Consider the following 144,179-nt stretch of genomic DNA (forward strand, 5'->3'; position numbering starts at 1 on the left):
TGTTTTTCTATTTTTTATTTTTTATAATTGTTTTCTTCACAGGAATGGTACGAAACTTGGTAAAGGTTTTGGCACTTGCTGTAAACACACACACACACACAAAAAATAATGGACATGATTCGAAAAGGTTAAATGGTCCGACTCCTGTATAAAATAGTCACACTAATTTCCGCTTTGGAAATGAATGGGAGACGAATTCCATCTAGTGAAAACTTTTGGTACTGCGGCTAAACAAAATCTTACTGAAAGCTCATTTTTTTAGCTATAAGACTCAGATTTTGAACACAACTTGTTTAGATTTATGGCTTTGATTTTCTTACAGTTTTAGAGTAAAACATGTTTTTGAAAATATATATTTTGTATAAAAATGAAAATAGTATTTTTGCACATTTTTCATTAAATTAAACGTAAAATTCTGTAACTTTTTTTAAGTTCACATTTTAAAACGTTTTACACTTCAGCAATAATCTGTCAAGTGTCGTCTTTGAAAAGAGATCAAATTTAAGTCTGTGCTCTAAAGCATTCAAGATTTATGACAGTTTAAGTTGGAAATAACATTTTCAGGTCTATGCTCAAAAAGTGAATAAATGGATTATAAATACAACGTAAATATAATTTAGTACTATAAAATCCCTTAAAATACAAACTGTCTGAAATGTTTGTCTAAAATACAAACATCACTGAACTAGTACATTCATTTAATTAAAAAAACAAAATGCAGTCATTTTTGACCGACACGCAAAGAGAACCAGAGGGTTAAATTGTTTTATTCTGTGGCGGAAACAAGCGTCCACACATTAGCCTATTTATCTGACAATATAAAATAAAAAAAATCTGTAGCATATTTTTTTGCTTCATTAAAACAAATAGTTTAATAATTGAATGTCACATTTAAAACAGTTTTGTATGTGTCGATTTTATTGTCTTTTACCCTTGTGCCAGATCCAGACTTTTAATCAAATTTTATTTATATCAGTTGTTTTATTTCCACCAAACTGAACAATTTTGCCACTAATAAACTTGAATCAAAAGTCACATTTAAGAGACAACAGTGTCAGTGAGATGAAAAGACATTAAATGTGATGACTGCAGAAAACACAATAACAATAAGATAAATTTCACTTGTGTACATTACTCTAGGTGACAGTAAAATTCCAAAGCAGACTTCTCTTAATGTCAGAAGTAACAAAGGATTCAGAATCGAAATTAAGAAATGCTTTCTAGTAACTCTATTCATAACTCATTTTGAAATTCTGTGACCTGCAAGCAAATTAAACATGGCAATGATGTAAATACACAAAACCACTTGTTGTGAGTCTTGATGGACATTATGTTTCATGTGTCAGGAAAGCTCTCCCCTGTCCTGCTTAAACACAGATAAGAGAATTATGATTCTCAAAAAACAAAATGTTTTATTTATAAACTTCATGCAACACACATGTTCCTACAAAGTAAGTGCAAAATACTGCATCTCAGCACACGACACGACAATGCACTATCCATAAACCTGTGTCCATCATGATTGTGCATGATTTGTGGCAAATTTGTTTGTGTCTGTGGTTAAAACAAGATGCTCATGCACTGAGTAGTTGACTTGTAGTTAGTGCCCTCCTGTAATCAGAAGAGTGGACTCTCAGAGGTCTGGACTCTCTGGAGGTTTTGCCCGGGCATGAGCGTGGGTTTCACAGTACAGCTCATCATCTATGAAGTAGTATCCTTTCTGCTTTAGGTTTTCCTCACATTCTGTACACACAAAACAGCTCGGGTGACGAAGCTTATCCTGAACCTTCACAACCGTCCCACTGAGAAAATAGAGCCAATCAGAGAGAGAGACAAGGATGTTAACCTGGATGTTAAAAACAAGGATGTTAAAAACTAATATTGTGAAATAATGATAGAATTGAAAATAACTGGTTTCTATTTGAATATATTTTAAAATATCATTTATTCCTGTGATTGCAAAGCTGAATTTTCAGTAGTCATTACTCCAGTCTTCAGTGTCACATGATTTGATGCTCAAGAAACATTTCTTATCAACGTTGAAAACAGTTGTGCTGCTATATATTTTAAAGGGTTAGTTCACAGTTTTTTCACCTTCTGTGTTGCACGTCACACACATGACCAGCGTCGGCCAATAGTGAGCCTACGTGTGACGTGCAACACAGACGCGCTGCGCTAAAACACTACGTGAACTAACTCGAGGCCCAGAGAGAAGGAAATGAATAGTGGAATAAAGTTGTTATTTTTTATTTATTTTTTGCGCACAAAAAGTATTCTCGTCGCTTTATAAACTTAAGATTGAGCCACTGTAGTCACTTGGACTATATTAACGATGTCTTTAATGCATTTTCTGGGCCAGCAAGTTATAGTGTCTTAGAGGCCTATGGAGGAGTGAGACAGCTCTCAGATTTAGTGGTGCAACGGATCATCATTGATCCGTGATCCGTTCGGATCAATATCTTCGGTTCGGCACACACGTGATCCGCGGATTGATGTATAAAAATAAAATAAATAAAAAATTAAAAAATTGCGCATGTTCAGTCCACACACAGCTTGGTCATTGCAAGCGGAGGAACGGAGGAGCCCGCGTCATTTAAATCCCCTGTATGGGAGCATTTTAGCTTCCCTGTCAAATATAATGATGAAGGAAAGAGGTTAGTGGATAAAACTGTGACGGTGTGTAGGCACTCTGGCACAAGAAAGCCATATTACAGTGGAAACTAGGAATCTGTAGCCCTGCCTTAGCTCTGAACACACGTCTATTTCGCTTCAAATGCTCGCTTTATCATTATACGCGCGCGGCGCGTCCTATTCGCTTTGGACGCGCGAATGGATTCAAACTGTTCAAGCATCGAAGTAGACGCGATAGACGCGAATTTGACGCTCTATTTGCGTTTGGTGTGAACGCAGCAAAATGAACAGGCTGCGATGTCAAGATTGCAATGCTGGTGTGTGTGTGTGTGTTTGTGTGTCAGAGAGAGAGAGAGAGAGAGGTATTTGTTCTCCATTTGAGTGATATGTTTATATCTGGCTAATTGAGCAAAGTGCTTCCATTATATATTTTATTATTAGTAGTGTTAGTTCAAGAATAAAATAAAAATATCGGATTGATATCGGTATCGGCATTCAAATAGCCAAAGCTGCGGCATCGGAAGTGAAAAAGTGGTATCGGGACATCCCTAGTCCTTTAAATACATGCTGAAAGTGCTTGAGCCACGTATCCCGTAGCACACCCACTGTTGATTTTATATATTTTAATTTAATAATTTAAAAGTGTTAATAAAAAAAAGACAAAACTTATGTTTATTTGTCTTTTTTTTTTTTTTTTTTCTGATCCGAAAAATGATCCGATCCGTGACTCTGATCCGAGAAACGATCCGAACCGTGAGTTTTTTGATCCGTTGCACCCCTACTCAGATTTAATCAAAAAATATCTTAATTTGTGTTCCGAAGATGAACGAAGGTCTTACGGGGTTGGAACAACATGAGGCTGAGTAATTACTGACAGAATTTTCATTTTTGGGTGAACTAACCCTTTAATATTAATATTTTTTTCATTCTTTGATGAAATTCAAAAGAACAGTATTTATTTGAAAGGTACATATTTTGTAACAAATGGCTTTATTGTCAGTTTTAATGCATCATTAAATGCTGAATAAAAGTATCAACTTCTTTCAGAAAAAAATTCTTACTGATCCCAAACTTTTGAACGGTAGTGTACATTTATGATAGATATATCATTATCAGCCATAACATGAATTTTAATATCGTACTGAATTTTCTGTGCATCTATAGAAGAAACACTTGGTGGCTCGTCTTACCAAGAATGTTGTATTTAAATAAGTGTTTTGACAATGCAATGGCTCCAGTGAACTGACTTACACTATGCCGTTCCCACACTTATCACACATTGGTAACTTGTGCAAGTTCCCCGCAGGAGCAGATGGCCTGGTCGTGGGGGCACAGACTTTCCTTGTCACTAATGGACGTGTACCTGTCAAAAATCAAAAAGATCTGAATTCCAGTATCATGTTTGTTAAATAAATACAATCTCGATTTCGAAAGTACTGTTTATATGTACTATCTGATTCTATTATTTGTTTACAGAAGTTGCATGTGTTTCAGTATATTTGATCCGTGCATTCAGTCTTAAAGTGACAGCAGCCTAACATTCCTGCTGCTGTCTGTGTCATTAATGTACAAACAACAAAACAACGAAAGACAAAGAGAAAATTACCCACTGCTCTTTAGTATATTTACTAGGATTCATCTATTTCTAATTTATACAGTGACAACTATGCAGTTTTCTTCTGTTTACTTCTTGTTTTAACTTCTGTTTTTCTTGTTTAAAAAAAAAAAAAATTCACAGGTATGCTATATTTGTTCCTAGTCACCTCAAAGAGAGGGAATAGGAATGTTGTTTGCCAGTAAATAAAGTTGTCAACTCATGATACTTTCTCATCTCTTAATTTTAATACGTAATATATAGTACATTGTTGTTAAGAATAGCTGTGGGTCTGTTTGAAGACTTCTATTTATTTATTTCAGTGATCGGTATTGGCCGATACTGCTTCCAGTGATCGTTAATTGGTTTGCGCATTCTGTTTTTTTGTTTGTTTGCTTTTTGTGTGCGGGCACCTCATGCCGACCCCGCCACTGAAATGTATATTACATCTATTCAGAACAGCATAACTAAACGCAAACATTGGCATTTATGCCTTTATGATCTAAAATACAGTACAGGAAAACATTACTATTTTTAATGTTTTTGAAAGAAGTTTCTTCTGCTCATCAAGCCTGCATTTATTTGATCAAAAATACAGAAAAAAAATAATAAAATGTAATATTGTGATATATTATTACAATATGAAATAATTGGTTTTCAATTTATTATACTTTAAATTATAATTTATTTCTGTGATGCAAAGCTGAATTTTCAGGATCATTACTCCAGTCTATCACATGATCCTTTAGAAATCATTCTAATATGATGATTCATTATCAAAGCTGGAAACAGTTCTGCTGCTTAATATTTTTTCATAACCTGTGATACTTTTTTAGGATACTTTGATGAATAATAAAAAAAAAGAAAAAAAAAAGAAAGAAAGAAAAAAAAAAGAAGCAAACGTTTTAAAAATAGAAATCTTTTGTAACAACAATATACACTACTGGTCAGTAATTTGGGGTCAGTAATTTTTTTTCTTTCTTTTTTTTTTGAAATAAATCAATACTTTTATTCAGCAAGGATGTGTTAAATTGATAAAAAGTGATAGTAAAGAAGATTTATATTACTAGAAAATATATTTTTATTTTTAATAAATGCAGTTCTTTTGAACCTTTTATTCATCAAATATATTAGGCAGCAGAACTGTGTCCAACACTCATAATAAATCAGAATATTAGAATGATTTCTAAAGGATCATGTGATAGACTGGAGTAATGATCCTGAAAATTCAGCTTTGCTGACCAATTATTTTAAATTGTAATAATATATCACAATATAAAAAAAAAAAACTGTATTTTTGATCAAATAAATGCAGGCTTGATGAGCAGAAGAAACTTCTTTCAAAAACATTAAAAATAGTAATGTTTCCAAACTTTTGGCCTGTACTGTATGTCAGAAATCTTTTTAATTATTAAAATCTTGTTTTATATATTTTATATATATTTTATAATTTAAATTATATAATCTATATATTTAAAGAATGATTTAACTTTTTTGTGTCTCTTTATCCATTACTGTTGATACTGGTGAGGTTTTGTGTGTGTACATGTGTGTCATACCTTCACTGTTGATGAAGCTCTGTAAGGCTTTAAAGGATCCAGACTGTCGCGGTTCGTGGGGTTCGTCCTCATCTTGATTTCTCAGCATCCGATATACATCTGAATCCTCTATATTGCTAAGCTTCCTGGGACTAGACACACATAATTTCACTGTATTCCCCTCCATATAATCAAACTACCCCGCCAACAAAAAATATTTTCTAAAAACGTTTTACTAACGTTCCCATTAAGTAATGAAAATGTTATTTCTTAATGTTCCATGAACGTTTTTAAGGGAACATTACATTTTATAATTTTGCTAACATTATAGGAATGTTCTCTGAACATTGTAACAGAAAAAAAACAACAACAAAAAAACATTCCATGAACGATGTAAACGTTCTGTGCAAATATTTTGAGAACATTATTAAAGACCAGATAACTTTGAACAATAATTCTGTTAATGTTTACTGGAAGAATGTTTGTAATAACTTTGAGAAAACATTTCCAGAATGTTGGCCAAAGTTCCGAGAACATTCCCTGTTAGCTGGGTAAATGTTATATTTCAAATAATGATAAGAACAATAACCATGTTTCCTGGTGCGCTCAGTGCTACTATTATTCTTTCAAAAATACCCATGTTCTGATCATTTACTCTACTAGAAGGATTCAGATTAAGTAGTTAGACAGGTATGAAGGACTGTGACATTCACCTGTCTGGTTTGTTATGGATGAGGCCCTTGAGTTGTCCTTGTAAGGCGTCCTGGATATTGCCTGAAGAGTAAAGGCCGATAGGGGAGTTGTAGGTTGGGCTCACCACCTGATGCGATTCATCGATGTTGGCTGCAGCCACAAAGGGTGAAGCCCTTCGATTATGGCCTGTCCCAATTGGTCTGTACTCCTGTCACCCAAAATTATGAGCATCAAAGATAATATAAGACTGTGCAGATATACATCAAATGTAAGCTATGAAGACACATACTTGTCTCTCTGCCTCTAGACTCATTTTAAATGGATTGGTTTTGTTGTCTTCAGTGATATTTGGTGACCACAACTTAGTCTCTGGTCTGCAAAACAATAATGTGATCACATTTTTAATTATTTCTTGTTTTTGTTTGCTCTGAATACATTTGAATAATGATAACTCTTGAAGTAGTTTTGGCATGTTAATAAATAATGTTAATATATTTGGTTTTGGCGGACTACTGCATAGACACAGACACTCTGTTGTGAGCATGTAAAATATGGTGGAGCTGCATAAATAAACATACATAAATCCCATATGCAGATCTAGACAGGTGGAGCTGGGGGAGGTGGAGGGTGCAGAGGAACTCTGATAGCACTTTGCAGGACTAGCCTATAGCAAACACTGAACCAGACTATTTAAATTTTGAGCAAGCAATCTCATTGGCTGCAGGACCAGCTTGTGTCACGTGGTATTGGTGTTGTTGCATTAAAGGACAATGTTGATGCAGTGTGCAGCGGTTAGTCAAGTTGTACTCAAGCACATTCACATGGACCTGTAGTGTCCTCTGACCTCTCAACAGTAAGTGTGAGTTGAAAAGTGGCATCCTTGATTAGATTCTGAGCCTCAAAGTGCATCATTTTTTCTGTAGAAACTCCATCTATCGCTAGAATGATGTCTCCAGGAGAGAGGTTGACACTGGAAGCTTTACTTCCTGGTGATATCTGAAAACACAGAACAACAGTGTTAGTGTTAGCAAATGGCAAAGCTCCAACATTGGTTCATATGGTTAATATAATTTGTTTTGTCTTAATAATAATACTCATAATAAAATAATTATAATGACTTCATTGCTTATTAACCCTATGAAGCATACTGTATCATATTTGACAAAACATTTCTAAAGCCTCTAAATTATCAACATGATCAAAACTTTGCTGAAAACCCCGTTGTAAATTCTACTACAGTACATTCTGATCTCAGATTTATGATATATACTTTTTTAGTATAATTTAAAAAATGTCTTCTTGTTGTGAAATCTTTACTTATTATGACCGCTGCTAGCGTAGCTAGCAAAAGCGGTCATATAGGGATTGTCAAAGTTTTTTTTTTTAGTTTTTTTTGTCATCTACTGAATTTTTCGTCAACGATACCAGGGACACCGAAACACCGGGGAACATTAAATTTGGTGGGCATGTAGCCCCACTAGACTTTCCCCGGGGTCCCCGGGGGCCACTCCCCCCCCCGCGCTGGGCCCCCCCAAACCCAAAAAATTCAGTTTTTCCTAAATAACCTGAACCGTGGCGCCGAGGATGAAGACATTTTATGGTATGTTGGTCTTAAGGGCCCACATCAACCTAGCCCATAATCACTCATTTGTGATTTGCGCCCCTCCCATAAAAAATGAAAATGCAATATTATTCTGCTTTAATCGCCCCTATCTTCAGTGGAGATGTTCAGAACTGCACCATATTTCATGTGTATGATTAACTTGACATCCTCTGGGGGTATGCTAAGTTTCGTAGAATTTCATCCATGGGGGGGTATAAAATAAATTCATTTATGTGCACATTTAGTGACTGTACACTCATCGGCCTGTAGATGGTGGTGTTGAGCGAAGGGTTGCTGGTTTAGGATGATACTGTCACACACATACACACATGCAGGAATACAAACAAACGCAAGCATGCACACACACTGACATCCACACGCACAGACACACACCCATACACACACATACAAATCCACATGCAGATACACACACACAAACACACACGCGCACACACATGTACGCACGCATACATACACGCACACGCACACACACACACACACACACACACACACACACACACACACACACACACACACACACACACACACACACACACACACACACACACACACACACACACACACACACACACACACACACACACACACACACACACACATACACAAACACACACACACACAGACAGACATGCACATACTACTACTTTTTTTAGGTATATACATAAACACGCAATACCGCCAAATTGCTCCACGTCATTTATTTTTGTGGAAAGCCAGTGCAGGCCTGAGCGGCGGTCATATTTTGTACCGCCATGCGGTACATCAAGTTTTTATAAAGTAAACATAAGAATAACTGGTAACATTTTATTTTAAGGTGATGTAGTTACTGAAGTTATATGCACTTACTATACTAGTAAAAGTAAATTATGCATAATTACAAGCAACTAAACCTAAACCAAATCTTAACCCTAGTAAGTATATAGTTAATTAATATTACTCAGTACTTATTTTGTGTAATTACACTTTAACAACGTCACCTTAAAATAAAGTGTAACTATTTGTTAATAATATTACTCTTACTGGACCGAAGCCACTTAGGTTTACTTGATTATCCATACATACAATCAGGCCTTTGAGGTTTAATCATTTTATTGCATTGCATTCTATATTTTGCCCCCACAATAAAAACTACGGAGCTTTAAATCCTAAAACTAAGCATTTAAATATCATCTTACTAAAACAGATTATTGGGAGATACAGAGTGACAAATGATAGTTGTGCATTTTATGTTTTTATTTGTTTTTACCATTTATTTTAGTTCATACTAAATAAGGCATTAGAAGCCTGATGTATCAAATATGATACTCAACAAAAAAATACATATGTGTACTGTAGGTGTGTTTATATGTAAGTCCTTGTTATCATCGGTATGTACCCGTGTAAACTACTCTACAGTAAACATGCTGGAGGAAATAACAGTCTCCAGAGCAGTTCTGCAGTCCTGCTGAAGATCTAGAGATGAATTATATTAAACTACACATGCATTGCATTATTTGACTTGCATTACATGAGCAGAATGGCATGTATACTGGTATAAGAACCAAATGTAAAGTGGCATCCATCATATCAGTCATACATCAAGGCATTCTGGATGTAGAGCGCTTTTCTGTGGAACTGCACTGGTTTGGCTTTGGATCAGGTCCTGACTCCTAAATCAGCTCTTTATCAGCAAGCAGAAAGAATTAAGGATCAAGAACTCAATGTGTTTCTTATAGTCTCTTATCCACTTATCCCAGATTAATTTCAATAATTCAGACCAGCCATCCTATCTATATAAAAGCAACCAATATATATAATTTTCTCTATATGTATATATGTATATATATATATATATATATATATATATATATATACATATAGAGAAAATTATAATAAAAATAATAAATAAACTTTTGTCATTCATTAATATATAAATATATAAAAATGAATACAAAATCTAATACACAACATTTTAAATGAATGCAACTCTATGCTCAGACCCCAAATACTGTTAACTAGAAAGTATAATAGAACAGAATAGACTAAATCAAGTTGATTTTCAGTAAAACATTTGTGTATGTCATATTTCTCACATTGATTTTCAGGTTTTTTTTGTCCCTTTTCTACTAAAACATATACCTGCATCCTTAAAACAACATTTAGTGAGGTTTATACAAGCAAATGTATTTTTGCAGTGTTATTACAGTTCTATAAATCTATTGTATTAGAAATGTTTATCAATGAAAATGTAAAAGAAATAGTGCAAATAGACTCAATCAGTTTTAAAGTTAATATCCCTCTCCAGTTCCACACAGTCTGAAGGCCAACAAATCTCACTCTTACATTTTGAGCACATTCCAGCAACCTGCTGCTGGTAAAACATACTTTGATTAATAAAGTCCAGGTTACAGTCCAGCTGTAAGTAAAAAAATAAAATAAAAAATAAAACTATTCCCAAGGCCTAGAGAGAGAGGACAGGAAAGTGTTTGACCAAAAATGGCTGCGGGATGTTAAGATTAGGTAACAGTGTCATGCTGAACCCGCAGAGTGAGCAGAGAATGTTCCAAGTGTGAAATCTCATTAAAGCCAAGAAGAAATCCAAAACTAGAGCTGCACCGAGAACAAAAGCATAAAACCTCTGTGCAAACAGTTCAGCACAATAACTTCATTGTGTATTTCAATACTGGATCTTTGATCATGTAATAGGTTGTAACCTTTTAAACATGACAAAAGTTATTGAAACAATTCATTTTTTGGAGAGGAGGAAGAATAATTTGATCATTGTGTGAAGATTCAATTTGTAGTATCACATCATGTGAATTTTAAGCCGCTGTTTTGAAAGACTTATCCTTAAAGTGAGTTCAGACATATGTTAAACTATAATCAATATTGCTTATGTTGTTCCAAACCTGCATGACTTTCTTTCTTCTTTGGAACACAAAAGCCCCAGTTCCGTTTGGATAAGAGCAGCCAGGATATTCCACAAAAAGTCACCTTTTGAGTTCCATGAAGACACAGAAAATCACACAGGTTTGGGAATGACATGATGACTTAATTTTTGGGCGAACAATCCCTTTAAGGGCTGAAAAGACAGAGCTCTTTGAATAAGTATGTGCTCCTATCTCTCTTTCTTTTTCTTTTTGTCTCTCTCTGACATTTGTTTAGATGTAGAATCCACAAATCCACTGCCACAACAGGTGTGAGGATCCAAATGTTAGTTCCAGCATGAATGATTCATCAACAATTTTAGCTACACACATGCACACACAGTGCAACATAAATAGAGCAGGAGGACAGCCATTGTTCTTCCCCATAAAACATTCTCTTTATAAGGCATCTTATACTGAAATCCTCGAGTCATGCCAGATTTTGTTTTATACAATCAAGTCATATTTCTTTTCTTTTACTCAACCTTGTGTTTTATGTATTTTACTATTCCTTCTCTTTTCACAATTCACTTTATTGTCATGCATTGTGAAGGGTCCTTTTCTTATTGAGCTATATAAATACAAATATATTTTAAACATTTCAAATGTGATATTTATATAATAATAATAATAATATAATGTTCTAATTGAATTATATAGTTTTATATTATATTGCATATATATTTTTACATATATACTATAATAATAATTATAATTATAATTATTTATATTTTTGTTGTAATTAGTATTATAGAATATGTGGGAATGAGAAACATAATTTTTATAGGGCATATGAACACAGACTTCCTAAAACAGATCAGTGATTCAACAGTCAAGTCTGCCGTCAGATTAAGTGTATTTTCTAGGTCTATATGGGTGATGTAAGACTCTATTTCTATAAATCAGTCAGCTGCTCTTTTGAACATGAAAAGTTCTTTATAACAAACAATAACCTTTTGTTTTTCACTGAATTATGACAAAATCCTAAACAGGTAAATGTGCACACACACTCACTTTGGCGACGGTGAATGGTTGGCTGAAGTCTTGTCCTCCAATAAGTCGAAAGCCCCACGGTGCGGGTCCATCCAGCACAACAGTGAACGGCATATCCACAGCAGGTGTGTGTGTGTGTGTGTGTGTGTCGAGTGTGATGTGTGTTCAGCTCTAAATCCTTTTGAGCAGAGGGAAGACCACTCCTCCAGAGCGAGGGCTATCTCTCTCTTTCTATCTTTCTCCCTCACTTTTTTTAAATAATGCTCTTCCCTATTTATCTGTCTATTCATCACTGTTTCCATCTCATCTCCCTCTGCTCCCTTCTACTAAGTTCTCATTTTACTTTCTACATTTAAGTGCCACTCTCTCTATATCCATCTACATCTTAATCTGTCTTATCACAACTAATCTTAACCACATCAATTCTATATCAGAACAATACATGTTAGGTATGCCAAGCCATGTTTACACATTTGTTTTCATATGATAATTTTTTTCCAGTGGGATTGGGATAGTTCAGATAGTTCAAAACTCTGTCATCATTTACTCACCCTCAAATTGTTACAAACCTGTCTGAATTGCTACAAAAGAAGATATTTTGAAAAATGTCAGTAACCAAACAGTTGATAGGCCCCATTGACTTCCATAATTTGGAAAATAAAAATACCATGGAAGTCAATGGGGTCCCATCAACTGTTTGGTTACCGACATTTTTCAAAATATCTTCCTTTGAGTTTATTAGAATAAAGAAATTCATACACATTTGGAACAACTTGAAGGTGAGTAAATTGTGACAGAATTGAATTTAATAAGGAAAGAGTCTTCACAATGACAATATCAACAATAGTCTTCATTTGTTTGAGGAAATAAACGCATATATTTGTTTTTACCTTGAATTGATTGATTGATTGATTGATTGATTGATTGAATGAACATAATCCTAACCCTATCCCTATACCCCTAAACCTTCCTCCACCCATAACTTGTTCCTAAAATCAGAGGGAAATGACTGAGATGACTGGTGAATAAGAATGATGAAGCCCCTAAACCCTCTTGTAAGCCTAAACTTGACATCGACTTGACATTAACTTGTCACTCAAATCTGATTGGTTGAGTGGAATGTTGTTCCAGGATCAACAAGAATGTTGATCCAGGAACATGTTCTACTAGGTGAAATCAAGTTAATCCATAAATAAGTAATTCCTTGGCAATTTAAGATAAAAAAATTACCAAAAATATCCAAGGTGTTCCCATTTTTGTCCAGCCTATAGGAGGATTAAACATTAGTTCAAGGTTCCGTTCTCTGTTTATATAATAATCTTCCAACATATTTCTTGTAAGGGATACTGATCTTAGATCAGAGCTACACAGAAACATTGACCACTCTGTCATGCATCCAGCCGAGATAGAGGCAGGACTCTCTGGTCCTCATGGCGGGCCGTGTGCTTGTATATGGCCTGGAGACAGGGCTCACTGCTTCTGCCCTTATTTGGTGAGTGTACGAAGTGGAGGCTTGTGAGGTCTCACAGGCACATTCTTTTATTACCAATCTGGATTTCGCTGTATCTCACATGTTAAGAAGAGCCCTGTTCAGTTTCTCTCATTTTTACATCTTCTCCTCTCATGTGGCCTGATTTTATACTTCTACTTTGTTGATATAGTAATAATAAACATAGGCAGTGGACATGGATCCAAATGTAAACTCTTCTGTTTCCTTCCATTGCTTTTTTTTCTGGCACAAACAGTTGGGCTTCCTCCATCTTTCGTCTAATCAATTCCTCCATCTTTTAGTTCAGTCAGCTTTACATATAACTCTATTATAATACAAGTTTCTAGCTCTTTAACAACAGAGTAACAATGTAACCCCAAAGACATTGACTGAAATTGGACTTCAACAGGCCTGATTGATTTATTCCATAAAAGGTTTTTAGGGATATAGCCAAACAAAATAAAAGTCAATGATAATAAGTCAGATGCTCATATTTCTCTGGCTACAGCTACTTCATTTAAGCCTGGACCTGTGTGTTATGTTTTAGTAACGTTTGTGTGTGTGTGTGTGTGTGTGTTGTTGATCATTGCAACTATACAAAGTTATTTGGACACTTAGAAATGCTTGAATGTCATTACATTAGAAATATACACTATATTTCAAATGTTTTTTTTTTGTTTTTTTTTGTGTGTGTGTTAGCAAGGATGCTTTAAATTGGCCAAAAGTGACAGTAAAGACATTTATAATTTTATTTAAAACAGATTTCTATTTCAAATAATGCTATTCTTTAATTTTTTTAAAGAATCATGAAAAAGGAAAAAATCCTGCACATCAGCTTTCAACATTGATAATAATAATAAAAATGTTTCTTGAGCATCAAATCAGAACATTAGAATGATTTATGAAGGATGATGTGACACTGAAGACTGGAGTAATGGATGATGAAAATTCAGCTAAAGTAATAAATTAAATGTTTAAAAATATATATTAATAATAGGAAAACCTTATTTTATAATAATACTCGACAATATTGATGTTTTTACTGTATTTTGATCAAATAAATGAAGCCTTGGTGAGAAGGGACTTCTTTCCAAAAATATAAAAATCTTACTGTACCCAAACCTTTGAATGGTTAGTACATTTTATCATATATCACTTCTTCTATATAGTGAAATTCCTTTCTTGACAAGTTTGCCTGTGTTATCTTTACAGTAAATCACAATTGCTTTGTTGTTTGATTTGATATATGCACTTTTAGCTGTGAAAAGAGAAATATAAAAAGGTTGCAAAATACTTGAAATGATCAAAAAATGACAATCCCATTGTTATATCTGAACTGGGGGCAGTGGATAAACAGAATCTTAAATAACTGAGCAGAAGTTTATTGGATATGGAACAAAACAAAAGAGCAGAGACAGAGGGAGAGATATAGAGAAAGTAAATAATAAAGAAGGAGAGAGAAAGCTTTATTTGAAAGTGAGCAGGTTAAATATCCTCTTAAGCTCACCAGTTCATCAAGCACACACACACACACAAATCAAATAACACCATATTTTATATAGTGTTAACACTAACACTATATGCCTATAAAGAAAAAGGCAAAACAGTATCCTCCAAAAAATCCACTGTCTTTAGTAGAGGAGAGTAGTTTGTGGCTGTAGCAAAGGCAAACCGTGACTGCAGTTTGACTACAGTGTGCATCAGTATCCATCCTGTGCTGAAGAAAGTCCTCTATTAGTCCCAAAAATGTTCTTTGCTTATTTCTTTTTTGCATACATTTTCTTTCATTTTTTGCACGGGTGTGTAGAATAAATTTGGCACATGGGATGAAGTATAAATGACTAAAAAACATGAAACAAACTAAAAGTGAGAAAGGGAGGGCTTTATAATGGAAGTGAAACTCATGTACAGTACAATACAAAAGGACATATAAAAAGTATCAGCAAACACAGCCGTGAAGCTGGAAAATGCAAACAGTGGGATTCAAATATTTAAAGCTGAAGTGTGTAATTTCTGCATCAACAAATGTAATTGCAAATGTTTTCAAACAGCTTTCCAAAACCCTTCCCATCAGCCATTGGACAGCTAAACAGATAACTCTGCCCTAAACTCAAACTATTGGTTGTGCTCCAGTGCCACAATGTTTACACTTGGATGAATCAACCTATGGATGGTTTAATTATAGTTGTCCCTGCATATCATGCTACTTAAGGAGAAAATATTTCATTATTAACATTCTTACGCACTTCAACTTTAAAGAAAACAAAAATAATAGAACTAATTAATGTTTAAGGTGCTTTAAGATTGCTCTGCTGTCTGTGAAATTCATAGACACACTTTTCCATATACTGAATATACGTACTTGTAAAAGCCGATGCAACGCAAGCTATGTTTTCACATGAGAACACAAGTGATACACTTAGTGCAGAAAATACTGATATACAAATCATTCAAAAACGAAACGTGAACAACATTCATCAAAGACCAACAACTCTCTCTATTGCGTTATACGATGCAATCTCTATATGAGTGGATCTCATGAGAAATGTGGCAGATAAATTACATAATTTAAGTTTTATACCAGAGATCGAACTTTCAAAAAAAGTGAAAATTGAGAAATTACCTTTTAGATAAATTAGTTAATTTAGGTTAACAAACGAAAAAACAAAAACATTATTACAGGCTCTACTAACTTGTTATTGTAACATTGCTGCCATTCATTACTAAAACCAGCAATGATTTAATCTTGATTTACACGTTTGTTTTTACTGTATGAAAGTCAGGTGGTTCACTGACACCTGGTTTACAATTTTAAAACTCAGTCCATTCAAAAAATTCTCAAGTAAACATTAGAAAACATGTTCATTAATCAAATATTTGTTACCAAATTCCATAAAAGCATCTTTCCTTTCCAGAATGTCAATGCACTTTCATTTTAAAGACAACTTATACAAATACCCACAATGCACTGATAATTATACAAACATTATCCTATATGAATGATTGCCACTTAAACAATAGCAACATTTCTCCATGAGAGTTATTTTGTAATTCTGTATGGCAAAAGTAGGGGTGAATTCAGCATGATTGGGACATTTTTTGCCATTGAGAAGACTTGGAAAAAGTGAATTCACCCCATAGTTAACTATACAATTAATGGTTAAAAACACATCTGTCTCTATCACTTCCTTATTTTGGCCACACAAGGGGAATGAACAATTTTATAATTGTCCATGACATCACCTGTAGCTAATTTGAATGAAACTATACATCCTCATCTATAACCAGTGGTCTCTATATTGCTATAAACCGTGCACTGTTTATTACACTACACACAGATATACACACACACTCAGTTTAACACTTACGCCTGAGGTTTCTCCTCAGTACCATTTATACTGTTCTACTGACCTCACTCAATACCATGCTACCTGAATCCTCACCGTACTAACTTTACCACATCCTGGAAAAGAACAAAATAGCAAAATAGCAGATAAAGGAACAGTGAGGAGATTGTGTGATGGCACAAAAAAGTGCTCAAAGTGAAATTAATTTCAGTGGTTTGTCTGTGCAGAAATGGCAGAGCTAAAAATGTTGTGTTTGTGAACACACTCACACATAAAGACACACACGCACACACTTTCTCAAAGGTGAGGTGCCTCATTGGCCCTACACAGTAGGCACTGGAGTGGCTGTATTTGTGCCATTGTTTCCTCTTTGTTAAAGCGTTTTAACATAGTTTCCTGGGAACGTCCCGAATAACCTGGTTCTACGAGAGGTACCTGAAAACAAAGACACAGAAAAGACGATTATCAGCAATACAATACAATAACTTTCATGAACAGTTTTAACCAACATGATTACATATAGTCAAAACATGTCATTAAACTGTAAGTTTAATGTAAGTAATGTAAATGTAAGTTTTCATAATTACATTTACTCTGCAATTCTTGATTCTGATTGGTCAATCACATTATTTGGTCAAATATTTTTGTATAATGATTGTATAACTAACTGACAACTGGCCAAAGTAATTGATTTCTAAAATACCTAGCGGTGCAGTTAAAATAAAATAACTTCTCCTCAAATCATTCATTCGTTTATTTATTTAGTAATAACACTAGCTCTGAAATAAAAGGGTTCGTACAGATACTGTAAAATCTAATTCCAGGACTTTCAAGGACTTTTCAATCACTACTTTTTTTTTCCAAGGACTGATTTTTTTCTCCCATGAATATATGATTGACTTGAAGAATAAAATCTGTATTTGGATATTTAAATGAGCAATATCACGCTCATAGCCATGCGAGATGCCTCTATATCTATATAAGACTGGCTGCAGTGTTAATTTTGCGTGAAAAGATTGTTTTATCAATAAAAAATAAAATAAAAACAGAAATTCCCATATATTGTCTTTCAATAATTCAAGCACTTTTCAAGTACTTCTTAAAAATGGCTGTTTTCAAGGGTTTTCCAGGACTTAAATTTCAAAAAGTCAAATCCAAGTACTTTAAGCACCTTGTACGAACCCTGAAATAAGTGCAGCCTGCCACTCTTTAGCACATAAAACCCTTTAGTATATAAACTACAGATCAAAAGTTTGGGGTCAATACGATGTTTTTAAAAAGAACTCTTATATGCTCACCAAGGTTGCATTTATTTGATTTAAAAAAACAAACAAACAAACAAACAAACAAACAAACAAACAAACAAACAAACAAACAAACAGTAAAAACAGTAATATTGTGAAATATTATTATAATTTAAAATAACTGTCTATTTGAATATATTTTTAAAAGTATTCATTCCTGTGATAGCAAAGCTGAAAACAGTTGTGTGGCTTAATAGTTTTTGTGAAAACCTTGATACATTTTTTTTCGGGATTCTTTTATGAATACGAAGTTCAACAGAAAAGCATTCAAGAAAGTCTTATTAATGAAAATGATATACCATTTGCAGAGGTGCTGTAGTAGCTTTATAAAAGACATACCCACAAACCAGCCATCGTCACATTTCTCTATGACATCAACAATGTCCCCCTCCTTCAGCTCCAGCTCATCCTCATTACGAGGCACATAGTTGTAGACAGCTTGGAAGCTTGAGCAACATTAAAATAATGTTTTTAAAATGTGCTGTTTACGGTTGGACAGTGAATAAACAAAACAACACAGACAGTGCCAAAAACAGTAAAAAGGACTTACGGGTCACCGCCTGCATTCTGGGAATCCTGCGTCATTTTCTGAGAGACAGAGAAAAAGAGTGAAAAGGGTCACTATAGTGTGCATGTAACACTTTAACGCGTCAGAATATCATGCCAAATCCAGGCACATGATGTCATTCTATGAGTCTTCATCGTCATCACATAACCTGTTGTTACAATACACACATAGAGGAAATCCACCCATGATGCGACCAGAGGACTAAAAGAGATTAGAAAGGACTTCATTTCCCAGTCTGCACTGGTGCTAGTGTCACAGCACACTCCATCCTACCCTTCGTGCTCTACTGGGTGATAAACAGGGAGATAAACAGCGCCTCCTGGTGGAAATGGGGCTACGTGGTGGTTTACCCTCAACCACCACTTCCTGCCTATAAACTGTCTGCAAGAATCAAATGCAAGGCAACCAATCAGAGATCAGCATTCTCATACAAAATCCATTGCTGGTATTGAGATTAAGACCATGAATGAGGTTATAAATAATGCTGTGTTAATTCCATTTCAGTTTTAGTAGTGATTCCAAAATCTTGAATTATTAGGGATTTGATAAGTAGGCTACAGTCCAACTTTGGGCAAGTAAGAGACACAGACATGCATAAACACACCTGTCTCACTTGCACTATTGACCTTAGACACCGCATTTAAAATAACGGAATGAGGAATATTTAGTTTGTCGATCATTCAACCAACAAAACTATCGAAAACAAATTTCTAGTGAAAAAAAAAATAGAGAAAGAATGTATTGGACCCCATGTCAATAAAAACCCATTTGTTATTTTCTGATGTAGAACATTTTATTATATATATACATTCTTAAGAAGTTTTATGCAGCTCTTGCAATACAAACAGGTCTTGGTAACTGCTGGCTGTTAAGCTTAAAATAAGGACAGGTACAGTATATAAAAAATCTGGCTGACATTATTTTCACGTTATGGCTGATTATTGATAAAATGCTGATATTAAAATTATATAGGCTACTATTTTGTTTAAATTAAAAAGAAACACTAAGACAATAATTTTAAATGCTAAATTCAGGCATTACAATGGATGTTCATTTTGGTTTAATTTTATGAATTAATTTAATATAAGATTAATTTCATGTTTCATGTAATATAAGATTGAATTAATTTGTTTAATTTGTAATATAAATTTAAAAATAGGGACATGCACAATAAAATATCCAATATTGGTCAATAAAAAAAATACAAAAAAAAAGTCTCTAAAAACTGTTGATAACCGATATAGTGATATATTTTAAATAACTACAGAAAACACCATAAAGGCACAAAAGTGGTCCATATGTTCTTGCTTGGCCCTGGTCACAATGAACTGTGTGGCAAGAGCAGCTTGCGATATTTCTATTGCAGGTTTGGAACAATACATAATGACAAAATTTGTAATTTTGGGGTGAACTAGCCCTTTAAGATATTACTTATTCTAACCCTTAAAGTCAACATGAAATCAAAATTGACAATTCTTTTTTTTTTTATGGAATATTGCGGTATTTATTATAAATGATTTATCCGTGCACATCTTTATTTATTTTAATTCCCGTGCCCTCGTAATTTTAAATCAAAATAACTTCCCTCCCTCTCACAACAACATCTCTTCTCTGATGGGCTGGACAACCTGTCACTCACATGAGATCACAACAAGAGCGAACAACAACGATCCAATCAGTTTCTGATGGACAAAATCAAGTCCCGTCCTAAATTTGTATTTGTTTGAGAAGCCATTTTACTTAGATATACCACAATAGGGAAGAAAAGACTATCATAAAGTCTTGTCATTTGTATTAAATTAATATGTTTCTATTGCTCAGATATTTACATAGCCTTTATGTTTTTTTTCTGAAGGTTCGGGGGTTCAGGTCCACAAATTAAATGACTATTAATGTTTGCTTAATGTCAAAAAAATTATACATATTGCACATCAATACACACGTGCATGCACCACACGTCACCCCTGAAATCACTGTTTTGTACATTCTTTTTACCTTAATCTTAGGAGACCGAGGCTGTGAACGTGGGGAGAGAGGAGAAATAGATGTAGAGGATGGGGGGATGGATGGTGAGGGCTTAGTGGAGACTACAGGTACAGAGGAGGGAGGATGTGAGGAAAGGAGTGTGGGAGAACTGGGAGGAGAAGGTGGAATTTCAGGAGATGGGATGTGGTCTGAAGAAGATGGAGGAGGAGAAGGAGTGGAGGGTGGCGAGGCTGGAATAGTTGGCAGAAGAGGCTGGCAGGAGGAATAAAGAGGTGGATGGAAAGAAGGAACAGGAGATGAAGGAGGAGATGGCGGGATTGGCGAGAAATGAGGAGAGGAGGGAGGAGAAGGAGAGTGGGAGGAGGAGATATTTGAGAAAATGGAAGTGGAAGTAGGAGAGGATAGCTGAGGAACAACAGAAGAAAGAAGGGGTTGTGGAAATGAGGGAGGAAGAGAAGGAGGTGAAATGTATTGATAATTAGAAGGCAAAGAAGAGGCAAAAGAAGGAGAAATACTGAGAGTCGCTGAAGGGGGAGGAGGAAGAGGGATTGGGGAGTTTGGAGGAGACAGAGGAGGAGTGGAGAGAGAGGGAGGGAGAGGAGAGTCTGAAGGGGAAGAAACAACTGAGGTTTGGAGGATAGAGGAGGAATAGGGCACCAAAGGAAGAGGTGAAGAAATAGAACATTGATAAGGTTTGGAAGAAAAAGGTGGATAACAGTGAACAGCAGATACAGATGATTCAATGTGTGGAGGAGAAAAGCTAGTGGAGGACAGAGTAAGGGAGGAATTAGGGGTGGGGGAGGAAGATAAGGGGAGAGATGGAGTGATGGAGGAGTCAGCCTGGCAAAGAGAAGGACAAAGCTGAAACTACTGAAGTGAACTACTTTTTACAACTGTAAGCCTGACTGTCAAAATTTCACACAAAACTAGTGTGACAAAGACTATTTAAAGGGGCCATATCATGGAAAACAGGACTTTCCTTGATCTTTTGAAATATAATTAAAGTAGACTATACATTTCTATTCAGAAATCTTGCCATGTAACCTTCAATGTTTACTTATCTACACCTATTCAGTATCCAGAAGTTTAGCACGTCCAGTTATGGCAAAGTAATAAGGATAACGCAGAATGTTTTTTTTAACTGATGAACGATACATTTTTTTACTGTCAATCAGAATCCACTTATGTTTGAGCATTTAAAGTGGCAGACAACAATAACTACAGCGCACACTTATAATATAACAGAAAGTTATCGTCTGCGGGTGTGTGGATGCTAGTTAACGTTATAGTTATCTTTATAGTTGTGGTTCTTGGTGTGAAGAGGCTATTAAGGTTCAAATGCAACACTGAAAAACACTTTACATATGGTCTTCTGAGAATTTTTTTACAAACATGTTGGATATGGCCCCTTAAATTTAGTCAAAGAACATGCAAATAATAAGATTTGTTTTTCAGAATTGACAAAAAAATACCATTAAACTTAAAGTTTAAGAGTTTTTTACTCTCGACACACAACCAGACTATCATGCTTCTGTCACACTGCATGTTGCACCTCTTTTTTTGAAACAGCCTCCAAGGCTGATCTGCTGATTGTTTCATCATCCTCTTCCTGTATGTACAACTCCGGAAGCTCCTCCCATTTTAGTGCAGCTACTGGTCCGTAAAACTCTGTTTTCTCATTCAAAATGACTGACAGCAGCTCCTCAGCCTTTTTCTCACAGATATCATGATGTTGATCAAGTTTATTTTCTGATTTGTCGCTTGAACTGATGGACATTGGCCTATCAGGTAATACATCTTGAATAGCTATGTTTTTCGATCGATTGGCCAATCTGCATTTAAGTTCATTATGGAGTTGATTTTTTAGAAACGTCGACATAAGCTCACCATATGGATCAGGTTCGCTTATTGGCCTAGATGGGTCATAGTTTTGTTTCAAGCTGTGCTCCTTTACATACATATCTTCTAAGAGCTTTTTGCCATCATGCTCCTTTCGTTTAGTTTTTAACAGCTGTTGATTATAGTCTGTGATCCATTTCATGGGTAAACTGAAAGTTTCTTTTACATCTATGTCTGTTGGTTTATCTCTGTAGAGAAGTTCATGGGAAACATTTGAGGACTCTGAAGGGATTGGTCCATGGCTGAAAAAAGGGGAGGAAAGGTTTTGTGGTGGGGTATCCCTTTGCACAAGTGAAGCAGGGGATTGGAGGCCTATGTATTGTAGGTGGCTGGGTAAAGGAGGAGGGGTGGGTGGCACAGGACTGCCACAGGAAGTGGTGGACACACCCAATGTGAGGGACAGCCATTCGCTAGTGACCGTTTGAAGGTGTGTCCTAGTGGCAGAATCAAGCCACAGGAAATGGGAGTCTGTATCGTGCTTGAGCAAGGAAGAAAGAAATCATAAAGACTGGTTTATGAACTTATTGGCTTAAATAAGGTCAGACTTTGTGGGTGTGATGGTCCAAAACTGGTCCAGGACTTACCTTCTGTGCCCTATGTGTGTGTGTGTCTCCTTGGTGACTGGGGCTCTTGGAAGGAGAGCCCTTGATCACATCAACATAGGACATAGGGAAAATGCCCTGTTTGTTTGAGCCAGGAATCTTTCCCTCGTACCAATTCTGATCCACCTTCCTTAGGAGGATCACTCGCTCCCCCTACAACAGCAAAAATGCATGCTTAAAATGAAGGCTAGGGTGAGTTAGTAAGTGCATATTGTAGAGCTTGAGAGATGGTAGGGTGTGTTATAGGTGTTTACACTTGCCTTTCTAAGAGAAAGCTCTACGTTAGTGTCAGCATTGAAGTTGTATCGTGCTATGGCCTCTCCCATATCTCGAACCTGAGCTGGAGGAGGAGGCCTGACAGGCTGCCTCCGCTCTGGAGATGCCACCTTCTGAAGGAGAGAATAAAAGATAGAAAGCAAGAGAGAATATGATTAAGTGTGTGTCAGGGTTTAGTTTAACTCAATAGGTTATATAGACACTGACCTCAACATAAGAGATGGGGAAAATCCCAATCCGACCTCTGTTTTCCCCCTCATACCAGTTACTGTCGATCTGTCTGATGATGTTGACTGCATCACCTTTCTTAAAGGAAAGTTCCCTGTAAATGCACACACATGTGCAGGCAAAATATGCATTACTTACATAGTAAGGATAATATATTTATACCTATTTATTTATTCATATTTGACACTGAATCTACAGTACCTTCTGTATCAGTCAGTTAAATCTCTACTTACCGGTACTGATACAACAAATAACAAAAACCTTTCTGTGGTGCACAATGACAAATACCCCTGGGTAATCACAGGCAGGTGCATAGGACATACATATTTAGTAAAATTATATATATATATATATATAAAAACTCTGTTATTTGCAAGCTGTGTGGTACTTATCTTTTTTGTTAAACAATGTATTTTGGTGATATGCAAATGTCAGGCTGAAATTCATGGGCCTTGAAATTCTCTAATGGTTTTATTAGCATGGATTTTCATGCAAGCTGACACTTTCATGCAATGACTGACAGCTCAGAGCTCAACTGCAATGCAGAGACCAATTTTACTTTAGTATGCAGAAGCCAGAGGAAAAAAAAATTCCACATAACAAAATGCAAAACAAAAGAAAGAACAAGTTTTAAATGGTTGGAGTAAAATTAAATGAATTTTCACAAAAAAGCTGGCACAGCCAATTTTGCAGATTCAAATTCAATGAGATGCTTATAGTCTCAGAGTTTTATATATATACTCACTTGGCAGACTGAGCTTTAAAATCATAAATAGCCCTGGCAGACTGTTTCTGATGGAGGAGAGAAGACAATATAAGATAGGTCATCTGCTTAGAGGAGACCTACGAGGCAAGCAAAAAGACCATCAGCTATCCAACATATGCACGCCTAAACCATATTTTCTGAGACCTTAACCAAAATAAAGGTTACAAGATAATGGGATTTATGGCAAAGCACAATAAGGAATCAGGATTTGCTCTGATTGGTTCCCATCACCATACATTTACTCTTTAACCAATTATGTTTTCCCTGCAGGTTTCAAATCATGGTTCTAATTAAATTAAAACTAGTTCATGTAAAAATAGAAATGAGGGATGGCAACATTTCTACCTCTCTTTCTGGAGTGGGTCTTCTGCTTTGTGGTGTGAGACGTCCTGTATCAGAGCCCTGATCTGTGGAAGCACAGAGAAAAGGTCAACAGAAAGAAAACACACTTGTGTAGTGTCCATGGTGGCACCACATGCCTTCTAGTGCTGTCAAAAGGAAAATGAGACAATTAAGAAATGTACAAATATTTATTTCACATTTGGGGTCAAACAAAAAGTAAGGGATGATCTGGAACAGCACAATATGACATAAAAACTTAACTTAGAAAGTGCATAAAATAGGAAACAAAAAAGCGGCTTAACAACAGTATTCCATACATCAGCAAATAAAAACAAAACAATGACGGGCAAGGGCACAAAATCAAATCATAAAATTAAGCTCAGTAAACACACCATGCATAAACTAGCCAGACATGAATTGCACCATGAACTGCTAATACTTCTTTTCCACTTGTATCATTGCACATAAACAGTATGAACTGCGGGGATGAGACAGGCTTAAAGAGAAACAACACTGTTAAATTCTCCATGCATTCATAATTGGAGTTTTTGTGTTAGCATTAAAGCTAACTATTAACAAATGTACTAAACAAGTACAAAATGTTGACTATTGTCTAATCAAATATGTTTTAGAATGAGAATGTCCCTCCTCCTAAAAGTAAACCACTGGCAACCGAGTTACCTAATACATTCACGTCAGACACTAGGTGCCATGCTGAAGAAGCATGCTGATTATATAGAAAAGAAGTGAAAGCGTTTGCATGTTTTCGGTTGGTAACATCTGAGGTATAGTAATGACGTGAGGATTCTGCAATAATCATACGGAAGGATAAAAAAAGATAAAGATAAAGAACTAGCTGCACCTGAGTAGCAGTGCACATTAGCATTAACATTATGCTGGTTGTTGTTGGAGGCGTCTGCATGGTGTTGCTGCTGGTAGGAGGCACATTGGTGGGCTCCATGGTAAGGCTGGTGGACGTGGGGTGAGGAGGGGGAGCCGGACCCTCTTTGAGCCCGCAAGGAGGAGCTACGCTTGGGCACGTCTGGTAGCAACTCTTCCAGTAACCGCCGTAATATGCTATCATCTGGCATCCTTGCTGGTCCTTGCCCCTTTTCCGCTCTTATGTGGTCATAAATGTCTTGCAAAGCAGCATCTAAAGCCTCATAAATCGCAGTTTTGGATTTCGGCCGTCCGCTTCTGCAATGTCGTCGTTGGGTCGGCGGGGAGCCTCGTTTCCGGCGGAAAGGCACAGGGCTGACCAAGAAGGCCAGTTTGGAAAGGCCTGACTCACTGGGTGACTGTTGGGCTTGTGGAGATGTAACAGCAGGGTGGGATTCTTGCCGAGCCCTTTCTTGTTGTCGCTCATGTTTTAGCATGGTGGTGAAACGTGTATAGGATGCCGGACAACGACCCTTACAGGAGCTGATGAGGTGGCGGTGTTGGTAACCTTGACTCTGACCCACACTCTGGTGCATGTGATGGTGGCGGTGGTGATGGTGTCCATGGTGATGGTGTCCATGATGGTGATGTTGCCCAGAACTGTAGAAGCTCTCCGATGAGGTGAGCGAGCAATGATCCAGGTCGCTCTCGCTACACAGTGAAGACCCTTCTATGTGGATGTCGCTCATTTCGGAGGCACAGGCGTCCTGTTCACTGTCCGAATAGTCTTGATGCTGCCTCTGGTTCTTCCCATGAATTGGCACCAGGCTATTGCTTTCTGGTCCCAGTCTTGGCTGTCCCTCAGGGGGACTTCGAGACCTTACTGGAGGATCTTCCTCCTCCAAAAGTGATTCAACAGAAAAGCGTCGTTTTGGACAGCTGCTGGCCCTCGAGGACCCTGGTGTGGTGGTACCCGAAGGGGCATTTTCGTCACCAAGGTCTGGCATGGACTTTGATTTCTGGATCAGCTGTTCATATTCCGATATACGGTTTGGGACCATGTGTTGTGGCACCTCATGACCAAAAGGTGCCCAACCGTGGAGGTTGTGCCTCTGTTGTTGCTGTAGTCGTTCCAACTCGAGGATTCGTGCACGTACAGACCGAATCACCTCTGACGGCAACAGTTGCTCACGGTCTATGTGGTGCATCTTCTTGTAGAGCTGAAGGAAACCTGGAGCATCATGTGCCATCTTACGCCGGTGATGTCGGCGCCCCCTGGGAGATGAGGTAAGACTTTTTACTTGAGGCTTCTGTGGAGCGTCTTCATCGAGCAACGAACCAGCACTTTCCGAGCGAGTGGTAGTCACAGAAGTGGATGCGCTCCCGTCATTACTAGCACCATGTCCATCAGACAACAAGTCATCACAGCTGCGTGATTTGAGCCGTGGTGATGTAGGTGTCATGGCAGATTCATCATCAACGCTACTCCAAGTCTCTGCAGTTTCATGTCGGCCTGTCTGCCAACCGTTCTTGAAGCAGATGGAGCGCTTGGAGCCACGCCAGGTTGGTGTGGAGATAGTGAGGGAGTCTGAGGAGAGATGAGAGGAAGGATGCTCCATACCTGGAGAGCTCATACAGGAGGAGAGTGACTCACTAGCGTCTCCAGCTGTGAATTAAAATAACATCCAATGCAGCATGACAAAGAGGAGACAGGAAAGCTGGTTAGTTAGCTCAGCAGACAGAGATTGATAAAGCGAGAGAAAACAGGTGTAAGTGAGAAAGTGTCAGTATAGTTGTATGAGAAAGTGGACAACATGCAGTCTCACGTAATTATGATCTTCTACAAAGATTCAAAAATTTTACAGACTAGGTCTATCTAACCACAAAGGTGACCATCTAATGACAGAACAAGAGAAAGGAGTATTTTCGGTATTTTACATAAATCAAACAAAAAATACATTAGGAATTTGCTTATAAATTATTCAACCAAGAAATTTTTATAGTACAAATCCATCAAACAATTATTTTGCTGGATTTGTTTTTGCAATAATTTAATATCCCATGAAGGCCCGAGTATAATTCATTTCAGCGTTCCGCTCTCTCTCGTGCACAGTCGAGAGCACGAGCCTTTCAAAGTAGACTCCTTTGACCGTATGTGTGGAAAGACACAATGGCGCGTGCGCACTATCTAGTGGACTTTGTTTTCAAATGCTCAAGTCACTTGCATATGTGCTGTTGTACACGCACTGTTCGCACGGTCACACAAATTAGGACGATGTGCGCAGACATCCGCAGACCCTCCTGATGATGACAATTACGTCACACGGACAGCGGACTGTCGCAGAGACGGTTGAAGTATACTTTGGGCGTAAGGCATTGATGCATGATCAGCAAGATTCGATCAGTCTAACACCTTCTATTCGCATGTGTAGTTGTGTGAGTGTGTCGGAAATTACCTTTGGCTCTGGATGGTGAGGAGGGGGAGGAACGTATGGTGGGCTTCTTCAATGTCTGTGCTTTATGGGAATCCAGAGGGCGGGAAGATACTTGACTGGCATTCTGCTCACTTCCTGTGTTGGCTTGAGTGACAGATGGTTCTGACTTTCGCCTTTTCCTGTAGTCACTTGCAGAACTGAAATTCAAAGATCAAAACTTGTTACATATTATATATATATGTAACAAAATTACAGAGAAATAATTTATTCTTATGCCTAAAAAATTCATAATCAAGGGAATAACTGTGTAATTTTAATGATTCTGTAAAAACAGTGCATAAACCAAACGAATAAACTGTTTATGCTATTTTGAAAAATGTAAACACCACCCAGAATTAGTCAGCAAGTGGACAACATACTCTAGTACAAATATTGACGATGACAGTCTGACTACAGGGTTTTCTATGCATTAAACAGTTCTAAAAAAGGGTTCTCATATCATGTACAAGTACATAGATGCCATATGAACAACAGCATGTGTTATGATCTGAGAGCAGTAGGAGGTATAAAGAACGCTTAATACTCCAATGCACACACCATTATTGTATGTCGCATTCATATATACTGTACACACTAAGTGACTCAAATAAAGAGTGGCAGAGCTTTTAAAACATGATGAACAAATAGAATTAGCCAGAGGATGCTCAGTTTCTATCCTCCAATGGATATCCAATAAGCATCTCTCTGTGAAATGAAAGAACCTGAGTGAGAAAATAAGATATATGAAAGAAAGGAGAGCTTACCTTGAAGGCCCATCAGGCTGTTCGGAAGGCGAGAGATAGAGGGATGACTGAAAGAGAGCAGACAATAAAAGGGAAGAGTGAGATCCATGGGAACAAAGAAGTGTAACGCACCCGTCCTGTGCCTCGCTCACAACCTTCCCCCCGCATGCGCAAAGAAAACGAAGACTGACAAGGGTTCCACATCTCTCTATCCCACCTTGAAGGACTGTGAAAATGAACTGTGACCTCCTGTAAGAATAAAAAAGGGGACAGGGCCCCACAGAAACCAGAGCCCAACAAAAGCCAGCAAACAAAGCAGTACAGATCCAGAGAGGCTGCACGTGGCACAAGGTCACAAGAAGCCCAGTCTATTATGTTATCCAAGATCGCCACGCCTCCTTTCCTTTGACACAGCCTGGGGTGAATTACAACAAATCTGAGCACAATACAGCAGTCTCTGCTGTTCATTCTGGCGTATCCATGCGACTTGGATCAGAGAAAAGTAAGGAAAGCAATTAATAACAGCTTTTTTAATACACTAATGCTGATCCAAAGCCAGATAGGAAAATAAATAAAAAGCCAAACCAAAGGCACATTGTGCATTTCAGTATTACTTGTGAGCATGTGACTCTTCTCAAACAACATATTTTGAAAGAAAGAAAAAAAAAAAGAAAGAAAGAAAAACCTTACAACATAAACATTCTCTCATGCACATGAACACATTCATTCATCGGAGGAAATTCTAAGAAGACCCTGCACATTTCCAAAGAAATTATGGGGATAGGTCACCTAAAAAATTTACTCACCCTCATGTTGGTCTAAACCTGTGATTTACTTTATTCTGTGGAATATAAATTAAGATACTTTGAGAACTATTGTACAATGGCAGTCAATCATCAGCAAAACTGTTTGGTTACCAACATTTTTCAAAAAATCTTCTTTTTGGGTGAACTATCCCTTTAAGACTAAAATCTTAAAACTGGGGGAAGAGGAAGTCAACCTGACAGCAAGTAACTAAATAATACAAAAGGACATTCTAATAAAAAAAGTTATGAAAAAGCATTTTAAACCACAAAATGCATATGTGAGTGTTACATTTTCTGCATATTTTCTCACATTTTTCAGTAGTGTTTTCATCTGAGAATGCCTCAATTAAAGTGACCTTTATCATGTTAACTAATTATTTCACATTTAATTTTACATTTGTTTTATTTGTATAGTTTACATAAGAATTCACATATGTGGGTCAAACTGATTTTCATTTGCCATCTGGAAAATAAATGATGGGGCAGGAGGAAAAGTGAGAGGAAATGAGAAAGATGAAGATATAGATAATAGATTACAAAGCGAAAAGCAGAACAGCAAACTGTAGGACGAGCAAAGAAACAAGCAAAGGAAGGATGGATGGATGGATGGACAGGAGGGTAGATTTACCTGTGCCACAGCATGTGTGGAGTAGTCAGGATTATAATCCAACCTCTTTTTAGGAGGCTGAATACCCCGCCACCCGAACGAACGAACAGCACATAGGTGAAGAGGTGAAGATGAGGTGGAGAAGCAGGTGCATCATGGGAAAAAGACACATGTGGAGAGAGTGAGAACGTTAGGACATGGAGAAACAGAGATCACACAAAACACGTAAACAAACAAAGGGTGAATATTAGTGTTTTTCTTTCGAAAATCGACTACAGTGCCCAAGCATGCTTCACCTACAGTACCTTACACACACTGCCGATTGTGTGTACATATAATACACGCAACGATGAAACTACAAAAGGCTTCACACATATTTTGCTTGTTTACACATGGTGGCAGCAAACTCAACCAGTAAACAAGCCAGAAAGTGTGTTCTAGAAGCTGGAGGAACTGCGCATATCTCATTTATGAACATACAGTGGCCTCCGAAATATATGTACACTTGAGCCACACATTACAAATGTTTATGCATTTCATTGCATTAGATACAATATAATAATGATAATACCTAAAGACATTATTTTTGTAATGGCATTTGCAACTAGTGGATGTGCACTAACATTATACTTAAAAAAAAGTTACATCCTAGTAGTATAGTGCATGCTCAAGTATATTACAGAATGCCAGGTTTTGAGTGTTTGAATACTTTTTACAATTTTGTACAGTTTATCTATTTTTTTTAGCATTTAGAACTTCTTGATGTGATATTGTTCAGCTTGAAAAGTGCAAAGTTTATAAGTGGATTAAGTGTCCAAATCCTTTTTAGAGCCACTGTATTATCCACCATCTGTTCATCTTTCACATAAAAAGAGTTAGACATGTCAAGAGGGTTTTCTGCACAGGTTCTGCAGCTATAAGAGCTGTAAGCTGTATAATAAGAGCAGGTGTGTGATACAGCAAACAGAGCCAAAGCAAAAACACAGTGTTTCACACTAAAAGTTAAAAGTGATTAAAAACGAATCAAATTCCTCTTAAAACAACACTGTATCCCATAAATAGAGCTCAAGTACAACAATGTTGCTCTTTCGGTGAGTGTTTTGAGAACAGAGCGTGATAATTTACTTGTCTTGGGACACTGGCCTTGTGGTTTAACATCAGACATATGATGTCTGACAAGCTGCCTCTAGCATGTTATTGTGCTAATTGTTATTGTGGTGATGTTAAATGCCATTTTACTGTTTTCAGTGTGCAAACACAGAATCCTTGGTCAAATAAGTGTTTTTAAAGCCACAAGTAAGAACTTTAACTACAACACACACACATACACACAGACGCTTGTCATGATACAACAGCATTTGTGCCGGATTAAAGCCTACAGCATGCCAACCTGCCGTACCCTCATTCAACTTACCGGCCGTCCAAACTCCAACTCGGAAAAGAATTTAAACCAAGGCTCGTTCTCTAAATCTATGTCATCTGGGTTTAAATCAAACGTCTGGAGCAAGAAGCAACGTGGAAGAATAGAGGTAAACAGAGAGGAAAACAATGAGAGGAAAATAGAGATGCAATCAGCGTTAGGACCAAAATATGCTGCAAGGCATGGTGGGTAAAGAACAGAAGAGGATGATGTTCTGGGTCATCAACACATTTTCTTTCACACACAAAATATGCAACATCAAATCATAACAATACTTAGGATGTAAAGGTATAGTCCACCACAAAAAAAAGAAAATGCTGTCATCATTTACTCACCCTCATGTCATTCCAAACCTGTGTGACTTACTTTCCTCTGTGCAACACTAAATAAAATGAATGTTGATAACCAAACAGTTTTGGTTCCCATCGACTTCCACTGTATGGACAAAAAAACAACGGAAGTCAATGGGAACAGAAAGTGTTTTGTTGTCAACATTCCACAAAAGAAAGTAAGTCATTTGGAACGACATTAGGGTGAGTAAATGATGACAGACTTTTCATTATCGGTTGGAATTGTGCCTCTCAATTCTGTCCAGAAGGGGGAGACATCATGCTTTTTCCTCTCTTCTCTCTCTCTAAAGTCTTTTTCTCTCATCCCCGAGCTATGTCAGAACATGCTGAGAAAGCTGCCCACTCATTTTGCCACCTGGGACATCTCCCACTGCCACATCCACAGCATTTGTGCTGAGGGCAGTGCTGTGATTCAACCTCCTGACATTTATATCCCATTGTTCCCTGTGAACTGAGCCACTGGCTACAACTGCGCCGCTTTGTCTGACACCCTTCCAGCTCTTTACATCTGCAATGCAAAATAAAAGTTCAACTGCTCTCAAAGGAAGCATAGGGGAAAATCCTCAACTGAGCCATTTTGTCTGTGCCTTTTTTCTTTTCTTTTTTTACACAAATACAGTAGAAAGAAAGAGACATTATTAAGGGAAGAATGGGATTAGGACATGCTGTATTGCTGGCAAAATTCAAAGCTGCATCGTTCGCATGAATACCATGACTTAATGTTAACCACAGCATGCTCCAATTGATTGTTTTTATTGCAAACTACCAATATTTGACCTACTACATGAACTAATACACAAAGCAAAAGAAAGCTTGCTATAGCACCACATTGCTCTTGATAAGCAAACTCATTGCTGATGGTCCAATATCTGGTCAAATAATCCATGAAAACCCAGCCTTAACACATGTCCAATCATCTGGCTGGAAAACTGCAGTTCGACATTGTACTAAACAGTCAGGCCTGTGAGCGACAACTTTATAAAGGTGAATTCAAGCACAAACAATGAAAAAACCAATGAAATTGAGATTTTCAAAAATTTTTGCTTTGTGATTTATTTTTCATTATGTTTTTAAAAGAAGTCTTTCATGCTCACCAAGGCTGCATTTATAAAAAAAAAATTAAAGGAAAAGTGAACTGAAAACTAAATTGTCCCAAATGATTAGTTCACTAAGTTATACTAAAAATCTAAATATTAATTTAATTTATTTCAAACAACATGTTGTAGAAAAATGTTTAGGATGATAAATTTACACACTTAACAATTTTATTTTTTTTTACAAAAAAAGCACTATAAAAGTATCGTAAAAGTGGTCCATATGATGTGTGCACTATATTTCAGTCTGAGGTTATGATAACTTTGAGGAACAGACCACAAATGTTTCCGTTATTCCGTTATTGTGAAAATCCACATAAAAACCTGGTGGGACGCATCTTTAAATGTCATATTTGAATGTGCGTGTTTGTGTTCCACAGAAAAAAGAAAGTCATACAGGTCTAGAATGACATGGTGAGTAAATAATGACAAAATATTAATCTTCTTTAAAACTTTCTACAGTTTATGGGACACAAATTTGGCTTTACGCAGACTAAAAAAGATTTTCAAACGGCAAGTCTCTGCTGACAGAGCAATTTAATCCAGGACAAGGCCTAATCCGTGTAGGAGACTGACCCTGTATATTTGATTTTGTGATTAAATAGACTGGAACAGCACTGAATTACTCTAAAATGAAGGAGAATCCAAGAACAGAATTTCCTTTAGACCTTTGAAACCATGAGTCCATGTTATGGGGATTTTTAAGCCAGTTTAAATTAAATGAATGAACAACAATGACTCTATGATCACTCACAGGCCTTTCTTGCTCGAGGATGGAGGATTTTCCAGGCTCATACTCAAAGATGCTCCGTGGTTCCGCCCGGTATTTACGCGTGTCCACTTTACGATCTGGAGGACCCCACTCATTTCTGCAGATAACAATGACAATAGGAACCAATCAGAGTGGTCAGGCACCTTTGAAACGGAGCTCATTGCATGAGTTTGGGTGTCTTACGGGTCGTGTGAAAACTCTCTCTCTCTGTCCATGTCCCGCGAGCGGAGCTGAAGGAGTGAGGGCATGGGAGGGGGTGGCGGGGGCACAGGTGACTGTGAGAGCTCCCGCTGGGTGGCACCGTCCGGCGTGTCTGAGGCATTTCTAGAGAGAGGCCGGTACGTGTGTGTTCGAGGGGGTGGGTGTGCATGGACAGGAGGGTAGTTGTCTAAGAAAGAGGCACGAATATCACAGTAATATGACAGATCAACAAAACAAATGTATAGTGGCTACATTAGAGCAAAACATAAAACATATGAACGTACACTACTATTCAAAAGTTAGATTTTTTTATGTTTTTAAAAGAAGTCTCTTATGCCAACGCAAGTTACATGATCAAAAATACAGTAAAAACAGTAGTATTATGAAATATGACTACAATTCAAAATACCTGTTTTCTATTTTTATATATTTCAAAATGTCATTTATTCCTGTGATGGTAAAGCTGAATTTTCAGCAGCTATTACTCCAGTCTCCACTCACATGATCCTGAAGAAATCATTTTAATATTATGATTCGATGCTCAAGAAACATTACTTATTATCAATGTTGAAAAAAGGTTTTTTTTTTTGTGGAAACTACAATTAAAAAAAATTCAGGATTCTTTGATGAATTGAAAGTTCAAAAGAAATGTGTTTATTTAAAAAATATTTTGCAACATTTGAAACGTTGCAAATGTTGGACTTTTATCACACTATTACACATTGTTAGATTTTAAGACAAGATAGAAGATGGAAGTTTACATCAGCTCTTCAGATTTCAGATCTTACCATTGTTTATGACAGTATATGTTGCATTATATGTGTCTGCATAGTCATCGTCTGTTAAAACAGAATTACACAGTTAAGCAAAAAAAGCAAAAAAAAGTCTAAAAATACAGTATGTGTTTGTCAGTTTAAATGAATACTCCAGGATATGTTATATTACCCTCCCACTCACTCCCACATCATACACACCTGCTTTATGAACCATGTGAATCTGTTTGAACATGGTCTTGTACCAGTCCTTGGGTCTGTCCACAGTCTAAACAGAAGCACACACATACACACAGAAACGAGCAGCCTTGTCAGTTTGCTGGTTGAGCGCACAAAAAGCTAACAGCATTTGTCATTACCTGACAACCAACAAAATTACCAAAGCACAGAGAGAGAAACAGACAGGGAGTATCATAGTAACCTGCCAGCAAAGAGCCAGGAATGTTCTCTTCTGCTCACAAACACACACATTCACAGACAGTCTGAACTGCTGAGAGCTCAAAAGCATTCCTCTAACCACAATAAGAGGATCAAATGTCAAAACAACTCGGACACAAATCAAGAAAAATGCCCTCAAAACAGATCATTAACAGCTAATCGTTGTTTTAAAACTGATCAGTGACAGTCAACAGATGTCATACTGTTTAAACTGGACAATTCTGATTTCTTATGGAATATTGCAGTATTTGTTATAAATGATTTAACTGTGCACGTCTTTCTTTTTTTCTTTCTTTCTTTGAAATTCTTGTGCCTTCATAATCTTTAATCAAAATAACTTCTCTCTCTTGCAGCAAGATCTCTTCTCTTCTCTGATGATGTGTTTAATGGCATGGTAGGGGCAACCTACTCACATAAGAATACGTTTCACTCTCGGATAGATGTTATAGGGAAGAAAAACTATTGCAACTTCCGTTTCATGCGACTTGAAAAAGAGGATGAGTGTTTGTTTTTGTTCTGTTACTAACCAGATGCGCTGTGATATTGCAACACATAATAAAAGATAACGTAAATCTCAGTTTTTGTACTAACCAACCACAACCGTGACGAGAACATTCTGTTGATTATTGGTGGAAAACGCTGTGTACTCTAAACTGGTTCAAAAACCTGCTTCATAACACTAAATTGATATAAACAGTACAATAAACACTATTAATATGGAGTAACTTACATTTTAGAAAATATTGTCAGTCACTTTGTGTATTTTGGCAACAAAAATAGTACCAAACAAATTCAAAACAGATTCAACCACTCGCATCTCCGAGCAACAGTTACTTCTCTCTTGAACGAATCAGTGTTTTGAATGAATTGGTTCAATAAATGGTTCAATGACTCGCTCCTCAAGAGAGTCCTGATCATATCACATGCAGCAGTTCATTATGGACATTTTGGATCTACTTGCAGAAGTCACATTTATTAACAATATAATCAAAACAACAAACACGCAGGAGCACAAGCGAATCAGAGAGACTCAAGAGAACAGCAACCAACATAACATAGATGAGAACGGACAAATATTAACTAAAACTGAGGGCTATTTATACACAGATTAAGGCTATGTTCACCCTGTCAGTTCAAATCCGATTATTTGTGTATCTGATTGGAATCTGATATAAGTTATTGACTGTCCACACTGTGTATCACAACTGTTCAGATCTGATTTGTTTATCGTTTTCCAAAATATCTGCATTGGTTTCTATGGCAATGATGTTGCGTTGGTAGGCATAAGGCAAAAACAACAACAGCAAGGGTGAGGGCTTTGCAATCCAGATGTTGTCTTATTTACAACATGACATTATGTAGCCGCCGCACTGGACTACTACGTCTTCAGAGGCAGCGGCAGAAACGTAGGAGGCTGGTATGCACAGCTTTATTCTGTGCTGTCGTCTCTGCCGGTCTCAAAACATGTCTTTATTGTAATGTCATTTTCTGCTAGACCGGCTCAACAACACAACCTTGTTTTATAATGACTTTCAGCATGTTTCCTATACTGTAACAACGTCTAATATGTTTACATTTTACGTGACGTGAGAAAGTGACATAAACAACGCAAATTTTGATTAGAGTGGTCAGACTGAAATGGATTTACAGAAATGCAATTTGAATATGATTTTAAACCACACATGAATGTAGCTCAAAAAAGATTTGTAAAAATCACATTTCATGATTTTTTTGCCATTCACCCTAGTTAAATATGATCGGATTCCAATCGGATATGCACAAAAATCTGATTTGAACTGACAGTCTGAACGAGGCTTAAGTGAACAGAGGGAACAGGTGAGGAGAATCAATTAACCAATTATTACCATTGTCATTTTTGTCAGTTCCCTTAAAAATGCCTGCATATCACTCACCGTACGGATGGCGATGGGAATGCCTGACTCATCCACTGGTCCAATGCCTTCGTAATGGGGCGCTTTTATCACAGACACCTTCTTCTCTTCCTCCGAGAAACGAGCGATGGGCACAGAGCTACTGACCACTGTCTGACCAGAGACAATGGTCTCCCTCTTCACAGTCTCTGAACCCTCTGAGAGAGAGAGAGAGAGAGAGAGAGAGAGAGAGAGAGAGAGAGAGAGAGAGGTTTGGATACAGCTTAGAACTGCTGTGCAATTTTTTCTGTCATTGAAAATTGTTTCTTGTCCAATTGTATATGACCCCAGTGAGATCCTGGGTAACAGCAAATGCAGACAGTGCAACAACCTAGTATCAACCTTTTTAACGGAACGTCTCTCCCTCTCTGTCACTCTCTCGCACACACACATCATTGATTGCTGTGCTGCTATTGGCTCTTCATTACACTGCTTCCATAGATACGGTCACAGTGCAGGACTCAAAATTTGTTACTGTCAGGACTTTGTCGGAGGCAATTCATCGTAAAGGCAATTAATTGGTTGTCTATGAGTATGTCACACTAAGCGAACAAAGACTGCCTTCGGCAAAATAAATCTAGAATATTCCTCAAAAATGTGTCTCAGATGGCAAAATCATAGCAAATATCACACAGTGTTCACCCCCCAAAAAACACTACACTACAGTGACAGAAATTGGGAATAAACACTAAATGGCGTGTCTGAGCTTGACAGTCACAGTCAAATCTAATCTAATTGAGCAGAAACACTGACATGGCACAAGCTCTCACTCTGACTAAGCACCCTGAACTATGAAATTTGTATGATACAGCATAAATGAGACAGCTACATTTATTCCTTCACATATATAGGTTTGCAGTAACAAAAAGGCAATGATATGAGGAAATACTACAGCAAACTTTTTGTCAGCATCTTTCTTCTACAACAATAGTATGAATTTGCCATCCTAAGCAAATCCTCTCCAAAGAGTCAGAGCTTTTCCTGTCCTCAGTTTCCCTTTGTTCAGGTATTGATTGCTCTGGTCTGGTCTAATGGATGCAAATGCATCATATCCTGAGGACTGGATTGCACCGTTAACTGACAAAACCGGCATCCACTAACAAGAACTGTACATTACAAATCCATTATTTTAGAATGCCAAAACTAGGAATCAATCAATAAAAGCACAAAAAACACAATTGAGGAAAGCTTAAAAGTTTAGCTGTGTCTGAATATGCCTACTTTCATACTACATAGTATTCTGGAAAAAAATTCTAGAGTACACATTCAATGGTCACTTTACTATCATATGAAGCCAGGGGAGACGAGTTGTTTATAGAATGCAATAGTTGGATTCTAAAATTAAAAACTCTATTCATTTTCTCCATATGGAAAATGTGTTTTAATGATAATTTGATCATAAACATTTAAAGACAGACCTACTGTGAGTTCTGAGGTTGTTAATCGATGGTAAATGCTTTTTTTGATGGTTTAAGCTATCCATTCACATTACTTCAACTTATTTCTCAAATAACAGTTGAATTTGTAGCAAAAAACTATATTACCCATGATGCTGTACAGAAAATTCCACCAATCATAGAATCATAATGAGCAAATAGCAAAGGAGCTTGCAGGGAATGGCCTCTCTCATGAAGAACCACAAATTATGTAATCGAGTTAGTCTCGCTTTGCTGTCAAAATACTTATTTGTATATGAATATATTGTATATATATATGCAAACTTAAATGTTGTTTGTATAAATATTATCAACAACTTTAAATTAATAGTTTTATATGTATCTGTTGTTTTTAATTTGACTATGTCATTCGCATTGCTTCATGGGATAGTAGTTCTTTCCCACACTAAAGCCGTTTACTACACAGTCTTGTACTTGTACCTTATACTTTTTATCAAATAAAAGTATTTCATGTTGTGATTCACCTCATAGCTGGTTGGCTTGGTTTATATATATTCTATCACTTTAACACGCCTTTTTAAAAATTCTTATGGGAAAATTAATAAAAAAATACTTGGAAACAATGCTACTAAAAAAGTGAGCAGGCACTAATGTACTATATGGCAGTGAAGCGATGCAACTGTTGCCGGTTGGTCACATAACAGTGACAACATGTCAAACACAGTACATCCAAGCTTAATACCACCCATATTCATACTATAATATGCAACTATATGCTAATACCTGCTAGACTATGTAATTTCAGACACAGCTGTTTTTAAATTCAGATTTTGTTTGATGCAGATAGTCTCTCTTTTTATGTTTTTTTTTTTTTTTTTTTTTTTTTTTACATCACATACAAAAACTTGTTTTACATGTGCTTCAGACATCCTATGCAGTCTTCTGTTGGTGGACGGTTCTTGCCTAAATAAGCAACAATATGCTGATAGTCAAAACTCTACTCTGCGATACTAGCCGGAGGTACGCTCACCTGAACAACGACCCTGCTGAATCTTTACCAGGCCTGGACTGAGGGTTGGGGGTGGAGGGGGGTACACAGGTGGAGAGAAGGGCCTCTGAGACTGAGATCTTCCATTCACTGCCATCTGACCCTGGGGAACATAAGAGATGGAACTGTGGGTAATGTCATTTATAGAGTCAATTTAAGTCAAACAAAGTATGAGTGGGTGAAAGCTATGAGACAATAAGTCATTAGAAAAATGAGAAATGCAAGACATTAGAGTACACATCAAAAGACAAATGTATAACAAATGTATCTGAGAGATGTCATTAATGGGGAAAATGCTGTTATAAAAAAAGACAAAGGTTGTGATCAGATGTTGGTGCTTCTGTAGTAACATGAGAGAAATGATGGACGACAAATATAGAAGTAAAACTGAAAAACTGTTAGACCACATGACAACAAACATACATTAAAATAACCTTTAGTAGATAATAAGTGCAGAACAACTTATGTAAGAAAGAGTGTTAACAACACTGGAATATAGCTCCATTATACAATCATAATCCATTGATGTTCGAGTCTGTTTTGTTAATCAAACAAACGTCATGAAAGGTCACATGGAGAATCAGAGGTCATCATAGGAACCTTAAAGTTAACATGAAATTTAAATTTCTCCTCTTTTAATACACATTCCTGGACAATTAATCAGTGCACATTACTCCAACGAAAAAGGTTTGTAATCTTTAATACAAATGTAATATTTGATATTGTAATATTTCACATGAAATAAATGCAAATTAGAATATAAGAATCTTCTTTTAAAAAACAACAAAAATATTCTTGACTCCAAGCTTTTTATAGGTAGTGTGCATTTATATAAAATAATAAATAGTACAGCAGTAATAGGTTTTTGTTCATATTAATAACACATTTCTTTCTCAACCACAAACTCGCATTTATGTCTGGCTCCATTCTACCATGGACTCCCACTTTTAAATTCTCAATGGATAAAATCCATCCTACAGTTTTTACATTCTGTTTCAATTTAAAACATGTCACATGACGCATGCATGTTGACTTTAAATGGGAAACAACATACATAGCACACAATGAAAAACTGAATACATAGAACAGAGTGAAAACCAAGACAGCCACCTGCTGTAGGCTGACACATAAAGCATGTCAAAGTTAGACATACAATAGCGCTGAAAGACTAGTGAGGACATACAAACACGAGCAGATTCAAGCAAACGTGACAGCAGACTGAGGTGAGGTGCGCCAGTCGAGCGTGATAGTTACGTTAGTGCCTGTGGCAGCTGACGGGGCGGTAGGAAGCTCGTCAGGGGCATTGGAGGCGTGGCTGAGAGTGGGGGAAGGGGTGGCCGTGGCCGTGGGGGAGGAGTCCATGCCACAGATCTGCAGCTCCTCCAGCCCGACCGTGGATGATGAATAATGACTCAGCGCAGACACGGTTACCGGTGACGCAGCAGGTGAGGCCGACATTAGCCCAGAACGTTCCAGAGGGGTGTAGGGTGTTGGCGAGAGGGCTTTGGGCAATAGCCCCGACAGGAAGTCGGGGGAATCCTGACTCGCCCGGCTATACGGTGACCGACGAGCTGACGGGTCTGGGGAGGGGGGTCCAGAAGAGAGCATTCCAGTGCCCCCTCTTACAGGGGAAAACTCACGCTGATGGAGGTGGGTGGGAATAAAAGGGAAGGAAGACAAGAAATTAACGTGAACACAAAACAAAGCCAGTGAGCAAGAAGTGATTGAAGCAAATTAACCATGTTGAGTGAAGAAGAACTGGTAAATCTGTGGGAAGAAATAAAAGGTTGGCTGGAAATATAAAACAAAATGAGTAATTAGCAGAAACACACGCTCTTTCATCATGCCGTCTGTGTTTGTTCACTCTATCCTAACAGATGAGGGTCAATGGGTGCTGTTTACACAGTTAGTTTAAGAGTAAGAGATACACTACTGGTCAAAAGTTTGGAATAATGAAGCTATTTTTTAATGTTTCTTTTAAATTGTAATAATATTTCACAACATCACTGTTTTACTATATTTTTAATCAAATAAATGCAGCTTTGGATAGCGTAAAGGACTTCTTTCAAAAACATTAAAAAATATAAATTATTACAAACTTTTGACTGGCACAGTAGTTGTACATTTTCACTGTAAATGAATGACAGTAATACCACCAAATTGCTGGCTGGTCTTGGTGGTACGACAGGGGGTCGCATGGGGTCAGCGGGGTCCAATGCGTTAGTCCTGGATTCAGTCTCAGGCCCTGATTGGGTCTCTGCTTGGGGTTCTGGACTGCGGGGAGCTAACTGGATGGAGAGAGAGGCTACATGCATTTCAGAAGTGGCAGTGGGGTCTTGAGGTGGGGGAGCGGATGTACCTTTCCGCTTAGTTTTAGACTTAGGGTCAGTTTTAATCATATTCATCTTGTTAGGTGCTGCATTTAGATGGTCAGTGGTGAATTTCGAAGAGGACAATTTGCTCCCAAGAACCCGAGTGATAAAACTGTTAGCATTAGCCTGTTGGGACAAGGGGGGCTCCTCGAGGGGGGCTCCAGAGGTGCTCGTGTAGGTTCGGGTGGTCTTAGAGTTTGAAAATGAGGAGGTGGCGCTATATTGGTTAGTGTAGGAGCCTGTGGAAATTACATCATCATTCAGTGGGGGAGAGAGGAAGGTGTCTGACAGTATTGCGAGGGAACTGTAAGATGGGGGGTTAGGGGTCATGTGATAGCTCTCTCTCCTAGGGGGCGGCAAGGGGACCTGACAGAAAAAAGGTCAATTCAAATATATAAAATCAGTTCAAATAGAGTGAATTTTAAATAGAATAAATAGAGAAATTTCAGTTTGACTGCTTAAGGAGTCAAGAAAACACTTGACATGAACCCTTGTCTAAACACCTCAAAAAGGAAGTTGTCATTTTGGAAAACATGACCAATTTTAATCTAAACAGTCATGAAGTACAATAAAAAATATATAACAGCAGTATGATCAAGCAAGAATGCATTAACAGCCCAAATTGCATTATAATTAGATAAATATGTACCGGTGTAGGAGATTTCTTTTCCTGTAGGTTGGGTTTAACGCTGCGGAAGCCTTTAGCAGTCAAGGACGAGCTGCTGGCGTCTCCATTCCTCAACCCCTCAGTCACACTGCGTGAACGCCAGGCATCTACACACAAAGATATTATATATATATATATATTTATAAATACACGCGCACACAAACACAAACACACTAATGAACATAATCACGTACACATCCAGCAAACACTTGCCTGAATCTGATGATTGGGAATCACTACCTATGGGGAAAAAAAATTTAATATCAACATAAAATTTCAAACAAATAAAATTGTAACAACTAAGTGAGCTAACCATTTGGATGTGGATTTTGCAACAAAAATTATTTTATGTCCTATCTTGCTTATTGCAAAATGTGAGCCAGTCCTACTATTGGTGCCCCCTCCAAAATTAGGTCCATGATGCCTGAAAACATCTAACTGGAGGACGGACACAATATGAGAATGAAAATAGAGATGCAGAATTACAGAGGACAGAAGATTAAAGAGCAGAAGCTGCTACTGAACACAGAGAGAGCTAGTAAGACCACACAAAGTTTGAAACATACCTACTCCTCTTACTCATTATGATGATTAAAACTACAACACTATGTCAATTTAAAGAGTGGAAGCACAAAAATCTTCTATTGCAAAATATACATGAACATGCTATGAGGATGACAGAGGGTCCAGTAATGTATGGACTGTTATATGTGAAAGTGAAGGGTATGGTCTTCATCTGATAAACCAGTAGCCTATGTGCCTTAAACAATTCAACATTCAGCAGCTTTTCAAAATCATGTCACTTTTTCAGCAAACTCACTAAAGCAACAGAAAATAACAACAAAATTGCCTGGATCCTTGTAACTATTAGCACCAAAATGGCAGCAATTTTCTATTTTTAATAGAGAGTGTGTTTTTCAAAAAAAGGTAAATGGTTTTATTGATTTCATTAAAACCTGAACAGTGTCTACAATATTTACCACATAGTACAACTGACTACAAACTGAGCATTATTTATAAATTAAGAAGCCAGATTAGGTTTCGTTAAATTGGAAAACTGTTATAGCACCCCCTTTGTTCAGAGAAAATATGTCCTGTAGTCTCTTTTTCTTTTTTTCTTTCTCTGGTATATTATAATTGTCTCAAAACCTTTTAATTTAATGTAGGGCTGTCAATCAACTAGAAAGTTCTGTCAAATTAACTTTAATCATGAATTGCTCTGATGGTAAGAAAATGTAATATTACGGACATTTACATATGGGTTAAGGCACACAATTAATTGCATTAACCTTTTTATTGTGTTATAATGACCCTAAATTAACATGTTAAATTGAAAGGCTTAATTTAAAGATGTTAATTATCTCGCACATGCAGGCCATTGTTTTCTGGTCTTGTAAATCTGCTTTGAATATATTCAAGGAATATTGAGAGATAGAGTGAGTTAATAATGTTATGTTAATAATGAACTATTCCTTTAAAATTGTATCACATTGACAATATAGAAAAGCCTAAATATAATGCCTCTGTTAGCTTCAAACTTAGCAAGACAAATATGGAACAAAACAGATGTTGCAAACACACCCAAAACAAGCATGCTTGCAGACACACACACAAACAGAACACCGGGGAGAAAACTCATCTAAATTACTTATACAGATGGAACACTGATATGCAAAAAGACATTCTAAAAACTCTATTTTAAAGATCTGTGTCTGTTAGACAGTCCTGCTCCATTACTGATACCTGGAGCAGCGTACAGGTTGGGTGAGCTCTGGACCCTCTTCACAGGCCAGAGAGGGAGCAACAGGGATGCTCTTGTATGAGCACGTCCTCCGCTATCTGGAGTATGTTTGTTTGCACACACACACAGAAGCATACATGCAAAACAAACAGAAAGCAAAGCACATGCAATTTAAATGCAACATTATTGCACCAAAATATAATGCAAAAAAAGAGAGAAAAAGTTAATCAAATGAAACAATGTACACTACCGTTCAAAGGTTTGGGGTCAGTTTGAATTCAGAAATGAATACTTTTTTCAGCAAGATTGCATTAAATAGATCAAAAGTGAGAGTAAAGACATTAATAATTACAAAAAAAGTATTTTTACCTATCCTTTAAAGAATCAATTTTAGAATGTATCAGTTTGCACAAAATATTAAGCAGCACAACTGTTTTCAACATTGATAATAATAAGAAATGTTTCTTGAGCTATCAGGAATAAATAAATTAATTTTATTGAATTATGTTAAAATTGAAAACATAATTTTTTTTTATAATATTTTGTAAAATTTGTGTTTTACTGTATTTTTTATCTAATACATGCGAAGGATGAGCATAATATATACACATTTTTTAATAATAATCTTACAAACCCCAAACTTTTGAATGGTACTGTATTATACCAATTAAAAGTTAGTCCTTTACAGAACAGCATACGACTTGTGCAGTAACTGATTTGCAAAGCATTGCAGGAAAGCTGACAGATTATTTCAGGTGTGTTCGTTGCAGACGGATTGGTGTATGACATCAAAGTACCGCAAACGCGATTTGAAAGCATACTGAGCCATCTGCTCTCTAATAGCTCTCAAAGAATTTAGATGTCATACACCAATCGGTCGGCACAGCGCTGCTTCAAGCCGTACACACCTAATGACATTGTTTCCTAAGCAGGTGTGATGTGAACACATCTGGTATGTAATAAAGTAATGCAGTAATATTATTGGTCCGAAGCTGGTCCAAATGAACAGTATACAACAGAGTTTACTGTGTGATATATTATAGCATATCCCACAATGCAATGTGCTTGGCTTGACCTTTTATTTAAAGTCGGCATGAAACGGAAGTTGAGATTGTCATTTTTTTCCTTGTTGTGACGTATATCCGAGTGAAACGGCTTCTGAAATTAGAAAAAAAATGTAGGGCGGGGCTTGATTTCGTCCTTCGGGAATTGATTGGATCGTTGGAGGTGGGGCGTTGCAAACAAAATGGAGGCAGATTTGAATGCCAGTTTACATTCAGTTGTGGAGGATTTCTCTCCACCGGACTCCCCACCGTTACCCTCCCATGAAGGATTTTTTTATTGAGGAGCCCGGCGACGAGAACGAGGACGAGCAGCTACATTTTCAGGCAGGAATCAGCCCATATTTATATGAGCCTCCCGCGAACCAAGATGAGTCAAGTCAAGTTATCAGTCAAGTTCACCGTCGAGAGCATCTCGACGTGTCCGATAAGTAAATAACTAGATTTAGATAAGATAGATAGCCTACCATTCGGACTCTTCGAGATGCTCTCGAGGGTGAACTTGACTGATAACTTGACTTGACTCAAAACGCTCAAAACGAGACAGACACCGATAGCCGCACCCTCATCGGCTCTGGCCGCACCCTTTCGCCATGGCACGTGACCGAAAGAGAAGAGAGGTCGTTTCGAGGGGGGAGGGAAGGGTAATGTATTTGATTAAAGATTATAAGGGTAAATTAATTTTTTAAAAATAATGAAGTGCACAGATAAATCATTTATAATAAACACTACAATATTACATATAAAAAGAAGATTTGTCAAATTTGATTTCATGCCGACTTTAAAGTGTGATGTATGAACCAGAAGCACTTGCTGCACCTCTTTCTGATCTCTTTCTTGATACAATATCTTATTAGCCTACAACATATCATGACATTTTTCATGAAATCTGATTACAAATGCACACTAATGATGGGCTAATGGCAAAGAAATTACACAGTTATTTTAATAACGGTCTTACCTGTATTCATGATGATGATCTCCACTGATCTGTGTTCTGAAAAAGGACACTTTCACCTGTAAAACATCAAACTATTTATAATCTCAAAATCAATTCGTCTATATCTACATAAATAGATGCTAAAAGTATATATTGTTTTGAAGAATGAATTAGCATGCTTAATTATTAGCTAAATTATCTATGTTGTTTAATGCCCAATACCGCATGGTAAAGTGCCTAAACTGTTCTATGACTAGCACAAGTTATATTTACTCAGTGTGGCAGATATAGAATATATTCTGCTTTAAACATGTTTGTTGTGTATCAAATGGAGACACAGACCTTAATATGGATCCATGACAGACAACAGCTAGAAACGGTGGCGTCGGTGTGTGTGCACATGTAGTAATACTCTGACTGACACCAGACAGTCTGGACACCAGGAATGCACTTGGTGTGCCTGCTATGTGTTAATTTTACAGTGTGCTACACACATATTTCACTCTCTCTAATCACTATCAGAATTTGCAAATATGAGGAGTGGAGTGTGTGTGGTGGGATAATTATAGCATTTGCATCTGTCTCATATGAATACTAAATAATGTTGCCCAATAGACATGTTTTCCCAGCTAACAAAAAATGTGTTATAAGGGCCAGTTCACACAGAATGTATTTTTGCAGTTAAACATGCGTCAGTGGAATGGGGGGGGGGGGGGGGGGGGGGCGCAGATGTACAAAACACAAATGTACAAAACACTGCAAAAGACACGAGGTGCAATATCAAACATGTCCGTTTAGCATGTGTTTAAAAGAAGGAAAAGTAGCACAGTGGAATGGAAAAGCACATTCTGAACGGCCCTTAAGAATGTTATGATGAACAACGTTATGTTTCAAAGTTCTCTGAATATTTAAAGCTACAATATGTAAAAAAAATTCTCGCTGCTAGGGGTCGCTAACCTCTTACAATAACAAAGGCGTAGGTTGATGATGCAGTTATAAGCGGAATGATGGGACTTGCTGTCATGCTGATGGATCTAACAATGTTTATGGATGAGAGAAAACATTCATGTTTTTTAACATGACTGTGGTATGAAGCAGGGCGCGATTGCTAATGAGAGACAGATATCAGCGCCACACGCGAGTCCCGCGGATATAAAGGAATAAGGACATTTCATTCCACCGAACTACCCGCAAATGCTGAATTACTACTCACACAGGTCAGTTTATTTGACTAATTAAACTTGTGAGCTAACGCAGCGATGTTTCATTTGGTCTAACTTTATACTATCACACTAAACAGCATTTGAGAGTGTTGAAAGTTATAATGTGTTAGATTGTTTGCTATATGAGACTAGCAGTAAGCTAGTTCAACATTAGAATAACATACTGATCATATTGAGCTATATAACATTGATTTGTTTTATGTACATTTGCTCACCTGTCTAATAAAGTACATGCAAGAGTGGCGTCAAGTCCAAGTTAGTTGCGGACGTGGAGCTCTCGGCATCTCGAAAACGCCAAGCTGATATTGATCCTCGTTTTAGTTCTCCTTTTGTCCAAAAGTCTGCTTGCCATGATTCATAATGTTTTAACGAAACAACAACAGCGTGAGCGTGCCGCTAGACGTTACGCACTACGCAGTTGTCCACGTCTGTCACCATGGTTACTATGGCAGCATAAGCGGAAACCATGGATAACGCGGATATTATGTAATTGACAGGTGACAAGCGAACAGGGACAGGCACTTTTTAAAATTGTGAATTTCTCTGAATTTACAAATTCTTGGAAACATTTAGGATAATGGAAGTACACAAATGAAAGAAATATACACTGTGGAAGTGGTTTTTGGATATTTTGATACAAAATTCTTACATATTGTACCTTTAACACATGGTTTTTATTTTTTATGTTTTTTTCTTGGTTATGCGAACTTATCATTTTGCAAACGTTTTGGAAATATTTCAGAATGTTCAGAGAACATAGAAAAGAAACAAGTATAAAATAAAATAAAACATTAGATGAACATCCAACTAAAACATTTCAGGAAAAAAATGTTCCATGAATAATGTAACAATAATGTTTTTGTGCTAATGTTTATAAAAATAACAGTACATTATAAAATACAACATAACTTTGAAAGAACATACTGGAAAAATGTTTCTTCATAACTGAAAGAACCTTGCCAGAACGTTATCCAAAATTCTGGGAACGTTCCCTGTTAGCTGGGAACATGATAATGCAAACAGTAGCAACGAGAAATTATGTCGGGATAGTGTTATGATAATGTCACTCCACTTAAGAATAGCAACAGTCGAGGATTTCCAAACACACTCCTTACAATAACTGATAATATGTCTCTCGTTCACTGAAGCTAAACGGGAGCAGACATAATGGATTAAAGAGAGATAGAGAGAGCCTATGCGAGAGAGCATTTAAACATAAAAATAAGATGCAGTTGTCGGATATCCCTTTGCCACTGACAGATTTATAACTTACCAAGAAAGACGAGTAACACTCAGAGAGTAAAAACGCTGTCAACACTATTTGAGTCTCAGTAACTGAAACTATGGCATTCGCTTAGTGGCTATATGTCCGTTTTTATTACCCCCTATACCTTAATACTAATGCAGAAAGTAAAAGAACACTCTAGAAAGATTTTCATAACATGCTGCGGGAACCAGCTAATGGTGTGAAGTTTCTTCCCTACTTGTTGGGCCTAAAATAAAGACACTAAAAACACTTATAACAGTCTGTAACATCTTTAAAAAGAATGAGTCTCTGGGTCATCACGAAAAGGAAGCAAAACACAGGCTATTTAAAGATCATCTACACTATCCAAACCAGTTTACTATTTTACTACCAAGTGTTATTTCCAAAACACTCTCATGGAAATTCGTAACTATTTTATGTTTTGGTGAATTACATTTGTATGTTATCGTACGATCTGCTTACACTGAAGCTTTAGTTTTTGGGGTGGATATTCATGCTTAGTTTTTTCTATAAATTGTATGTTTTATACAACTCATATTGTACGAATTAAGCCACCAATTCACCACAATAGAAAATTCTCTCATGAGATTGGTTTTCATATTTCAGAAAACTCAGACTTTAGTGAGATTGATTCTGAACCATCACCAAATAAACTGACAAACATGTTGCACTCTGACCAATAACATACATTTTTCTTATTTTTCAACTCCTTCACAGCATCCACCTGGCTTATATATAATTCCAACCTTTACACAATCCTATTCCCGATGGGTAGAATTAAGTCCTGTCCATCCCACCTCAAAATGTTTTATTCTGATCCACAGCTGCAGCTTAGAGCGCCTGATTAGTTACTGGCAATATTAGTGCAAAGCCCTCTGGGTGTACTTGAGTGTGACAAACATTCAATGCCATCTGCAGCTTGTGTTAAAGGGCTATTAAGCTGGCATTTCCGTTATGTAATGGACAAGCTGCCACGGTTGTGCACTTACCCATGAATACTGTAATTCTCCATTGTTTGACAAGGCTCAGATGGTAGATATTTGTGTTTTCAGATAGATTTGTGGAACAAATAGCTAGAGTAAGCTCAGTAAAAATGTTGTCAGTAGCTTTGAGTGTTTGTTTGCAGTTTTCTTGACATGACTTAGATGCTAATAAAGTTAGGCTACCCTTTGCTATTTCCTAGCATACATGCAGGCTTTCACTGTTCACCATTGGTTATTGGTAACACACTCATATGAGGCCTCTTAAATTCTCCCATCCACACACTCACATTGCCTTTGGAATGTCAGCACTATAGATCAGCATACAGTGACAGGACAGTACATGGATAGTGTTTCAATGGGCAGACCGGAGGAGTCACAACAGCTGTCTACACACACAGGCATATGATGAAATATACAATACTGTTCAACAGTTTGGGGTCAGTAATATTTTTCAACGTTTCGCTTAACAAATCGCTTATATCCAATGGTGGTGGTTGAGGAGAGATCCCCTGATATGATTGTAAAGCGCTTTGGGTGTACAGTAGTACATATGAAAGCGCTATATAAATACCTCATTCATTCATTCATTCATTCAATGATCCTTTAAAAAGTCTAAAATGCTGTTCAGCAACAATTTTTAGAACTATTTTTAAAGGATCATGGGATATAAGCGATTTGTTAAGCGAAGCGTAATTATTGATAATTGAGCACCAAAAAATGTTACCTCAAAGGATCCTATAAAAATGTATCACGGCTTCCACAAAATTATTACAATTATTAGCACTCTTTTCAACATTGTTAATAAGAAGAACCATTATTAATAATTGAGTACCAAGACAGAGAAAAAAGGTGTAAAAATTTTACCTTTAGGGGTACAACAGGTCCTCACTGGGGCAGTGCCCTTAAAAGGACATCTTTGTACCTTTTTTTAAATAAATAGATAAACACAATCCTACAAACCCCAAACTTTTGAACAATAGTGTATTTTTTTAAGTCCAATTCTGAAGTGTTAGATAAAGCAGTGTTATCAAGACCTCTTCAGTTCTCCAGGGATCTTTCTCATTTTGTGAAAAAGTAAAGTATAGGAAACAATATGACGAGTTAGAAAACACAATCTCAAATCGTGAAATCCATCATAAAGTTCTTTCATGCTTCTCAAAAACGTGTTAGTGGCTGCAGTAAACTGATCTGACAGCTGATTCAGAGTGGTTCCGACAACCATGAGAACATCAATATGCGCCACATGATAGAAAATATTTCACATCTGACAGCTCTACAGATTTATTTGCTATTTATACATTTTCATACATTCATCAATCTCTCCATTAAGGGATAGTTTGTTCAAAAATGAAAATAATTCACTTCTTGTAGCTTTCTGTATAAAAAAATGTCATAGTGTTGTTGTTTTTTTAAATATCATCTTCATTTTGCATTCAGCATGCATTTAAAATGTAAGTATTTATGACCATCTATTAATGTCCTGTAATTCTTAACAGAAACAGCTTCAGGACTGTTATGTGCTTAATCAAACATGGCCTGTATTGATGATATTTACTTGAGAGACACAGTAAAGAATGGCCCCTGTAAGCAGTGACATTTAATCATATTTATATGACAGAACTGGTGGCAGAGAGCAATAAGGTCATTTTTTATCCCATATATATATATATATAACAGGCGTTGAGTTAAATGTAGAACAGTGATATATTACGAATCTGAAGTGTCTACGAGTGAATGTGTGTGTCTTGTAAGCATAAATAAAATTGCTCTAAATAGGCCACCATCGACCGCCAAAGAATTTGATTTGGAATATTTTTAAACCACCATGACAGATTTAAAGGGCCAGAGAATTTGAGTCAGCTAAATAAATCAACTCTGCATAACTTGATGACAGAATCTACAAAACAGGGGAGGACAACATCAAGCATGACACAACAAAATTAATGTTGATGTTCAGTCAGATTAGCTGTTCTATCTAAAGCTATGTGGGAGTGAGAGGAGGAAGCTATAAGAGGTTGTTCTGGAGTTGTGCGTGTGTGTTTGTGCCATTAGAGAGAGATGTGGAGACCATGTGGGTTTCTAAAGTTATACAAAAGTTGTCATTAGTGTACTATTGGATGCCCAAACGAATGTGTCTAAAAGTTCTTTGTAGACCCTTTACGCTCCTGCCCAAACCAGACTCTCTGCCTCCCTCAGTCAGAGATGCTGATTCATTAGCGGCTTCGACCGAAACGCCACAAACCACATTCCACTTCCTATTAGTGCAGTGAAGCGTCTGGCACAGTACACAATATGTAAACTATGCTAATGTTTTGAACTAAACCAGATTTTTCAACTGAGTTTATGCTAAAGCAGTGTTTTTTTACAAACACAATGATAAATGCTAATAACATAATTCTGAGTGCTAAATTAAGCAAGAATGGGATGAGAATCTGTAGAAGGTTTTTCTTACATACACTTAACATATACTGAACAATTTTGAGACGCACATTGCACTTTTTTAAATTTTACTGTCTCCTTATGAAACATTTACACTGTTCAAATTTGAGGTCTGTACAAATTGGTTTAAAAAAAAAGAAATGAATACTTTAATTCAGCAAGTAAAGACATTAGAAAATGTTACAAAAGCTTTCTAAGAACCACAACTGTTTTCAACATTGATAATAAGAAATGTTTCTTGACCACAAAATCAGCATATCAGAATGATTATAGGCCTATATATACTGTATATATATACTGTAAAAAATTTCTAACCTCTCCAAGTCAAAATTTTCTAATGACTGGTCACATCTAAATTTTTAAATTGGCCCAAGTGCAATTCTTGTTGCAATAGTCTGTTAACATTGGCTCAATGAGAAATAATACATCAGACTAATTGAAAAATGTAGACGTTATCCGTCACTAGAAATTTTTCACTTGGGGATGTAATTTTTTTTTACAGTATATATAATGAATAATATCCTCCACAGAATTATGAGAGAAGCTACCGTACAGGTTATCAAACAATGAATGCAACTGACACTGTTTATTGTTTCATAAAGGTTTAGAGGCAGGAAATGAATAATGTGCCCATAATATTGTCTTGTACAGGGAATACTGCCCTATTGCCAACTTTAACAGATTTATTTCATCATGAAATCGAGCCATCATCAAACAATCATGTTATAGCAAATTGACAAAAATGATTCTAGAAGGTATTCCTGCTGGCAGTACTCCAGTAACGCAGAGTGATTTATTATTTATTTTCTTTATAAAGCGCAATGTGGTTTACGGTAGAATGCAGTAAATTATTTTTATTGTATCATGTGGTTAACTGTGTGACACAGGCAGTATGGTTACATGAGGAACTCAGAAAGCAATAACACTGAAATAAAACAGAGCTACATCAGTCAAGTTTAATTCAGTTCGGTGCTGCCTCATATTATTTTAACCGATATGATTGGAACATGATCCAGATTCCTGCTACTGTGACAGACATAGAAAAACCTACACTGGTGAAAGCCACAACCACAAAGAGACTTTGCATGCAGAAATAAACCCTCATAAAACATATCACAGTCAGCCCATGTGTTATACTCATATTCTCAAGGAATCATTGGAAACCAAACACACAGACAAACAAATCACGAAGCAAAGTCCGCTCAAATAATGTGCCGATGTGAAATTTCCATGTAGTAGTATACTTGTTTCTGTTTGCAATAACTGTGCTATAACATGGTGAGGTAACGCTGGTAAAATGGCACTACCCTCTTGTTCACTGATCCGCTCCCCGCTGCTCTGCTCACATGCTCTGATAGTAATAGCTTTTTAGGACTATACATTATTTGGATAATTGGTCAAAAAAAGAAATCTGTTAAATTTGTTGCATAGAACTGAATAAGGAATAATATAGCCTATTTGTATTAAATATGAATATATTTTCTGTATAATTTTAGTTTGTTACTTTCAATAAAAGTATTGGCTTTTTTAAATTCACAATCATTAAAATTACTGAATTTAATTTAAAAGTCTACAATATTAATACAATTATTTTAAAACATATATATATATTATTAAAAAGTATTTTCAGTTTTGTTTTTCGGCCAAGTGCATACAATATTTTCGATTTAGGCCCAGAATTTTCATTTCCGTGCATCCCTATACCAGGGATGTACGATTTCCTGTAGAAATTCTACTATTCTATTTTATTCTACGAAATTCTAATTTCTACTGGAAAACAATACAAAATACAGATAAAGTAAAGACTTTTTGCAATACACTTACATGTAAAGGGTAGACCTTTAAAAATCATGCGACGGAGATAAGGTGACTCTTTGGTCTAGGGGAAAAAGGTCATGACATGTCAGGGCCACTATGGCGGGCACGCTCACAGACTGTCACCACTTAAGTGTATGTGTGTGTGCGTGTGCATAAGTGTGTGTGTGTGTGTGTGTGTGTGTGTGTGTGTGTGTGTGTGTGTGTGTGTGTGTGTGTGTGTGTGTGTGTGTGTGTGAGAGTGCATACGCCCCTATTTAAAGCTGTACAAGAAAAGAGCAGTAGATAAACCGCTTTAACTATCAGACTCACCTATCTGTACAGTTTTCATTCTATGATATGTTTGGAACAGGCAGCTATTTCTGGATGTGAGTTACATTACATTTATTTTCACATCAAGTCCATTTTGGTGGTGAACAACCAAACACATACCACTTAAATACAAATTCAGTTCAATTCTGAGGGCAGCAATGTTATCCTTACTTCAGAATTTCAAGCCAGATGTCCATATAAATCTGAAAGCAGGCACAAGTCTCAATTCCCTCCAAACACAAGATCCATCCAAATAAGGAAGAATCCAGTTTGTTTTGTCTCGGAACAAGCTTCTGAAACAGTGCCAAGAAATTTGTTTGGTACATTTTTCGTAGGATATTTTAAAAGCCTCATATCTTAAAAGCGTCATGTCAGGAGTTTGAGAGAAAAAGGAGTTAAAGAGACTGGGTGGTTAAATACCAGCTGCTGTTGCTTGGTCTAGATTGCTCTCTTGGTTTCCCAACTGACCACATATATTCTAGTTAAATGCAACAAGGCACTTCTGTTTCCCTGGAGCTTTACCCTTATGATCTCCAAAACAAAACAAGACCATAAAGGCAAATGAAACACTGCTGGTCCAAAAGAGTGTTTCCAGATAAATTAAATCCAAAATAATGATATAATGATATACTACAGTCTTTGTCCCTGCTGCTGTGTTAAACTGAATAGGAATAGAATAACCATTCAAAGTTGTGATCTATATTCTGTTTATGACTGAAAAGAAGTTACCATTAAGTTTGGCGTAAACTGGAATTTCTAAAAGTTAATATGAAGACAAAATGTTTATTGACTTTCTAAATGCACATCCCTGATCTTATTGTGAATAACGTCCATATTCTCCTCAGTGCACAATGTCCCAAATGGACAAAAACGGCTTGTAATATTTCATCAAAATATAATAGTTTACTCTACTTTTGAAACTGAAACCTGAATTTTCCTTTTAGCCTGACGTCACCAATTCCATTCAAGAATGTAAAGCCCACACTTTTCAAAATCCATTCAATGCTAAATGGATCAAATCAAGTTACGTCCTATATTTTTTGATATGGAATATCCTGTTTCACTCCTAAATGTGTTAGATTACAAAAGCAAAATGGGTGTAAAGTCCATTTTATGCTAAAGATGGTCAAATTAACATAATGCATGTCTTTTGGCTTGAATAGCCTATTACTTCCCCATTTAGATTTTACATCTGAAATCTGTTATAGAATAGGATAGGATAGAATAGAATAGAATAGAATAGAATAGAATAGAATAGAATAGAATAGGATAGAATAGAATAGAATAGAATAGAATAGAATAGAATAGAATAGAATAGAATAGAATAGAATAGAATAGTATAGAATAGAATAGAATAGAATAGAATAGAATAGAATAGAATAGAATAGATCTGCTCAGTGTTTCATCGTATTTTCTACTCCATACTCTAACATGCACAACACATGGCAGGGACTCTTGAAGCCACTGAACTGTAGGGTGATTTGATTATGTAATGCAGCATCTCCTCAGAGCATGCAGGGTCTGATGGCATATTCATCATGATAACTTGTTACTCCTCACATAGCTGATAAATATTCATGCCTAAGGTAAAAAAAAAGTTTAAAAAAAGAAAAAAGTGATGATATGAGGAAAAGGGAAATTAGGGAGCTTGGGGACAACATGTCAGACAGAGAAACAGGAGACAAATATACAAACAGCCCTAAGGTTTGGACAATCTAATTTGGTGAAATGAACAATTTTATTATGTGGTAGAGGAAAAATAATTTATATATTTTAGCAGAATTTGAAGAGGATGAAAACAGAGAGAGAGAGAGAGAGAGAGAGAGAGAGAGAGATAGGGAGGGAGGGAGAGAGAGAGAGAGAGAGAGAGAGAGAGAGAGAGAGAGAGAGAGAGAGAGAGAGAGAGAGGAGAGAGAGAGAGAGAGAGAGAGAGAGAGAGAGAGAGAGAAACCAAAAGGAACCGCAAGGACAGAGAAATGAGAAATTAGAAATTCAGTGAGAGCCTGTGGCATGCAGTATTATGTAAGATGAATGAGTTCCTTCAGTGCACGATATTAACAAAGACCAGTCCCCCCCCCCATACACACACACACACACATACACACCAGACACCACAGCGTAAACTTCATTAGGACTCAGTGCTAATTGGACTAATTGCTGTGGTTTGTGTGCACCGTGAACATGACAATAAAAGTTTGGCTCATGAAAGAAACATGAACAATATCTCTTATACATTCATGCACAGTATGGGTTTTGTGGTATGATTCATACACTGTAAAAAAAATTACATCACCAAGTCAAAAATTTCTAGTGACTGATAACATCTACATTTTTCAATTAGCCTGACGTATTATTTCTCATTGAGCCAATGTTAACAGACTATTGCAACAAGAATTGCACTTGGGCCAATTTAAAAATGTAGATGTGACCAGTCACTAGAAAATTTTGACTTGGAGAGGTTAGACATTTTTTACAGTACATTTTTCCTCATGGGGACAGAAAGTTTGAAAAAGCATAAAAAATGTCAGGTTTCCTCCTTACTCCCCACAACATAGGAAATACCTGGACCACACACACACACACACACACACACACACACACACACACACACACACACACACACACACACACACACACACACACACACACACACACACACACACACACACACACACACACACACACACACACACACACACACACACACACACACACACACACACACACACACACACACACACATGTATGGACAACATGCTTTGGTTATTTCTTTTCAAGTTTTTGTATTTCTATGAATCCAAACGGTCACATTTATGAAATACATCATGACTGTGCGGAGATCAGTTCATAACAACTAACACTTACTCTGAAAAACATGCAGTGTCTCTTCTTTGGCAAAACACAAAGGTGTGAAATATTTTGTTGTCTTCTCATCTATGTACTATGTACACCAACACTCCTTTAAAAAACTTATTTCAGATGGGAAAGTCCTAACAGTTACTGGACGGCACATGGCCACATCACATGCTTAACTTCATCATAGTAAACGGGTAGACAGAGGAAGCTTGAACAGAATCACCTGCAATCCATCCATCATACTTAAGTCTGTGAATAATGTCACCCAGCCACTCCAGTCCAAATACCACTGATACGATGAGTCTAAATATAAAGCCCTGCACCTCTATCCTGTTTGAAAAGCATGCTCAACTCAATCATCTACAAAAATACATTTCTACTGATGTTTGGAGGGCATACGTTTAGTTCAACTGATAATTTTTAAATACCATTCAAAAGTTTTGGGTCGGTAAGATTTGTTAGTGTTTTTTTTGTGTGTGAAGTCTCTTACGCTCACCAAGGCAGCATTTATTTGATCCATAATACAGTACATTTTGTGAAATATATTATATAAAAAATCAATTTTTATGTATTTGAAAATGTATAGGCTACTTTATTCCCATGATGGCAAAGCTGAATTTTCAGCAGCCATTACTTTCATTACATTACATTACAGTCTTCAGTGTCACATGATCCTTTTTTTCAGAATTCGTCCCCTTGGAATTATAAGGTTCTATCTGACATTTTTGTCAAAATTTTGTTATTCACATATTCTTATTATGTGACCACTTCTTTACATTATGTGATTTTGTTTTTTAAGTTGTGTACATTTTGGAACTTTTTATTTAGAAAATAAAAAGGTTCTTTCTACACAGTCGAATGGAATGCAAAAACTTTAAAGCTCAATATCTCAAAACTGCTCAGAACGCAGATAGAACCTTATAATTCCAAGGGGACGAATTCATAATATTTTTTTTCAGAATTCTTTGATCAATCGAAAGTTCAAAAGAACAGCATTTTTTATAACAATGTACAATGTAATATTCAGTATTTTTTTACTGAACTACCATTAATTTTGAAAAGTTGTGTGTGTGTGTGTGTGTGTGTGTGTGTGTGTAATGAATATGAAAAAAAGATTCTGATCAGAATGCCAAAAATATAATATATTATTAATATATTATAACAGTGTTTGAGTTTGACTTGTAACACTGTATTGGCGGTTGGTGTGTTAGTGTTAGTGTATGAGTTTAGGTTAGTCTCCAGTTTTTATAATTAGCCAAATATAAAACAATAGATCTCTTTTGAATGTCCACATCTAGGCGGATACATGTATGTGTATGTACAGTGTGTGTGTGTGTGTGTGTGTGTGTGTGTGTGTGTGTGTGTGTGTGTATGTGTGTATATATGTGTGTGTGTGTGTGTGTGTGTGTGTGTGTGTGTGTGTGTGTGTGTGTGTGTGTGTGTGTGTGTGTGTGTGTGCGTGTGTGTGTGTGTGTGTGTGTGTGTGTGTGTGTGTGTGTGAGTGTGTGTGTGTTTGCCTGCATGCCCTGTTTGGCCAGGTTTCCAAGTATTCCCAGACCACTGAAACTCAAACTCACTGTGTTCCCTTTTGAGGCCTTTGTTGTGGTGAGAGCTAGTGAGCTTAAACTAATCACACACAAACAGAGGAATGAGGAAGAGAGGGAAAATACACAAAGAGCCAGTACACACATCCTCTCGCTCTTCCCATTTACTGTATCTCTAATACACAAACACAGATAATGTCAAATAATGTGCTGGTATGTGTTACCAAGTTGTTGTTTTTTTTAGATCTGCTACTGTACTTAACAGATAAATCATTTAAAATTAGTCCTGGGTGCAGGTGTGCAGGTGTGTTTGTGTGCGTGTGTGTGTGTGTGTGTAATAAAATTAGAGATCTCACTTTCTATGTACTTTAAGGGTGATGAGGTCAAGGTGACATTCCAGAAAACCAAAGACACACACATACATGCACACAAAAGCAAGACAAATCATAGACAGCCTTCATCCTATAGCATGTTGTGCTCCCAATGGAAAACATTTGTAAAACATTCTTGCATAAATTGTTGTGTTAAATTGAATGTGACAATGTAAGAACGGACTGATTCATGCAGCAATTTGTTCTCCTCACATTTCACGAATAAAGGCCAAAATTTAAATAATAATAATAATAATAATTTATGGAAACAAATGCTACATATCTAAACAATTAACAGTGCATGCAAACAAGTATAGTGTATCTCATAAAATAGAGAAAGAAAGAAAGAAAGAAAGAAAGAAAGAAAGAAAGAAAGAAAGAAAGAAAGAAAGAAAGAAAGAAAGAAAGAAAGAAAGAAAGAAAAATATGATACAAAACTATAGATGCACTTAATACGTTCCTTTACAAGCGTCATTGTGGTGTTAAAGAGTTTGTCACAACATGTTTCAATTCACAAAATTCTAAAATTCTAAAATTGTGCATAAAAAGCGTATGCACACAATTGAGACTGATATTTTTTATCCAATAGGAAGACATGCACATAAACTACAATGGAAACACATTTACCAAATAAATAGATGTTCAAAAAATTTGCCTCAACATAGGATGTGATTGGACAACTGGACTAACCAGTGAATCAATTTTATTGCACACACAGTATCTAAAATGTTGGTTTGGTCATTCTAAAATACCTGAGCCAATGTCTGTCATCAAAATGGTTGGGTATAATTACCTCCCATAAAACCAGGCATCATGCCTCCAAATGCAAGATAACATGACAGTGTTTATTACATTTCATCTGCCCGCTCTGAGGCGCAAATCATTGATGATGTACAAAAGAAGAGCTACTGTGGCTTCCCCGATTGCAGCAACTTCCATTTTTATGCATTTAGCACCAATTTCCCAGTAAATTATGATTTTGTTCTCTTTAACACATGAGATGGAAATGTTTTATGCAATATTCCAATTTTGCACATGAGTTAAATTTGCAACTTTGGATGGAAACATAGCTATTATTAATAACTGTGTGTTAATATAACTGTATTTGAAGCACCCTGAACCAATTCTGACAACTGTGTTCAGATGCTGTATGAGCGTATAGCCTTCCTCTTACATACAGTGGCACAGACTGAATTGCTGCATATACTCCCTGGGAGACTTACTGCAGCTTTTGCAGCAATATGACTTGCATTGTGCTGACCTACTCACCAGTCATATCTCTGAACATTTTCCATAAAAAAGTGTACTTGCTCTTTAATTCTGCCTTCAATGACTCAGTGAAAGTGTAAAGATCATTATATTTCAATATCCAAGCCATTCAAAACCTATTGAGTTCCTCGCAGCATACATTGGCAGCTACCTTCTAATAGCATCCAAGTGTAATGGAAACTCATAAGTGTCCAAGTTAGAATGCTGTACATACATAGGCAGCAACTCAAATAGTGTTCCATATAAAAGACTACACAATAAAGTTCAATAGAGCATAAGATAACAACACAATACTAGTCTCCACCTTATTTTCCAACACGGAAGTAAGTCATTTCCCGTGAATGTGCGAGACATCCGATTCATTAGCCGCTATAGGTAAGTGCAGTAAACGTTAAAACTATTTGAATTAAGATTATGATAATAAATTACAATAACATGATAACACATACCAGATTGCAACATAATATACACAACATAAATACACGTTTTATATATGCATAATCAGCATTACTGCATTGTCTTAGAATCTCCCTTAGAATTGGGCTAAAACAAGGTATCATAAGAGGAGGCAGCATTATTTGTATGTACTGTACATCATTTGGAACAATCGATCTGTGGGAAGTGCTTACTCTGCCTCTGTAGGTGCCTTAGGAGCAGAGAACATCTCTTTCCTTGATTCTGACATAATATTAACCAGATCTATTCTCAACACCACCATATACTAGCCGCTCTACATGGCGCAAAACTTTACTGTGATAGTGTGATCTGTCAGTTTTTTTGTCATAATAGACATGAAGTCAGGTACATTAAGAGACAATGCCATTTCACTAAGATGCGTGATCAGCACAACAATAAGAGAAACCAAGAGATGTAGAGAAAGAAAGAGACAGAGAACAAGCATAATCCTACCTTCATTTAAATTCCACTCTCGCTCTCATTCAAAAGTCAGGGAAATGTCGGCATGGCACTTTTCTGCTTGTCTTGAACCGCTTTGATTCTTTATTTTAATTAGTTTTTTGTTCTTCTGTATTCAGGCTATCATTGTCAAGTCTTACCATCCAGAGCAGAGCACCACTCCGGGGAGACAGGAGAGTTAGACAGTGAAAGATAGGTGGGGTTAGTGAGAAAAAGGGAGAGATCAGATAGGTCTATTTTGGTACTGGTTGGACATGCTTCTGTAGTGGCTAGAAAGTTCCCATCTGAGGTCTGCATTGCTCCACCTGTCATGTCTGAATCAGTGACCCAACATCTTCACATCCACTGTAAGCGGCTCAATAACCTCAGGGAAATTTAACAAGCCATAAAGCACCTTAAAGTGTCAAGCGATTTTGCTTCACATCTAAATTATGGTCCCAAAGAGAGATTCTAACGTACAACAGGGCAGTTTGAGAAATATGCATGCCTAATCTACTGACCTAGCATTTAAGAGACGCATACATCACCACATCAAAATGCTGATTAATGTGTGAATTTGTGTGCATAGCTGTTTTTACTGTGACTGTAAGCAGCTGTACAACGAAGTTAAAGCAACTGACAAATATATCTGTGTACAATGTAAAAAAAATTCAAATAAACACTTTTAATAAAAACTGACAGCTGTTACCAAATTTTCAATGTAAAGAAATATGGTAACAATGTTTTTGTCATTACAGATATTTTGATATCACGTTTTGCCTGTTTTAGTCGACTTTGAGTTGGATTTGCACTGTTTTATTCAGTTTTATGTCTTTGATCATCTGTCGCCATAGTGTTCGATTAGCCCTTATGTGTTACACCTGTGTCTTGTTAAGTAAGGGGGGGGGGGCAATGGATAAGACACATGCCTTTGGTGTGAGAGACCCGGGTTCGAATCCACTGTGAAACACCAATGTGTCCCTGAGCAAGACACTTAACCCCTAGTTGCTCCAGAGGCGTGCGACCTCTGACATATATAGCAATTGTAAGTCGCTTTGGATAAAAGCGTCAGCTAAATTAATAAATGTAAATGTAAATATAGCCCTGTGTTTAGTTCAGTCTTTGTCAGGTCTAGTCTCATAAGTTGTTTATCTGTTTCCTGTGTTTCTTGTCATGTAATCTTACAATTTAAATTTTTTACATTAAGGCCCGTACACCGGGACGAATATCGGCGCGCGTTATTCGCCAGCGTTTTTCAACGCGTTTTTTGTGTTCACACCCAAGCGATTTTCGCTGACGATGAGCCGAGTGAACATGCTAATTAATTCCCTGACATTAGATGGCGCTTAATGTAAAACAGAAATACAATACCACTCCATAACAGTCTATACTCTGCAATACCACTCCATAACAGTTCTCTTTTAACAAGATTTTTGTAGTCGCTGTCGCGTTTGTCATATAGTTCTTTATTCCGACACCAACAGCTCTACATTCATCTTGCCTTGCATCTTCCTCGTCATTTCTTCCCGGCAGTGTCTGTCTATGGGCAGTGTAGACCAGGGGTGTCAAACTCAGTTCCTGGAGGGACACAGCCCTGCAGAGTTTAGCTTAAACCCTAATTAAACACAGCTAATCAAGTCCTTCAGGCTTATTTGAAAACTACCTTTTTATTGCAACCCTTTGCTGACAGATGACTGTATTTTATATAATTCTCAAAGACTCGAAATTCTTTCCATGTCATCTTTCCATTAACTGTGGTCAATACTATAGATGGTGCATAGTGTCATATACACACAACAAAACACTAATTAATACAAGTTCAACAGCTATATAAAAGTTGAAGTGCTGTTTAAGCTAAGGTCTGACGTTGTGGTACTAAACTGTCATGTAAAGGGATACTTCACCTCTGGAAAGATGAATGCGTATTTAAAATAGGTCATTTATGTAGAAGAAATGTGAAATTATTTTTGAATTTGGAGCTTTCTAGACTGAGAAAAGCCAGAAAATGTATTTTTGGCTTATGTGGATGAAAGACAACAACTCCCAGAATGCACTTGCTTCGCTGCCCTAGGAGGCCACGCCTACCGGTTAGAGAGCGCAGTTGAAAACAAGGCGGCTAGGCTACTAGTGAGACTCCATGACGAGTTTGCCCGGTATTTTGAGATTGCCCAAAATGTCCGGGATTCGGCTTTTGCGTTCTACATTCGCCATTCATTATGTTTACTGTGGCGAGCAGGACGAGGCTGGGGGCCGCGGGAGAACGGCGCAAGGCCGGTGGCGTCATTACTGAGACGCGCCGATCTCGTATCTCTCACGGAGGAGCGGGAATTTTCTTAGCAATGTTAAAACGCACATCGACCGATCACTTGTTTAGCGTTCATGTAAACACTACATTCAGATTCACCAATCGGAATGAATTCAGTTAGATTGAAACAAAAGGTGTGCATGTAAACAATGAATGGCGACTGCAGAAATCAAAAGCCGAATCCCGGACATTTTGGACGATCTCGACGGCCGGACATGTCCGGGAAAAAGAGGATGGTAACCCCTACCTCAGCTTTCTCCTACAACTCAGTTTTCTCCACAGAACAAGAGCCTGCTAGCTTAGCTTCCAAAGAAAGACGGCTGATACTGTGTACATTCTGTGAGTGAGATCCCACCCTCTATGGGCGGGCTGAAAACATGCGGAACAGCCCCTCCTACTGGCTGTAGTCTTTAGCCTCTGGCAAAAAAATCCTTCGATGACGCAAAATGACGATATTTGCGTCATCGGAGGATTTTTTCCAGACAAAAAATAGATAAATCTCTCATCTCAGGGAGATATGAGTGTAGAAAGCACGGTAATTAGAAAATACTACAGGTTTTCTACTAATACAAAGCTTAATGCTAAATCCTGAAGTATTTTTTATGTAAAATATCTCATAGGATTCACTAATTAGATGTAATAAGTATGCATGTGAAGTGATCATATCACTCTAAACCTCATTTGATTAATCAGTTCAAACAATGTAGGAGAATGATTTAAGTTATGTTGCCCTTATTTGCTGTGTTTTCCATGGTCACGGCACAACTGATTTAATAAAACGTTTCATGAAATTCAAAAACTATTTTTTAATGTCCTTATATGATCTGTCAGTGAGGTGTAGAGAATTAGACATCTGTAAGTGGGTTGGTGTGAGTTTAGTCTGAAGTGATGCATGACACGGTCTCTGATACAACGGCCTGCTGGCCGGTCAGCGCTGGATGAAAAAGGACGCGATCACAGGTCCTGTACGTGCCAGGCATGACTGTGCTATCACAACAAGCTGCAAACTGATACTATGCACAACAATGATGTAATGGTAAGTAAATGTTCCAGTAGCCTGATAAAACTACAGTTAGGAACAGTTGAGAACAATCCAAAAGAGAACTGTTCTAAGAGAGATTACGCAGATAAAAGACAAGAAGTTATGACTAAGAGGAAAGCTGAGGAAAGCCACTTATTTATGTTATTTAATCAGTTCACCAGAGAACATTATACTATGACACAGCATAAACTTAAAAAACTAAGCTAATCAATTTACCAAAGTAAAGGAAACTTGACGCATAGGTTTAAAATAAATTGATTCCAATTATAACAACAACAAAAAATTATGTTAAAGCTTGATGCCATCATTTTTATTTATTAAACTAGATTTTAATCATAGTCCTTAAAAAAACATTTAAGTCCTGATGGTTTTATGGCCAGCAAAAAGTTCTTAAAAAGCAAATATCAGGCTAAATGCGTATAGTGTATGTGTCAAATAAAAAGTATACAATTCATTTAACTGAATCCCTGTTTTCACAAAGGAATCACGCTTAACCATGTAATTGCTTCCACTACCACTTTTGCAAATGCTAATATACAAACACATCCACTATTAAATGTCTAAAATTAAACAAATGTGTATTGAAACAGTGGAGGGAATGGATAGACATTACCTCTGTTGACCCATGTCAACACTTAATCCATTATCACAATGAATATGAGCTAAACATTCCTGACACAGCAAGTGAGAAGTTATAAAAAGCATTGCTGTTGATAATATACAGTAATGCTAACAATAATATACAATATCTGTGGGTCGATACAGCAGTCACTGCTACTGTATTGCTGTTTGCCCTGTATTTGGCAGCACTAGTTTTATCTGGAAATGATAAATGGAATGTACAAACAAAACTCTAATCAAAAATTTGAATACTCTGGAGTCTGGACCACACTGACCAAAATCATTGTAAGTGTAGTAGAAACCATACAATCATCTTAGTTTTTATGGCCTGTTTCCCAAAAGCATCATAGCTTAAAGTAGCAGCACTTAAAATCACCGTAGATCTACAAGTACTCTTCAGTTGTGCATCACCTGCATAGCAAAATTACACCTAAAATGAATGTATTGTATAGTTTATGCAATGCCATATGTTGAAATCTGAACACGTGTATTTTAGTTTAAATTAAAATAACAGGCTACAATTTAAAATAAAACATACAATGTATTAAATATATTAAATTAAGTTTGATTTAAATTAATTAAATCTATCTTAAATAGAAGTTACTGGCAGATAAATAAATATGGCTCATGTAAAATGCATTCAAAAATCTTGCATGAGAAAGCTCTTAAGAGTCAATATCCATCATTATCTGGACGCAGGGCCAAGGGTTCTCTGAAAGTAGTGATCAGAGCATTTCTCTAACCTCCACTCAATATGCTTCTCAGTCCTACAGATACAGTGGGCCTAGAAAGTAATCTGCACTTTATCCGGCACTATTCTAGGGATCTCTACCCAGTAACATTAGACAAATGTACACAGGCACCTTGGCTTCAGGCATGCAGATCTCATCACACAAACACTCAGCGTTGGGTTCACAGAGATGCTTTCTTTAGCACTTCACACCTTTTTGACACTGACACTAGGTGCATGTGTCTGTCTGTGTGTGTGTGTGTGTGTGTGTGTGTGTGTGTGTGTGTGTGTGTGTGTGTGTGTGTGTGTGTGTGTGTGTGTGTGTGTGTGTGTGTGTGTGTGTGTGTGTGTGTGTGTGTGTGTGTGTGTGTGTGTGTGTGTGTGTGTTACAGAAGCTCTGGTCTACACATTCCTGCAGATTATATTCTCATTGAAAATACAGATTTAAGGCAGTTTTATATATGGCACACACTGAGGTCATAAACTTTGAGAATGAGCCATAAATCCTGCATTAAATATTAATGATGAGGAATTTAAGTAACTTCAGAGATAGGTTTATTTGCCTCAGGGGTTTCCCTCCAGAGCTGATTTTGCCTTAATTCTGGTAACGCAGTGATTGAAAGCTTTCAGTTTCATGTGTGCTACATATTTCAGAAAGGTAACAACTAGATTAGAGTTGCCATTAAGCATCTTTATATATAAGTTAATCAAGTTAATGTATTGAAAACCTTTACATTTGATTGATTGCGTAACTCTGGAACAATTCCATTGCTGAACACACACATCTCTCAGTGTGAGGTCAATGGCGTGATCTGGTGTGACTTTTCCCCGCTAGTTAATCTCCCACAAGAACAGTATTTAAATGAATGTGTAATACAGATATCGAGAGATAAAGAGAAAGGAAAATAAATCCTCTCACTTTACTGTCATTATATCATCATATACACACACACTATCACACAGATCTGGTTCACAAGAGATTAAAGCACCTCTATTCTCTCTGTTTGACACATTAACATCATATCCCTGGGCTATAGTCAGCTCATCAGATTTGACTATAGAAACATCACAATTTAAACAAGAAATTTAATCTAACTTCTTCAGTGAGTTAATCAGTATTTTTTCATTTAAATATAAATAAAAGTAAAACATATAAATAAAATAAAACATACTGAATTATTATTATATAAAATTATATTATTACAATATATATATATATATATAGTAATAATATAATTTTATATAACATAATACAAATGGTGTATGTACTGATGAACTCACAAGTTAGATTAGCCTAAATTTCTTGTTTAAATGGTGATATTTCTGATGTTAATGTGTCAAACAGAGAGAATAGAGGTGCTTTTAATCTCTTGTGAACCAGATCTGTGTGAAATTGTGTGTGTATATGATGATATAATGACAGTAAAGTGAGACGATTTCTTTTCCTTTCTCTTTATCTCTCGATATCTGTACACATTCATTTAAATACTGTGGTCAAGAGTGGTCAAGTGTGTGGATTTGCATTTTATTATCCGGTGATGGGATTATTTTATTTCACAAGAATTTCAGCACTGTGTCCACAATCATCTGATTCAATCATAATTTTGTGCAATGGAAAGTCTGTACACAGCTTGTGTTAGAAAAGAGATTTATTTATATTCTAATATACAATTATATACTACAAAGTATATATACAGACATTGCACAAAATGATGATTGAATCAGATGATCGTGGACACAGTGCTGAAATTCTTATGAAATAAAATAATCCCATCACCGGATAATAAAATGCAAATCCACACACTTGACCATCATCCGTACACAGATCGGTCATTACCTCCACCGCTTACTGGACCTCACTAATGAGCTGGTAATGACAAGCCTCTTAATTGTTATGTTAATCAATTAAGCCAAAGGATCTTGGCGTAGGATTTTGGGACACAAGCGCTCTTTGTTGTTCTGGAAGGTCATGCTAGATTGAGTTACGGGTAATCAGTTTCACTTTTTGCACAAACTCAATTCACACGCCAAAGCATTGGAATTAGGACAAAACTGACACAATTCTATTACTTCTGACACTTGTTGGGTCAACTATTACAACACATCAGAATCGCAGAGCAAAATATCTAAAAAGGAGGCGAATACAGCACCATCCAAATGTGCAGATGTGCTACTGTAACCAACGCCATGTAGGCTAATGCAAACTGAGAAGCAGCAGAGAATAAAAAAAAATGGTGATGAGAAAGTGTTACAACATCTGATAGCTGTACATTATGTTTTGAGGTCATCATAAACAGTTCAGGTAAGCAAATATAGTTTTTCCATTTAAGGGTCCATGCTGTGCCTCATATACCGGTCTCAATTTAGTATTCTATAATGGTCTGAAATCTCCAGGTAGAATGATGTGCAGCTGGAATATGCAGCTGAATTATGTATCTGAAATGCTCTGCCTCCATCCCTAATATCTGCCTTTGATAACTGACACTCATGCCTCTGGAATGCCATGCCTCAAAAATCTGTATCTGTATAACCTATGTGTCGTTAGTCTCTAAAATGTTGTTTCTGTAGCCTATAGGCTACTTTGTCTTTTAATTCTGCGTCTAAAATGTTGTTTCTTAAATCTACCTCTAAATCTGACTCTGTGATTTCAAACTCTGCTCATTCTATGCGCTACTGTGATTCTGTCAGTGTGTGTCCGTGAAACAAGCGTTTCTTACCCTGAGTAATAAACACGCATATGGAGTCATCCACCGCAGTTACACACTAACGTGCCGCATGTAAGTCCATCAAAGTCAGAGACGAGAGAGAGAGAGAGAGAGAGAGAGAGAGAGAACCCAGACTGAAAGCACACACCTGCTCTCCGCTCGGTTCTTCTCCGCTGTACCGTGCCGACTCCAGATAAACGCGTGAACGCGCATGGACTATGCCACTGCGCGGCACCACCCTTTCCTCTTGGGTCAGTGGCTCTCGTGCGGAGCTGGAGAGCTATTGGAATAGCATTGCGGTAAAACTGTCTCTTTACACATGACGAAACACTTCTCACACGTAGGCGGAGGAGGAGGAGATAGAAACGCAATATCACATTCGTTTTGCTTACTCTAAAGGACGCGACGCTTGAGCGCGAGAGCGCGTATGAGCACGTCACGAACGCAAGGGGCTAGTCCTTAATAGAGACTTTATCCAGACATCATCCAATCGTCGCTTGTTTCTCAGGGAAGAGGAGTATTTTATAGCACAGTCCGCGCGTTCATGTGTGAGATGGAGAGCAGCGCCGCGCATTGGTCCCTCACAGGTTCTCAGTAGTCATGGCAACCAGAACACTTCAATCAGCGCGCGGGCTCAGGGGAGCACAAACTGTGATGTGAGATGCTGAGGTTACCTCAAGGGCAAAAGCACCGCATTGAACTGTTGTATCAGTCTCTAAAGTTTGATGAAAAGTTTGTACAGAGTAGAACTGAAAGGCATCTCCGACTATTAATGCTGCCATTTTACCTGCCACCAATATAGTCCTCAGGAATGTGGAGTTGTTATTATCAAAGAATTCCAATGAACCAGATTCCACAGGGTGGATACAGGTTCTGACATAATTTCTGGCAGTGTGTGATAAGACATTTAAACAGCAGTGCAGGCCAGGGAAACACTTTACAGTGACAAAGCCTTCTGAGGGAAATTGTACAAAGGTAATAAAATAGCAAATTATGATGCATGTGATAACATATAATAGTTTTCAAATTAATATTTTGGGACCTTAAATACATAAATTGGGACCTTATTTAAGTACATTTAAGAGGGGCAATACATTATATTTGTATTTCACCATCGAATAATACTACATGTTATGTAAATGCATGCTTAAGACTTACTAGGCATTACTAGAAGTAATAATAATAATAATAATGTTAATAGTTATTATTATAATTATTAAGAAATACATTAAAGGGAAGAAGGCCAGGACAGCAGCCAGGAAAAAAATAAATGGAATCTAATTTTGTAAATCTAATATGATTATTATTATGCATTTTATTGATTACATATATAATTAAATATTGCTGTATTGCTGTAACAACTGTAACCAGCCAATGCCTGTCAAATTGTTATTTGTGGTCTGTGCGTGTTAAAGAAGTTTTTGTTTGTAATATATATATATTTTTTAAACAGTATTGTGTGAGGGAATTTTGGACCATTTGGACTTTAAAAAAAACAACAACAAAAACAATGGCAATTGCAAATTAATAGAAAGTGTCCCACTTTAACTCTCTTTATTCTATATGTATAATAAACAGGACATCAATTCCTTAAATAAATAAATAAATAAAATAAAATAAGAACATCACTAATATGATGTGTATATGCACAAATTATGCCATCCTATAAAAAGTTAAACTTTTTATAAAAGTGCCATTATTACCATTAGGTAAAATCAGTTCATTTAGAGGATACCACATGTAGCACGTTTTTTTGTTACACAATTTTGCACACATTAAACAACAAAGCTCGTTCTGCATCTCTCTCTCTCTCTCTCTCTCTCTCTCTCTCTCTCTCTCTCTCTCTCTCTCTCTCTCTCTCTCTCTCTCTCTCTCTCTCTCTCTCTCTCTCTCTCTCTCTCTCTCTCTCTCTCTCTCTCTCTCTCTCTCACACACAGTAATATATTATTCAGTGGCAGCATGGTGGGTTCCCCTACAGTTTGACCCACATAGTAAAACACCAAGTCATACAGCAGCACTCACAAATACAAACCTACCAACCCAAACAAACCTCTCAAATGCATAACCAGACAAATAACCTTCACAAAGCATTTACTTAATTAGCCAAATACTCTACATATTTTCCCTCAGAACACCTGTGCGTTACAAGGACTGAAAGTAATGGGGATACAGCGTTCAGAGCAGGTTTTAAGTGGAATTTTGATAGTTTATCTTACAGAATTTAGAACGGTATGGTTTAATCTTTTGCAGTATATAATTATAATGTCACAGCCACAAGGTAATATTACACAATGCATCACATTGTCTTTTTTCTCATTATGGTCAGATTTGCTCATTACCTATTTGCCATGCAAAATAGTGCATTTAACTTCTTCTTACATGTGATAAAGCATAATAAATAACATGTTTATCGTTTGGGATTTTATTAAAATGTTATCTTATTGGAAAATGTATTTGCATAAATAATACTAAACAAATATCAAAACTATTGTAATAGTACTGTTTTCTCTGGTTGTCAGTGGCTCTGATCCTCACACTAATGTACAAGTTGCTGTCAATCTCCCTCATAGACAGATGTTACAATGTTGGAAATAGAAATATCATATTTTATACACATTTTAAATAATATAATATAATATATTATAATATAATATAATATAATATAATATAATATAATATAATATAATATAATATAATATATTTTATAATATAATATAATATAATAAATTGCACCTGTGCTGTTTTGGCAGTCATTGGGACTTGGCAAATCTTGGGGCTTTATGGCAGAATGCCATGCTGTCATGAATTTTTTTTTAATGTTTTTTTTTTCCACAGAATAGATTTACCATGGTCTGGTGAGATTCTGAAAGACAGTAGATGGAGGACAGCTTTGTCAGGTTTTCATGTTATCGTAATATCTTAACTATGCATTTTATGGCAAATAGCATGGGACTTGTCTTTTTTTAGAATTTAATTCTAACCTTATAGAATATTTTAAATATGAAAACATTGAATCCTTATAATAATAATTTCATAAGGAGCAAAAACAACAGAGTGCATTTACGGTGAGATTTCAGCTCTGTCACAAATGCCCCACTGTACTGTTATGCTGCTGTGGAGACTGAGTCTCAAATACCCCACATCAGTAACACCTCTGACTACTGCAGATCAAAGACATCCAAATATAATCTCTTCACTCACAGCTGACCTTTGCGATAGAATATGACTGTACATGTGTGTATGAGTATGTGACCATGAGTACGTGTTTAGTCTTAGCAGACAGCCAGGACTTGGTTAACTGAAATGAGAGAAAAAAAAAATATATATATATATAATTATATATTTATATTATATGATATAAACACACACACACACACACACACACACACACACACACACACACACACACACACACACACACACACACACACACACACACACACACACACACACACACACACACACACACACACACACACACACACACACACACACACACACACACACACACACATTTTAGAGCCCAAGTGACAAGCTGTTATACCCCTAAAGATATCTGAGAGTGTATATTCTTTAAAGGGGATGTCTAATGCTATTTCATGCATTCTGACTTATTTACACTGTTAAAGAGTTGGATTCTCATGGCCAAAGTTTAAAAAAAATTAGTTGGACGTATGACAGATCATTTCTCTGCCAAATACACTCCTTCAGGATTCATATAAGTTTCGGAAAGTTTTTTTCGAGTATGGCCCTGTATGACGTCATAAAGGGCGGAATTCCTTGTATGGGCACTTCTCCTGGAAGAGCGCATGCACACATCAAAGAGAGAGAGCAAGAGCAATGCCCATCAGCTTGCTTCCTTCGGGTTACGAAAGCCATTGGCAGCGCTGCCATTTTGTTTTTAGACCACGAAATCAACAATGTCACCAAAGAAGAGTGTTTTTGGTTGTGAAGGAAAGATAACCTTGTTCAGCTTCCCAAAGAACTCAGCGTTAGGGGAACAGTGGATGCAGGAGTTTTTCCGGGGATGCAACAGAGTTGTGATAGTGTGTTTGATTGTTCTCGGCATTTCAGTGACAGATGTTTTATAAACAAGGCCCAGTTCGACACTGGATTTGGCACGCCTCCAGGAGCTCAGCTCAGAGCATATTTGCCTTTTATAAATCTGGTAAAACTAAAGACTCTTCGGAGATATGAAGGATGCAATAGGCCTACTACTCTATAGGTATTCAAGATTAACATGAGATTGGCAGAAACTGTGTGTGTGTTATGTTCCCTTTAATAATTCTTAAACAAGGATTCATGTTCAAGGTTTAATAGTCCAAACAAACAAAACACAAACAAAGAACTAAGCGCTATGGAACACAAAGAGCTAGGAAACACAAGGAAGAACAAAAGAACTCAGACAATCTCCATGAAACAGCAAGCATCGACTGACAAGGAACAAGCAAAACGCAAGGGTTATAAATACACAAAGGTGTAACAAGCTAACAAGACACACCTGGGAACAATCAAGACAAATCAAAAGAGAAAAATACAACTAACTAGAAACATGGCACTAGAAACAGGAAATACAACAAAACTCCTGACAAGACGTAGGGAACATATACCATATACTGGAGCATATAGCAGAGGTGGAGCAGAGGGAGGGCCAGACCCTTGAAGTGGAAGACTGACTGGAGACATGGAGCCAGTGTGGAGCAGAAGGATCAGGCAGCCAGGGTGGAGCAGGAGATCACCACGGCAGAGCTGACGGAGCAGAAGGCCACCAAGGTGGAGCAGGTGAAGTTGGAGACCACCATGGCTGAACAGGCAGATCTGTAGGCCACCAAGGTGCAACTGAAACAGAGAGCACAGAGTTTATTGACTGCCTCACTGGTCGTAATTGGGAGCTCAGGTAGTTCAAAGACACCCTCCTTGGCCATGACAGGGCAGGCAGAGAGTTCTCCGCGTCATGAGGAGCTGTTGTGTCGCCGCCGCCTTGGGAGGAGCAGAGGAAGTGTGTGTTGGCCAAACACACAAGATGGTGGTTACAAGCACAGGAGGTGCAGCTGATGGTGTAAGGACCTCTAAGACCACCAGACTCAGGACCACCAGACTTGGAACCGCCGGCAACATTTTCACAGCTGCACGGGCTGACATCATTGGAGGGTCCGCCACCTTGGGTAACAGTACCCAACACCAAGAGACAGCCTTCGTTTATTCTGCCTTCATTGAGCTGAGGACTCTATCACAGGGTCCAAGATGGCTGAGGGCTTTGGCGTAGTGACCATGACATGAGGAGACTCTGGGTTGGTAGTGGTAGTGGGTTCGTGCTCTAGGTCCATGGCGTGTCAGCTACAGAGCCAGATCCATGTACTGCGCAAGCGTCCAGCTGGAATCTCCCTCTGACATCAGTCGGCTGATGCCATAGTCTAACCTACTCCAAAAACAGTCCATTATTGTCACCTCATACCAAGAAACAAAGATCCCTGGTAAACTCCTCAACAAAGGCAAACATTTTGATAGATGGCGCAAAATTGCTCCTCCAAGTGGCTTCTTACTGCTTACCCCATTACATGGGTCTGCTGTTCTGTTACACAGTGTCAGGGAAGAGGAGAGTCGATGATCTGAATGCAGCAGTTTACTTTAGAAAGCACATAAATAGATCCAAGCAGGAGTAATACAAAGTAATGGATAATACCAAAATCTTAACAAGAAACATACTTCAAAACAAGGCAGATGTAAATCCAAACAAAAACACTAATCCGAACCATGCAGAAGACAAACGCAACAGTTTTACTAGAGGGATGTGAAAACAATGACCGATAAACAAAGACTGAAACACAGGGTTACACAAGATAACAAGGGGCTAACAAGGGACAGGTAATCACTATGGGAACAAACAAGGGTAACTATGGAAACAAACAAGGGACTAGGGAAACAAGGCAAATAAAGGAACCCATGCTGCATTCACGCCATGTCGTAATTACCATAGCCTTGAGGTGAGAACATGTGGCGTTCTATTCGGAGCGGTTTACGTCCTCAGACTGGGAATTATGCATTTCTATGGCAACACTATAAATGCCTAAATTTATCGGCAATGGTCAGGTGGTACAATTCCCATCTTACAAGCTGTAATTACGAGCTCTACGAGGATATGATCTCTTTTTACAAGTTGAAATTTCACAATTAAAGTAATTACAACATGGTGTGAACACAACATAAACACAAGAAGTGGAACACTGAATCAATGGGGACAGAAAATACATATAAAATAATAATAATAATAAATAATAAATCAAATAAAATAATAATACAAGGCTTTAAACACAAAACAGGGGGAACACGACAGGAATTGTAAGAACGTTAGTTAATTAATTTCATTAAATAACATGAACTAACAATAAGTAATACATTTGGTATTGTATTTATTAATCTTTGTTAACATTAAAAATGTCACGTTTTAAGTTTGTTATTGTCATGTTTATTGTTTATATTTCTGTTTGATTCAGTCTCCTTAATGTTCTACAGTAGTTTGCCATTCCTTCTACTTTGTTAATTAGTTTCGTTTCGTTCCCTGCCTGTTTGTTTATATAGTTTCTGATTGATTTGAGTATTCTCTTAAGGTGTCTCGTTAATGTACTCAAGATTAATGTACTCTGCTCCTGTTTTTCATTGTTTGAAATTTGCTTTGGATAAAAGCATCTGCTATATGAATAGTCAATGTAAATATATTTAAAGAACCTCATGCCTCAAACAATGCACTTTACCACACTGAAAAAAACAGCTTATATCTGCATACATTTCTAAATACCTAATCACAGATGTTTAATGTTAGTCTACAGTAGCTCTCTGACTGACATAGACATGCTGTTCACCAGAAAAATTTAAACAGCCTGGTCTTTTTGTGAAGATAAATGACCATAAATGTTTTGCTGGTTAAAGCTGCAGTCCATAGCTTTTTGGGGTTAAAAATTATCCAAAATAATTTTTTGAGCAAGTACATAACCAGCCAGTGTTCAAAACTATCTGCTTGCCGTAGCTCGATTCAAAATGGTAAGCTTGTAATAATGTTTTTAATTCCAGTGGTACTACTGGTGGATTTCCGCGGGAAATTCGAGCATGTCTTTGTGTCATTACGTCACATCTGTACACATAAAGAAGGAGTCTCGGCTAGTAGGCTATATTGCGTGTGAGGATGTTGGAGGTGGAGATGTATGTATAGCCTTTTCTCACAGCACTTGATATAATTAAACTTATCAATTTGATGGCAGATCCAGAAAGGTTAAAACGACAATCACCAGTGAGAACTGGAGATTCACCCATTGTAAAACGCGAAAGACTTCGGAGAAAAAAAGAGACTGCAACCGGCCCATGCGAAAACAAGGACAAATATCGGAAGAGCATTAAATGTAGTCACGCAATGCTGATGTTGTTAACATTAACAATTTGAGAACAAAGTTTAATTTGCATTGATAAGTGCATATGCCATGTGACGTGATATGATAAGTGATGGTTAGATTTAATCAGTGCGATTTACTGAAATGCTTTTTCCCCTTAGTTGGTCAGAACAAAAGTGAATGTTACTTACTTGATCAGACGACATTTTCCGGTGAAAATTCTTATGTTGGCCATACTTCCAAAAAGTAGAATCTGTGATTGCGAATGACAGTATCCACACCAGCACAGTGATTGACAGCTGCACATTCTCCTAAAAACATTGGATTCATCCGCGCTGTGCCATGCCGAGGCACGACGCACGTAAAGTTGATAATTCCGCGAATAACTGCAATTGCAGATTTCGAACAGAGATGGCGACAAAGAGGAAAAACTGCGGACTGCAGCTTTAAGATATTTCAAGGGTTTGGAGAGGTAAACTAGCATACTAGCTTCCAAAATCAACATGCTGGTGACTTTTTACAGTAAGGATTGAATTTTGTATTACATTTATCTGATGAATGACAAGTTTAAATAAGCTGAACTTTATCTAAAGAAACATTTGTGCCTCCTTATTGGTAGCTGGGTTGCCTTGCCTAGTTTACCTAATTTAGATTGTGGCACAGTATACACTGAAAACAACCTAGTTTACACTGTGAGAACACATGCATGAGTACACACATACACAGAGCATGGCACATGTCACAGCCCACCACTTACAGCATGACGTGATGCACTAGTCTCTAATTATCTTACATGTGAGCTCCAAAAATACCACAGAATGTGGCTTGCATGCTTTCTGTTCACACATACACACACACAGCCACACTTTGTTGCGTCTGCATACGTGATGAAATACACAGGAAAAAAATAACACCCTTATCTCCTGCTACTGTTCACTTTGCATTCCATGCACTTGATAGTGTGGTTTTATCTCTGTCTGCTTAGCTTTAGCCACATAGCATTCTGGACAGAAACATTCCAGCATGAGGTAATTTTTCAAAGAGTAATGAATGGATTCAAGAGAACTTGGGCTCACCTTTGATATAGGATGGTGGAATCTTTACTGCATGTTTTGTATGTTCTGGCCAATATGGTAGCCATTTCGGAGATATACTGACACTAAGCGGTTTCACCCAAAAGCAAAAGTTTTCAGCTAACAATGCTATTCAGATTCATGGGCAAGAGTGTCCAAACAGGGGGTTTATAGAAATATTCAGCTCGTCATGTGATCTCAAAATGGTGCCACTCATTTTGCCATCCATGTAAAAAAATAACCGCTTTTATAAGACTGATTTGACTGGAGTCTCATGTAAATGAACATATGTGACCCTGGACCACAAAACCAGTCACATGTCGCACGGTTATATTTGTGGCAATAGCCAACAAAACATTGTATCGGTCATAATTATCGATTTTTCTTTTATGCCAAAAATCATTAGGATATTAAGTAAAGCTCCATGAAGATATTTAGTAAATTTCCTACCATAAATATGAAAAACATTTATTTTTGTGAGTGAATGCAGCACAATTGCAAACATAAATGGAAAACTTTAAAGGCGATTTTCTCATGTTTCGATTTTTTGCACCCTCAGATTCCAGATTTTCAAATTTGTATATCGGCCAAATATTGTCATATCCTAAAAAACCATACATCAATGGAAAGCTTATTTATTCAGCTTTCATGTCATGTATAAATCTCAATTTCAAAAAACTTACCCATGTGTCTGGTTTTTTTGGTCCAGGGTCACATATGCAAATGTGTACATATAAAACTGCAGCTTATTCACTAAGCTATCTGCAATTCAAAGATGGTGGCTGTGGTCGAGAATCACAGATATTGACACTGTTTATTAAAAAATCCCATATTGGTCAAGTACTACCTCGGTCCTCAGCTGATTAATTTGGTGTCTTCATTCTTATTCTCTGCATTTCTTTATGTCCTCCCCTTTGTCTATCAGGTTGAACTTTATTGACTCTGCATTCAAGCAGAATTAAACTGTGCAGTATTGATCTTGCTCCAGCTGTACAGAAGTGGATTATCCTCTTTCCCTCTCCCTTCTTCTTTGTTTCTCAGGAACAAGACCTGCAGCATGTCAATTTTTGGGCATGTTTTGCACTGTTACTTATAAAAGTCTGCTTCTGCCTTAGAGTAAAAAATAATAATTGTAAATAATATTTAAAATAAAATCCCATTGCCACACTGTGAGGTATCTGTGACATAAAAGATGAAATTCTTACAAACAAAGTTGCAACTGTGAGATAAAAAGATCAAATTCAATTTTGAGATAAAGTCAATTACGGGAAATAAAAGTTATCCTATTTCAAAAGTTAATTGCAATTGTGAATTTAAAGGTCACAATTACCTTTTCATTTTTTATTCTTAATTTTATTAATTTATACTACCCTCTCAAACTCACTCTTGCCACTGTACAGACCTCAAGGCGTCTAACCACACACATACACACAGGCTAGCTATGTATGTATGTATGTATGTATTTATTTATTTATTTATTTATTTAAAAGAGACATTCTTATGACAGGATGCAATGGGAGCAAGAACACCAGATGATACTGATTGAGAGGTAAGAATAAGAGAGGAGAGAGCAGAAGTGAGAAGAGTGGAACAGAGGTGAGATTCTGTCATGTTTAACATCTCCATCACTTTCACAGCTGAGAGTGTTTGGGGGAATAGGAATGATTCCCACTTTCACACATGAATGCACACATGCACAAACTAGTTTACCTAGTTATCTATAAGGGCATATAGACTTCTATTGTTTTAATATAAAGTAATTTATAATTCCTATAGGCTAAATCAAACCTAGGTTGTCCATCATTCAGAGCTGAATTGAGAATGACATGTCTGAATTTGAATTAAGGTATAGCAAACAGGATGTAGAATTGCAAATCGATTGAAATGTAAAGAAGTAGAAATTCAGAGATGTTTAACTAATTTTAAACTAGAAAAATTTTTTTAATGTTGGTTTGACAGCCATATTTGAAAGGTTTTTTAGATAAATAGACAGACAGACAGACAGACAGACAGACAGACAGACAGACAGATAGAGCTAAATTCTTCGAATCTGAATTTTGCCAACCATAACTCAAACTCACACCCTACTAAAGGCTGAAAACATTTAGCATTTTTTATAGTAAGCATAGCATGTTTTTATTCCAAACAAGTCTCAGATTTTTTCCTGAACTTGCCTGAATGTCCCCAAATGTTATAACTAAGCATGTATAAAGTTGTTTTTTGGTAACTCAAAGTATGTATTCACGTATCTTGTGTCTGTGATGAATGTAAAAATAAATGTCTGGAATAAATGGTACGCTGTGCCAGGGTGTGGTTCACACACACTTACCATGCTTCACTCAAAAGGCATCAAAGCCACCTCTGCAGAATAATAGAGCATAATAATAGAGCCGGCTCTCAGTGGCACTTAGCAATCAACATCTCTCCCACACTTATGACGGCTAGCACCTACACACTCAGACAGAGCGAGACGGGCACACACTCAGTCTGGTCATTTGCAGAGCTGCATGTTATTTTAGTGAACTTAGATTAATTCACTATAGAAAGAAGCATTTGTTCCTGTTTGCCGCTCTTGCATTAGCCGTACAGATGCTGTGGATTGGCACTGGCATAAGGAGATGAAGCCAACAATTGGACTGCTTTGCCACAATATGAAAATACACCCACACACATACACGCAAACAAAACACAGCATTTATGTTGTAGTAAAGCATTGTGTGAGTGTCTGTCAGATTTGCATGTCTGTTAGAACATCTTATCTCTCTTGAATCACAGATGGAGACTAAAGGCTTACTGTGATTTTGCCAAGGATGTGTTCCCACATCAACATCCTTCTTAGTCCTGGAATAACATTCCTGCCAACCAGATTTAAAATTTAGTTTAGGACTAGTTTTATTTTATTTTATTAATCTGCCTGTAAATAATTGTCTTTAAAAGGGACAAAGCTAATACAACAAGTGCTTTTGAGGATGAAACCTCAAATCATTGGATTTGCCAGGTTAATGGAAATAAATCTTTATAAAGATATTCAGTTTTGTTTGAGATACGTTTTAGCAAGATAATTAGATACTCCAAAGATGAACTGTAAATATTTTGGTTTGTTTTCTGAGTTATGCCTATGCATTAGTCTGCACTTATTAATTTTGGATGGGAAGAAATACAAATCACAAAAATCTATAAACATTTCCACTAGATTGTTGGTGTTAGTGTGGAAGCCTATAGATAAAAAGATCATTTTGAGATAAAGTTTAAAATAAGAAAGTAAGTCATAGATATGAAGTTAAAAAAAAAAGTCAAAATTGCGAGACATAATGTCTCAATGTGAGATATAAAATTGCAATTCTGAGATAAAGTCAAATTTATGAGAAACAGATAGAAACCCGAACTCAGGGGAAAACGTAACTATTTAACAAGGTGATGATTTTGTATAAATTTTACATACAAATATTAGAAAAAAAGGTAAGAAGGTCCACCCCTATATATAACTGTCACTGGGGCGTAAGCAGATCGTATGAAAATGAATGAGATCGTATGAATTCATACGAATCAGCAAACAATTCTTTTTTTTACTCTGAAATTAGCTTACATGACCTTGCAGGGCTAATGTTATTATAAAAAAAAAAAAAAAAAAATGTCATGCCATTCTATTATTGTGCTAAATGATTCCCATGCACGAATGGCCTGTAACAACAAAGAGGCATTATACTACAGAATTTATTAACAAATGTAAAAACGTAAAACCTCCCATCCTCTATAAATCTTCTTTTGGCATGATATATGATTTTCTTCATACAGCGCTGATGAACGGGATTAGGGGTTTTCTGAGCTGCTGTACTGAATGGAATCTGGTTTATTTTCTTTCCCTTCTTTGGTAGCAGCTCTATATCTTCTGTAACATGACTAAAAGAATTATCCTTTCATATTCACACTATCATCATCATAGCCAAAAAGGGACTGAGGACGGATATGTTTTTTCACAGATACAGCAGTCAGGCAGGACAAAAATGCTATGAATGAATCGAAGAATGCATTCCCACACATTCCACAGCGAACAAATTTCCTGGGAGGGTCAACTAGACTGTGCAACTTCCTTTAACTAATCAGAATAAAAGAGCATGTTTCATTGCATCTGTTGTGTTTGACCTTCTCAAAATGAGAGATGAAGAAAAGAGAAGAAAAAGGAAAAAATACAACAACTTTATTACATGCTTATTCTCTGTACTGTATTCTCTGTATTGTCTGAAGATGTTAACTCTCATGTTCCATTTGGGGTCTGAGAGACTCCAAGGGCTACTTGATAGTTAAAAACAACAAATAAACATATTGGGTAAAAAATCACAGCTTTTCATGACAATGTAAACTTGTAAAACATTCTATAACATTAATAATTATACTAACAATAATAACACCCATTGTTAATAATTTGATGAGAACTGATTAAACATTTAAACTTGTTATCTATTACAAATAAAAATGCATGATTATTAAAGACAACAACATTTTATAATAATAATAATAGTAATAATGATCATAATTAATAATAATAATAATAATAATAATAATTGTTGTTATGTTGTTATTATTATTGTTGTTATTATTATTTAATTAGAAAATTACTACTACAGTTTTTTTCAACTGCTTACACACAAAATCCTTACTTGTCACACAATTTCTGAAACCTGACACTCAAACACCAGAACCACACACACCAAATCTGCATAACCATACACTGATTATCTGCCTTCGACTCAGTTTTCAATTTCATAAAACACTTTTTGCAAAGCACAACACACAATTCTCTATGTAACACACAAAAATCTAACAAGTATCTTGATTTTCGTTTTTCAAACACAACCTATCAGAATGCCACACTAATTCATCAGAGCCTCGCACTAACTCCTCACATGTGCAAACACTCATTGATTTGCTTAACACCAACCAATCATGGCCTTAGAATAGTCCTATAAATAGGCCAAAGGTCAAGTTATAGGTTTTTCGGACTGTGTAATACTATATTCACAACCACAAATGCTCACAGTAAAAAAATAAATAGTTTGGTTACAATCTTGCTTTCGTGTTTACCTTGATGTCTCTGCCAATTACTTTCAACCATGTACATAAATGTACATAGAAGCTCATGAAAGAAGACCTTTAGGTTTTGAATAACTGTGTGTATGATATATCTAAAAATATAGTATTATGGCAAAGGTGTTTGCAATAAGACAAATGCATTTTGTGTGTGCAATGCTTGGATTTGTGTGTAAAGTTTTGAAAAAAAAGAGGCAAAGTTTTGAAAATGTGTGTAAGCATTTGAAAAAAAAAACTGTATTATTTTTACACATATATCGTGGGGGCACGGGGACCCTAACACAAATAAGGTAAAGTCAACCTTAACATAGAAGAAGATGTAAAATGAGATGCAAGGATGAAGCAGGGTCTTTCTGTATAGGTCAGACCATCTCAGGAAAAGCCTTCAATGAAATCCGACTGCTTCATTTATAGTTTAATGTTACTCTTGCTGTTTTGTGTTGTATTTGAGGCTGTGTTTCTGCTCTGCTCTGTTCTATGCTGAGCTATGCTGCTGATCTGGGTGTAGTATTGATGCCCTGCTGCCCCAGGGGGCACATTATGTATGTGTGTGTGTGTGTGTTTGTGTGTGTGGCTGAGTCAGCGATTGGCTTGCACTGCAGCCCCTAATGTGAAAAAAGCACCATGAGCTATTGTTTTCACACACATATACACACGTCATCACAAAGCACTGACTCTACCAATTATCCACATAAAGCTATGAGGGTTTTATGGCCCATACTGTAATGTCTTCCTGACCTTCCATTGAAAAGACATTTTATCAGGTGATTGATGCTGTGCTGAGACGTTTTCAGTTATTAGATATTGACAGTAGATCTGCCTTGTCTACATGCCCTGTTCCTATTTCAGCACCATTGCTTAACCAGTAGGACTTAAATGAAATTGCCCACCACTAGTAACCTAAAGCAATTTCTTTTTCAGCATGACATTCACAAAACACTCTACACACCCACAAACACATACAAGATGACCTCTATACACTATTTGTCAGCAAATGAGAATGCAGGATTGTTACCGCAGTGTGATATTCTTGGAAAAGTGTAAACACACACACTTCTCACCTTTTCATTTTAAGATAGATAGACACAAGATCACAGTAATACACATTCACACAAACTCATTAAGCTCTTACCTTGTTCAGAGTTTCAGTACGATCCAAATCCAGAAAGTGTTTATATATGTGAGTGTATGTGAAGCTCAGATTGAGGGATTACTTTGAACACGCTGTTATGCATTCACTAGCTCTCTCTCTCTCTGTCTTTCTGAAACATTCTCTGATTCAACAGCAACCCATGTGGTTATTCCATCTACATGAGTGGACTTTGACACGTGCACTTAGACACGAAATGTCCTACTGTATCCAAGTATGTGTTTCTTCATAAGTAGATTCCAGCCTGTGAATGTGACAGTACTCTTTTCCCAACAGCTCTCTCTCTCGGTCTCCCTCTCCACTGCTGACTCCAGTGCACGGCTGATTTCTGCAAGGTTTGCTCTCGCTCTCTCAGTTTCCTTTCTCTCTCACTTAATTGTCCATCAATTTTCTCTAAACCTCCCTTTTCTGCCTCTCTCCCTGTATGAGTATTTTTCGCCTATATCCTTCCGTCTTTAAAAGGCCACAGTGCAGATCTCTATACCGATAAATGCCAACAGATCAAATCTGAGAGACATACGACCACTGACAGCATAAAGCCCTCATTTCAGCTCAACTTGATTGCATAACCTTTTGATTTTCTACTTGTTTTCCTTTTTCTTCTAGGTGGAGTGAAGCAATAGAGATGGAGGGATGCTGCCAGGGGTATTTACATTGGTACTTTACAATGCCTTGAAATGATATACCAGTCAAAAGTTTGGAATAACTTTTTTAATGTTTTTGAAAGATCAGGCTGCTCACCAAGGCTACTTTTATTAGATACAATATACAGCAATACAGTAAAAAATAAAGTAATACTGTGAAATATTATTACATTTTGGTGCTCAATTATCAACAATGTTTTTTTATTAAAAACCTAACTATCAAACATTTAAACAGTTGTATATCACAGCAGGAATAAATTACATTTTAAAATGTATTCAAATAGAAAATGGTTATTTTAAATTGTAATACTAATTTACAAAAAAAAAAAAAAAGTAAAAGCCTTGACAAGCATATGAGACATCTTTCAAAAACATTAAAAAAAAATCTTAATTATTTTAAACCTTTGACCGGTAGTGTATAGATGTGGCATGTAGTTCTATTTTGACTTTACTTCCCACAGACAGAGTATACTAGACTGGTGTAGAGTATACATTAAATTGGCCTATACAATATGTAGACTTATTATAAAGACTGATGTAAATGCATGCTAAATATGCATTATACAGACTCATTTACAGTATATAAGAATACAGGTTGAGTGCCCAGTATACAGATGTACTATATAATGAATATATAATGTATATATATATATATATATATATATATATATATATATATATATATATATATATATATATATATATATATATATATATATATATAATATATATATACATTATGGATATATTGATGTAGAATATATGTAGTATAGAGTAGACTGAGGTACAGAACTGGCATCACTTCGAGGTCAATCAAAGGTCATATCTTTCTGTTCTGATCTCTGAAAGAATGCTTGGGAATAACCAACTGAAAGAGATTGTTGAGAGGAGAGATAAAAGAAGGAAACAAAAGAATTCTGTCTAGAGAGATGGAGAGAAACAAAGGGTATTATGTTATCAATTCAATTATGCATGAGTTGGACAGGTATAAAGGCAGGTTTATATTTAGGCCATGGGGAAAAGACTTGTGTAAAAACAAAATATATACTTTTAAAATGTATACATTTAAATGTAAAATAAAATTGATATAAGTTCTTATTAATGCTAAAATAAAATATATTTCAAAACGGTTCAAAAGTGACCAGAAGTATTATAATTTTAAACAAAAAATGTGTTGCAAATTGTATTATCAGCATAGAGAAATTGTAACTTGTTGTCCCTTTAATGACAGATTCAATTTGAACTCTCTGCAAAGTCTATGCAAAACCTGATGGATCATGTTTTGAGAATGATCCAAAAGGTTTTGATGGATGCAATAAAATCTGTATATACAAAAAAAGGATTTGGTCGTGTACATCTTCTAACGCAAAGTCCACGCCTTCATTCCTGCACTTGATGCTCTTATATGTGGAAACAAGATAATAAGCTCTGATCTGCACAGTCACTGTAACCAAACTAGCTTTCACTCCATCTATTTATATGCAAATGTACACTCCATAAATTATGCACAATTTTGAATGTTTGAGACATTACCTGCCGCTGTGTGTGAGAGTGTACTTAGAGTCTGTGTGGGTGCCTGGACTGATGGATTGCCTGCAGTAACTATCTGTGAGAATAACTGCATGTTACTAACTGTGTCAGCGAAACATGCACAGGTTTACCAGCATCACACACACAAAATATTGATCACTTGTGTGGACCGAATAATTGCTGACTATGAAACCTGTCCAGCATTGTTCAGTCACTATTGCATGGAGAGATATATGGAGTGTGGGTGAAAGAGAAAGAAAATGTGGCTGAAATGAAAAAGCATTGAACATATAGACAGTCTATTTGATATACTTTTCCAATAAAAATGAGGTAACCTGCTGTTTTGTCAATGAGTCATCAGATTCCAGGTGCCCTTCCACTTCCTGCTGCAGTTGCTAGGTAACTGCACACATCTGCATCCAAATTCTTAAGAACCACATGCACACCTATTCCTCAAGACACCTGCTGAACTCTGACACCAAGGTGTTCATTGCCATCTTATGAAACCAAAGACCAGTTCTAATGATTTTTTTAAAATTAAATTTGAATTAAAATTATTATAGAGATTGTGAACACATTTTCCCGCAGAATTCAGCCAGAGCAGAGATCCTTTAATGTGAGTAGCAAGACATTTCACATGTTTAACAAGCCTATACATCTATGTAGCCTACATTCAAATAGTTAGAAATGCCAGATGCATATTTATTTTTCTATTCATATTCAAACATACATGGAATGCTGATTTATTAAACATTGTTACAGTTTTTTTCCAATTGCTAACACACAATTTTGCAAGCTAGGCTGGTTTTATCAAAATACTTAACACAATTCACAAAACCACACAGCAAAAATACCTAATATATCCTGAAAAATGAAGCACTGCAACCAAAACTACATACAGTATAGCATTATCAAAATCAAACTTTTGCACGAAATGGCACACACTTCATTCATATTACCAGATTTTTGTCTAACCAACTACACCGTTGGGCATATGAAAAGCACTATCATCTTTAGTATGCTTTGCCATAATAGTTCAAATTGTAGAAAATTCTTCAGATTGTTCACATGCACAGAAATATTTGCAGATACACACACATGCTGTTGAAACTTTTATGTTTTTATTTTTCACCAAACAAGTCAGTGCAACAGCAGATATATTTCCATTGGACTGAATGAAAATATGCCCACAAAAAACAGTAAACTGAAAAAGATTGAAGTGTTAACAATTAACCATTGAGGTGTTTGGCCAGCTGGCACATGTATTGGCAAATTAACTCATGTAGTGTCATTTTGAATGGCAGTGTTTTGAAATGGCAAACATGTGAATTTATGTCAGATTGTTATGTTTTATGCAGAGAATGCAAAATGCGTGTAAAGCAGAAAATGTGTTTAGACTTTTGGAGACTTGAGAAGAGGTTTTGCTCTCTGTGTGTCAGTTTAAATAATTGGGCTGTGCATGTCATTTTAGTGTGTTAGCAATTGGAAAAAACTGTAATACAAAGTGTTTTATTGAATTTTGACCAACGTCATCACATTTTGAAATATCTGGCGCCCCCTGCCGGACATTCTGATGAATGACTGCTAAAGCGATGTTGCATTTAAAATGATAATTAATTAAAAAAATTAAATTAAAAAAATTATTTAAAAAAATCAGTTTTATTTTTAAATAAATAAATATTGTAGACCCTAAATCAACAAAAAATCCTTATTGCAATTCATTATTTATCAAGTTTTCACAAAAGCTCGAGAGTCTGCAGAATGTTCTGAGGGGAAAATCCCTCTTAGATTACTCACTTCCTTTCTTTCTTTTCAGGAAGCCAATAAAAATATATTGACGGGGGAAAACTATATAAAAAATAGCAGAAGTGATATTAAATTCGCAAGTTCAAATGACAATGAGGAAGTTAGCCTATATATATTATATACATTATTTGTCATAAAGCAGTTTGCAACATATTCGATTCTGTATTTAAATAATGAGGGGAACATGTTATTTGGCATATAGGCTACATTTTATATGATTAATCTCTTGACCTCGCTGTCGAATCTGAGTGACGAAATTTGATATCTAGGACAAGTCTCTGTGAAAGGATCCGCCTCTCTTTGTTTCACTTCTTAAGAAACAGGAATTGCTCCCTGCAGAAGGTTATTTTCCCCATGCAAAGATTATATTTATATACAAGTTATACAAGAGGACTGACTTGAGTTGCTTCACTCTTGAACCACTTAACCATGCAAATATTTGAGCTGAACGTGGGAAATTAGATCGTCACAATTCAAGTAAGTCCATTAAATGAACACACATGCTAAATTCAATTGCAGTAGCCTACTTTGTTACAAAAATAATAAGTTTACGTGCAGCCTAATGTTAGCAGTTTTGGAAAGAGTCTTAACAATTATTTTGTTATAACTTTCCTGAGATGTAGAATGTTTCTTTAATAGAGTTCAGAGTGGAGACCAGGGCTAGCTACAAGTTTTTGCTCGCTCATCTCTCAATGCCTTTTGTGAAATATAAATACTTTAAATACATAGTATTTCACAAGTATAACGCATGTATTTAAACAGTATTATATGCAATGTATGAATTACTTTCAGCAGCAAAATATTACTAATGAAACAGCAAAAATGGAAAAGGCACCATCAAATATAACATTAATAGTAGGCCTAGTAAGTAATAAACTGTAGGCTATATGTATATAATTACCAATGTGATAACCTGACCCAACCAGACAAGAAAGAAATACACTTATCCTGAGGTTTCAACTTCAGTTAAAATCTTGTGCCAACTTCCTCATGTTACAACTAGCCATGGTCTCTTTTAGATCTTTTGGTAAGGAAGCAAGTTGTATTGTCTTTAGGAAAGCTTATACTTTGTGTATAACATATTGTTGTCAACAATATTATGTTTATTGCAGTTTGACTTGGGGGAAAAAAAGGAAGGAAAATATATGGAACTGATGAAACTCATATTGTTGCCCCTGTTCTGCACTTGTTTCCATGCCCACTGTGCAGGCTCTGCATATCCACACAAGCCAACATGTAGTATTGAAAATGCCAAAGCAGACTGTAGTCATATGAATCTGGATGTAGTTCCAACCAACTTGCCCCAAAATATCACCGCATTGGATGTGTCTCACAATAGATTAAAAAATCTGTCTTCCTTGCTTTTGTACTCGAATCTGGTGAATGTAGATGCCAGCTACAACTCTTTAACTGCCATAGAAAAGGATCTATGTCTTTCTCTGCCACACCTGCAAATTCTGAATGTCCAACACAATGAAGTATATTTGATGAGCGAGAAAGACCTGAAAAACTGTTTTCATTTAACACAACTGGACTTGTCTGACAATCGTCTGAAGCTAAAAGGGGAACCCTTCTCTGTTCTAAAGGTATGTTTATGAAGACACATTTTCCCACTCAGGGAAAAATATGAAATACAATCAAAAGTTTGAGGTGTTTACTCAAACCAATTACTGATTTCATGCTATGGCCTCTTACTGGAAGAAACATTTTCCAGTCTGTTATGGTCTAGATAATACATTTCAATAACATTTCCTCCCTATTTAGAGTTTGACATGGTTGGATGTATCTCGAAACAAACTAAAATCTGCTAAACTGGGCATACAACCTCAGCTGCCAAATCTGGTGACCCTTGTTCTTTCTGGAAATGAATTTTCTGTACTGCAAAAGAATGACTTCTCATTCCTCAGTAATTCCTCTGGATTTCGGGTTCTGAAACTCTCGTCTCGGTCTCTTAAAAAGGTAAGAGGAACAGAATGTGACACATGTTAGGTTACTTTCACTGCACATTAGAATCTATATAAAAAACCTTTCAGTGTTTCAGACTCCACCATACTTGTTTGCCACAGTGTGTGTTTACTCGCATCTACCCTTATCTTTCTCGGAAAGCTGTTAGGACCATATTACAGTATTGGTGCTCAGACAACTGGACTTTGCTGTGATGTTTTCATGATGTAATAATATTGAAAAACGTTTGAGTCTGATCATTTACATGATCTAGAAATCTCATGCTACCTTATGAAGTGTAGTATTACCAAGTCCTTGTGTAACATGAGAAAATTAAAAAATAAATGCAATTTGAGCTAACCTTAAAAAAAAATGGCAGAAAATTAGTATGTTTAAATGCATTTTTTAAAAGTAAAGTTTTAGCTAAACTTAAAAACAATTATTTGTCTTTTTAAAAGTCATGAAAATGCTCCATTCCAATGTAAATTGCCCAATTTTTTCAAAGTTGATCTAATAAACCTAGAAAATGTGATTGTAACTCAGCTTCGTAACTCATGTATACACACTTATTTCTTCTAAAGACAGAGATGATGGTTAATCCTTCAAATATTAGATTATGCCAAATCGACGTGCGCTTCAATTCGATTAATCGTGTAGCGATTTTTTTTGTGCTCGGCTTTTGTAGCCCTAGTTTTTTAACTGTGCATGTTAAAAACTAGGGCTACAAAAGCCGAGCACAAAAAAAATCGCTACACGATTAATCGAAATGAAAGCGCACGTGATTTGGCATAGGCTGCGATTATTTCTGCACATCTTGTCAGTGCAGCACAGCTCCGTGATCAGTAGTAAATGCTGCTCTATCTGAAAGCCAGAAGGTGCTCTTGTGCAGACACTCCAAATATGTATGGAACACCAAATGGGTCACATTTCATGGCGTTTGCGCAGCAAAATCGCCGTCATTATCCGCCTTTTTCGACCAAGCCAACAATGCCGTTTCTGACGCCGCAGGCCATCCATAGTACACCGTAATTTACGGGGCTTCCGTCTGACAAAGACGGTGTTAAAATTGGCGTTTTGTATAATATTATAATAAGTCCGTCCCTTTTCTTCAAAGTTCAGCCCATCTAATGAAGTAGGTGGAAAAGACCTATGTAGTAGAGTGTCGTTCTGAATGGAGATCCACCTTACATTTACATTTACATTTATTCATTTAGCTGACGCTTTTATCCAGAGCGACTTACAATTGCTATATATGTCAGAGGTCGCACGCCTCTGGAGCAACTAGGGGTTAAGTGTCTTGCTCAGGGACACATTGGTGTCTCACAGTGGATTCGAACCCGGGTCTCTCACACCAAAGGCATGTGTCTTATCCACTGCGCCACCACCACCACACCTTATGGGTCCTGTTTATCTAACGTTGTTACGACTAGTTTTTGGACTTTTATCATGTCATATTTTTTTATTTCCTCATTGGGCAAGTAGTGTCCAGAAAAGTGCCCTTTTCACTGTATCATATACTTTGGATTTCCCAGAAAAATGAATCACCTTCAGGGCAGTAGACTGCGTGCACGGGTAGCAGTTTCGTTTTGCTCTTAATGACAGGGGTTCGACTCCAAGGTCCGACTGTATTCTTTTCTCTTCGTTTCGTTTATTTTGTACAGTGGCGCATTGCTGCCACATAGATATTATTTTTTCCACTCTATTATGTGGTAATAACGAGATGTTATGTCGTTTTAACGACATCTTTTCTCGTAATAACGAGATGTTATGTCGTTAAAACAAAATATTTCACAAAAGTTCATTATTTGCATGTGCTTTAAAGCCTTGCCAGTTAAAAATTTCATTTGCATGCTGATGCACTGTTCTAACATGTGCTTTTCTGAGCGCGTACACCCGAAGCTCACAGGAACTAACAGCCTGTCAAACAGCGCCTGTTTACTGGACTAAGTTATCTTTAGAGTCTCATTGCGCTAATACTGTCAAATACCCAAAAGGTTTACATAAACAGAGTTGGTTATGTCTAAAGTGAAAGCAAACATTTGAGAGAAAATCTGGTGTGTGTGTTATGCGTGTATATTATATGCGTCGCATGCCGGTCTTAAAGTGACAGTAGCCTAATGGTAAACATGCTGCTGCTTGTCCTTAAATGGATAGTTCTCCAAAAAATAATTAAATTGTCATTGTTTACTCACTCTAATGTTGTTCCGAACCTGTATTAATTTCTCTCTTGTGCTGAACACAAAAGAAGATATTTTGAAGAATGTGGGTAACCAAATAGTTGCTGGTCCCCACTGACTTCCATAGGAGGAAAAACTATACACTGGGGACCAGCAACTGTTTGGTTACCCACATTCTTCAAAATAACTTTTATTTTCAACAGAAGAAAGGAACTTATTTGGGTTTAAAACAACTGGAGTAAGTAAATTATGACAATTTTCATTTTTTGGGGAAACTAATCCTTTAATGTTATTAAAACAACAAAACACAAAGAGAAAATCACTCACTGACTGAGATCTTTAATAGTAGTTTAGTAGTTATAATAGTAGTTTATACTTATAATTTATACAGTGAAGTCTAGTGTTTTAATTTAATATTTGTTCATTTAATACTTTCTTCAGTGCTACTGCTAAATACACCTACTGTATCTGAAAACAATAAAGCACTGTTTATTTAATTTGTATATTAAGTGTTGTCTTTTGTTGGACAAGAGGTTCATAGATGCGCTCTCATGTTTGGAATGATGCGTGTTGCTTTTTCAAATGCACGTTATAAGTGACTCAAACTCACACTGCTTTCAGATGGAGCAGCATTTACTACTGATCACAGAGCCGTCCGTCACTGACAAGCTACGCAACAAATAATCGCAGATAAGCCAAATCGGGTTAAACACAATTTCATGTTAATTGCGATTAATTGTGCAACCTTATTTTTTTCAATGTCATGCTAAAAAGTGTACTTTCTTGAACCTGGTTTGGCTCTACCATTCTCACTCCAACAAACTTTGTCTTCTTTTTCAATTGTTTTGTTAACTCAGGTCGAGAAAGGCTGTTTCCAGGCTATTGCTAGAATATCTGACTTGGTTCTGGATGAGAGCAGGCTCAGCTCTCAGTTTATCACCAATCTTTGCGAAGAACTTGCTGGCACAGCTTTGCAAAACCTTTCCCTTAAGAACACTCTCCAGGTGACACTTTCAAACATGACTTTTCAAGGTCTAGAGAAGACTAACATCACAGTGCTTGACCTCAGCTACAACACAATGTCAAAGATTGCTGATGGTGCATTTCAGTGGTTTCCCCGACTGGAATCTTTATCCCTGGAGCATAACTCCCTTAGACACCTAACTAAGGACACCTTCAGTGGACTGGGAAACCTAAAGCAGCTTAACCTGCAGAAAGCACTGATTAAGAGTCATACATCATCCTTACCAATTATTGAAGACTTCTCATTCCACCATTTAGTCCAGTTGGAGCATCTGTGTATGGGAAATACAGCATTCCGAGAGATAACAGAGCACATCTTCTCTGGACTTCTGAACCTGAAGACACTGGATTTAAGTTGGAGCATCACAGGGTTGAAAACAGTCACAAACAAAACCTTTGCTTCTCTGCAAAAATCTCCTCTCCTTGAGACTCTTAATCTTACAGCCATGGGTATAAACAGGTTGGGGCCTGGTGCCTTCTCAATTTTGGGCAACCTTACTACACTCCTACTTGGCCGAAACTTCATTAATCAGCAGTTGAAAGGGGATGAGTTTGAGGGCCTAACTAGCATTAAAGAGATTGACATGTCTATAAACCAGCAAAGTATTTCCCTTACCAATGCATCATTCATCCACGTCCCTACGTTGAGGATTCTAAAGCTAGGTCGTGCTCTAAAAGGGACCCTAGATATGGAACAATCTCCATTCAGGCCACTAATCAACCTCACAGTTCTAGATCTCAGTAATAACAATATTGCAAACATAAATGCTGGCATGCTGACAGGGCTGTATCATCTGAAAGTGCTGAAAATGCAGCACAACAACTTGGCTAGGTTGTGGAAGACAGCCAACCCTGGTGGTCCAGTGTTTTTCCTCAAGGATGCCACAAAGCTGACTCTGCTGGATCTGGATTACAATGGCCTAGATGAGATTCCACTTGATGCTTTGCGTGGCTTCTCTGAGTTACACGAGCTAAGTCTCCGTGGGAATCTCTTAAATCAGCTGCATGCCTCTATTTTTGATGACCTAAAGTCTTTAAAGTATTTGCATCTTCAAAAGAACCTTATAACATCCGTCCAACCTGCCACATTTGGCGTGCCGCTGTCCAACCTGTCAGAACTTTCCATGGACCGCAACCCCTTTGACTGCACCTGCGAGAGCATCCTGTGGTTCTCCGAGTGGCTAAACTCCACCAATGCAAGCGTTCCTGGATTTCCTCAAAGTTACATCTGCAACACCCCAAATGCCTACTTTAACCGCTCAGTCATGAACTTTGACCCATTGTCCTGCAAGGATATGACACCTTTTAAGGCACTGTACATTTTGAGTAGCACAGGGGTCTTAATGTTGTTATTTACAGCTTTCCTGGTGCACTTCCAAGGATGGAGAATCCAGTTCTTTTGGAGCATAATGGTAAACCGTATGCTGGGGTCACTGAAGGATGAAAGCGTTGCTGAAGGTAGATATGTGTATGATGCTTATATCATTCACACTGCTAAGGACAGACCATGGGTGGAACGAAGCTTGCTCCCCCTAGAGGACGAAAAATTTAATTTTTTCCTTGAAGACAGAGATGCAATCCCTGGCTTTTCTCAACTTGACACCATTATTGATAACATGGGACAATCCAGAAAGATCATTTTTGTTATCACAGAAATGCTTTTAAAGGATCCATGGTGTAGGCAGTAAGTAAAATTACTCAATCTATATATAGAAAAAGGCATACCTACAATAATATTTTGTCACCATTAATTAAATACAAACCACTAACCATTTTCGGTTCTTTAAGGTATAGATTCAGATCCTGAAAAAAAAACACCTCACATATTCACCAAACACAAGCTTCCTTTTCAGCAAGTTATTGAAATGCACAGGTATTTCAGCTAATTCAAAAGTTCAGAAGTATTTACACTTTTTCCTCCTTTCTCTGCAGATTCAAAGCACATCATGCACTTCACCAGGTAATGGAGGAGAATCGTGACTCCTTGATTCTGATTTTCTTGCAAGATGTAACTGATTACAATCTGAACCGCTCTCTGCATCTTCGTCGTGGCATGTTGAAACCTTGCTGTGTTCTCAACTGGCCGTTACACAGGGAACGTATCCCAGCTTTCCATCAGAAACTTCGTTCTGCATTAGCCTCCACCAACAGGCTTAACTAGAAATTATTTTTCCATAATGTTAATTTTGTGCCAGGTCCAGGTCCTTACTTGAATTCACGTTCATATTTCTTAACACATTTACAGTTGAAAAGAATTTGCAGGTCAGATAATATTGAGTGATGGTTCCTTCCAAAGCCAGCCACCTAGCAGAAATTACATCAAATGGCTTTGCAAGGAAGCTACCAAAAGTGACCTGTCAAATTATTTTAATCAAACACATACATTTATTGTGATTAGAAGTTTCACTACCTTTTTATCCTCTTTAGTAACCTCAATACCATAATCCATTTACAACTCCAAACTAGATACTTGCAATAAGGCCCAAATATGTCTAAGGTGCTATTTCCTTATGCCCAAAGAGATAAGTTTACACAAACTTGCATTTGTGAACATAAAAATGTAATTAAATCTGTCCATTTGCTGGCCACTTCCATCAGATCCAAATAGAAAAGGTAAAAATATGTATCTAGCAATCACTTTCAATGATCTGTTGAACTATAAAATATACAGTATTTTTTTATTTATTAATTTATTATTTTTTCCCCTCAGTTTCTCAATAGTTTTTAGTCAAACAAAATACAGCAGAGCAGGATATGTTTTTGTAGATTGAGTAGCTTTGGGATTTTGCCTCGGGTACTATTTGATTGTTTCAACCTGAGAAGGAGTAATAGTAAAAAACTGATGATAAATGTTGCACTTTGTTTGTATTTAAAATCAATGTTAATGCTAAACAATGTAAATACCAATGATGTCACTAAGAAAGCAGCTCATGTTTGAGTATTTTCGAATGCTAACTAATTGCTTTTTGTTTTGGTACAATGCAGCCACCCAGTGGTCATTTCTTTACTCCACAGAATGTTTCTCTGTTTCTCTATAAGCACATTAAAATGCCATTTGACATTTCATATATATCTATCTATATCTATCTATATACATACATACAGTACATACATACATGCATACATACATGTACATGTAGTATGTGTGTATATATATATATATATATATATATATACACACACACACACACACACACACACATGTATGTATGTGTGTGTGTATATATATATATATATATATATATATATATATATAATGTATGTATGTATGTATGTATGGTCTGCCATTATACCATGGTCTGTCTGAATACTCTATTCTGATTGGCTGGATGGTGTGCAAGTCTTTGTCATTTCTATTCCATGTTAAATAAATAAAGATTGTGGTCATATGCTTGTGCAGAATAAACAAGGAGAGTCATTTTGTTTATTTGAAAACCTAAGCACGTCCCATGTCTTTAGGGGGATAGCCTTCAACATTTTCAAGTAGCCTAGTCATTTAGATGAGCTCTGGAAAAGCACTGCACGAAACATCTTACAAAACATCAAAATGCATGTGGAAGTTGGTGAACTGTTAAACGGATTTCTAATTTTTGTCTTACTCCTACTTGTTTTGACTTTCACAACATATCAGTTTTTTAAAGATTACTTCCACAAATGGAGAGAATTAAAACCTGTCCCCGGGATTAGTCCAACTTACCCTTTCCTAGGCAACGCGCTCAATTTTAATTCTAACAGAAGAGGTAAGTGCAAAGTTACAATACGATTATTAGGCTACCGTTACAGGATATAAAACATAATATAAAATAAAGTAAGATATAATAATTTAGCTACTTTAGTTTATGCCACCTTTTTGCATTTAAAAAAGTGCATGATCTATAAGTAGCTTACAGTATGTATAACTACGTTAAACTTAACACTAATAATAAAGACAGCAATAAAACATTTAAAACGATAACCTGCCCTCGAATGAGCTTCAGTGTTTTGTCTGTCGCTGACAACCGCTGACAACCCAACAAGACTTTCACGCGCACAATGCCTCCCTCTCCCGCGGAGCTGAATAACTGCAACTCTGATTACCGTATCCTGGCAACCTAGACATTTCTTTCGTCATGCTTTAATGACGGAGGAAACTTGTAGCCAAACTTCACGTTAGCTTTGCACGCAGGCAGATAAACAAACTATAGCAACATTTCAATGCAATAGCATTCTTAAATCCAGACGCCATTAATTACAGCCACAACTTTCACCAATGTAAAAATTTCACAATTGTGTCTCAACACGAAATTTATGTGAAAATTGTAATCGTAAAACTGCTGTCTGCTGCCATACCTTTAAGTAACCTACGTTTTCTTTCTCTCTTTTCTATGGGGTTAGAATTGTTGCATTATTCCAAATAAATAAATGAAGATCCTCAAATAAATGTTAAGAGTTTCACAAAAATGAATAGAATTCACAAATAAATAAAATGAGATTCGCAAATAAAAACAATACTTACAAATGTTTTATGTCACAAACACAACTGAGGCTCATGAAATTGGTACAGTAAAAGATGTTTAAATTTGGATTTCGTTTGACCATTTTTATTGATGCTTTTCGGTTGCACTTTATTTTACAGTATGTAGGCTACTTGTACTTACAGTGTAGCCTACTTACCTAAGAAAGTACTGGGTAAGGTAGGCCTAACTACGTGGTTAATGTAGGTTCAGAGTTAGTACCTAGTTATACTATTCCCAGTTATTGCGATTACTATAATAAGTACATGTACATGGGGAACAGGACTGTGAAATAACGTGCTACATGCTTTTCTGTTCTATCTTGAATAATGTGACGCTTCCATAACCCCTTGTTCCCATAACTGAGATGTTAAGCGTTGTTTCTCTGGCATTTTCAAAGGCTCATAAAATATAGCGGCTTGGCTTGATACACAGTCTAATGGTTTAATGAAATCCAAATTTTAAACATATTTTCCTGAACCAATTTTACGGGCCTTATGCTTCCTATTGAGCAAATGCAGATGAATGAGCAAAGTTCTGCTGCATTCACGCCATGTCGTAATTACCGTAGTCTGAAGATGACAACACGTGACGTTATATTCTGAGCTGTTCAGAATAGAAACTTATGGCACCACTATCATCACCTAAATGAATCTGCAACGGTCAGGTGGTACAAATAGGAGTTCTCAGACAAATCCCATCTTATGAGATGTAATTACGAGCTCTACGAGGAAGTGAACGCTTCTTACAAGTTGAAATCACGTAATTGCGGTAAGTAGCCTACAACATGGTGTGAACGCACCTTTATTTTAGGGCAAGACCACCCTGATATTGAAGATTGGTTAGAGCATGAGGGTGCTATGAATGGTCAGTGGAAATGGCTGTTATCTGATTGGCTTAAGTAGATGGAGGGTGGATTCCACTTTTTTGTGGATTTGTCTCCACGTCTTGACGCTAGAAGTATTTCAAAATCCACAAATGCGTGCGGGGATCTACAAATGCACAGAAAGCGATACACAAATGAATGCCAGGCAGAGTTGTGTTTGTGTCATGAAACACATCTGTAAATACTGTTTTTGTTTGGAAATATCTTTTTATTTTATATGATTAATTTTGTTAAACTCTTTACATTTATTTGTGAATCTCAATCTATTTATTTGGAATAATGCAACAATTCTAACCCCTTAGAACACGATCTTTATCTTATTCTATGAGCTCAGTATGTAAACTTTGTAATAGGCCTAAAGTAAATTACCTTTTTACCATGCAGTAACGATCCAAGAATTGTTATTACCTAATCATTATTGCTGTTCATTTCACCTTCATTTTTTAAAAAGGTATACCTAGACACTAGAAATATTTGCAGACACAAGAATAGGCCAACTTGGAAGTCATGCAAATTCAGGAGTGGCATGGGCAGACTATTGCTGAATTCACACCATGTCGTAATTACTGTAAATAAAGCTCCATATGATTACGAATCGCTCTCGCTGTATTTTGATGACATACACTGATTGGTCTGCACAGTCTTCTACTTCAAGTTAAACTCACACTAAAATCTGCACTGGTCAGGTGCCTCAGAGGCCACGTAGTACAAATTGTACCTCTCCGAAAATTACGAGTTAACACTTTGTAATTACAAGTTCTGCAAGCACATGAAGACTTTTTACAGTTCAGAATCATTACGGTAATGGCGTGAACGCACCTTTCTGTAAGCGAATTTTACTCCAGGATATATTGTAGCCTACAATGTCTTTGCAATGATCCAAAAGCATTTTATAACTTATTAAAGGCACAATATGTAAGATATGGTTCTCTTTAATTTTCTAGCATTTTTACATGCGACGGGTGTGTTCTTGGTTTTGTTCGATTACTCTGTTAGTGCGATTGCTCTGTTAGTGCGGCTCATTTGAATGCATGACCGCTGCCATCCGAACCATGGTGCACACAAGTGGCCTGAGACTCTTGAAAAGGTGGGTCTCGGCCCGCTTACAAACAAACTCTGGTGCGGTTCAACTGAAATATGAACTCAACACAAACCAAAGGCATCTAAACAAACCAAAAAAACAGGACTTGATGTCACACAAATGCGACCCTAAGGACAGCAATCTTTTTTTTTTGTGATAGGAGCTACGTTGCCCATTACAGTTCAGTACAGACAATAGAGTTCGGTCTCCTAGCAGCAGATTGTGTATAACGGTTTGTGTATAACGGAGGAATTCCTGGCATTGTTTTGACACTTTTACACATTTTATAAGCTCTTTGTGAGTTCTCAGCTGGTACCATTATACTGAATGTTTGCACATACAATGAGTGCATTTAGCCCAGCACACAGTATTGTTTTGGATGTTCTGTAAGCTTCAAAAAAAAAAAAAAAAAAAAAAAAAAAAATGACAGTGTGAACACTAAACAAATCAGAAATGATTTATTTTTTTGTTTTGGTCTGGACCAAAAGAACCAGCCCAGATAGCACATGACATCTTCAAGATGTCTTGTACAGAGCACACTATCTGGAAAGCATCTGCTGTGTACAAACATCTGATAAATGTCTTTAAAAAGACAGTTTAACATACATTCTATATCATAAGCATCTTAAAGAAATGTAGAATAAAAAAGTAAAAAAAAAAAAAACATCTTCCAGATCACATCAAATAGACGTCTTTGCGATGTACATGTGCTATCTGGAAAGATAATTGATCAGATAGCACTACAGCTCTAAGATAGAGCTCTAAGCAGTTTTACATACATTCTTAATCATAAACATCTTAAAGACATTTTCTAAATGTCTATTTGACATCTGACAGGAAAAGTCTTAGAGACATATTGCGGTTGAGTGTGTATGATCAACAAGTGTGAACACATTTTCGGGTCTTTTTGCCGATATGTGAACACTCCTAGTTCGATCTAGACTGAACCAACCCGAGAGCATCCTGGGAGGTGGTCTGAGTACATTTCGCTAAAACGTAGGCTACATTGTGAACACAAATCGCTCTGGGCTCACTTGATTTAAAATTCGTGAATTTGAAATTTATTTTGGTCATCAGATGCCTCTGTACAAATCAGTTAGGCCATTCATCATGGCTGATTCTTCTGGCAGATCTCTATACAAATGATTCTTTTGGGACACTTCGACATTGACTCTAACCACTTCTGTGCTTCAAACATCCTATTCTAGTCTATAGTCCTTCCAAAAATTTGCATTGGGAATTTCCCAACATAAACACACCAAACTTAATTTTGTAATTTCAAAGTACATTTTGATTTTGAACAGTTCTGCAATTCTTTCTTCAGTGGGTTGTACCAGCGCTTGTGGAATTATTGTCAGGATGATCCAAAGTCCAGTAAATTCACTGGAGAGCTGATAGAGACAGACGACTCGCCGGCTGTGCGTCTCACTGTCAAGATGGTCGTGTTTGTCGGTGTGTATACCTTTGGGTTCGTGGCCGCGGCAGTATGCGTTATTCTCTTGACACATATCACTTACCAGCTGCTGAAAAACTACCTGCACAACTGGAAAGAGCTGAAGCCCATCCCGAGCATTGGAAACACATATCCATTCATTGGGAACGCGCTGCAGTTTAAATCGAACGGGGGAGGTAAGAGGAGCTTTATATCGGTCCAATAAAATAAAATACAATACAATAAAAATACAAATATAATTTATACATGAAAATATTTTAAACTAAATTATATAAGGATGATAACAATCAAATGGGTAATTGATATGACGTCAAGTAATGAGGCTACTAATGCACTGTAATATGCTATAATTCCTTGAAAACTTTTTTTCTTATCAATGCGGGTTTATGATATATTAATTGAAAGACTTGAGTATTGTATTTTAAAAAAACAACTTCATTCGCTTTCAGTTCTGGCAGGTCATAGCAAATAAATCAGCCACATTTTCCCAATTCAAAAATATTTCAGATGAGAAATTACAAATGAGATCTTTTATTTTCTCAAAATGTTTTTCTTGAGATTATTTGGAGCCTTGTACTTAAATCTGATTCTCAATACAAAAAAAAAAAAAAAAAAAAAAAAATTATGAACAGTTAAAAACACCTGAAACAGTTTCCCTTACCATAGCCTGGGACTAGGCGTCACATTTTTACTCTATAGTAAATATTTTGCATAAGCGATTGTGCAATAATTTTACTTACAAACCTTAGTTGAAATATATAGTTATAATTGTGTCACCTTACCAATGTGACTACTACCCCTAGTCTCTATTAAATTTAACATAAAAAGTCCATGTCCATGTTACTGTCAACAACGCCAATTGCACTTGACTTAAAGTAACCCTTCAAATGCATTAAAATAAAAAAGTTTAAAACTTTCTTTCAGATTTCTTTTGTCAGTTGGTTGGCTACACAAATGAATTCCGGAACTCTCCTCTGTTTAAATTATGGATTGGACCTGTCCCATTTCTCATCTTATACCATGCTGAGACTATCGAGGTACTGTATTGTCCACTTGCATGTAGACAGAAAGACTCACCTATGATCAGGGTCTCTGGCCTAATCAGAATATTTCACAATATGAGCGAATGTTTGAAGATAACCTTGGTTTGTGAACTTATCTGACGGCACAACAAAGTTGATAACTATAACTAAAAAGATAATATATGTATGTTATCTGTATAAAGAAATACATAGGAGGTTTAAGATTAGAAGAGAATATTCAAAGATAATTTTCAGTGGAGTATTAAAGTCCAATGTGATAAAAAAAAGTGCAAGTTTCACTGTGTATAAATTAAAAGACACAAATCAGCAACAGGATGCCTCACACATGTGAAAAAAGATAAGATTGTGAAACTAATGTTAGGTCTTTAGGAAACCTAATTGTCAAATAAAAAGATTCAAAATGTTGCTTAATTTTATATTGCTGACAAAATGTTTCCATTGCAGACAAATCATAAACACTCAGTATATCATCTAACCCTATGGTAACACTCATGCGAAATTCAATTTATTACAAAGACAGTTTTACAAGTCCTCACTTCTCTGTTTTATATGTTGCTCTTGGCAAATCCTACCACGTATACAGACTCTGCTGAACAACCCTGTTCACATGGACAAGGCCTATGCATACACATTTCTGCACCCCTGGCTGGGAACAGGACTACTCACCAGGTAAACTGTTTACTAACTTAACTCTTAATAAAAGAGTAAACATATTAGTATCATCCCTTTGCAATTAATTATCAAATTATCCATAAAGTAGATGTGAATAATATCCACACGGATATAAAGGATATCTGTCTTAAATACCCTTCTATTTTCCTTTCTGTTAGTACTGGGGATAAGTGGAGACGCAGACGTAAGATGCTAACTCCAACATTTCATTTCTCCATACTAACTGAGTTCCTTGAGGTGATGAATGAGCAGGCGGAGGTGCTCATAGAGAAACTGGAGAAGCAAGCTGGAAAAGGGCCTTTCAACTGTTTTAACCACATCACTCTCTGCGCCCTTGACATCATCTGTGGTTTGTGTGATTTTCTGAGTTAACTGTCACCCCTCTTTTTGAGCATAGATCTGAACTTAAATTGTTAGAATTCATGGTTTGGCTATTTTTAAAGAAGACACTCAACAGATCAATGCAGAAATGAAAGAACTTCAAGTTTAAGTTTACTGTAAAACAAATGTAGCTACTAAACTAAACATTTTTCATTTTATACAATATATATATCATTTGGACTCTAAAATAGCTAGAAAATCAAAGCCGTGTCTGATAACACAAATTTAGCCTGCTAAAAGGATATATATATATATTATAGTTTTCATGGTATTGCAATGTCCTTGTAAATATTTATGATGATTACTCAAATGGCAATAAAAAAGGGCGATATGTCTACCAGGAGACTGAATGATAACAGGCTAGGTACTGATAGTCTAATATGTATGCAGGGTATAGATAATTTATACATTTTGGACTGATGTTAAAGGTACACGGTTCTGTGTGTTAATGGTTTTAGTTTTTAGTGTTGATGACAATAGAAAGTACTTTGAGGATGTGGAGCAAGTGCCAAAAACAGATCTTGTTTGCATTTCAGAGACTGCTATGGGGAAGAAGATCTATGCACAGAGCAACTATGACTCTGAGTATGTGCGCAGTGTGTACAAGTAAGTGGTTTTTTTTTTTTTTTTTTACATTAGTGTTAATATGGCAGGGATATATAGGGTGGATATTAGACGGATTGGACTGTGCATCCGAGTACAAATCAATGCTGGTTTGTAACTGTGCAAATTACTGTGTGTATTTATCAGGGTTGGCGAGTTAGCTTTTATTCCTCGTCATGTTTGTTTGAATAGGGTAAAGGCCATGCAACGACTGTGTCTTTATCAAATGTGACCCTGGACCACAAAACCAGTCATAAGTCGCACGGGTATATTTGTGGCAATATGGTCAAAATTATCGATTTTTCTTTTATGCCAAAAATCATAGGATATTAAGTAAAGATCATGATCCATGAAGATATTTAGTAAATTTCCTACCCTAAATATATATAAAAAATATTTTTGTGAGTGGATGCAGCAAAATCGGCAACAGAAATGGACAACTTTAAAGGCGATTTTCTCAATATTTAGATTTTTTTGCACCCTCAGATTCCAGATTTTCAAATAGTTGTATATCGGCCAAATATTGTCCTATCCTAACAAACCATACATCAATGGAAAGCTTATTTATTCAGCTTTCAGATTCTGTATTAATTAACAATAATAATAAAAAAAAAAAGACCCATAAGACTGGTTTTGTGGTCCAGGGTCACAAATAGTCTGGAGTTGTAGTCAGTGCTCTGAAAGTTTCAATTCTAGCTTGAATTATTAAAGAACATAAATAAAAAATAAATACAATTATATAGCATGCTATTCTAAACAGTCCATGGACCCTTTTCACATTTCAGATGTAACTATATTGAGTAGCAAATATTGAGAGATTGATTATGTTCAGAAGAGAGAATGATGTGATATTTGCCATCACTCCCTTAGCCGTTATATTAGAAACACCCTCGCAGCAGTGTTAATTTGTTTTTGTAATTTACTGCCAAGGTCATTTAACACAAAGTTTACTGCAATAAATGTATATAAATTAACAGAAATGAAAACATGAAAAAAGGTTATAGATTTCCGATGTTGATAATTGTGGAAACACATCATCACAGTCTGTGAAAAGGGGCAAGTCCCTTTTTTTCTCTTTTGTGTAGAATGAGTGACATCATCACTAGGCGCCAGAGGATGCCCTGGTACTGGCCTGATTTTGTGTATAACTATTTTGGCGAAGGCAGAGAACACAACCGTAGTCTGAAGATCCTTCACTCCTTCACAGAGAGTGTGAGTGTCTATGTGTTATCCATCCACATTCATTCTAGTCAAGGCTGCATTTTGATCACCTGTGTTTTTTGGTTTTTTTTTTTTTTGACACAGGTGATTTATGAAAGGGCAGAGTACATCACCTACATTGAGTCCGACAGCGAATCAGATCAGGGGATGAAGAAAAGACGGGCTTTCTTGGACATGCTGTTGAAAACAACAGATGAGGATGGGAAAAAGTTAACTCACAAAGATATCCAGGAGGAAGTGGACACCTTTATGTTTGAGGCAGGAACTGTTCCAATAACTTCATGTTAGAGTGCTGTTATATCCTGATGGCTTTATTCCAATTAGTATTTTTGCAACATTTTGCAGGGTCATGACACTACAGCGGCTGCCATGAACTGGGCCATACACTTGTTAGGTTCCCATCCTGAAATCCAAAGAAAGGCCCAACAAGAACTATTTGAGGTTTTTGGTGTGTTAAGCCCGCTTGTGGTTCATATCATGCAGTTAAACTCCTAGTATAGTTGAAACATTGTTGTGAGGTAAAAGAACCTGAAACAGCTTGGAACTCATTTTAATAATTTTTGCAATGTGTGTGTCAGGCGAGTCTGAGAGGCCTGTTAACACAGAGGATCTGAAGAAACTGCGTTATCTGGAGTGTGTGATAAAGGAGTCTCTGCGTCTCTTCCCCTCTGTTCCATTTTTTGCCCGAACCATCGGCGAGGATACACAGATAAGTGAGTTCCTTTTATTAGTCTTACCTTCTCACATATTCATTCATTCTTTAAGTCATGCATGCATTGAGTAATGAGGAATTTCGTTAATTTACACCTTTTAGTATCTTTTGTGTCCATTTTGCTCTGTCTATTCATCAGTTAATAAAACTAATTCAGCATGAAACGGACGTTGCGATAGTCTTTTCTTCTCTATTGTGACATATCAGCGTGAAATGGCTTCTCAAACAAGACAAAATGTAGTGCAGGACTTGATTTTGTCCATCTGGAATTGACTGGATTGTTGTGGTTTGCTATTGATGTGATCTCATGTGAGACAGGTGACAGGTTGTCCCATATAGCGCCAGTAAATACGTCAGAAAAGAGATGTAATTGCAAGAAGTAGACAAAAGTTATTTTGATTAAAGATTATGAAGGCATAATCTTTGTCTTCCCACTGAAGCTACATTAATGTCATCATAATTATATTGTCATAATTTATATATCTTTTTTAAATAATGACAATCTCTTGGTGAGCTAGTCCTTCCTATTATGAGAAACTATTAGGATGGACATCTGACATGATATTTGTGTGTGTGTGTGTGTGTCATATGCCTTCTGTAGATGGCTATAAAGTCCCTAAAGGAACAAATGCCATCGTCATAACTTATGCCCTTCACCGTGACCCACGCTTCTTCCCTGAGCCTGAAGAGTTCCGTCCTGAGCGTTTTCTGCCAGAGAACTGCGTCGGTCGACATCCTTATGCCTTCATTCCTTTCTCTGCCGGTCTTCGCAACTGCATCGGTGAGACCTACACACAAACATCATACTTTTCATTGATTTATTATTCCAGCTCCCAACATTTTTTTTTATGTTTCTGTGTATTCAGGTCAGCGGTTTGCTATAATGGAGGAGAAGGTTATTCTGGCTTATATTCTGCGCTACTTTAACATAGTGGCATGTCAGAAGAGGGAGGAACTCCGCCCACTGGGTGAACTTGTGCTGCGACCAGAGCAAGGCATCTGGATCACATTGGAGCGCAGAAAACGCTAAAACACAAATAGCTAACAGTGTCATTAGAGTTCGTATGAAATGGCAAAAAATGTAGAGCGTATGATTCAAACCTATAAATGTGACCATAAAACCCAACCCCTTGACCTACCTATTACTGTTCTATACATTTTTGTATAAGATTTTGCCATCTTGTGCAAATCATTGTCAGAAGAGTATGTTAACACAATTACAACACTCACATATGTTGATTTTCAGCAGTGAAACTGTTCTGTAACTGAAAGTACTACAAACGATTTAGGAATTTACAAAATATAGGCTACTATATACTGTATAATTTGTGTAATTTAAAACAGTTTTACAAAAACAACAATGACAATGAGTAAAATTCTAACTTAATCTATACTTAGTCCATACTCATATTAACTCTAGTTAACATGGGATTAATGTTAGCAGATCTTTTTTGAGTCTTCTCTTTCTACTTGTAATAACTGAAGATGTAGAAATATTTTGAGAACTAATTATTAAAAAAAATACTAATAAATCTATTAAAACATCTGTCTCTTTTTCATTTTAAGCTTTGAGTTCTCTTGCTAAATTTAGTTGGTTTAGCCTTTTTTACTTATAGCTGTAATGATCATCAACACACAAATAATTACTCAAACACACACCATATGGCACATGCACCATAAGGATAAAGAATGTTAGATTGCACATGTATAAATGAATGCTCATACCTCTTTCTATAGGTCAGTGAAGTCAGCATGAAAAAGTCGGCAATTATGGGACAGCTTCAGAATAAATGATGGAGACGGTAATGACTTGTGTTGAAAAAGATAAATGGTTTTATAAAAGTCATTAGGGACAGACAAGAGTCTGGGAATTAATGTCACTCAGCGCTGTCTTCAATTAATGAATAATTATTCAGTGTTCAAAAATTAATTACTGTCTAAAAAAAGCACTGGATGGTGGTTTGTGAAATCATTTAATAACTCACATCAACATATGGATTTCCAGAGGTATTGATGTTTAGCATGGCTTCTGCTGCTTGATTCCTTAAAAGGATAGTTCACCCAAAAATTATAATTCTGTCATCATTTACTCACCTTTGTGTAGTTCCAAACCCATAAGACTTATGTTCATCTGCGGAACACAAATGAAGATATTTTGGTTCCACCTTACAATAAGGTCTCATTTGTCAGGTATTAACATGAACTAACAATGAGCAATACATTTGTTACAGTATTTATTAATCTTTGTTAATCTTAGTTAATAAAAAAACTGTATTTCATTGTTCATGTCAGTTCACAGTTAATTAACTAATGTTAGCATTTACAACTTTTGATTTTTTAAACAATGTGTTATTAAATGTTATGTATTAAATGTATTATGCACTAAAGTGTATTACAATTAAAATTCTGTAGAAGGATTGTTCATTCTTATATATTTATATATTCATGTTAACTAAAGTAGTTAACTAATGTTAACTAATGAAACCTTATTGTAAAGTGTTCCCGATATTTGTAATAAAATCTGAGTCTAATGTACTCTCCATTGACAGCTGTACGCAACTACCACTTTGACGCTTGTGGTAGACAAATTAAAGAATAAAATAATAAACTGTATTTTAAAGTAACCATGATTCTAACAGTAATAACACATAAACTTTACTTCCTCTTTTCAGGGCTAACATTCTAACACTTGGAAACACATTGTACTAAAAAGTTCTGTTTTTGTCTATTTGAGTTATGGAAAATTGTCTAGTGCTGACTGTAACAAAATCAAAAATATACTGTCTCTCTTGTCCCATGACATTGAGTAATCAACAGAACTCTTAACCCTTTACTAGTGTTTTTTTTTTCTATGTTCCAAGATATTTTTGCATAGGCCACTAACAGAGGGTGAAAAGGATGGGGCTTGCTTCATATTAATAGAAGGTGACAATATTGAAGTCATGAGTTAGGCAGGTGATTTGGTTTCTATGTGTCATGTCTTTATCCTATAAAACCTGATGTATTATTCTATGTGGCTGAGATTTCTCTGAGAACTGCTCGAGAAACTCTCCCGGCCGTGATTAAAGCATTTAAGGGACAATTCGTCTGTCATTTATGCTGCGCAGCAACAAAACAAGTAAGTCAGGAAAGTGAGTTAGTTAGAGTAGGACTCGGCCATTTGTCGATTGAAGACGCAAGAGCTAGAGTAAGGTATTGGGTGTCGATTAGTAGACGCCCCAGTTTAAGGTATTGGGTGTCGATTTGTAGACGCCCCAGATAAAGGTATTGGTGTAGATTTGGAGACGCCACAGATATTAAGATCATGATATGACGAACAGATTGAATTTAGGCTTTTATTCACATATTAACATTGATCAGCAAACATAAACAGAAGCTCAGCTGAAACTGCTTGACTTGCGAGAACTAACCTCATTGGTTCTTGTGGAAGCTCAAATGTGCTGCGTAACATTAGAATGAACCTTATTGGTTCTCGGATGTCAAGCAAGCATGCTTGAGCTTCCCTTTACCACAACTGATGAATGTTTATGTGAATAAAAACTTAAATCTATACAGCATATAAAGTGATTATGTTAACTGCTCAATTCGGGTACAATCTCTTTATGAACTTTTTGAACCGTCAAAGTGGTTGCATAGCTGTCAATAGAGGGACAGAAATCACTCCGTTTTTATGAATAATATCTTAATTTGTGTTCCGAAGAAGAACAAAAGGGTTTGGAACGACAGAGTAAATGATGACAGAATTTTTATTTTTACCTGAACTATCCCTTTAACATTTGGCTGCAAAGGGCATATCTTTATAGAATTGATGGCATTCAAATTCAGATGGCATGTCCATATTAACAAGTTATGCTCAACCTTCACATTGGCTATACAAAGCAGCTTAGTGCAAAATAGACTTTTATGAAGCAACATAAAATAATGGAGAACTTTTTTTAAAAAGTCTGTCTCTTTTGATACAAGGTTTTAATTTGGAAATTCGGCATAAGAAGGGATGTGAGAATGTGCTTGCTGATGACTTGTCACGTGCACCATGTAACCTTGAGGATTGAGAATTGTTTTGTGATTACAAATAATGATTTGTAATTTTAAGGGTGGGGGTGTTACGGTTGTGATGCTTTTGTTGTTGTCTCCTTCTCCTCCTTTAGGATTGGTCCTGGACTTAATGAGAAGCCGTTGGTGGTTGGACCAGAGAAAGAGGCCTGGACTATGAAATCCCCTGGAATTCCTCTGGAGGGAGCTCTCTGTTTTTTTTTTGCCTGCACTTTGTTGTACTGTGTGTTTGACCTGTGAAAGTGTAAACAATGTCTGCTGTGCTCTTTCTGTGTAGAGTTAACAGAGTGCTGTTAGCCACCTAACTTTTGGTGATATGTTTTTTTTTTAGAAACCTCAATGCTTTTGATTACATCTGTTACATACAAGCTACATGACTTTGAGAAGCCGTAGGTAGTGGTGGGCAGATCGAGGCTTCGTGAAGCAATGAAACAGTTGAACCAAATGGGCCATATTGTTTCGAGGCTTCGAATCAATCCGACACCCGTCTCAACGGTGACACCTAGTGGTCACTTGCAGGTGTTGATCTGAAACAACCTTGACGAGCCATTAAAAAAATTTGTTGTTTTTAATATGTGAAGCTTGTAACCTATAGGCTCCTCACTGTGCATAATGTCATTTTGGTCCTGCAAAATGAATATTAATAAAAGAAATCAAGCCACAATGTCTCACTTTTTTAGAGATTTTTATTAAAAAATATTAATTTCTGTGGAAGGACTTAGCCTACTTCTTTTTTTACAGATAATTTCTCCAGCCTTTGAAAAAATCCTCTCACAAGGGACACTTGTTGCTGGCATGCAAAGATATTTTTTAGCTAGGACATACAAATGAGGAAAGATTACTGCTCTCTCTTTCCAGTAAGTTAGTGGATCATGAGTTCTGGGCAAATACGCAAATTTCAAATTCTCCTCAAATGGCGCATTATGGATGATGTATTGTTGCAGTAGGCTAGCTGCCGATCACAATACACACATCTCACTTTATTTGGGGTTTCTAAACGGAAATGCTCCCACACCACAGATGTACGGCATCTCTTCTGGGGAGCCTCCATTTTATCTATCTATCCAAATCTATCTATCTATGTATCTATCTATAATCTATCTATCTAGATATGTATCTAGATATAGATATGTATCTAGATATACTCTATCTATGTATCTATATATATGTATCTATCTATAATCTATCTATGTATTTATATATGTATCTATAATCTATATGGATCTATCTATTAATCTAGCTGTCTATATTTTATATTTTTTATATTCATTTAGCATTTTATCCAAAGCGACTTACAATTGCTATATATGTCAGAGGTCGCACGCCTCTGGAGCAACTAGGGGTTAAGTGTCTTGCTCAGGGACACATTGGTGTCTCACAGTGGATTTGAACCCGGGTCTCTCACACCAAAGGCATGTGTCTTATCCATTGCTCCACTACCACCCCATTATATCTATGTATCTATTAATGTGTCACTATATGTATACTCTGTCTGCTCTAGCCTATCAGTCAATGTGTTGTGTAAATTTAAATGTAAGCCTAAATAGCCTATAACTAATCAAATCTGTCACTATATCACCAAAAATCCGCTATCTCAAAATCAAACTCCTCTCACAAAAACCCACGAGGTCAATATGCGTTGATTTCACTTTTATACAGTTGTGCGATTGTGTGGTCTGTTCCCGACTGTGTCAATCAAACGCTGATTCGGCGGACCACACCTGATGAAACACTTAGTGAAACACTTCGAGGCTTCGTTTGGCCATAGTCACGTGACATGGGTGTTTTGAATCACGCTTCGGATCAGTGTTTCGAAACATCTGCGCTTCGGGATCTCGCAAAGCTTCGGAACGACTGTTTCGCGTCAGCCATCCCTAGCCGTAGGGGGTGAGTGCCTCGTTTTTTTTGTAGGCCAAAAGGCCTTCACTTTTCTCCTGTTTACTGGATAGTTAAGGAGATAGGGTATTTTTTTTTTGTATATTTTGTTTCTTTTATTTGTGATCAATAGGGAAGTTAGCTTTCTTGTGGGAAAGTTAGTTTCTGTTTGTTTGTTATTTTGGCATCAGCTCACCCCTGAAGATTTTGCTTCATATTGCTTTGTTTGATTTATTTGATTTATTCAAGACACTTTGTAAACTCTGAGATACCATATTCTGAAAACAATTAAAAACGAGCAAGAAAAGTCAAATAAAAAGACTAACTGAGAAGCATCGTGTTGTTGTTTATGTTACTCCCCTGACCTAGACCTGGGGCCTGTACCATGAAGCCGGTTTAGGTGGCTAGCCAGCTATGTTTCAGTTTAGTTTCCGCCAACCCTGGGTTTTAGGTACTATGAAAGTAGCTTGGCTTTAATCGGTGTTCGTCGCCATGGTATCTTACGCTGCACGGCTAACCTGCTCCGGGGCAGGTTATGTTCTGGATTCAAGATCTCAGACTGAAGTTTGACCAATCAGCTGAGATCAAAGAAACATGTAGGTGACGTAACTTATTCCCAGTGTCTGGAGCACTTCGTAAAGAATTTTTAGCATGACAAAATCCCCTTGCCTTTCCTGATAGTATTTGTATGAAAGATACAGATTTTCCGCGGAATCAATGTCTTATCTTTGCGAACTTCTTGACCCGCACATAAATAATTTAACACGTCGAATTCATGCACTTACTGTACCGCAAATATTGCGTTGCGTTTTTTTGCAAGTGGTACATACTTGCACGGTGACGCACAGAAGCTAGGGGAAAACACGGTTTGTCGAGCCATTTGCAAGGTGGTCCTCGCTCTGCAGGAATAGTTGCATTAATAGTGTTCCCCGGAAATTTATTGACCATGTCCATAAAAGAGGGCTTTTATAAAATTGCCGGTAAGATATATTGATAGGGTGACATCACAAAAAAAGCAAATTTCACAAATGTACTATACTATACATTACATTTTAAGAATTATTTTAAATCTTTTTTATTATTATTCTGTTAATCTTATGATTCCCTAGAGTCAATGCAACATGTATGCAGTCTATTGCTCCAATCTCCACTGCTCTAGGGGAACATGAGGCAGATTATGTTAATAGGAAGTCCTATCACAGCCTTAATGTTCAGGTAGAGATGATGTGAATATGTGAGATGATTATTTTCTGTGATATGAATCTTTAAATTAATAGTAACATAACAGATTTAACAATGATCTACTAAACATTTCATCTGCAGACGACTTGTGGTGGTCATGAACGTATGATCACAAGTTTGGATTGCCAAATGGCCTGGCTCCAGTGCTTGACTAAATTTTCCGTGAGTCTTTGTTGTGTCAGCGCTTTGAGGAAAGCAAGTTAAATTTGGTACAGTACAAAACACTTAATTTGAACTGAGATAGAAAAACCTACACAATAACCCCCTATCATGACCCTCAGACAGGGCCACAGCACCGCTTCAATGTGGCCCTCAGTAAAACCAGAGTGAAGATAGAGATGACCTTTGACATCCTAAAGACACATTTCAACTGTTCGGCGCTTCAGAGTCACCAGAGCGGACCACTCAGCTGGTGCAGATGTAGATGCAATCACCATACAATATTACATTTAATAAAAGCACATTGAAACTGAAGATAGGTCTCAAACTGTTTTATTGGTTTTGTGGGATGGGAGGGAGAAAGAGAGCAAGACAAAGTTGCATTAATAAATATTCATACTAAAGTGTTACTTGGTTAAATAAGTTCACATACTGAGATCAGTTTTATCCAGCTGTTTGATCTCCAATTTTTTTTTTTTTTTTTTTTGAGCCTCCTCAGCTCAGTCCAGCTCCTTTAGTGAACAGTCTAGTTCAAGTCTCCTTTAGTGTGCAGTCTAGTTCAATACTCCTTTAGTGTGCAGTCTAGTTCAAGACTCCTTTAGTGTGCAGTCTAGTTCAATACTCCTTTAGTGTGCAGTCTAGTTCAAGACTCCTTTAGTGTGCAGTCTAGTTCAAGACTCCTTTTGTACAGGGCCCTGACTGAGTCTGTTTCCACCTGAAACATAATTCCACCACAAACATGATCATTACAAGTTTTCTGGAGGCTCATCAAATCACAAAAAGTTCCTTGACTTCCTACAAACACAGGACTGACTGTAATTTATGTTCTTCTGAAGCCCATTGAGGTAGAGGCCTCAGTTTCTGGGGAAGGTTGTGAAAAATCCTACAATAAAAGAGATGTGTAAGGACCAGTCCCTTTTTTTATGCCACACATTCAAATGTTTGCCATAATAAAAAGTCCAGTGCATTCACATCAGCAACTGTCTGAGAACACACAGACAGAGTGTCTTCATTTCCTCCACCCTAATAAATAATAGACTTTGTGTATGTGTGCTGGCTTCAACAGGGACACTGTATTTCCCTCTACTGCAGAACATACAGTCAGCCATATTTAAAACTTTTAAAAAGTAGTAATGCATTGCACATACTTACTTGCTTAGAGGAGCCAGCACCAGGGTCAGATTGTACAGCACCTGTAATCCCATCCATAATCGGCCGTCCCTTATTCCTACTCAGAGCCAACTCCTCCGCCACAGTGTATTCTGGTTTACTGAATTTAACTCTTTATTTCTGTTTGCTGCAAACAAGTGTTTGTGATAAAATGTTCACAAAAGTAATAAAAGGTTGTTGTAAATATCACCACTTTGAATTATATTTTTATATTTTGTCTTTTTCTGCTGCCAATAACATTTGGATTTGGGGTTGCATCTAAAAATCATGAATATTAATCTTTCTTACATACATGCACATTTTTTATATATATTATAAAAATAGGCTATAGGCTATATTACACATAGGCTACACACACACATATACATATATATATATATACACACATAATTTTACATAAATATAGAACGTATTTGTTTAACTTACACATTAACAATCAGCAATCTTTCTCCAACAGTCTTCTCTTGCTTTGGCAGCAGAGACCGTATTGGTTTGAGCTTGAATACATATTTAAATTCATCGTAATTATGAATGATTATCTCTTGCTCCTCCGCGGAAAAATATATCGCTCTCGCTCTACCCGCGATTGGTTGTTCAGCGTCGACGTCACTCTTTTATGTGCACACGCGCGTGGAGTAATCATAGCTTTAGGATCAAAGCCTGAGTTGACAGAGAAAGTTGATGAGCTGCATCATGGTACCAATAAAGCCTGATTGCATCGGTTTGGTTTTGTCAACTCAAAACCAATCCTGTAACCCCGAGTTTGTTCAGCTACCTTCATGGTACAGGCCCCAGGGTCCGTAACAGCTTTTTGTAAATTATACACACAGTAATTTTTACTTTCCAAATCGACCAAAACATGTCAAGTTTGTTTTAATAAAATAAATAATTTAAAGGCTAAGCATGAGAGCCATAGATCTCTATATGGCTTTGACCCTGCCGCCTTCTCCTTATATGACATGACGCGCAAGCTTGTGCATTTTGTTTTTTGGGAGGTTGGTACTCAGAATCATCAAGCTCTTATCCCGGGACAAGAACAAGTTTGGAGTGACATGAAGGAGAGTAAATGACAGGATTTTTATTTTGTGGTAAGTTATTCATTTCATATTGTTCCTACAAAGCTTATTTTATCTACTGTCGAAGAGCCATTTTGAGAACCAACACTGGTCAAAGTCATAAGTAACGTTAGGCCTCCTACTGTTTTTTTTGTTTTTTTTTTATCATATAGCCTGATACCTGCAACATATTTTATTTCCTGGAATAGCGCTGCTCTCATCAATTGCCCACTCTAATTATCTCTTCATTATCTCTTCTGCCAGTTCTGCTTTGTCATGGATTGAGAACCTGATACAATATAGTATATAAAACAAATTACCATCATTATATTTTAAATTGCCAAGCTGGATCATTTAAATTAATTATAATCGTCAAATGTTTTGCTGTATGTTATCACAAAGAAAACAGTCCTCTTATTATCTCTCTACTGGGCATGAGGGCTGTCAAAAAACGTGGACTGTGATGCACAGCACGTGCATTCTGCGCTATTTTCAGCAAAGTTAATTGTTACAGAACCCAAGTCAAGCTCTAATGACTTTCTCCTCTCTTCAGACATCATCCAATCTCTCTCTGTCCTCATTATTCTGCCCTCTTTCTTCTTTTTTCTTTTCATCTGTGTACTTTCTCTTTTTACCCAACCAACAGGGTCCCACAAGACCCCTGAACAGTAAGCATGTTTTTGGAGCCATTCAACACCCTACCCAGTGCCCACCAACTTCCTCTAATGACAGAACCCTTAACTTCTGACAAGACAGATTTGGCTTTAAAAAATAATTAGGCAGTATGTGTTTTGGTACGCTATCATTAGTACAAATAGCAGCCATGGGCCATATAGTGGTCAGCTCGAGCTGCATTTATTAAAAGGCACAGGGCTCCATTTCTTCTCTCTTTCTTCCTTATTATTCATCTCCTCATTTAGCTTCTGCTGCTCGCTTTCTGTTTGTGCTCAAATGTGTTTGTCTGGTAGTTGTGAGCAGATACAATATAGTGTCCCTCTGGGGTGCAGTTTATTAAAACTTTCCCTCCCTCCTCTGGCTTTGGTGTTCTCCTCTAGAATCTTCTCATTCACTACTGCTTTATTTTGACAGCAAAGCCATTGTCACTGTGCTGTTACCCACAACACTGATGTACTGTATATGACCACTTACGTCTTCCATCTTAGAGTAGAATTTAAAACAAGGCTAATATAAAATAGTCTCCTGTGGAGGAAAATAGATTCAAGCTGTAAATTTGATCCTTGCCTGGGGCAACAAACTTGTTGTTATAGCACCTGTAATATGACTTACAGTTGTTTTGCTCAGATTGCTAATGAAAAACTTTTCCAATCCAAATTAATTGTTGTGAATTGTGACACAACAGCTGATAAAGGAGTAATAACGTTGTTAAGAATGATATTGGTGAGAGTTATAACTGTTTTAACACTGAATATAAAAGGGATGCATGCAGTGATGTCTTCTGAGCACAGAGGGGTGGTGTTGTTCCTCTTTAACTGTATTTACTCATGAACAGAGACACAATCTCCACAATTAAAGGCACCAGACACATGAATGCACATGCAAAGCATATGCACTGGACCCTCTGGCAAACTCCAAGTCTTGACACAGCAATAACTCACATTTGTATCACTCTGGTACAAACATTGTAAACAGACTGTCTTTGTTCAGACTCTAAAACAGTGGCTTTGTAAATATCACTGTAATAAATAGCTATGCTACCTTAATTAATACAATCTCTGAATATCACTTGAGTGTATGAGTTGGACATACCATATGACTTAAATCTGACAAGCTAATTTTGAATAAAAGTGATAAAAAATCTAGTATTTAAGCTTTTCTCATATTTTTTAAATATAGAAAATATTTTTTTATTTCCTTACAAAATAAACGTTTTATTTGTAAGGATGTTTCTCTTTAAAAAAAAAATCTAAATCAAATATATTTATTCCCTGGTACCTGCTTAAGTACTCCCCTGAAATGCAGATAGACATGTTTTGAAAAATAAAAATTTGTAGGCCTATGTGAAAGAAAGATACAGTTGAAGTGAGCTATTTAATGGAAGTATCACAGCACTTCAATATTAAATTCTATTATAACTCTAAAAAGCAATATTATACTCATAGTCATGCTGGATATGACAATGAATCGAAAATTCAATAAACAAAGTGATTAGATGATAGATAGATAGATAGATGATAGATAGATGATAGATGATAGATAGATAGATAGATAGATAGATAGATAGATAGATAGATAGATAGATAGATAGATAGATAGATAGATAGATAGATAGATAGATAGATAGATAGATAGATAGATGTGCAGTAGACAGTGTGTTCAGGTACATGTGTGTGTGCAGTGCATTGTGTCAAGCACACGTGTATTAGCAGCTGACTAGCTCAGGGCTCCAGATACTGGTGTGACGGTCTTCCTTTTGAAGTGTGCGCTGTGGTAATCTTACACCTAAATTGGCAGAAATGTGGGTCAAGCCACCAATTTTATCCTTGTTAACACACTCATAGCATTTCATATTTCCTTACTAAAACCTTCCAAGGCAGAGTATTTTCAATACAATTCTGCTAAATTAATTTAAAAAATAATCAGAGTATTTCTAAATAGCCCTGAGAGAGTCAAATGTGAGAGTCAAATGCTGACACGCACTGAGAGGGACACACATTTTGACAGAGCTGCTGTCAGAGCACTCATGTTTTTCATCTCTCCCTCTCTCAAACACACAAAACACACATCTAAATATATTTATATGGCACTTACCAACAATATAGTACACTCTGGACACGATACGGCACACTCATGTTTTCTTAAGAAATTATCTTTTTTAGATTTCCAGGTTTATTAGATATCTTAAACTATAACAACAAAGTAACCTAGCATGAACATACATCAAATGTATGTATTCTGTTGAATTCATCCTTAATTCATTATAGTAAACAAACTCTTTTCATATTTTGGCTTGTCCCACATTTGAAGTGTTTTTGCACGATTTTTCCCCATTACAAAAATGTTTAACATTGGATCTCATTCAACCTATTTCCATTTTGTGCAATATGTACAAATATTATTCAAGTTTAACCTTTCAACACTGTTACCAAGTTATTGTAGAAAAAACAAATACTTTAATTTGTATGGGAAAGTTTATCAATAACTATGATACATAATTTGGTCCCTAGTGAATGAGAGATTAATTTTGTCTACATTTGCAACTGGATGAAACTTGAAATGCTGTTTCCTATTCTTGCAAATATTTTTTTATTTCTTTTATTCATATATTTTTATTTTAGTTTATTTAATGTGCATAGCTAAATGTACAAAAAATTACACTAGGCAAACAAGGCAAGTTTATTTAGCACATTTCATACACAATGGTAATTCAAAGTGCTTTACATAGAAAAGGAATTCAATAATTATAAAATCACAACATAGCCTATGCATGATAAATAAAAATATCATGCATAAGAAATAAAAATAACAATTATATGACATGATTTGGTTTTGTTTCATGTTCCTGTTTCATGTCTGTCATGTGATCCCCTGTTCTTGTCATGTGATCCAGCCATGTGTTATGTGTGTCTGAAATTGAAGATTTAAGACTGTGTAAAAAGGATGAGTTTAGATCACAGGGTCTCCTGAAAGCTTCTTCAAAGAGTGTACCACCATGAAATCCTTTCTGACTCACACAAACATGTTCTCACCCTCACAATTATACTTCAGGGGTGCTGATTATTTCAGCCATCGAAATAAAGAGTACAAAGAGACTGTTACAAAGAAAGAAATCAAGTCTAAGACCTGTTTTACAGCAAATGCAGAGCTGTGCATACAGTATTTATTTTTGTGTCTGTTGAGGCAAAAACAAGTAACTAACAAAACAGCATCAGACATAAGAGACATCAGGATCAAATTGTTCTTAAAAGATATTTATTTCTTGCAAGAAATGTTCCCAGTCTGCCCGCAGACCAGCTGCAGACGGAGTGAGACCCAGAGCAGAGGTTGGCCCGCATTTTTATAGTGTTATCTCTTTCAAAAGCTATCTCTTACAGCCCCCACTAAACAAAAGACACAGAGGAACCCCTGTGGCTCCCCTTACCCCCTAGTCTTCTCACCTCTGAGTCACACACACACACCCTGCAGTTGTACTAACATCATAAAAGAAACTCAGAATACAGACAAATGAATGTATGGCATTCATTTGTTAAATCATTGAAAATAAAATACAAAGAAAATATGAATTTTTCCACAACAAATTCCTCCTCTTTATCATTCTCTGATAAACAACATAGAAAAATTCACTCTTGTTTTCTAATCAAACCCATTATACTATTAAATCTTCAGAATAGAATCAATTCAAGTCTTTACATAAGACTAGAATTAATTCGAGTTTCTTACATCACAGTTATACCCTTCATGTCTGATTTTCATATACCTGATCACTCTACTTGAACCTTGAAAGAAATAAGAAAAATTAAATAAAAATAAAAACTTTGGAGCAAGCAAGTAAACATTTTATCTGAAGCCGGGCTAAATGGATAAGCACTGTTACCGTATTTCCCGATAAATCGGACCCTCAGTCACTCCAGTATAAACAAGAAATAGTATAGATTGTCATAGTAGGAAAACCATATCAATTTAACACCCCTGGTTGATTTGAATAAAAATGTTTACCAATAAAATTCAAAGATTAAAAGTAGAATAAAAATCCCTCATTTCAAACCCTGCATCCTTCTAACCAATGTAGTTGTTCAATATTAACTCTAATACTTCCATTATGGACTGTCTTTCATAGCTTATTACACATTAATTAATAGATTTTCTACATTTGCACCAAACAAATCAATACCTAGTTTGATTCAATCAAATACAATCATCAAAGTCATCACGAAACATATTCTTCTGCTAAACTTAAACCATCAGTTGGTCCACATCTTTCTCCAGATGTGTTGATCATCTCGTTGCCCCATGGATGTTCCATCTTCACCATTTTGACACTTTGCGCATCGTTGAAATGGTCTTTCCAGCGTGGGCAAGAGAGGAATGTTTCTAGCACATATCCTTGATCTCTCGCTTTATTCTTCGCGTTGGCGTGTGGGGTTGCTGATGTTGGTTGGTTGATTTTCAAATCCTTACAAGGTTTTCCCTTAGATCATGATCGCACCCCCACTGGAATGAGTCGTTCACTGTCTGCTGTCACCTGTGAAAGCAGACCTTAAGTGATTTTGTTAGTGACCGCTTGTCTTGTCGTCCCTTTGGTGTGACCTGTGAAATTTTCAGCCTGAAACATATCACCGGATAATTTCTTGCTCATTGAATGGCACTCAGGGTTCTTGTTCCCCTAAAAAAAAAAAACATTCAACCCATGTTGCTCATGTTAACAAAACAATACAGAATCAGTTCTGTTTGGTTCAATCCGTTCTGACATCCTGCAAAATGAAAATGTTAAGTTATGCACTGCGCAAGGTGTGGCATCTTTCTGCCAAAATAATGACCCAGGCCAGGATTACTAATCAAATTCATTCATAGCTATTGTTTTCACTGGGTACAGTCTGCCCTGTCATTTCACTCCTGTGCTGGTTTTAGACAAATTCTTCTAACCCTCTGGGTTTTCCTGAATGCAAATGGTCCTTCTGGTCCCCCCCCCCTGAAGAGTTGAAAAGCTCTTATCTGACCATTTGTTCGTGTGTGTGTGTGTGTGTGTGTGTGTGTGTGTGTCTGCATCTTCTGTAAAGAAAAACAAATGTTGAGGTTATTGTCACATAGTTTTCTTTTGTCTGCTGTGCTGCCGCATCTGCCCTGGCGTTTCCTGTCGAAACAATTCTTGTTATTGGCACACTTAAAAATACAAACAATGCACACAATTAAACCCAATGTCCTCCCAACATTTATCTTCCCACCTGTGCGATGGCTTTCAGCAAATGTGAACCCCTTAGTAAACCAGATCTGGCTGGTTAAGACAAATAAAGTTCTTCTAACCTCTCCTGGACTTTTCTGAATGCAAATGGTCCTTCTGATCCCCTGAAGAGTTGAAAGGCTCTTATCTGACCACCAGTGGGTTCCCCCTGGACTTTTACTGTCCTTACATACCGATGAGGTCAAAGCTAGATAACCTCTCAGCCTGCTGTGAAGACAGTGGGTTTAGCCCCCCCTGTGAGGCCGAAATGTCTTTGTTTGTGGCCTGAATACAAATTATCCATACTAAAAAGTTCAAAGACTCATCTGACCACTTGTTTTACTGTGCGTTCTCTTGTTCCCGCCACGAGCATATTCATCCTCCTCTTTATGCACGACACTCATCTCGTGCATAAATTTAACGTAATAAAATTCTCTTACTTTTATCAGACGTCCATAGTGACTTCCATTTCAAGGTACACATTTACATTCTTATCAGTTCTTGCTTTCCCTCGGAAATTGAACCCATGACCTTGGCGTTACAGGTGTCACACTCTAATGTTTTTTATTTATGGCCTCTTTACCAGTTTCAAGGCATGTCTGTTCATTATTCATTTGATTTTAGAAAAGTCAGCTGGATTGTTTTTGGTTCATTATCTGACTGATAACAGAAAGACAGACAAAGTATCAAGCAGTCTCTCAGCAGTCCACTCAAACAGTCTCTTTCTCTCTCACTATAAGCAAATCATCTTTTCAACAGCCTCCTAGGACTGTAACTAAAATAATCATAGTCATAGTCAATCCTTAATAGTTCACAAATGTCAAAATACAAATATTTGACTCAAATTAGAACCATTACAATAATCTAAAATACATTATGCTATGATCTTTTCTAAGGTTATCTTTAGTTTAAATACTCAATTCACCTAACCTTCGTTTTTTTTTTCAGAAATTTCTCTTGACTCATCACAAGCTGTTCTCATCTTTAGCCACCACCATGTCTAACGACCTTCAGAAGTTCAAAAATTTTCTTTGCCCATAAGGCAACCAACATCATGTTCCTTATATAAATTAATACGTCTTGTTACGGTCTCCACAACAAATAATGACAATCACCTCACGGTCTCAGTTGGCTCTTGAAAGCCTATTTCCATTAGCTCTTAAGCAATAATTTTCTTTTCTTCAGGGTGTTGTCTCCCTGGCATAGATGCAGACACGTCACAATGGAGGACAAGCCATACAATCAACGCGGTTTCTTGTGAGTGGTATAGGGGCTCACATTTTCTGGGGCAGACTGAACTTCTTACAGCTCATCTCGCCTCTCAATGATCTGCTGAAGCTGATCGCCACTCAGTCAATCAGCGCCACTCTCATATCCATCTCACATAAAAAACACCTCCATCAGGAAATGCCCAGTGTTTTTGCGTGATCCTTCTGTCTTAGGTTGTCCTTTTGGCCTTAAGATCTTACCCGTCTTTGAAGTAATCACTCGTACACACTGGTAACCGCTTTTCCCCATTACAGAATCTGTGACCGTTTTCTTCAACATAATCTGTTGTTTTCTGGAGCTTAGGAAAAGGCGCATTCAAGAGTCATCAGAGCCATTCGGACTGCCTACTAGTGTTAAACATAGGGAGACGGATTAATAACAGCAGTATTTAATCACTTAAATTCATTATTATACTCAGTGAATTTAGATCACAATCGTACATTCAGTGTACTGTTACTTCTGTAGCCGGAGCCATCAGCCCTGTTTTATGGTGGAGGCTAAAATGAGACAGTCACTGGTCCTAAAATAAACAAGTTCAAAACAGTATTATTTTAAAGACTTCTTTAAAGTCTTTCAGTTTTACTTTTAAAACGTTTTAAGTACAAATTGCCCTTTTGAAATGGCAATGATTTCCTTTAACATCTCTGTGTCTATGATTTTCAACTGAAACACTGTGCTTTACACAGGCTCAGACAACAGCTTTCAGCTGACACTGAATGAGAGAGAGACTCTTGAGGCATTCAGGACTGATACACTGTATTCTCATAAACTTTTAACTTCAGACTTTATCTACCATCTTAAGGCATCTTTTCCATAAATTACATGTATTGTAATTTAGACATTACAAATTTCCACTCAGAATGAGTCTCTGTTGCACTGAAACTGTGGCAGTTTCAGTCACAGCACATACCAAATCCAGATAAGCAAACCTGTTTTGGCCAATTCACAATCTTATCTTTTGAACCCAAAACATCGGCTGTTGGCTCTTTTCATAGTCAACAACAAGCTTTTGTTTAATCAAATGCCTTTTTTATACATTTTACATTTTGCAACTGTTAATCCTGTAACACTGCTTCTGCTTATTTTTTCTTAAAGAAATAATAATTATTCTAGTTCTTAATAACGTTTCAAATTTCATTTCAATTTTTAGTTGTCAGATTTTCAATTACCATAATTTAATACCCGACTTCAATGTTTTCTCTAGGAGTTTATCAATCTGCTTCTATGGTTCATACTATCTTTTCAGACTGCTCTCTCTGCTTGTCATACATTTTATGATTATCACTATAAATCATTCGTTAGATTTGTCTCTCTATATCATCTAAAACCTTATCAAAGCGTTTCATTTCAAAACACAATCATCCTTTTAGTGACCGGTACTTTTAAAATATTTTGCAACTCATTTAGCTCATCTGTAATTTTACGTCAACCGGTACTTTTTATAGTTCTTTTCCTTTCAAAAGGAATTCCTTACACTTAGTATCTTTCAATCTTCTTGACAACTTTCAAAAGTTTATCTATCAAATTTCTTTTCTCCCTCATTTACTTTTACAGTCATACAGTGGGCATTTTACAGTCACTGAATGACCTCGCTGACCGCAGTAAAACACTCTTTGTTATTCTACCTACAATCACTGTGATCTTTCTAACATCTCCGCCCTACTTTACACCCCTGAAGCAGTGTGTTCTTATTCAGGAAATGCAAACAGAGCCACTGATAAGTTCTCTGCATTTTCCCCCACTGTCCCAGCTGCAAATTCAATTACAATAGCCGAATCACAATCTTCATCATATTAACACTGATCTACTTTCTAACCCATATTAACACAGACTTTTCTTTAAATTTGTGTTAGTTTGGCACTTTCTTTGTTTGGAGCCAGTCAAAGTTGATCTTTCCAATCAGAATCAAACTTTTACAAAAACATAATCTGCAAATCTCTTTAAACTGAGAGCTTCAGAGCAGAGCTGCTTACAGCATTTGCTCTCTTTTGTATCAGGACTATTCAGTTACTCTTCATACAGTATAAAGAAATTTAGCATGTCATTAATTTCATTAACACTGGTTTGATAGCTTATTCAAATGGTTAGTATGCAGATTCAACTTAATATTATCATTATTCAGTTCCACTTATCTCTACTGTTTCACAGAAATCACAAGATTCCTCAAATCTTGTTCTCAGTCTCTAAATTACACAGACAGCTATCCTAGCCGTTTGCACCTTCAACTCTTGTTATAAAATATGGCAATCTACTCTTAAATGGCCTTGTTTTCATAACATTAATACAATAAAGCACATCCACATCATTATTATTGGCAGAACATTAATTTTCATAAGCGACGTGGAAAATCTAAATATTCTAAGCGGGTTTCACAAAGTTTCTGATTAACTTTTAGTCATACGTGTCTAGGGAAATTATCTCCAACCCATAATTTCCTTTATAAAACAGACAATGTCCTTGTCTTTCAATGACTTAATTTCAACAAAATATCTGACTTTGTACATTATTGATTTCCCAAATCTTCGGACATGGCTGTCTTTACATCTATCTAATTGTGTTATCATCAACAACACTGATTACAAATCACGTACATATTAACATCCAGAAGCTGGGTTGAACAAGCAAGCGCTGTTGCTATACTCCCAGCATAGCTGGACCCTTTAGGTTCAAAAGACAATGGTTGTCAAAATAAACATCATTTCAATAATTATTTTATCTCTAAAATATAGAATTTTTCCCGTTCTGCTTAATGAAACATTCCTTATCTTTATATCATGTTAATCCCTGTTAATCATACTCAATGCCTTATTTTTATCTAAAACTCACTTTTCATATCCTTTCAACTTAATTTGACTTAATCAGGCGTTCATAAATATGAATTTTATCTTCCCCTACATGCCAGTTCCTTCCGTATCTGTTCAATCCAACAATTCACTGTTTGTATTTTCCATCAGAAAAAACATTCTCTCTTCCCTACATGTCAGTTCCTTCTATCGACTCTGTTCTTTTTTTATCTGATTTTCCATCAGGAAAAACTTTCTCTTTTCCCTACATGCCAGTTCCTTCTCCTATCGACTCTGTTCTCTTTTATCTGCTTCTTTTCCATCCAACAATTCACTGTTTGTTCACATTTTTACACTCATGAACAAACTACAACAACTCTTTGACTAGTAACGGATAAATTGGCACTTCAGAAAAACCCTGTACTTTTGCACAATCTCATACGCTCATCATTTACAACACTGCTCAAATCATCAGTCATAGCTTTGCTCAAAGTTTCATCAGACACACAAAAAGATTTGCAAGCAGTTTCTTCATTGCAGATAGCAGAAAGAAAATCAGTGTATGTGTTTGTGTGTGCGTCGTGTGTGCGTTTGTTAGTACAAATATTTTCACTTCCCCTTTGCTTAATAATCATCCATTTCCCAATTTCTTGCATGCATTTCTGGCCGTAATTTTTTCCATTTTACAGAAAACCGGTGTGTAAAAATGGTCTACTTTACTGTTAGATGACTCCATTTTGGCTGAATCTCCCTTCTGGATTTCACAACTTCGACACGTGTCTTACAATATCTGTCAAACGTCTTCGACAGATCCGATCTTTTTTCGTCACCCAAAATCGGTCGGGTTTCTGTAATTACGTTCCACTCAAAATCTTCCCATAGGCCTAAGCACTTTCTAGCGCTCTATTAATTCTGATTTGATGTGGCTCTTCCGTCCACTTGTAAAAAAAATTTTCTCAGGTTACAGAGATTTTGAGTAAAACTAACTAATCAGCAATTGTGATTATCTGAATCACCTGTGATTATCTGAATCACCTGTGGCACTCCCGTCCACCAACGAGCTAAGTGTGGAAAAAACCGATCCGAAGCTACTTCAATTTCTTCCCCAAACAATTGTGATTATCTGAATCACCTCTCGCTCGTACCAAAGCAAAACTCAGCCAAAATGGTTCACGTTCACTCACAGTCATATCAGATTACACCACACAAAATAAAATAATTTTAACTGTCTCTTACCCGAGATGCTTTTACTGCCTCCGAGTTCTTTCTGAATCCAGTGGGTTCCTCCTGGCCCTGATAGCAGTTTTGGCTCTTCTCTCTCAATTCGGCGAGGTAAGACTAAAGCCTTTTGTGCTTTAGGGTGATCAGTCCGTCAATCCGCTTTCTCAGGGCCAGAAGAAACCTCATGGATCCCACGTTTCTGACACCAACTTGTAGAGGCAAAAACAAGTAACTAACAAAACAGCATCAGACATAAGAGACATCAGGATCAAATTGTTCTTAAAAGATATTTATTTCTTGCAAGAAATGTTCCCAGTCTGCCCGCAGACCAGCTGCAGACGGAGTGAGACCCAGAGCAGAGGTTGGCCCGCATTTTTATAGTGTTATCTCTTTCAAAAGCTATCTCTTACAGCCCCCACTAAACAAAAGACACAGAGGAACCCCTGTGGCTCCCCTTACCCCCTAGTCTTCTCACCTCTGAGTCACACACACACACCCTGCAGTTGTACTAACATCATAAAAGAAACTCAGAATACAGACAAATGAATGTATGGCATTCATTTGTTAAATCATTGAAAATAAAATACAAAGAAAATATGAATTTTTCCACAACAGTGTCCATATTAACAAGTTATGCTCAACCTTCACATTGGCTATACAAAGCAGCTTAGTGCAAAATAGACTTTTATGAAGCAACATAAAATAATGGAGAATGACTAACTTTAAAAAAAAAGTCTGTTGGGCTTTTTGTAAATTATACACACAGTAATGTTTACTTTCCAAATCGACCAAAACATGTCAAGTTTGTTTTAATAAAATAAATAATTTAAAGGCTAAGCATGAGGTTAGCATTGAGAAGCCCCAGGCATTACCCAGAAACACTGTCAGAAAGCCTTTTGCATTTATACTTCAGCTTTGTACTTGCTCACTTTAACTCTCTGTTATGTGTGCATATGAGTTTATGAATATCTGAGTGTTTACATGTCAACACAGTACTAATTTTTGGCATGTTTCAGAATCCTTTTTTGGGCTTTAAGTATTTACTTTTTTCTACAGTTTGGTGACATTGACCATTTTTGCTCCAAAATGTTAAATTCACTATGTCTACATCAGACATCAAATATCCATGTGTATCCAAGCAAGCAACTTTTCCCACAGGCTCCCATTAGATTTTCTAGCTCATTACAATTAACAAACCAAGCTCAATCATTACAAAATATAATGTCTGAAGAAATCGATGCAGTGTAAATGTTTTTTTTATTTTTTATTTCATATCAAGGCTAATTACCCTAGTTAAGCAAGTTTGTTTATTTGGGGCAAACAATCCAAGTTCTAAAAAGTACTTTTTACAGAAAACAATTAATAGCAAACAATACCTATGTTCAAGTGTAAGTCACAACATGTTTAGCACAGTCAGTGCATCTATTTGTTTTGTATCGATTTGATACCGTTTTGATCTCAGATGTAATTAGAACAGAATGAAGAAAACTTAGCCAGCCATACCACTTTAGGTATAGATAGACAGATTCTGCTAACTAGCTTTGTCAGGTTCTGTTATGATTTTGGGCTCACATTGGGACATTTAGCAAGCAGCACCACCAAAATGAACATTTTGGTCCTGGATTTTAGCAAATGAGTCAAATCTACTATATTAGTAAAACATATTCCACAATCTGTGAGATGTCAGTCCATGCAAATGCATTGGACCGTAGTCTGGATAGACGCCTTATTGAATTTATCTGTGAATGAAAGAAGACTGTTGTGTACCTATTATGTACCTCCTACACTAAACCTTCGCTTAACAAAACCAAACAGGAGATAAAAATAAATGCATTTTCTGAAGCAAACATGTCAGGTTAGCTTGCTTCATTGAGTCTTTGTGCTCTTTCATGGTGAATCATGTTTCACGGGACTTACTACATCAGAAAAGCCATTATGGACCTTATGTGATGCAAATGTCAAAAGGTATTAGTTTACAAATCATGCACTGAAAGTTTTTGAGGTCATAACAGTGTTATGCACAGAGCCGCATTAAAATACTATTTTATCATTTGATAATCGATAATAGAGCCCTCATAATCATTTGTCTAAAAAGGAATATTAATTGTTGCCTTTTTACTGCCATAGTGTTCATTTGCTGTCAGTTGTATGCACTGTATAAGTATGTTTTAGAAGTTCTGCAAAAATGTAGGTAGAATAAGGTATTTTCCAATGAGCCTAGGTTGGATTATAAGCTTTGAAGCTTCAAATATGGAAGCAAAAGCACCAAAGTTTTTTAAGCTTTCCCCTTTTCTCCTTGTGTTTTAATGGATAATCTCTGTTTTTCAGTTAACTTTTCCTATGTATTGCTCCAAGGCACTATGGTGATAGCATGTGTGTGATAGTGTGTGTGTGTGACTGTCTTAATTTTTGGTGTACAACTTCTGACCTCATGCACCTTCGGAGTAGAAAGCTTTCCAGTTGATTATGCATGGGGAATGGTGAAACTGTGTTCTTACTCCCTCCCGTACAGTTCTAAAATATTTGCTCACACCGCTTAAAAATGGATTTTCACAGAAATGTCAGCCAAATGAAATAATTTAACGAGACAGAGAAAGAGAGAAAATCCAAACTCACTCTAATACAAAATGCACTCTAAATCTAAAACACTCTCTCAGTTCTTTTAAGGTTGTTCCTGCTTTAATGGTTTAAAAAGTCAGTTCAAAAGGCAACAGTTACCTTAGCAGCACAAAGTTGGTGCAAGAATACTGGGTTAGTAGGGAACAAAGTACATGGTTGGAGTGCTGGATTCAGCAATTTAAAATAAATAAATAATAAAATATACAAGATTCAACTCGTTAAGTTGAAATGACAAGTTGATTGTACTTAATTTTAAGGCAGCAATTTTTTTTTTTTTTTTTTTTTACAGTGATTAATACATTTAATTGGTTATTGTTTTAACTGTTTGTATCTTAGTCCCTGTTGTATGTGCATTCTTTCAATAGTTCCATAATTTTTGCTCTTCCATTATATTTCTATGCTTTTATCTTTGTTCTTCTATATTTGATTTCTACTTGTTTATCATTTACCTGAATTACGTGAACTGAGTGATCATACGGCTGTAGTAAATTAAGTCGAATCAATGGCGGTTTATTTGTTCATTTTGTCATGCTCTGCATGTTGCATCTTAGCTTGAGTTTGACAAATATGTATATGATAAGCTACTGACACAGTGTTGTGTGATAAATTGCTCTATTTTAACTTAGTGCATTTGTCATTTAAATCAAATTGCTAGATTTTATGGAACGATAAGCATAAGCATGTGTTTTTTTTTTATCTAATTTTCACTATGTGGTAAAGTAAAGCCATTTGTCTTTTTCAATATCTTTGTCTAAGTTTGGTCAGTTCAACCGAGACACACATTTTCAGATAATTTTCCTCCAAATTTGAAAGGCTGTCACTGTCACTTGAAATTTGTAGAACACTTTTTCCCCTGTAAAACACAAAACAACTCATTATCAAAATATCAAAGCTGCTTTTTGATGCATATTGATCATGAAGGTCAAGTTCACTTTCAGCTTTGTTTACTACGGTGGCCCAGTAGTGCACAACACAACGAAATTTAAAAAAGCAAACATAAGTTCACAACACAACGGAAATGAGCCACAACACAATGGAAAATGTACAACACAACGGAAAAAAGCTGCAACACAAAGGAAATGCTCCCGACCACTAGAGGGCTCTCGGAGCACGACAAAGTTAGTTTGTTTATTCCTTGTCATTGTTTCTATAGAGTCAGCAGTCTTAATAAATCAATACCATGATTAGTTTTAACAGTATGTTGCTAACCATTGTATATCGACATTTATTCATTCAAATTCACCTACGTGATTTTCAATTTGATTCCCATTTGTTTTAATTCAGTTTGATTTGGTTCACATGCGCTCGGCGCTGCTTCTTGAACTGAGGTGGCTACAGTGATCTGTCACGCCACAATTTAACGAGCGTCAAAATTTATTGTTTGAATTTTGTGATTAAAATGGCCTGAATTTGATAGCTGTGTTTTTGTTTCTTATCAAAAGTAACTATTGGATAGCAGGTGTGCCACAAATTATGTTCCAACTGAACATTCAAAAGGAAGATTGATAAAAATTGAGAAATTGTTACTGTCAACTCAGCCCTAAAACCGTTCTGACCTTTCACCCCATTAACAAGCCCTGTTTATGGATGAAAAACACACTTTGGGTAGAACTGCTTTGCATGAGTCTAAGCAAACAGATCTGTGACTTTGAAACACAGGAAGTGAATGTACAAATATTTAAAACAACATAGCTAATTTAAGAACCCAATCTGTCTGGAAAACAGCTGATCCTATTGAAGTTTTTATGAGAGCTGCAATGATGAGCGAAGCCCAACATCACACAGCTATCCACAGCGAGATAGAGCAGAGAGGATGTGGCAGAGTAGAGGACAATTAGTGAGAAGGGAAAGAGAAATGAAGAAGAGAGAATTATGAGGGATTAAGAATAGTCGGTAACACTTTATTTTGATAGTCCGTTTGTTGAGACTTTACTAGTTATTAGTAGCCATTCAGTAGCTTGTCAACAGTGCATCAGTTGACATTCAACAACACTGTTTCAACTGACAAGTAACATACGTTCAACTGACTGCCTATAGACTATAAGGTACAATTCAAGTGTTAATCTACAGATTTTACGAAAAAGTGCCTGTTGACTGTCAATGTTATTTTGCAACAGGTTATTAACCAATTGTCAACTAACTTTCTGCAGATTGAGTACCAACAACTCAAGATCAATCTGTCAGTTAAAAGTCAACAGTCATGTCAGCATATGAAGTATATGATACTGTATATCCTACTCAAGGGGTCTTAAATGCATCAAATTAATAATTATTTTAGCTGATTTAAAACTGTTTTAAAAAAATTGTTAACCATTTGTAGATAATCTGTTGATAGTCAACTAAAGATTAGATCTGTTGCTTGTCAACAAATAAATTGTTTATGATCAGTAGACTATTAATAGACATTCTCAACTAAGCGTTAGTAGATATATTTTAGGACTATCTAATTAAAGTGAAAAAAGAGTTTATATCAGTAGAAAGTCTATAACCTATCAACAGATTAATATATTGTTTATGATCAGTTGACTATTAATAGACATTATCCATTAAGTGTTAGTAGATATCTTTTAGGACTAGGCCTATCTAATTAAAGTGAAAGACAGTTGATATCAGTAGAAAGTCTATAACCTATCAACAGATTGCATACCTAACCTGACTGAAGTAGAACAAACACTGCCAGCACATCAGAGAAAAAAAAAAAAATCACTTTTATTAAATAAATACAAAATATATAATACAACCTATTATTTACTAGGATATCACGATCACATCTGAACCATCTGATTATGAGAAAAAATTATATTGAGCATTCCAAATGAGAAAACTCTCAATAGTCTAGCAGCTACATCATTTCAAATGCCCGAGGCCAAGATCAAAAGTTATAAACAACAAATAACAATATTATTAATTAATACATTTAGCCTTTCATGACAGTAAGTTTTACAGAAAATCGCATTTATTAAATGCAGTTTAACGTTATAACAGTGACTCATTTAAGAAATAATCTCTGTTCCTGCTGCAAACTCGCTTCGGAGGATTAACAGACAAGACTATAATTTAAACCCTTAACAATACCTTCTTTAATCGTTTAACCATTTTGTAACATTTAGTTCTCTTACGACAGGTCTCTCGTACTGCGTAAGATATCTTACGCTAGGGGAAAATCCTTTTCCGCGAGATATTGAAGCCAAAAATTATCCTTAATTTTGTAATAATGCAAAACGCGTTGCAGCAGCAATGCAGACATAGGCGAGACAGCTCGCGCGCCTATTGGCTGCTCTGCGGCAACTGCAGCAGCCTATCGAGCGAGGCCGAAATGGGCGTGGTCTAGGCCTATAAATATCGCTCGCAGGCAGCTATTATCTGATTTTTCATCCTTCAAGCGAAGCACACGCATCGCTGGAGCTGGATTAGAAGCCGCGCCGTCGAGAGAGAGCACCTTCAGCGGGACGAGTCACTGAAGTCGCTGGCCGCGCCGCCTTCCTGCCTTCCTGCTGCGCTTTCCGGCGCTTATATCCTTCTCTTTTTATTACACTGTATTTCTGTGTGTGTGTGTCGCCGCCGCGACACACATTTCTAAAAGAGCTAGCGTCTTTTTAAAGATGCCTTCCTGCGGCTCGTGCAGAGCCACACTCAGCGACGGGGACCGCCACGTGATCTGCGTTTCCTGCCTGGGTGAGGAACATGCAGCTCTCGCGCTCGCTGACGGCGGATGCCCTCACTGCGAGCTGATGGCAATGGCGACTCTGAGGACTCGCCTAGCTGTCTTCACCGAGACTGATCCCCCGCCCGCCGCGGCGTTGCGCCGTAAAAAGCGCCGTGCCCAGCGGGCCCTGGAACCCTCCCTCAGCCGCCAAAGCTCGCCGGTTCGCCCGCTTGCTTCCCCGGCTTCTTCCGTTTCGCTTCCTGACGGACAGCGGCCGCCGTCTGCCGCCGCTTCCGTTGATATCGCGGATGAGGAAGCCCTGCTGGGAGAGGATGATTCCTGCTCTATCCTGGCGTCAGGCAGTGAGGATTGGGCGGGCTCTGAGGACCCCGCGCCCCCTGCCCGCACGTCGTCAAGCAAGAGAGCTTCAATTGAGACGGAACTCATGCGAGTACTCGCACAGGCCGCGGCGAGCCTCGGCCTCGAGTGGTCTTCGCCTGAGCAGCCCGCTCACAACCGGCTGGATGGATTTTTCCTGCCTGGGGAGCGCGCTTCGCCTGCGTCCAGACCGGCGCCCTTTCTTCCTGAGTTACACGAAGAAGTCGCCAAGTCCTGGAGCGCCCCCTATTCTGCTAGAGTGCGTCCTGCTGTTTCTTTGGCATTCTCCGCCGTTGACGATGCCAAGAACAGAGGATACCTCTCGCTGCCGCCGGTTGAAGAGGCGATAGCGGGCCACTTATGCCCGCCCTCCGCTGGACGGCGCGCTAAGCCGGCCCTACCCTCTAAAGCTTGCCGCACGACGTCAAGCTTGCTCCACCGCGCTTTCTCCGCCGCCGGGCAAGCTGCGTCAGCGTTGCACACCATGGCAACGCTCCAGATCTTCCAGGCCGATCTCCTCCGTAAGCTGGATGAGGAAGGACCTGACGCGATCTGCGTGCCGGACTTAAGGAGTGCCACGGACCTCGCTCTTCGTGCTACTAAGTCCGCAGCACAAGCCATTGGACGGACTATGGCTTCTCTCACCGTGTCTGAGAGACATCTTTGGCTGACGCTCTCGGAAATGGCCGAGTCTGAAAGCACCGCGTTCCTCGACGCCCCGCTTTCCGCCACAGGCCTCTTTGGATCCTCCGTCAAGCATTTCGCGGAGAGATTCGCAGAGGTACAGAAAGCGTCTCAGGCTATGAAGCACTTCCTCCCGAAGCGCTCCAGCTCTGCAGCAGGCCGTGCGAAACCGTCTGCTCAGAGCTCACAGCCACAGCCACCGTCCACTGCCTCCACTTCACAGCGCCGCCAGGCCAGAAGCGCGAGACCGCGCTCCCGCTCATCCGGTCGCCGCCCCGCAGGACGCGGCTCGCGACCTAGGATCACGGTGAAGCCCGAGGCTCCGAAGTCGTCCTAGCACAGCTAGGAAAACGACGGTCTTCCAGTCCCGCTGCGGCCGGACTCACACCAAAGCTATTCGCTCGTCCAGTTCCAGAAAATGTGACTGTTCCAGTGTTTTCTGCAGCCAACAAGTCGGTTCTGTCACCCGCTTGCCTGCACACAAATGCCGTTTTTACGGCTACCCAGATAAATCCCCAAAAGAGTGTATTTTCTGGTGTCCCGGCCACGGCCGATGGTGTTTCATGTGTAGTAAGAATGCCCACTGCCCAGTGCCCATCCCTACACACAAGCACAGCCTGTCACACAGGGCTCGCGCACATAAAACCGACTCAGATCGGTTGCGCTTCAAACATGGTGAACGTGCCCACTGCCCAGTGCCCACTAACACCACGTTATGCATGTCTCACGGTTTCTGTAAAAACGAAACCAACGTGCACTCGCTTCACGCAAGCGAACGATGTTTTCGGTGTGATAAATGTGCCCGCTGTCCCGCGCCCACATCCACACATAGACATCACAGGTTAACCACCGCAGAGGAGTCGAGCGCGGGCAATCTGCCCGCTGTCATCAGCGCGCCCCATGCCTCAAATGTCACGAGCGACACGCTCGTGTTACAGCACACCGAAGCTTCTCCATCGCTGAGCGAGCGGAGCGCGCTTCGTATTCAACCCCTAGCTATCCATGCAGACGCATGGGCAAAGCTACCCGGGGTTTCGAAGTGGGTGCTGAACATTATAGAAAGAGGCTATTCGCTGCAGTTTCGCTGCAGACCACGGTAAAAACAGAAGTAGCACATCTACTTCGAGCCGAAGTGACGAAACTATTGAGCAAAGGGGCCATAGAGCCTCTCTCTCAAGATCAGAGCGAAGGAGGGCTATACAGCAGATACTTCCTGGTACCGAAAAAAGACGGGGGTCTCAGACCCATACTAGATCTAAGGCAACTGAACAAAGTGCTTGTGAAGCGACAGTTCAGGATGCTCACGACCAGGCAAATCCTTGTGCAGATTCGCCAAGGAGATTGGTTTGTGTCAATAGATCTGAAAGACGCGTATTTTCAAATACAGATAGCGTCACGTCACAGGCGATATTTGAGATTCGCCTTCGAGGGCCAGGCATATCAGTACACAGTCCTGCCGTTCGGTTTGTCCCTAGCACCCCGTACATTTACGAAGTGCATGGATGCGGCGCTCGCACCCCTCAGAATGAGAGGCATGCGAGTGCTGAACTATTTGGACGATTGGCTGATTCTAGCGCAATCTCGCGCAGTGCTCATAGAACACACGACCATTTTACTCGATCACCTCGAGGATTTGGGTCTGAGTGTCAATTGGGCGAAGAGCTCCCTGTCACCCAGTCAGAAAATATCTTTCCTGGGCACAGAACTGGACTCACTATCCATGATAGCGCGACTATCACAACAGCGCGCGGTAGACATTCGACGCACAGCGAACTCTTTTCGCTGCGGCGCGTCTGTCCCGCTCAAGAGATTTCAGAGGATGCTAGGTCTCATGGCCTCAGCATCGTCAGTGCTCTAGCTGGGTCTGCTCCGCATGCGCCCGCTGCAGTTTTGGCTGAAAGCGCGAGTCCCACGCGAAGTGTGGGCACCCGGTTTGCTTCGCCTCAGGGTCAATCAGAAATGCGTTACAGCTCTGAAACCCTGGAAAGCGAACGACTGGTACCAATCAGGTGTAAGCCTGGGGACTTCCTCGAGGGTGAAAGTGGTGTCCACGGACGCGTCCACCTCGGGATGGGGAGCGCTGCTCGAGGGCAGACCGTTCTTCGGCCAGTGGTCAGAACGGGAGAAGCTCCTGCACATAAACTGCCTCGAAATGCTGGCAGTAGACAACGCGCTGACGCGTTTTTGTCCCCAAATAAAAGGTCACCACGTCTTGGTCCGTTCGGACAACATGTCTGTGGTGTCCTACATAAATCGCCAGGGCGGCATCAGATCCGAGAAACTGTACAGGCTGGCAGAACGCCTCCTGGTATGGGCTCAGTGCAACCTGCGCTCGCTCAGAGCAGCGCACGTGCCAGGGATCTTGAATTTAGGACCGGACAGACTGTCCAGGAACAATGTTCCGGCAGGCGAGTGGTCTCTACACCCACAGACAGTCCAACTGCTGTGGAAGAAATTCGGCAGAGCGGAAGTGGACCTGTTTGCGTCTCAAGAAAACGCTCACTGTCAAGAATTTTTCTCCAAGAGCAGGAGCGCGATGGCCCATGTGTGGCCCCGCCGCCCGCTCTATGCTCTTCCCCCCGTCTCTCTCCTGCCTCAGGTGATAGAACGGATCAGGGAAGAAGGATGCTCAGTACTGCTGGTAGCACCGTTCTGGAAAAACCAACCTTGGTTCCCAGCCATGATGCAGTTAGCAAGTACTGCCCCGTGGCCAGTACCAGTGAGGAGAGATCTCCTCTCACAGGCCCGCGGCTCGATCTGGCATCCTCACCCGGAACTATGGTCCCTTCATGTCTGGGCCATCAACGGGTACATGTTGAACTCCCTAAAGGAGTATTAAACACGATCACGCAGGCTAGAGCTCCGTCTACAAGACGACTCTATTCTTCGAAATGGTCAGTGTTTTCGGGCTGGTGCACAGCCCGTGGTGTGTCACCCACAAACTGTGATGTGACAGAGGTGCTTTCCTTCCTACAAGAGCTGTTGGATGGGGGCAGGGCCCCCTCCACGCTCAAAGTTTATGTGGCGGCTATAGCAGCGTTCTCAGAAACAACGCTTGGTCAGTCAATAGGAAGGAACGATTTAGTCATCCGCTTCCTTAGAGGAGCTAAGAGACTGAATCCTCCCAGACCTCCCTCAGTCCCCGTATGGGACCTTTCTACGGTTCTGGAAGCCATGAAAGGTGCGCCATTTGAGCCTTTACAGTCAATCGATTTGAAACACCTGTCTTTCAAAACAGTGTTTTTGCTGGCTCTCGCTTCAGTGAAGCGCATAGGGGATCTGCACGCGCTCTCTGTGAGCGCGGCGTGCATGGAGTTTGGGCCCAATGACTCAAAAGTTATACTCAAACCTAAGCACGGTTATGTTCCAAAATCCCTCAACACACCGTTTAGGGCGCAGGTTATCTCCCTGTCAGCCCTACCGGTCCCTGATGAGGAAAGAGACGCGAGCCTCCTTTGCCCAGTCAGGGCATTACGAGCTTACGTGTCTCGGCTCATCTGTTTTCAGACAGACGGAACAGCTCTTTGTTTCGTTTAGCGGACGTTCTAAGGGACTAGCCGCGTCGAAACAGAGCCTATCCAGATGGATAGTTGATGCTATAGCGCTGGCATACGCCTCCAAGGGCATGCAGTGCCCTTTGGGGATCAGAGCGCACTCCACGAGAGGCATGGCCTCTTCGTGGGCCTGGTCAAGTGGGATTGCCTTGCAAGATATTTGTATGGCGGCAGGCTGGGCCTCCCCGTCTACATTTATAAGGTTTTATAACCTAGAGGTTCCCGCCCTGCAGGCCAGGCTGCTGTCGGTCTAAACTACCAGTATTATCTGACCTGATGCGATCAGCTCAGAATGCTGCGTTTGCTGAGCACAGCTCAATGTTCGACAGTATAAAGCTGGGCAAACTGTGTAAGACCCACATTTTTCCCCATCAGTTCAGGCCGTACCCCGCCCTGTCTGTATGATGAAATTCGCGTCCCATCGACGCTACTTTATGTGGAAAAGTGAGGCTGTGAGTGATTGTGCACTATATGTACCCCGGGTTTTCGCCCTTGGGTCTTTGGTGTCAGATCTCAGCATGCACGGCGTTTTACATTGGGTCCCCTAGCGTAAGATATCTTACGCAGTACGAGAGACCTCTCGTAAGAGAACGTACTCGGTTACTAACGTAACCTCGGTTCTCTCTAGAAGAGGGAACGAGTACTGCGTATCTTGCCGTGCATGCACACGCTCTAGTTGCTTCGATGATGAAAAACCAGATAATAGCTGCCTGCGAGCGATATTTATAGGCCTAGACCACGCCCATTTCGGCGGGACGTGACGCAGCGGGCGCGAAGTGCCCTGATTGGGTCTGACGTCACGCCAGGCCTCGCTCGATAGGCTGCTGCAGTTGCCGCAGAGCAGCCAATAGGCGCGCGAGCTGTCTCGCCTATGTCTGCATTGCTGCTGCAACGCGTTTTGCATTATTACAAAATTAAGGATAATTTTTGGCTTCAATATCTCGCGGAAAAGGATTTTCCCCTAGCGTAAGATATCTTACGCAGTACTCGTTCCCTCTTCTAGAGAGAACCGAGGTTACGTTAGTAACCGAGTACGTTTATTTAACGTTACGGTGAGACACAAAAGGCGTTTTCTCCTATAGAACCATAATACACCAAAACACAATATAAATTAACAAAATACATCATTTTTATTAGCTAACGTAACGTTAGATGTAATCCAAATCTTTATAATCTATACGCAAGCAAGAAACAGATCCAAATTCAGCCCTTCATCCACATCCAGCGATCTCCATCTCCATTCTCAGCAGCGACCGTAAATGTCAAATCCCGCGCTCGGCGCTCGTGATGAATTTAAATTAAAAAATTGCGCCCTCAAGAAGCGTTACGACATGTTTTACGGCAGTGATATCAAACGCTCATTGGCTCTCGCTTGCTGCGTCACAGATTGCAGCATGCCGTCACGTGTTTCAGTTGAAACAACATTGAAATGCAGAAGCGCGCGCGCGCGTCGTCTTCACGCAGAGGGAAGCTGGGTTAACATTTTCATGGATTAATAACTTAAATTCTGCTCTGTCCCTTATACAAAACTATTATATACTGCCAGAGAGGACTGCAACACATCGTAATTTGAGCTACTTTTGGTACCAATTTACATTTTCGCAATAAATTATTATGATTACACATCTGTTGTTTTTCTTCATAATTTTAGCCTGCATAGTTTTAATAAATGGTTATGGGTAGGTTAAGGGGCAGGAGTAGGATTAATGTTAGTGGCTCAAAATATATTTTAATGCTATTAATAAAACTGGCATTTCCCTACACATCTCTGTCCATAAAGTGTTTTATTCTTTTTATATTCTGTATAAAATGAGTAATTTATATTTAGGTTTGGGAGTATGGTTAAGGGAACGTACATTTATCTATAAAACAGTATAAGGGAAATGATACAGATATCTTTATGATTCGTAAACGTTTTGTAGCTGTGAATTCGTAATAATTCTACGTTGCAGACATGTCTGTATCATACGTTTCAGCATCTATCCAAACGTACAAAAAAAGTATGTTTTCAATCTGTTGATAGGTTATAGACTTTCTACTGATATAAACTGTTTTTCACTTTAATTAGATAGTCCTAAAATATATCTACTAACACTTAGTGGATAATGTCTATTAATAGTCTACTGGTCATAAACAATTTATTTGTTGACAAGCAACAGATCTAATCTTTAGTTGACTATCAACAGATTATCTACAAATGGTTAGCAATTTTTTTAAAACAGTTTTAAATCAGCTAAAATAATTATTAATTTGATGCATATGAGACCCCTTGAGTAGGATATACAGTATCATATAGGCCTACTTCATATGCTGACATGACTGTTGACTTTTAACTGACAGATTGATCTTGAGTTGTTGGTACTCAATCTGCAGAAAGTAAGTTGACAATTGAAAGTTAGTTGACAATTGGTTAATAACCTGTTGCAAAATAACATTGACAGTCAACAGGCACTTTTTCGTAAAATCTGTAGATTAACACTTGAATTGTACCTTATAGTCTATAGGCAGTCAGTTGAACGTATGTTACTTGTCAGTTGAAACAGTGTTGTTGAATGTCAACTGATGCACTGTTGACAAGCTACTGAATGGCTACTAATAACTAGTAAAGTCTCAACAAACGGACTATCAAAATAAAGTGTTACCGAATAGTCTAGTATGTGTCCTGCTGTACATTCTGTACACTTAGTAAATTATTAACTTAATAAAATCTCTGAATATCATTTACTTGATTGTTTGAGTTAAACATACCAAAATAATTGACAAAAAATCCAGCAGTTAATTTTATCTAAAATTTACAATTATATTTGTTGTTTTTTTCATTAAAAGAATTTCGTATTTGACTAACCAATTATTTATTTATTATACACTTAATATATTTGTGAAATTTCTATCAAAATATTTGAGAATGGAGAACTGATCTGTTTCATGCACCCCTCCCCCACCCAAATAACCTTCTGAGGAAACACTTGAAAAGTGCACTAAAGAGCAGCTGTTGCTCTTTAAAAAAACTGATCAAATAAAACGAAATAAAAGTTTAAAGGGCACTTTAGAGAAAAAAAAAAAAAAAGGTTTTGGTGCAAAATTACAGGAGCCAGATATTGTTTTTGGCAGTGAAGTAAAGCTGAAAGAGATGGTGTTACGAGAAAAAGAGTTAGAGTTGGAGGTAGTGAAGTGTCATCTAGAACAAGAGCAAATAGCTTTGAAAGAAAAAGAGCTGCAAATAGAACTTGAATTGAGGAGATTGGAGGGACAGGAAAGGGAGCGTGAGCGTGCTCAAGTGCTCAAAATGTAGTTGGAGTTGGCAGGTAGGAGACCTGAGGGTCAACCGCCTCTTTCACCTTTTGTGGTTTCCTCCGAGTTCTCTCAAAGGGTAGAGCAAGTTTTTGATATGGAAGCATATTAAAATGGTCCCTCCTTTTTCTGAAAAAGAGGTAGAGAAGTATTTCTCCCACTTTGAGAGAGTTGCTACTTCACTGAAGTGGCCAAAAGTGGTTTGGACGCTTCTTTTACAATGTGTGCTTACGTGTAAGGCTTAAGAGGTTTATTCAGCACTTAGTTTAGAACAGAGTACTGTATATACTGTTAAAACCTCTATCCTTCATGCTTATGAGTTAGCGCCGAAGCATATCGTCAACGTTTTCGAAATTACTTTAAAATTGAAAAGCAGACGTTTGCAGAGTTTGCTTGGGAAAAGGAGAACATGTTTGATAGGTGGTGTGCTTCTAAGCAGGTTGAGACCAAAGAACAGCTCAGGGACTTGGCTATTTTAGAGGAGTTTAAGAATTGTGTCCCAGAAGGCCTGGCTACTTATCTGAATGAACAGAAGGTTTCCAAATTGAGTGACGCAGCAATCATGGCTGATGAGTTTGCTTTAACCCATAAAGGGTTATTTGAAAAACATGGCCTAGAAAGAAACTACTATCCGGGTCAAAGTAAGTTGGCTATGGCAGGATCTAGTTCTGTTCCAACCTCTCCTAGTAAACATGATTCAGTTGCTGCTAGGGCAAATATTATTATTTTTTATTGCAAAAAGCCAGGGCATAAGATATCTGAGTGCTTTGTTGAGGAATAAAGTAAGAAATATCCCACATCCTAAGGAAATATTAACAAAATTATAGTTTAATATTGTTTTATTGATGTATCATGGAGTATATGAATACTGTATTAAATATCTGAAGTTGGGTGACCAAGAAGAAAATATTGTAATATTGTATAGAAACCAAATTCCTACTCAAATAGTAATCAGGAGAATTGTGGAAATACATTGAGGCACTGAAAAAAAAATTAATCTCACAATCACTATTGTTTTTTCTGCAAATAACTTGCTTGCTTTTCATTATGTTTTTTCTATATTTTGGAAAACAGAATTTGCTTATTTTCACAATCATTCTAAAATTGTGAGTATATTTCTTTCTTCTTCTGCATCTTGCATAGAACATCTTGCTTACTCTTACACTCTAAAAAAAAAGATTGTGAGTTTCTATCTTTTTCCTTTCTGCAAAGAAGAATTGCTTAAATAGAACGGGGAATTTCTGTGGTAAACCAGACATGGTCCCTGAATCGAGGGGACCCTTAAAAAAAAAAAAAAAAAAGGGCAATTTGGGAATTTGAGTAATGACCAAATTGAACAGAAACAATGGTGATTAAAATTGACAAAAGGGAATTTTGACTCATGCGGTTCTCTGAATGTTTCAATTCTAGAATAAACAAGAAAGCAGTTGGAGCAGTTGCCTTTGAAGAAGCAAAAGCAGGTAGACTGGATCCTGTTCAACAAGTGGGGGAGAGAAAGGGGCAGAGCAACAAAAACAGCAAAGAAAATCTGCCACAGAACCTGCAGCCCTTAATGCTGTATAAACTACAAAGCAGAAACAGTAAGAGGAAGATAAGGCCTGCACAAGTCATTGCACCCTCCCTACAGACTTTTGACTGATCAAAGTGTCTAGGCAGCAGCAACTGAGGAAGCGAAGGTCCCTTCTGCCCTATCCATGATGAGGAAAAGATTAAACCTGATGACAATGACACAGAGACTGATAAGCCACCGGCATTGGAGGGAGGTAAACAAATAGTTTAAAATTACAAGAGAAAATTCAAAGAAACGTTCGTTTTATCCATTCCTTTCAGATAAAAAAGGTGTCACAGTGAGGAACCTTGATGAAAAAAATAACAACAAGATCCAAGACCAGCCTGGGGAGTCAAGAAGCCCTAAACCTGCCGATGCTTCAGTTTCCTGGAGAAGGAGGGCCCATATGGGTGGAGTGACCTTGGAACTTAGAGGAACTCCGAAATGTGGCTGCTGCACTTCCAGACCCAGAAAAGGGGGTGGAACAGTTCATCAGAGCAGTGGAGAACATCGATGCCACATAGGCTGAGACTGGGCAGCTATTTTCAGCAACAAGCTTGGTTTGAAATGGACTGAGGTACGTGGAACTGGTGAAGATGGTTTTAACCCAAGCACTATAAGAATGAATGCTGATGCAGGTGCAGAGGGAACTGACTCACTCCAGGGTGGCAGACTGCTTGGAACAGGATGATTGGCAGAATGAGGCTGGCATACCCCACACGTCCTGACTGGGGAGCAATCATGAACACAAAGCAGCTGAAGGGAGAGATGGTGAGCGCCTACCATGCACGACTAAAAGCAACTGTCGAAGAAAGATCTGGACTTCCAGAAGGCACTGAGGCATACTAAAACATCATTTTGTGAATGGACTCTTTCCTGATTTACAAAAAGCAGTAAGACTGACATGCATTGGTTGGGAGGTACAAACTATGGAGGTAGTGTTACAACATGCTAAACACACAGTGCTGAACACTGAGAAAAAGATAACAGAGAAGCAACAAAAACTAGAAAATGCCCAATATACTGTATGTTCTATCAGTCCAGCAGCAGACCAGAGTTCAAAGGCCAAGGCCGAGGTCGATGGACTGGGAAAAGAAGAGGAGGCCACAACCGTCAAGAAGACCGTCAGTGTGTGCCATCTCCAGGAGGCCATCAAAGAACATCACATCAGTGGAAAACTGCTGCAGATCCATGTCGCGTCTGTGGTGAAAAAGATACTGGGCCAAGGATTGTCCAAGTGAGAGGAAACAACATCTCACACATGAACCATCTACTCCTCACAAAAGAACCACCTCCTCTTTCCCCTAACAGCTCTTGGTTTCCATCAAATGTGAGAGACCATGAATAGGATAAAGGACTTTCCTTACATTTTTGGTGGACACAGGTTTCCTTTGATCACTGCAGAGACTGCTCTAAAACAAACAACATATGGTTTATCTGGCATACCATTGGTTGATAAGTTGACTATATCATTGAGGGTAACAAACAAGCTGAAACAAGTGACAAATTCTTTCCTGGATTCTGAAACATGCCCTGTAAATTTATTGGCTAGAGATTTATTGTCCAAATTGATCATTTTTATTTCAAACGATGGTATGGAAGTTTTAAATTCCGGAGGTGCTTTTATGCAAATTACACCAAACTGGTATTATAGTTGGGCTTTAACTCTTTTCTTTGATCCATCTTCTGCTTATCAACAAATGTTGCCAGATTTAGAAAAACCACCAAAGGGAAAAATTGGATCTTGATTTTATTGGTAGCCCAGCAATACCCTGCATTCTCTGATAAACTAACACCTGCTCAATCTGCTCTTTTTCATTAGACACCAGTCCAGCCCCACATTTCTGTGGGAAAGAAAGAAAACCAAGAGGGGGTAAATGTGTATCCCGCAATGCAGGCAATCGAGGTTTACAGGCTGTGTAGCAAGGAGAGGACACAACCCAAATTTGATTTTAAAAGTGTTTCAGAGGAACTTTCCAAAAATCTAGAAAAGTTTTCTTCCCCAAAGGGAAGTACCCTAAATTAGTAAGTAGATGATTTAATGCAGTGTTCTCCCAACAAAACCACATGTGAAATCGATATGCGCGCATTACTGGATTTTAGCAGACAATGGGCATAAAGTGTAAAAATCAAAACTACATTTAGTACCGCAGGAAGTTAGGTACCTTGGTCACCTCATTTCATCAACTGGTCACGCGCTAGGATTTGAACAGGTTCCGAAAATTTTTAAATCCGGCGCAAAATCCCAAATGATGTTATTTCTGGGAGCTACGGGATATTGTAGGCCAGGGATCCAAGATAAAGCAGAAATTTCAAATCCTTTACTAACAGCAGCTCATGAGCAGAAAGCTCTAACTGACAAATTGGTTTAGACTGACAGGACTGGACTGAAAAAGAATGACAGGTTGTATTTGAAAAATTTTAATTGGCTTTCTCAAATGCACCATGTCTGACTATTCAAAATCTTTTGAACTCTTTGTTTCAGAAAAAAATCGGG

At 37.5% G+C, this 144,179-nt stretch overlaps 4 protein-coding genes and 1 long non-coding RNA gene across 21 annotated transcripts; 2 read left to right on the forward strand and 3 right to left on the reverse strand.

Moving 5' to 3' along the window:
• Positions 1-776: 776 nt before the first annotated feature.
• pdlim3a (PDZ and LIM domain 3a) lies at positions 777-12,161 on the reverse strand. Its single transcript, XM_082164648.1, has 7 exons — positions 12,001-12,161; positions 7,301-7,452; positions 6,746-6,830; positions 6,477-6,664; positions 5,785-5,915; positions 3,883-3,994; positions 777-1,802 (listed from the first exon to the last, which is right to left on the reverse strand). Exons 1-7 carry the CDS (start codon positions 12,091-12,093, stop codon positions 1,634-1,636), a joined length of 930 nt encoding a protein of 309 aa, XP_082020774.1. The 5' UTR covers positions 12,094-12,161; the 3' UTR covers positions 777-1,633.
• Positions 12,162-14,834: 2,673 nt separating this feature from the next.
• On the reverse strand, positions 14,835-84,053 carry sorbs2a (sorbin and SH3 domain containing 2a). Of its 16 annotated transcripts, XM_082164404.1 has the most exons (26): positions 69,025-69,371; positions 46,522-46,577; positions 44,502-44,597; positions 42,972-42,998; positions 42,741-42,865; positions 41,873-42,457; positions 40,974-41,360; positions 39,702-39,822; positions 37,257-37,432; positions 35,107-35,173; positions 34,921-34,971; positions 34,115-34,319; positions 33,914-34,028; positions 31,710-31,793; positions 30,317-30,373; positions 28,904-28,950; positions 28,122-28,297; positions 25,649-27,331; positions 24,790-24,851; positions 24,424-24,521; positions 23,658-23,772; positions 23,435-23,563; positions 23,157-23,327; positions 18,670-18,707; positions 18,459-18,565; positions 14,835-17,250 (listed from the first exon to the last, which is right to left on the reverse strand). In XM_082164404.1, exons 2-26 carry the CDS (start codon positions 46,529-46,531, stop codon positions 17,189-17,191), a joined length of 4,794 nt encoding a protein of 1,597 aa, XP_082020530.1. In that variant the 5' UTR covers positions 46,532-46,577; positions 69,025-69,371; the 3' UTR covers positions 14,835-17,188. The 16 variants fall into 16 exon arrangements, with proteins under 16 accessions (XP_082020530.1, XP_082020529.1, XP_082020533.1 ...); XM_082164403.1 differs by lacking the exon at positions 25,649-27,331 and having other exon boundaries at positions 69,025-69,352; XM_082164407.1 differs by lacking the exons at positions 14,835-17,250; positions 18,459-18,565; positions 18,670-18,707; positions 25,649-27,331; positions 69,025-69,371 and adding exons at positions 18,715-19,068; positions 20,683-21,513; positions 22,226-23,050; positions 83,552-84,053.
• A 3,762-nt stretch (positions 84,054-87,815) lies between these two features.
• On the forward strand, positions 87,816-95,759 carry tlr3 (toll-like receptor 3). The gene is made up of 5 exons (XM_082163317.1): positions 87,816-88,026; positions 88,662-89,135; positions 89,314-89,508; positions 92,528-94,377; positions 94,626-95,759. The coding sequence occupies exons 2-5, from the start codon at positions 88,695-88,697 to the stop codon at positions 94,852-94,854; spliced, it is 2,715 nt and encodes a 904-aa protein (XP_082019443.1). The 5' UTR covers positions 87,816-88,026; positions 88,662-88,694; the 3' UTR covers positions 94,855-95,759.
• A 409-nt stretch (positions 95,760-96,168) lies between these two features.
• Positions 96,169-106,784, forward strand: cyp4v2a (cytochrome P450, family 4, subfamily V, member 2a). Of its 2 annotated transcripts, none has more exons than XM_082163319.1 (11): positions 96,169-96,433; positions 101,531-101,643; positions 102,233-102,318; positions 102,480-102,670; positions 103,239-103,308; positions 104,391-104,517; positions 104,611-104,784; positions 104,872-104,974; positions 105,105-105,239; positions 105,840-106,019; positions 106,105-106,784. In XM_082163319.1, the coding sequence occupies exons 1-11, from the start codon at positions 96,241-96,243 to the stop codon at positions 106,266-106,268; spliced, it is 1,536 nt and encodes a 511-aa protein (XP_082019445.1). In that variant the 5' UTR covers positions 96,169-96,240; the 3' UTR covers positions 106,269-106,784. The 2 variants fall into 2 exon arrangements, with proteins under 2 accessions (XP_082019445.1, XP_082019444.1); XM_082163318.1 differs by lacking the exon at positions 96,169-96,433 and adding an exon at positions 100,521-100,782.
• Positions 106,785-112,884: 6,100 nt separating this feature from the next.
• Positions 112,885-114,074, reverse strand: LOC309494948. The gene is made up of 2 exons (XR_014204491.1): positions 113,720-114,074; positions 112,885-113,282 (listed from the first exon to the last, which is right to left on the reverse strand). It is a non-coding gene; the product is annotated as an uncharacterized lncRNA (long non-coding RNA).
• Between the last annotated feature and the right edge of the window lie 30,105 nt (positions 114,075-144,179).

This window comes from Leuciscus leuciscus, assembly GCF_965113295.1.
Source record: "Leuciscus leuciscus genome assembly, chromosome: 3".
NCBI lineage: Eukaryota > Metazoa > Chordata > Actinopteri > Cypriniformes > Leuciscidae > Leuciscus > Leuciscus leuciscus.

Excerpts from the sequence above, each read along its gene's own strand:
- pdlim3a (XM_082164648.1), bottom strand. The coding sequence starts at position 12,093 with ATGCCGTTCACTGTTGTGCTGGATGGACCCGCACCGTGGGGCTTTCGA. Across the intron at positions 6,831-7,300 it reads CTCACACTTACTGTTGAGAG|ACCAGAGACTAAGTTGTGGT; the intron begins GTCAGAGGACAC and ends ATTGTTTTGCAG. Across the intron at positions 6,665-6,745 it reads GTCTAGAGGCAGAGAGACAA|GAGTACAGACCAATTGGGAC; the intron begins GTATGTGTCTTC and ends TTTGGGTGACAG.
- cyp4v2a (XM_082163319.1), top strand. The coding sequence starts at position 96,241 with ATGCATGTGGAAGTTGGTGAACTGTTAAACGGATTTCTAATTTTTGTC. Across the intron at positions 96,434-101,530 it reads TTTTAATTCTAACAGAAGAG|ATTTCTTTTGTCAGTTGGTT; the intron begins GTAAGTGCAAAG and ends ACTTTCTTTCAG. Across the intron at positions 106,020-106,104 it reads CGGTCTTCGCAACTGCATCG|GTCAGCGGTTTGCTATAATG; the intron begins GTGAGACCTACA and ends CTGTGTATTCAG.
- sorbs2a (XM_082164404.1), bottom strand. Across the intron at positions 35,174-37,256 it reads TTCCCATCGCCATCCGTACG|ACTGTGGACAGACCCAAGGA; the intron begins GTGAGTGATATG and ends GCTTCTGTTTAG. Across the intron at positions 23,773-24,423 it reads TTTAAAGCTCAGTCTGCCAA|GGAACTTTCCTTTAAGAAAG; the intron begins GTGAGTATATAT and ends GTGCATTTACAG.
- tlr3 (XM_082163317.1), top strand. The coding sequence starts at position 88,695 with ATGGAACTGATGAAACTCATATTGTTGCCCCTGTTCTGCACTTGTTTC. Across the intron at positions 89,509-92,527 it reads CGTCTCGGTCTCTTAAAAAG|GTCGAGAAAGGCTGTTTCCA; the intron begins GTAAGAGGAACA and ends TTGTTAACTCAG. Across the intron at positions 94,378-94,625 it reads AAGGATCCATGGTGTAGGCA|ATTCAAAGCACATCATGCAC; the intron begins GTAAGTAAAATT and ends CTTTCTCTGCAG.